Below are 143615 nucleotides of genomic sequence, written 5' to 3' on the forward strand. Positions count from 1 at the left end.
AAAATTCCCACCACCTCCCAATAGCGCCACAGGTTAGAGACCAAGCCTTCCACACATGGGCCTCCGGGGGTCCCTCCAGATCCAAACTATAATGCTAACAATTTATTTAAATTGTTCTTCTACATATCTGGATCACATGTGTTAACATATGAAACTCTGAGCCGAGATTAACTCCTTGCAAAACTTGAGTCATTTTAAATAGAACAATTTCCCAGTGATTTTAGTCAAACAACCTCATCCCACCCCATTAATTAACAATAAATACCACTTTCTACATATAATGCAAAAGAAGAACATGGTTCTTGTGTTTATACCAAATTCTTTTTGACTGCACATTTTAGTTGTGACATCTGTTATCAAAGTGATACCTGTAAACAGAATACCTGAAGTAGATATAATGGTATCATTCAGCTTTTACTTTCATATAATTGTTAGTTTTATAAAGCTTAAAACTGGGATCAAATTGAATGCAACAGAGTATTTGAAAGCATGTTATTTATAAGACAGAAATAAAATGGTCTTACCTTATTTGGGAAGAAAGGCAATACAAAAAGAAACAAGTAAAAAAGGCAACTGATTTCTCAAAACACATTTTGTTAAGTGACTGGCTTTTAGAACATCATCATCAATGGCCACTAAAACAAGATGAGTAAATTTCAATCTTTTTCTTTTTTGTTTGTGTTTGTTTACTTCCTTAATTTTAATCATACACAAATCTCAATTCAAATAAGGAGTAAGACGAGAATTAATGACATGTTTGCTTTTTACTTACCTCTTCTAATTAAGTTGATCAAGGTGGCCATATAAATGCTTCAAAGCATTTCAGCCAGGGGCCTTGAATGAAAGGGAGAGAATGAGCAAACTGTTCAACTAGTAGTTCGTGAGTGCCGCCAATCACAGTCCCACTGGTGAGCTCCTGCCATGTGTCTGAAGGTGGACACACAAGCTTGAGCCTCTGGGAAATTCAGTGTCACCCCAAGGCACTGGCCGCTACCCTTCCTATACATGGAACACTCGTGCTGTAGATGTGGGGGGTCTGCGAGGAAAAGTGGGCTTCTGTGGAAGACTCTGCAATTGGAAATCATCAGGGATTCTGGGAAGCAGCAGCTACAGCCTCAGAATGGTTGAGGCAGTCTGTCAAATGGTGGCGTCGAGCTGACTTTATGAACACCATGCCTGCTACAGGAAAAAAAAAGCTATTTATTTTAACTTTCTCAGTAACTAGACCTAAAGCCAGGCAGTGGCTGAAATTTGTAAATGCATTATCTAGTCATTGAATATTAAAATTAAAAAAAAAAACTCCAAAAGTACCTAGTTCACCACTGATCCAAATTCATTTAATTTGCTTCCCCAAAATGCATCTCTAGATGTACAAATGTTTCTTTCCTGTTTTAAATGTTCAAGGTTTTGTATTTGTTTTATATATATATATATAAAACAAATATATATAACAAATATATATATATTATATAATCATAAACTATACTGTCTAACCTTAAAGCCAAAAAAAAAAACATAAAACAGAAGTTCTGAAAAGCAATTCATACTAAAAATAAGTCATTTTCCAAGTCATTTTCCTTTATCACCAGTGTGACTTACAATATGTACCCACATCTGTTGTTTCAGATGTTTAAATTATTCATGAGAATTGTAAATATTCTTTATGTGCCTACCAGGATGAAAAACTCTGCCAAGGCAGGTGCAGGGACTAAAAGAATACCCCTTCCTGGTTACTTTTGTTACCTTTATTTAAAAAATAAATAAATAAATCACCCCTGAGAATAAAAACCTCCAAGATATGCCTCTAGTGGTAATTTCTGGAACGGAATAAAACACATTGCTGTACAAAAGGGGAAAGGGGAAAAAAAAAAAAAGCCAAGCAAAGTGCACTGTGTCAATCCTAAGGTGTGTGACATGGCAGTAGGGAGGAGCTTCTTCTCTGTGAACTCCATAAAAATGTCAGCCCAAGGCCACCATGACAGACGGTGCTCCAACCTTCCTGAAGCTGCAGGTGTTGCTCCCGGAGTCCCCGATGGATTTCAGTCGCAGAAGCTTCAATCGAAGCCTGAGTTCCTCCTCGCAGGGCCCTGTGCTCAACTTGAGCAGTTCCCTGTACAGGAGGGGGAGCGTGCAGCGTCTTGGGGCTGCACCCAGCGTTTATGGAGGGGCTGGTGGCCATGGCACCCGCATCTCGACCTCCCGACACGTTGCAAACTATGGGAGCGATCTCAGCGGCGGGGACCTGTTTGCTGGCAATGAGAAAATGGCCATGCAGAACCTCAATGACCGGCTGGCAAGCTACCTAGAAAAAGTGCGGTCCCTTGAGCAGTCCAACTCCAACCTTGAGATGAAGATCAAGCAGTGGTACGAAGCCAACGCGCCCAGCGCAGGCCGTGACTACAGTGCATATTACAAACAAATCCAAGAGCTGCAAAATCAGGTAAGGCCCAATACCTACGGTTTAAAACTATCTCACTGTCGTGCCTCTCCTGATAGCTCAAGAGTTAGGTGGGTCTAAATGCATGTTGTAAAGCAAATTAGGTTGCAATGCTTTCATTGTAAAAATGCCACACCTGTCATCCACCCTTAATATTGGAGCATCTGACTCTGTAACAGGGTGACTTTAAATCAAACTTTTAAAATCCAATTACAATAATTTTATCCTCCAATCTTACAGTCTATCTTTTTCACAGCTTACCGTGTCAGGGATACATGAAGAGTAAACAATTTTTCTGAAAACACCTAACTCTTTATGTATGATAATAAATTTTTCTTAGTTTGTCACCCAATCCCCACTTTTGAAAGTCAGTTCAGGGGATCTTTCTACTTTCAGTCGGGTAAATGTTACAAGTATTTGAATCCTATAGATTTAACAAATAAAGTGATTCAGGGTGGAAATAGGGAAGCAGGAGTATAGATCTTAATGATATCAGAATTTTTAAATGCCCTGTTTAATAATCTGATTAAGAGACCACTTTTACAGTAATAAAATATTCTATTGCTTCCAATTCACGTTTATTGCAATCATATCACGACCTTCACCTCTGTTATCCAAGACAGGTGTATTTTTCTCTATTTTATCTCATATGGAATAAGGGTAGAAGACTTTGCTCCTAATTGAAGATGTCAGACATGACCTGAAGCACTTTTTTTTTTTTTGCTTTACCGTTCTTATCTAATCAAGAAATGTTTCCCTTTCATTTTCATTTCTGTTTTATAATTCATATTTCTTTAGAGCAAAGGCCACTGACTTAGCAGCAGGTCTCTTTTTCTCGAGCCATATCGTAACCTTAAGTGCAATTTTGAATTCAGGTTCTGTAGGAGATTATGTTAGGATTTCTGAAACTATGCACACATGAAGCAATGCTCTTTAAATTAGTCTTCCTGTCAACAGATCATTCTTTCAGGCTATCACTAAAAATGTTCAAAATAAACCAACCATTCTGCCATGTCTCTTGTGATTTCTGAATCAACTTGGAATCATCCCAAATACATAGGCTCGGCCATCAGTCCCGTGTGGCTGGGCAGAGCCAGCATATGAAGGCAGCCCTCTCTCCAAGACTAGATCCACTGAAAGAGACATGTCACAGTAACATCTTCTACAAGTAGACTTCTGGCCTGCATGCATGTTAGAGAACTCGCCCACTAGTTAACCACTTCTTAGGACCCGGGGCTTATCCATCCTGATATCCCTAGATCCTAACCACCCTATCATATGGCAAGTGTTCTTTCACCAAGTGTCAATGCTTATGGACACTAACGAGGCACAGAGTACCTGCTGGGCATGGGGAAATTAGGAGGAAACAGAGATGGACAAAGCTACCACTCAGAGTGGTCAATGCTGACGAGGAAAGCTATGCAGGGCACTGAAAGCAAGGGCTGGTCATTTCACCTCTGCTCTGAGGATGTCACTGAAGGCTGCCTTGAAGCCACATTGCTTAAACTGAGATGTGAAAAAGACGTGGGAGTTCGCCAGTGGAGAGGAGCGACAGGAATGTTCCAGACAGGAACAACATTAAAGACAAGGCACTTAATAAAGCTTGATGACCCAAGTTGATTGAAAGTCTCCTTTTGTAAATAATGAGAAAGTGGGCCAAACCCTGGGGACCAGAGTTCACTTAATGCATTTTTTATATGAAATAACCATGTTATTATTCCTCATACATATTCTTATGTGGAGATTCTTGACATGAACATCTTTGATGTAATGGTGGGTATATCTGAGAATAAACCCAATCTTTTTAAACTCCTATCCACTTGAAAGTGTCTTTTCTGTGTTTTTTCCCCAGATTACAGACGCTCAGTTGCAAAATGCTCGATGTGTCCTGCAGATTGATAATGCTAAACTGGCTGTTGAAGACTTCAGACTGAAGTAGGTGCTCTAAAACCACAGCAAAACTTACAGGAAAAGAATTCCTTTTAGTAGTCCTTCAGAAATCCACATTGTTGGTGGAGAAACTGCCATTAAATGTTTTCAGAATCATAAGACATAAGGGATGTTAGAAGCTACCTGATCCAGCCCAACACCTCTCTTCCACAGTCTTAAGATTTGGCCACCTAGTTCATAGCAGAATACCTCCGATAATTGCTACTGCTCTTGTTGGTTAGCTCTGGTTGCCCAAACATTCTTTTTCAGAAACCTGGCATCTGCCTTTTCACCCACTGAATCTTATCCTGTCCTTTGGCTTAATAACAAAACAGCTTGAAATTCCTTTTCTGTACAAATGTTCTTCTGTTACCTAAAGAGAGTCAGCTGTCTACATTTAGTGAACCTCCAAGCAGATACCCAGATTCCTTCAAGAACCTACATGTATGGTGACCCTCGATACTTACTAGTTTACCAGTGTTTTACAATATTGTTTGACCAACCAAAGAGCTAAGACCTATGATCAATGCATTTCCAATGTGTTCACTTGCTTTGAGTCCTGGAATGCATGTGATCAAACTACTCCCACACTGGGGCTTCCTCATCCTGAATCTGTATCAACAAAAAAAGTCCTTTGTGGCTTAGAAGGGTAGCATTTTAATGCTAAAGGGATTAAAAAGAAGGAAATGGGGGGGGGTTATGGCTCAGTGGAGAGCTCCTCTCCAGAGACCTTGGGTTTGATCCTCAGCACCATGTAAAAACATAAATTAGTGAAATAAAGGTATTGTGACCAACTATAAAATAAATATTTTTTTAAAAAAAGAAGGAAATGGGAAAGTATATCTGAAGATTAAAGCAGTAAAAGTTCATTAATTCCAGTTTTACAGGTCAGCATCAGAGCGATCCACTGCATTATCATTGTTTTAAAGTTTGCTATTTTTTAAAAATGAGGATCTCTAAGAATGCAGAGGAGGATATCTGACCATTCGAGGCACATCTGTTTACTAAGTAATAAAAATAAATGGATCATGTGCTTTCATTAAGCAAAGCCAGCCATAATTAATATCAATAATAAGAATCATTTTCTAACACAATAATTAAAACAAATGTTTGAAATTTTTCTTTTAATATATCTGGACACGGTGGCTCAAGCTAATCATTCCAGTGGCTCTGGAGGCTAAGATAGGAGGCTCTCAAGTTCAAGTTCAGCCTCAGCAACTTAGCAAGGCCCTAATGCAACTTAATAAGACCATGTCTCAATAAAAAACAAAAAGGGCTGGGGATGTAGCTCAGTGGTTAAGCACCCCTGGGTTAAACCTCCAGTGCAAAAAAAAAAAAAAAAAAAAAACTTAAAGAATGTAGAAACTTTTTAAGTTATTGCAAATCACAGAGATTACATTATGGAGCAAATTATCTGATTCCTAGATTCTCATGCATATTTCATAAATGTGTAAAGGGAGACATTATAAAGTATTGCAACTGATCACATATTCCACATAAAAAAATCTATCTCACTATATTAGATTCTCTCTCCTATAATGACTTCAGAAGGGCTCAGCCTCAGCTGTCTCTGCACACTAATTCATTCACAGGTTTGAGACTGAGAGGGGGATGCGCCTAACAGTGGAGGCTGATCTCCAAGGCTTGAGTAGGGTCTTTGATGATCTAACCCTAAGAAAGACAGACTTGGAGGTCCAGATTGAAGAGCTGAACAAAGACCTGATTCTCCTCAAAAAAGAGCATCAGGAGGTGAGAAAATGATCAGAACTGGTTCTGGGGATGATGGAATGGCTCCAATAAGAAGAAGAAAGAGGAGGAGGAGGAGCAACAGGGGAGGAGGAACGGTTGGTGGTGGTGGTGGTAGTGACCAGGATGAAGATGTCAATAATGATGGCAGCCCTCGCTCCTTTTCATAAGGCTGCTCTAGGTCAGATGACATAGAGCAATACCTGGACCCCAGAAGCCAGGCATAAGTTTTTATTCTCCTTTTTTACGCATCCCCAATGAAAGCAGTCATAGACGTCTTCTGTCTTCTCTGTCCAGCCTTATCTAAGAATGTGCTCCACACTAAAGTCAGGATTTTCACTCTCTTAGGAAGTGGACGTCCTGCGCCGGCAGCTGGGCAATACCGTCAATGTGGAACTGGATGCTGCTCCAGGCCTGAACCTCGGTGACATCATGAATGAGATGAGACAGAAATATGAAGTCATGGCCCAGAAGAACCTTCAAGAGGCCAAAGAACAGTTTGAGAGACAGGTAACAGAATACTTCCCCAGTGTGAGCAAATGCATAGAAGCTGCCTTCTCAAAGGAGATCACTTGCTTCCTTGCTCCTTCCTTTCTTCCTCCCTTCTTTCCTTCCTGCTTTCCTTCCTTTCCTTACTCATATATTTTTTTTTCCATTCTTGGAATTTCAGACGGAAGCTCTGCAGCAACAAGTCCTAGTGAACACGGAAGAGCTAAAAGGAACGGAGAGTCAAGTTACAGAGCTGAGACGTACCTATCAGAACCTAGAGATAGAACTCCAGACCCATCTCAGCATGGTAAAGCACAGCTCCCTCCCACTTTGCAATCCAGCGAGTGTTTACCAAGTGTGAGGAACCCTGGGAATGCAAAGACCTCTAAGAAATAACCTCTCCCCTGGCAAAGCCAACGGGGAAACAGGTCAAACAACTAGTAAGAATTAAAAGACAGAAAGAAATCGAGGAAAGGGCAACGCACTGCCCAATGCAGAGGGAAGAGTAGATCTGGGAGATTTCACCTGGAAGGTGGCGTGTAAGCTAGGTCTTAAAAGTTGAGTGAATTTTAAAGCTGGAGAATAGGAGTCAAGACATTGCAAGCGAAGCAAATTGGCCAGCCCCTGGTAAGTGATACTGTGGTCACCAACAACACCACGTTCATCATGGGGTGGCTGCAACCCTGCTCCATGACACTGGGGCAAGGCTAAAAGAGTGGGCTGGATATGGGACACCCCCAGTGTTGTGGCAGGAAGAGGATCAATGGCAGGGCCACTTGTCAACTTCACCTGCATTTCTTTAGCTGGAGAAAGTCACATGACCAGCCCCGGCATCAATAGGCCAAGGAAGTGTAATTCTCCGTTTCTAACACAAATCACGTGGCCAATCCTAATGAAGGGATTGGAGGCAGGGTGGGGAAGCAAATACTGAGAACAGTAACACAATGTAACACACAGAGGGAACCAGGTGGGTGCAAAGTTGAAAACCACAAAGGATCCTGGTTGAGTCTGCCTACATGGAAAAGAGACAGAAAGGGCTGGAAACTGATACCCACTGAGACTAGCTGCAGAAATTCTTCCCAAGAGAAATTAAAATCGAGTCATCTCCTACATCTAGTCTTCCATAAGGAACACCCTGCCTGTCTTGTGCTCCTAGAAAGAATCTCTGGAACACACACTGGAGGACACCAAGGCTCGCTACAGCAACCAGCTGGCCAGCATCCAGGGGCGGCTGAGCTCTCTAGAGTCCCAGCTGATGCAGATTCGGAGTGACTCAGAACGCCAGAGCAACGAATACAGTATTCTTCTTGACATAAAGACCAGGCTCGAGCAGGAAATTGCTACTTACCGCCGCCTTCTGGAAGGAGAAGATGTAAAGTAAGGCTCCTAGAATCAAGTAATACGTGTCCACAGCTGTGAGCTATTCTAGTTTGCTCTCCACCACTCATTACCCAGCACCAAGGCAATCATAGCACAAAAGCAATTACACACACACACACACACACACACACACACACACACACAGAACATCAAGACAAAACTATACCCAAAAGTAACACACACACCCAAAATACCATGTATGGCCTTCTTGAAGTCATATGGTAGAAATGAATTAGAAGATGGTTATCTAAGACATACAGATGACGCTTATGTTCGTTTTTATGATTGGTATATAACTGAAAGCACAATAACTTTTTAAAAATTTTCCTTGAGGGCTCACAAAGTAATCAGCAGGTCCCAGAGGTTCATGGGAACCAATCTGGGAACCATCAATGTTAGAGCAATATAGTCTGCAAAGACTATACCCAGGGACATCGAGACAATGTAGTCTGCAAAGACTACACCCAAGGACCCAAGACTTGAGCTTCTATTCTGTTGTTTTAATAACAAAAATTTCCAGAATATGTCCAGTGGGTCAGTTTTGAAGCTACGTATTTTTCAAGTTAAAAAGCAGATCATTCAAGTTTGAAATAATGAGCCTTGTCAAAGGGGGAAAAAAATAGAAAAACAGCATCCAAACATATCACTCAACTTGGCTTTGAAATAGAAAAGACAGGAGAGCACTCCATTTTCAAACTGGCAATAATACTTTCTTCTTTTTTTTTTTCTTTCTTTTCCAAAAAAAAAAAAATCAAAGAAATGTGCAACTTCAATTAAGCAACCCGGAGGAGAGAGGTAAGTATTCCACGGTTTTGCACTTTTTCTCTGACTCTGAAATCTCAGCAGCTATCCAGTAATTCCATGTGGGAATTTATCCCTATGGTGGGATCATTGTCTTGGCCCTTGTTATTGCTGTCTTGAGAGCCTGAAAAGGAAAGAGAAAACTCAAATGTGAACTTTACTTATTTCAAAATCATGTATTTCAGTTTGGGGTGGAAAGAGTAAGAAATTTATAAATTGGGGGAAGGGTGGTGAATTTTCAACATGTATTTGTAAAATGAATTTAAGATTATTTAAGAAAAAGGATGAGTTCAACTTCTTTATTCTAAAAGAAGGAAATAATAAATATGAAATAATAATAATAATTTAAAGTTGAATTTCACAAATCATGGACATGGGCCTGAATTAACATTATTGTCTGATATGCACTCAGATGTAAAGAAAACCAGGAAGATTAAGACAGTCGTGCAAGAAGTAGTGGATGGCAAGGTTGTGTCATCGGAAGTCCAAGAGGTGGAAGAAAGTATATAAAGAGCTGCCAGAAGGAGACGCTGCTGAGGTTTCAAAAGAAACGTGGCTGTGATTTTTTTACTTCCTAGAAGAAAGTGGCCATCTAAAAACACTCTTCATACTTTGTAGTGATCAGAAGGGGGAAGGGGAAGCCTATTTATCAGTCTGTGTAATTAAGTATAAACCTTTTATCAGAGGAGCTGCAAATTGCCTGCAAAAATGAAATCCAATGAGCTCTAAAATATTTAAAACACCATTACTGCCAGCTTTATCTAGGAGCACATCTATTACAAGCTTTAGATGCTAATATCAATTATACACATTTCCATAATTCTAAACCTCACCAGAGCAGAGAAGTCTATGCAAATTGCAAATAAACCTCTGTCTCTGTTTTGTTTTGTTTTTTCCTATTTCTGAATTGCTAAATCTCCTTTTGGGAGCTCCTGGGTTCTTAATTGAGCCAATTTCTTGGTTAATCTTGTTGGGTTTTTCAGGATCAGTACAATTCTGCCACCTTTAATCTATGACTGCTTTCCCCTCGTCGTCTTTACTGCTTTTTAAAATTCAGCCCAGCTCCTTGAATAATTTGAGAGTCAAATTCCAATCACAGATGCTAAGCAGCAGAAGAATGAGGCACACACACCATGCTTGTAATGAGAGAGACCCTTCTCAAGGCAGACCGCATCTCCTTTTGAAAATAAACTGCTTAAAATCATCGAGTGCCCTCTTTCTTTATGTGCCGAATGTATATTTTGAAATGCTTCTCACCGTTTTTAAGTAACAGCTTTACTGAAATGTAATTCACACTCAGAAATCCACCTGTGTAATGGGTATAATTTAGTGGCCTTTGATGATGTTCACAGGATTGTGCAGCCATCACCACTATCTAACTTTATCACCCACCAAATTCACTCCCATTCCCATTCTGCATTCCCTCCATCCCCTGAAAACCATTAACCTATTTCCTCTCTCAACAAATTTGCCTATTGTGGATGTTTCATATGAATGGAATTATACAGTGTGATCTTTTGTACACAAATGTTCGAAGCATTGTTAGTCAAAATGGCTCAAAAGTGAAAATATGCATACTGTATTCTCACCACTTTTGCATCTTAGTGAGTGATAACTGCCTGTGAATGTTTATAGGAAAAATTAATTTGCCTAGTATAGTTGTATACTAGTGAATTGATTGGTTCGTCAAACTTAAAATTTTTTATAGAAGTTTCCAAATTATTAGGATAGTGAGTTTGAATATTTTATGGGATATAATGATGTAGCTCACCTAAAAGTAATAATATCTGCCAGTTATTTTTTTTAATTTTTAATTTTTATTTTTAATTATACATGACTGTAGAAAGTATTTTGACATATCTTACATACATAGAGTATAACTTCCCATTTTGGTGGTTGTACATGATGTTACACTGGTTGTGTAATCATATATGAACATAGAAAAGTTATGTCTGATTCATTCTACTGTCTTTCCCATTCCCATCCATCCTATCTCCCCCACCGCTTCCCCCTTGTCCAATCCAGTGAACCCTCATTCCTACTTTCCTGTCCCCACCAATTGTGAATCAGCATCCACATATCAGAGAGGACAGTCAACCTTTGATTTTTGTGGGATTGGCTTATTTCACTTAGCATGACAGTCTCTAGTTCCATCCATTTACCAGCAAATCCCATAATTTTAGTCTTCTTTAAGGCTGAGTAATATTCCATTGTGTATATGTACCACCTTTTCTTTTTCCATTCACCTGTTGAAGGACACCTAGATTGGTCCCATTGCTTAGCTATTGTTAATTGGGCTGCTATAAACATGGATGTGCAATAAACATTGATGTCGCTGTAGTATGCTGATTTTAAGTCCTTTAGGTATCTGCCAAGGAGTGAGATAACTGGGTCAAATGGGGGGTTCCATTCCAAGTTGTCTGAGGAATATCCAGACTGGTTTCCATAGTGGTTGCACCAGTTTGTAGTCCCACCAGCAATTTATGAGTGTGCCTCTTTCCCTGCATCTTCACCAACATTTATTTTTATTTGTATTCTTGATAATTGCCATTCTGACTGGAGTGAGATAAAAATCTCAATGTAGTTTTAACTGCATTTTTCTAATTGCTAGTGATGTTGAACTTTTTTCATATTTTTGTTGACAGATCGTATTTCTTCTGTGAAGTGTCTCTTCAGTTCCTTTGCCCATTAATTGACTGGGTTATTTGTTTTGGGGTGTTTTAACTTTTTTGAGTTTTTACATATCCTGGAAGTTAATGCTCTATCTGAGATGCAGGAGGCAAAGATTGTCTCCCATTCCGTAGGCTCCCTCTTCATGTTCTTTTTATCTTTTTTGATTTTTTTTTTAGTTGTAGATAGACACAATATCTTCATTTATTTATTTTTATGCGGTGCTGAGGATCGAACCCAGGGCCTCACATGTGCTAGGCAAGCGCTCTACCACTGAGCCACCACCCCAGCCTCCTCTTCATGTTCTTGATTGCTTCCTTTGCTGTGAAGAAGCTTTAATTGGATACCATCCCATTTATTGATTCTTGATTTTACTCTTTGCACTTTAGGAGTGTTGTTGAGGAATTCAGTAGCTAAGCCCACATGATGGAGATATTTGAGCCTACTTTTTCTTCTAGTGTCTGCCAGTTATTGAGTACTGTGAGCCAAACGGTGTGGCAAGTATTTCCCACATTTCTCATGGAACTCCCACAATAATCTTATACCAATATACAACAAATAGCAACTTCATGTGGCTGCACCTTATTATATTATATCCATTTTATTTGTGGGTATTTTATATGAAAACACAAGAGAAGTACTTTCCCCAAGTCACGACTACCAAGTAGCAAAGCAAGATGGAACCTCAGGCTGTTTCTAAAGCCATGACACCCTCTTAAGCAATAGGCAATATGTGATCCTCTTTTGAAGTAGGCATTTGCCTCCCCTGGGTTGCTTTGTTATTTTTCTAATTGCCATTTTCATGAGCCAAATATAAGAGCCAGCATGGCACTTGTCCAGCTTGGTTAGCTAACATCACGAGCACAAGACTTGATTCAGCATGACTTTTGTCAGGAAAGATATTTTCATTCCTTTGCTTTTCTGAAGAAGTAATGAGGATGCAGCCTTGTTTATTCCTTACTTTCCTTCCAAGTCATGCCAACTGGTAATTACTTTGGGCATGAGGTTAATGTTTTTTCCTGGGTTTTTGCAATACTCAATTCAGTTCATCCCTTTTTCTCACCATCTCCTCTTGTTTTCTCATGATCTGTTCTTTGAGTTAATGTGAACTTACTTTTTAGAGAAAAACAAACTTAAAAATCATACCAAAAAAAAAAAAAAGACGTTAACAATTCTGAAGTGAATTCTCTTCCACCTACGAAGACACACTTCAGGATGATCTGAAGCTTTGATATGCAAATACCAGAGACTATGAATCTGGTTAATAAAAGACGTATCAAGATGCGTTTGAAATTGATTAGGCATGACCACTGACATGTGGCAATAATGACACTTGGTTAAAAGAGGTAGGTCAGTTATTCTTAAATCAGATTCTCCCCCTGTTTTTTGATCTATCTCTAGTTTCTTTCAAGCAATCTTTCAAAGAAAGTAGCTGAGACCAAACAGACATGCAGAACCAGAGGGCAGGTTTCTAATTCCAGTTCTGCCAGTAGTTTCTATGTGAAAGTGACACATTAACCTTTGTGTCTGTGTATTCATCTTCTACAGATTAAAAACTGGAACAGCACAAATCTATTTCTGACGGGTAGCCAGACCCAGGGAAGATCTGTAGTCCTTAGATTCAGGACTGCAGGTGATCACACATTAGAATCATCATCCATGTATTCCGTCGCCAAAGTGAAATCATTAATGCAGAAGTGGAGCTTAAAAACTCAGAGAAAACCCCTCCACCGAGGTTAGGATGGAGATAGCTATTTTTTCTGAGCTCTGGGGATTGTTTCTATACTGAGCCCTACCACAGTGAAAAAGGAGACTGATACCAAGTGACATTCCTGGACACCTTCTTCTCTCACCTTTACTCACTCAGAGTTGGTTTCAAGTACCTGATTACACCCCCAAGTAACAATTGCAGCTTAAAGCAGTAATTCAGAATGTCCATTTTCAAATACCCTTTCAAGCATCTTTTTTCTTCTCTCTGAGGTTCACTTCCAAAATTCCCCTCACTGGGATATTATTTTATCCTGCTCCTCTCCACGACTATACACTGCCTCTAGAATCCTCCCCTGCTTCAAGATCCATGGAGCGCTTAAATCCAGAACTCAGGACCATTCATCATGACCCCTTGGGATCTTGTTTATCATCAGCTCAAAAGCACACTATAAATCAACATACTATAGTAATGCAGCCACGTCAATATTCATAGCAGCTCAATTCACAGTAGCTAAACTGTGGAAGAAACCTAGATGGATGGATAAAGAAACTGTGGTATATATACACAATGGAATATTACTTTGCATTAAAAGAGAATAAAATTATGGCATTTGAAGGTAAATGGATGGAGTTGGAGAATATCATGCTAAGTGAAGCAAGCCAATCCCCAAAATCAAAGGCTGAATATTCTCTCTGATAAGTGGATACTGATCCATAATGGGGAGTGCGGAGGCATGGGGAAAATGGAGGAACTTTAATTCGGCAAAGGGGAAGGAGCATAGGGAGGTTGCACAGGGGCAGGAAAGATGGTGGAATGAGATGGACATCATAACCCTAGGTACACATATGACTGCACTTATAACATGATGCTACATGATGTACAACCATATAAATATAAAGTTGTGCTGCAATTGTGTGCAATGAGTCAAAATGCATTCTGCTGTCATATATACCTATTTAAAATAAATAAGTTTTTTTAAAAAAAAAAAAAAGCACAACATAAAACATAGGCAATCCAATATTCTTTATTCACTCCTAGGATTTTAAAATGTTATTCAAAGCAAGAGATGTTACAGCCCAAGTATCAGTGAACTGCAGAAAGTGACAGGTCTATCTTTCAGGGAAAGAACTCAGATGAAAAATCCTGCCATCAAAGACCAGGAAGCTAATCCAGCTGACATGAAAGGAGTACACACTTTTATCTAATTAAAAAAAAATCTAAAGATTTTTAAATGCCACATAAATAATTTTCTCAATGGTGTATATTCCCTAAAATTCACAACAGTGGAAGATATATTATTCTTTTTTCCTTCTTGTTTGCAGTGCTCCGGGTGGAACCCAGGGCCTCACACATGCCAGGTAGGTGCTCTACCACTGAGCTACCCCAACACCCCATCCCCTACTCCAAAAAGACATAATTCTTAGTTCACCCTGGATCTAGTCATTTCCCTCTGTGCCTCAACTTATGCAATCACTTTGCCAACAAGCCCAGGATTGTTTTGGCTTTAAACATTCCCACCTGCCTGCCTATGCATTCATGCAGCTGTCAAAGAAATCATGGTCACCTCTGAAAGCTCTCAGACGGATACTTGATAGTTAGCAACACGATCCAACCCACTGAGCTAACCAGGCACCCCAGGAGGCTGACTCACTCAGCCTCCCCTTCCGAAAACAAGCCACTAAAGAATTATGTCTCTTTTCAACTTCTGAAGCTGCTTCCATCTCCTACCTGGATTAAGAATAAATCTTGGTCAAAGCGTACCTATAAATTAGGCCATAATCATTTTAAATGAAGTGCATTTTAAGTGACACATTTAAACACATTAAGAATTAAATTCTTGCAGAGTGCAGTGGCATACACCAGTAATCCCACCGACTCAGAAAGATAAGGCAGAAGATCATAAGTTCAAGGCCAGTTTCAGCAATTCAACGAGGCCCTAAGCAAGCTAGACGGTAACTCAAAAAAAAAAAAAAAAAAAAAGGATTTAACACAGTTACCACACCCTGGGTTCAATCCACAGTGTCAAAAATATATAATAAGATTTAAAGTCTTTCAAGTGAAATAACTCCAAGGAAGAAATAACAACATTTAGCCAAAACACTATGCTTGGAATCGGGATAAAAATAAATTAGACATTGTCCCTTCCTAAGATGCTGAAAGTCTAAGGAAATATATTATACAAACATAAATATATAATATGTAAACTTAATGTGTAAATTATAAGCAAAATTATTTATATTGTATAAGTTTTAAAGTTGGAAATTATACATTTCAGCACAAAATTGGTTCTATTTTCAAAAATACAAGTTAACTATATTCCTCTCTTATGTGAGCATACCACTAAGTTATAGTTTTGAATTTGGCACATTTCTTTGGCTCTGTGAGCAAGAAATAGCCTCCGTTTTTATTTCTATGGCAGTGAAGTGGAATCACTGGGTATTGGGAGAATGCTGCTTGTAAGTAATAGTTAACAGCCATAATGCATAATATCAGGTTCCTGTGTGTGGAGTACAAGCTGATCTGTACTTTATAAAGTCTCTGGAGATGCAGTGAGAGTCACCAAACTCTAGCTAAGGACAGTTTTTGTCCTGTGTGTTTGCACAATTTCGTGCATGCTGTTATTTCTTTTTCTTTTTTTTTTTTAAAGAGAGAGTGAGAGAGGAGAGAGAGAATTTTTAATATTTATTTTTTAGTTCTCGGCGGACACAACATCTTTGTTGGTATGTGGTGCTGAGGATCGAACCCGGGCCGCACGCATGCCAGGCGAGCACGCTACCGCTTGAGCCACATCCCCAGCCCTGCCTGCTGTTATTTCTAACAAACCCTGAGGAGTCATTCTCTGCGTGTTGACCCAGGTATCGAGAAATCCAAGGAGAAAGCTGTATTTAAAAGGCAGGACTCGCACATCAGATAGAGCACTAATCTCTATGGTATATGAAGAACTCAAAAAGCTAAACACCCCCCAAAAAAAATAGCCCAATCAATAAATGGGTCAAGAAACCGAACAGACACCTCTCAGAAGATGATACACAATCAACAAATATATGAAAAAATGTTCATCATCTCTAGAAATTAGAGAAATGCAAATCAAAACTGTTCTAAGATTTCATCTCCCTCCAGTCAGAATGAGTAGACACAAATAACACAAACAACAATAAGGGTTAGCAAGAATGTGGGGGAAAAGAAACACTTATACATCGATGGTGGGACTGCAAATTGGTGCAGCCAATATGGAAAGCAGTATGGAGATTCCTTGGAAAGCTGGGAATGGAATCACCATTTGACCCAGCTATTCCACTCCTTGATCTCTATACCCAAAGGACTTAAAAACAGCATACTATAGGTACACAGCCACATCAATGTTTATAGCAGCACAATTCACAACAGCTAAACTGTGGAACCAACCTAGATGCCCCTCGGTAGATAAATGGATAAAGAAAATGTGGTAAATATACACAATGGAATATTACCCAGTAATAAAAGAGAATAAAATCATGGCATTTGCAGGTAAATGGAGGGAGTTAGAGAAGACAATGCTAAGTGAAGTTAAAAAACCAAGTGCCAAATGTTTTCTCTGATATAAGAAGGCTGATTCATAGTGGAGTTGAGAGGGAGAGCATGGGAAGAATACACGAACTCTAGATAGGGCAAAGGAGAGGGAAGGGATGGAGAGAGCATAGGGGTAGGAAAGATGGTGGAATGAGATGAACATCATTACCCTAAGTACATGTATGAAGACATGAATGGTGTGAATATACTCTGCACACAAGCAGAGATATGAAAAATTTGTGCTCTATTTGTGTTATATGAATTGCAACACATTCTGCTGTCATATATAACAAATTAGAATAAAAAAATAGATACTTTTTTAAAAAACATACATTCATAAAATGTTTTAAAATTCATTTCAAATTCATTAAAATTTCTCTAAAATGATAGCATAAATAAATAAATAAATAAATAAATGAATAAATAAATAAAAGGAAATACAGGAGCACCTGCTTGATGTGCAGAGCAGAAACCCGGCTTCACAGTTAGGGAGGTCAGAATGACCATGTGTCCTTTTTATTTTCACTGTCAGCAACACAGTTTTATTGTCTATAAAAGGTACTATGACCTAAATCCTATTTTGTTTTGTTTTGTGTTACTGGGGATGGAACCCAGGGGTGCTCAACCACTGAACCGCATCCCCACATCCCCAGCCCTTTTGGGTTTTTATTTTGAGACAGGGTCTTGTTTAGTTGCTGAGGCTGGCTTTGGACTTAGGATCCTCCTGCCTCAGCTTCCCAAGCCACTGGAATTACAAGCATGTACCATTGCGCCCAGCTGAGACTCAAAATCCTATCTCTGCCACTCCCGGCTTTGTGGTCTTCAATAAATCCTTCATAACCTGACCCTCAGTGCATTCATGATGTGGAATGAAAATAGCACCTTAAGAATTTACTATGAAAGTTAAAAAAATAATGTCTTATAATCTGCTTGTCCCAGTATCTGGGAAGCAATAAGTACACAATAAATGATAACAGTTCAAACAAGGACAATCTCAGCCAAAATGCTTGTAATACAGATTTAAGGAATCCTTGGTAAAAGTCTCTACACGGCACTCCCACTTAACAAGTTTCTGTTCTCTAAAGAAAGGACACAAATGGATAATGGACTCTCTCATCAAGCCATCTGCCTTTGATTGCTGCCTCCTTCCCATCCCACAGTAAATGTGCAACTTCTACAGATTTCTTGCTTAAAACCTCTTTATTTAGAAATCCCATTTGTTTGCTCTTTGTGATTTGTATAGGTTGAGGGAAAACATGTGCCTTCTCATATATCCCTTATATGATAAAAGGTAAAAGGAACTGGAAGTAGATTTCACCATGGATTCAGCATTTCTGCCCTGGGAAAGTGGTTAAAAAGAGAGAGAGAGAGAGAGAGAGAGAGAGAGAGAGTTGGGGGATGAATTTTGAAACAGTCCTTCCATTTACCAGAATTGATCCTGAGCATTCGTTATGAAGGTTTGACATGGGTTTAAGGTGCAACCCTCCACGTCCACCCCCAAATCCTCAGTGGGCATTGCCAACTCTGGCTTGGGATTACAAATGATTAAAGAACCTCATCTTCAGGGAGGCTGAAATCAGGGCAAATAACATCTGGACACTTGGGTGCATAGGGTTGGGCTCTGAACGAGGAGGAATCCAGACTACAGTCCTCACTCTACCATGGCAACACAAGCTCTGGCCATTGTGAGGCTCATCCCCAATGAGATAAAGGCCAGCAAAGAAGTACTCTCTGGGAGCCCCTAGGGCTGCAGAACCTCCCTCTGCCTGGGACACCTGAACACTGCCACCCAGCAAGGACCTCTGAATGCTTGTTTCTGAGAGTGTGTGTGAAAGCACATGTTAACATAAGGATGGGAGTAACAGCCAAACCTATCTATAGAGTGTGTTGGAATCTGTTAATACTCAATTAATATGCCATGTAGCTTGCCTTTATGTCAATACTCTCTTCTCTAATTTTAAAAGTTTCTTTATACATAACACACACTCATGACCCACTCATGATTAATCAAGTGAAAAATCAATTCAACAAGTATTTATTGAATGCTGATTTTGTGTAAGACATTGGGCAAATGGACTAGACATTGACAATGGAGCTAACCACAGACCCAATGCCTGAATACTTTCATGTTGGTTTGACTGAGGTATTTAATTTAATTCTCCAAAAGGCCAAACCATGTTGACTTAATTCAAGTTGAGCAACAAGCATAGGCTTACTCCTCCTATTATCTCTGCAATAGAAGAAAAATATCCACAAAACATTAAGGTATTGTTTTAGTCAAGAAAAATCAAAAGTGTTGCATATGCCTATAGCAAAATAATAAACAATGGCCAAATATTTGCTATAATAAAGCTAACAGTTTGGAATAAGTAGCATCTTAATGATCATCTTAATGATATACTTCATATTGTGTAATATGTCAAAATACACTCTACTGTCATGTAGATCTAAACAGAACAAATTTTTTTAAAAATCATTCCTAAGGACCTCTCACTATCCTAGAATCAGACTGGTGTTCGATAATACTGCTGAGAAATTGTGCTTTGCCAGTAGCCTGATCTCTACTTTCAAATGTATAGAAAGCTTCTGAAAGTCTTCTTTGTCATGAGAGGTATGCATTACAAATCAAATAAGAATTCCTTTTATTTTTAAAATCTAAAATACTAGTGATTTTTTTAGATAAAATGAAAAATTCAATCCAAATACACCAAAATGAAGAAGTTTTCAGTAGCCATCTACAAGAAAACCAAGGCCCCTTTGGGAGAACAGAAAGTTCCTCTTTCCTAAGAGGCAGGAACCCTATCTTGACAATAATTTTAATGCATTTTATCTCACTAAATCCACTCTAGTTAAAATGCTTACATAGTCCTAATATACCCAGTCAATGTAGGCCTTATTGATGAAATTTAGTTTATGTGTCTTTGCTAAAAGATGTCATCTAGACAGAAAATCTTCTTTCCTCAAATACAGAGAAAATTGAATTCAGAAATCTGAATCCAGCAAAGAATTTCCAAGAATCTGCAATCATGCTGTACACCTGCCTTTTTAAAATTCAAATTATGATTAATTATATAATCTTAAGAAAGAAAACTCAGTTATAAAATTTTATATTGTACTAATTATGTTAAAATATGTACACAATCACTGGTACACCTTAATTTACATTTCCTATAATTACTTAGTATGTACATACACATAAGAGGGCGGGTGTGGGGAGAAAGAGCTATATTTTTTAAAAAAACAATACTGGAATTATTTTACAATGAAAAACATAGAGACTTGGACCATTATCCATGTGAACAAAAAAAAAGAGAGAGAGAAAGAAATCCTTATTCTTTCTTAACCAATAGAGATAGATACTCACAAGTTACATTCCTAAGGACCTCCCACTATCCTAGAATCAGACTAATAGGTTTCCAGTTACCTATAATTTCTGTAGGAAAACAGGCTTCTTTCAGGGTTAAGGCACTTCCCATCAGAACGTTACTGTTTTCATGCTCAAACCTAAGACATGTCAATTTCTTCTCTTATCCTAAGATATATTTAATATTGTATAATATGTCAAAGTATACTCTACTGTCATGTAGATCTAAACAGAACAAATTTTTTTTAAAAAAATCAAAGAACCCCTACAGCAAAAAAAAAAAGAAAGAAAGAAAAGCCATATCAATTTTAACAGCAAATTTATTATTATTATTATTATTATTATTATTATTATTATATCTAAAAAGAAAGTACAATAAGAACTTTCCTTAAAAAAATAAATAATTAATCAGGACTCTAGATACAATTCTTTGGAACATGTTTCTCCAACTTTCACACAACAAGGCCCTGATTCCAAAGAGCTTACAAGGTCAATTCTAGGTAAAGGAAAATCTGCTGGAACAATCATAATATTCTAAGAAAAAAAAAAACACTTTTCTGTGTATAATCGGTCTTTTTTCTTTCTTTCTTTTCAGAAAATGGAAATCATACAACACCTTAATTTAAAATCTTGAAAATTCAAATTCCAGAATCAGCCTGGGAAATGCATTCATTCCCCGCCTTCAGCTAGGAGGTTCCTTCTGAAGCTGTATTCTAGAAAGAGATTCTAGATTATGATTGGGTAGTTGATGATGAGTCTCCAAAGGAAACAGACAGGAAAGAGGGGTGAAACACTTGGAAGCTTAAGGTTTAGGAGGAAGGATTTATCAATCTACCCATCCGACAGTCACGGGTCGTTTCCTGCTGTGTCTGAGACGCTGGGAGTAGAATAATTTGGAGAAGAAAAAATTTCTTATGACAACCTATCTCCACTCCACCCAGCTTTCTCTTCGTTATAACAGATATTTCATGCAAATGATTATTCAATTATTTCTCTGTCAATGAATTTTCGCTATTCATAAATCATTCCCTTGCTGAGCGGAACAAAAAGTTGGGGGCAACTCCCTGTTTGGAATGGGGACAGTGAACTTTTCAACCTCGACGCCCATCTCACAGCCTATAAAAGGTCAGCCCTTTTGGCTGGCTGGCAACACTTTCTCTCCAGCTGCCACCACTTTCCCCAGGCCCTCGGTCTCTCCAGAGACACCATGTCACTCTCAGTGCGCACCTCTGGGCTATCCCGGCGGCTGTCCTCTCAGAGTGGGATGTCGGGCAGACCCAGAGGCATATCTGCTTCCAGCATTGCTAGTGGCTATGGGGGAAGTGGCTATGGGGGAAGTGGCTATGGCCTTGGAATGGGCTACGGAGGAGGCTTCTCGGCTGCTTCTATGTTTGGTTCTAGTTCTGTCCTTGGTGGTGGTTCTGGAAGTTCCTTGGCAGGAGGACTAGGCGCTGGCTATGGAGGATCCCTGGGAGGTGGCTTTGGAGGAGGGATGGGGATGGGGATGGGGATGGGGATGGGGATGGGGATGGGGGGAAACCTAGGAGGTGGCTCTCTAGTTGTCCTCTCTGGCAATGATGGAGGCCTTCTTTCTGGATCAGAAAAAGAAACCATGAAAAATCTGAATGACAGATTAGCCTCCTACCTGGATAAGGTTCGAGCTCTGGAGGAGGCTAATGCTGATCTAGAAAGCAAAATCCGAGATTGGTATGAAACACGAGGGACTAGGACTGTAGACTCAGGGTCACAGAATGATTACAGTAAATTCTACCCAGTGATTGAAGATCTCAGGAATAAGGTAAGAACATGTTTTCTGGGGCGGCTTTGGGAATTATTTTTCTGTTATTATTATAATATTTTACAGTGAAAATGACCTACTAGATATTTTTCAGGTTGACTGTACTTGGAGAATTTTTTCATCCCAAGAAGTTTAGAGGTCTGGGGGAGTAGCTCAGCAGCAGGCAGAGTGCTTGCCTAATGTGTGCAAGGCCCTGGGTTTGATCTCCTGCACCAGAAAGTTTCAACTATCATTTACCATATAGTGACTATATTTCTACTCTCATCCTAGGAAATGTATGTTTAATTTTTCAATATCATTTTATAAATAGATTTCCTTAGGGAAAAAAAAGAAACTGCCTTAAACTGATAATGAAACCCAGCATTTAAGATTAAACCACTTGAATTCTGTGTCAAAAATATCTTTGTAAACTAGTAGCATATTAGAACTTCATTTTCCATGTCTTCCATTATTTTGCCAGATCATTTCTGCCAACATTGGCAATGCCCAGATCATCTTGCAGATTGACAATGCCAGACTGGCTGCCGAGGACTTCAGAATGAAGTGAGTAAAACAGACGGATGATAACTTACCTTCCCTACCACGTCCTCTTATTCCCTATTTTCCTGTCTTCAGTGATAGCAAATTTTTCAAATCTTCTGAAGTTCACATTCTCCATACATTTGGTGTTTGGCAAATGCACATAGGACATTCTAAAAAGTAATTAGAATCAAACACACTTAAAATAAGTTGCTTACTCCTCAGGCTATGGATCACCATAGTTGTAATACTCATAATTCAACATGATAATTCTACTAATGTCCTAAACTTGAATTTTCAATGTTATCAAAATTAACTAATAATGTTTTTGACAAAGGGTTCATTGAAACAGTTGTTTTCCTGATGGCACATATAACTGAAAGATTAACCATCCACTTTTTAATTTATATTTCCATCTCCTTTTCCATATTCCATCCTTCCAGACATAAGGAATAAAAGCTTTTTGCATTACAAAATTTCCACACAGGAAGGTGATAGCCTGAACCTATAAGATCTTGTCAAAAGCTAAGGAAGAAGTACTGATGTTTTAAATAAAATAAATCATGAAGAAAATTAAGCAAAAAGAGTAACTAGTATTTCATTTTCAATTGTTTTTAGAATGCCATTAGGAACTGCACCTAGAGATAGGGGCTGCTATTTATTGTTCATAACTGCAGTAGCAAAGGGGACTCTATTCCCAGGGGTGCTATGGGGGTTCATTGCTGATAGAAAAGCATCACCTCATAATTTTTTTCCTTTTCTTCTCTCCAACTGAACAATTTATTAATGCACTTGGAAAGAGGAAGGAAGGGAGTCACAAAAGCAAAAACTGTATCACACTATAACGATGCTATTTTCCAAGAGTTGCAGCGATTCATGCACCAAATAGCCCTAAAGTTGGCAGTGGCCTTGTCAAAATTGTTGTGTTGAATCCGTAAACTGATTTCAGGTATGAGAATGAGCTGGCTCTACGCCAGACTGTGGAGGCTGACATCAATGGCCTGCGCAAGGTGCTGGACGATCTGACCCTGGCCAGAACTGACCTGGAGATGCAGATTGAGAACCTGACAGAAGAGATGGCCTACCTGAAGAAGAACCACGAGGAGGTCAGAAGTTGCTTTTTTTTTTTCCTCCCAGACCCCCAAATTAAAATTTCAGATTTGCAAATCTAGAGTTAAAACACGGCCTTTTAAAGTGGTCATTTGTTTTGGATGTGTCTGTGGGTATGTTGCTGCTGCTGCTGCTACTGATGGTTCCTACTAAGGTTTAACAAAACAGAGGCACTTTCTGTTTCTGTCATTTTCATTATTAGATAATGACAATAAGAATTTTAATTATCTTAATTTAGTGGTTTTGAAAAAATATATATAATATGTCACAAGTTAGATAAAAACAAGTCTACCAATAACATGTAATGCTATATATGCCACACGTGGAACTCTGATGGGCCATGATGTGTATCAGAGGCTGGTGTAGAGAATGGACACCAGCATTAAGTTTCTAAAGGATTCTCTACTCAATTTTCAATGATTGGTACAAACTCTGCAAGCCTGGGTACTGCTCGCAGCCCTCCCTCAGGTAGCTGCCGTTGAAAACCCTCCAGCAACATGCATACCAAGCCTCCAAAGACAGTGGACCCTCTAAAAGGAGAGCCAACCAGTCCTTCTGGGTCCCAGGCACAGCATATAGGGCCTATGGTCACTTAAAGGGCCTGTGAAAATATCTTTTTTTTTTTAAGTCAGAAGAATATGATGAATGATTAAAGAGTTTTAATATATTGATATATTTGTCCAAGTCAATCAAAAATACATAATTTTTACTATTGTTGTAATGAAAGAGGCCCAGAAAAGCAAAAGCATCTATCTAGGGCCCTCTAAAATCACAATGGTCCCCTGCACCTCACTTTTTCACTTGCTGTCCCTAGGAGCTCCTAAGTTTCCGGGCAGGTGGCCCAGGTGAGGTCAGCGTAGAAATGGACGCTGTACCAGGAGTGGACCTCACCAGGCTCCTCAACGACATGAGGACACAGTATGAATCCATGGCTGAGCAAAATCGGAAGGACGCAGAAGCCTGGTTTCTTGAAAAGGTAACACAAACGCAAACGGCTTTGATTAACAGTCACGGAAAGAGAGCTCCAGGCTCCAGGCTTGAGCTCCCTACGCCCTTTTTTGCTGTTGCAGAGCGGGGAGCTCAGGAAGGAGATCAGCACCAACACAGAGCAGCTTCAGTCCAGCAAGAGCGAGGTCACCGACCTGAGGCGCGCCATGCAAAACCTGGAGATCGAGCTCCAGTCGCAACTCGCCATGGTAGGACTCGCACCATTTCAACTTCCAAACATAACGCTGCACCCAAAGTATGTTAGACCATTGGCTGCCCTCCTGTCTTCAGTTTCCTTCATTGTCATGTCTGTGCCATTTCCCTTCCACATGCAGAAAAAATCCCTGGAGGACTCTTTGGCTGAAACCGAGGGTGGCTTCTGCTATCAGCTGTCCCAGGTGCAGCAGCTCATCGGCAACCTGGAAGCCCAGCTGCAGCAGGTGCGCGCAGATGCCGAGCGCCAGAGCGTGGACCACCAGCGCCTGCTGGATGCCAAGGCCCGCCTGGAGCTGGAGATCGAGACCTACCGCCGTCTGCTGGACGGGGAGGACCAAGGGTGTGTACACGTTCAAACTGGAAATACTTTCCGGGGGTGACAAACAGTGGGCACCCAATGCAGGTTTTTTTTTTTTTTTTCCTGCAAGGAGAAAAGAATCTTTAGTTGATAGAAAATAATATATTTAGGAAATACGATGCCTGGGATGTATTAAATACTGTGCAAAGTGTTTTCACACCTCATCTCACCTGATAATTCATAAAATGCTGTGATGAGCAAAGACACCCCAGACAGAAGGAGATGGTAAAGGAACCTGCATGTACCAGAAAAACTGCCCATTCAGTTTCTGGTATCAGATGGGAGCCATCTGAACCACCTCAGACCTATGATGACAAATCTTCCAGAAGAGATAGCAGTTCCTACTAAGGAAGGAGAACTCAGAGCTGTAAACTGGAAAATCTCCTTTCTGAAACCAAATCTTCCATTAATTTCCAGGTCTCTTCACTCTGAGAGCCCGTTTTAGGCAGGGTTTAGAAACAAAGAGTGCCTTGAACCAATTGTTTACTCTCAGGGTGCATCCTTCAGTTGAGACATTTGGAATATGTTCTCTATTTGACCATAGTATTCCACACCTTTATGATTGTTGGCTCAAACAGCAAATTCTTATTTCTTCTCATTCCAGGAGGAATCACGTGATATCTATCCACAGTGATGGTTTTGATGAAAATTTATCTGTGACAGGCTCCAAATCTCAAGCACAGTCGATTGATTCATCGAAAGGTAGGCAGATAATAATCACTGAAAGTAAATTGGAATCACATCTATTAATGACTAAAACTGTAAGATCTCTTTGAACATTATAGTATTATTAACAATTTAAATCTAAAGTATACCTGTATTCTCAGCCAAGGAAAAACATTTGTGTAGTCTTACAGCAAAAAAAGCAATCCCGGACTAGGAGTATAGCTCAGTGATAGACCACTTGCCTAGCCAGTGCAAAGCCCTGGATTCTATCTCCAACACTGCAAAGGGGCAGGGCAGTCCTTAGCATTGTAAAACTTTTTTGCAAGCCTACGGGGGGAAAATCATACTCTCCAAAGAGGTACTATGAGTACCACACCACTTTTGAAATTTTCAAAAAGAAAAATATTCATTTTTGCATAAGGTAATACTGAATATATTTCATTTTCACTGAGGGGAAAAAAACACATTTTGTTTTAGAATGTAAAAGTTACTTTTTTTTTTTTTTTGACTACTGAGCCACATCCCCATCCCTATTTATTTATTTATTATTATTATTATTTTTTTTTTTTTTATTTTGAGACAGGGTCTCACTAAGTTGCTTAGGGCCTTGCTAAGTTGCTGAAACTGGCTTTGAACTTATGATCCTCCTGTCTCAGCCTCCTAAACCACTGGGATTATAGGTGTGTGCCAACACACCCAGCTAAAAGTCACTTTTGAAAGTTTAAATTTAAGGGCTGGGGATGTGGCTCAAGCGGTAGCCCGCTCGCCTGGCATACGTGCGGCCCGGGTTTGATCCTCAGCACCACATACAAACAAAGATGTTGTATCCGCTGAGAACTGAAAAATAAATATCAAAATTCTCTCTCTCTCTCTCTCTCTCTCTCTCTCTCTCTCTCTCTCTCTCTCTCTCTCTCTCTCTCTCTCTCCCCCCCCAAAAAAAGAAAGTTTAAATTTAATGGATTGTATTAGCTAATACATAATTTAGTTGCTTAAGTCAAACAACAGCCAATTTTAGATTAAATATTTGAAACACTAACATCTGCCCCCTTTATTCCATTTTACTCATTAGACCCAAACAAAACCCGAAAAATCAAGACCATCGTGCAGGAGGTGGTGAATGGTGAGGTGGTCTCATCCCAAGTTCAAGAACTTGAAGAAGTAATGTAAAGATTCACAAAATCTACCCTGTGATTGGTTCCTTAGGGACAAGCAATTTACAACTAGAAATGATGCTTTCAGAGTGAGGTGCTGAGTTCAGTCTCTATTTTGGTCTGTTTCATTTTCTTTGTATTTCCTACTCACTTTGAGTCCTTTCTGCTCTAATGAGACAATGTCTAATTAAAACCATGCAACCATGTTGATCTTCATAACACACCAAAATTACTTTACCTTCTAGACCTGGAATAGTCTTTTAATGAACTTTCTTCTGGGGATCTGGACTGTTTTTATTAATCACAGAACTTCCACAAAGTAGTGTTGTTTTAATGGAGCTAATTTGAATAAAAGACTAATGGCAATAATATGAAGTGTGCACATTCTTGATTCCAACAATAATGTGGAGGGCTTAGAGAGAAGTTTCTGAAATATTAATAGTAAAGGAGAAAACACTGGGACAAAGATGCCTGGGTTGAAGATTAAGAGGATTCTTTGAGAAGTCCTGTCCTATTTACAGCAGCCCATTTAGGTTGCCAAAAAATTATATTGTCCACTACAAGGGATAACAATTGTCCTGTTAATTTTCTAGAACATTGACTGGATATGGTGACCCACTACTAGAATCCCAGCTACTTGGGAGGCTCAGGAAGGAGGATTTCACAAGTTCGAGGCCAGCCTTAGCAACTTAGTGAGAGTCTGTCTCAAAATAAAAAGGGCAGTGGATACAGATCAGTGGTAGAGTGACCCAGAGTTCAATCCGCAGTACTAGGGGAAAAAGACAATCATTGAGACCCTACAGCATGCCAGGTTGAAGGCTCAGTGATAAGTAAAATATATCCTTGTCTTAAGTAGCTCAGATGGGGGCAGAGGTAGACCTCTACCAGGAATGGTGTCACTGTGAGAGAGGTTAAAGAGGAATTTAAAGAACACATGGAGGGAGAAGTGGCCAATATGTCAGGCAACAATTAAAAGCTTCATACAAAAATCAACCAGGCAGAGGAGAGGGAAAGGAAACAGAATAAATACATGTGACGAGACCCAAGGGTGGGAACAAATATTGCTTTACTCTCCTTTCTCCCAGCTGGCAGCAGTGGGGCCCAGGGTGGGGTTTCTATTGGGATGAGTCAGAGCCACAAGGCAATAACAGAAGTCATGTTCTGAGCTGGGCCAGGAGGCAGCCAAAGTCTAAACCTGAGTAGACGGTGGTTTGATCTGGGTTGCCAAATTCAAAACCCTAAAAAAGAATACAATCGCAGGGTTTAATTGTTAAGAATATGGGCTCTGTAGCCAGACTGGATTCAAATCCTGACCCTGATACATAACTTAACCTCTGATCTTTAAGGTGGAAATAACAGCAATGTTAGTATCTGCTTCACAGAGTGGGTGTTGTCAAGATGAAAACCCCAGTAACCTAGGAAGTACTTAGAAAGTACTCAATGTTTGTGTCTCATCGTTTACTATATGGAATCAAAATGGGATGGGGAAAGGGGAGGGATGAGCAGAAGTGTCCAGGGGAGCAGAGGGGGAGGGAATGAGCCAAGCCTGGATGAATCCCAGAGCTGAGTACAAAGCCCACAGAGGGCTCTTGTGCCATTTTAAGCTGACTTGCTTCAGTGTGCAGCTTTCTGAAATCAATCTTGGTTTTTCTATTTCAGGTCCTCCATTCATTTCTCCAGCACACATCCTAGGAGGTCCTCACCTTTCACACCCAGAGAGATAATCAGGGTCTTTTCCTGAGAACAAGGTCCTTATTCCCAGTAAGACTCGATGTCACTTCCATGGTACTCAAAAGTGCCTGCAAAAAGCTACTGTTTTAAATAACATCCGTTTTCCTTGTAACCAAACAGAATGGTGCAAGACTCAAAGGAGAAAGGGGTTTGCACAAGGATCATTTCTTAGCCATCTTAGTTTCTCAACATTCCCCCACAGGACTCCCTGAGACACTACTTTCACTGGAAGCAATTTCTCAGACTTCCTTCTGCAACTTCTGAATGTTGATTCCATCCTCTTTAAATACTTGCTCCCGAGGAAATGTCATTTAATCCCGTGGCTGCCAATACCATCTAGGCACTGATCACTTCTTGGAGCCTCCACAGTGGCCCCAGGGATCCTCCTAGTACTCTTGCCCTCTTATGGGGTGCCTCCCACAAGGAAAAGAAAGCAGACCTGTGGAGGAAGTGACAGGGCATGACTCCAGAGGATAGGTGTAAAAGCCTTTCAGCTCTGCTCTGGTCTCTTGGGTTGCATACCATGGAGGAAGTCAGCCGCTGCAAGGTTATAACATGGGGGCAGGGGGAACTACCTGAAAAAAATCAATGATTTCACGAAACTTCCCACTGAGTCTCTGATGGCCCAGGAGTTCATGGAATAGCATTCCTTTCCTAATAATCTCTCTGTTAGAATATTGTACAGTCTTCACTCAACTCAAGAAACATTAAATTTCTTATTATCTAAATCCATATTGCCCTCTTCTCACTGTCCAGAAATGCAACTAACAGCATCTGTCTTAGTCTGTTCAGGATGCTCTAACAAAATACCTTACACCAGGAGAGATATAAATGACGGAAATGCGTATCTTTTCAGTTCTGGAAGCAGATTCAATGTCTGGCAAGGGCCCGCTTTCTGGTTTATAGACTGGGCCTTCTCCCCACATCCTCACATGGTGGGAGGGGCAAGGCAGCTCGTGGGGCCTCTTTTCATTCATAAGGGTACTAATCCCATTCACCAGGGCTTTGCCCTCATAACCTAATCAACTCCCCACCTCCTAATACCATCACATTGGTGATTAGGGTTAACATATGTATTTGGGTGAACACAAGCTTTGAGACCATAGCAGCAAACTTGTCTTGAACTCAAATCTTTGTTCACTTGACCATAAGCCCTGATTCTGCACAAGCATAAAAGGCCCCTCTGGACTCTTATGAACTGCAGAAGTGGAAGGTCTGTCTTTAAGGAGAGTAACTCACTCAGAAGAGAAAAAAACTAAGGAAAAGATTAGACAGCAAAAGACAAATAGATTGTCTGTGATTATTTTAAAATCTAAAATTTCACCAATTGAAAATTTCACTTTTAAATGTTTTTATTTTGTATTAAGCTAAAGAAAGGTCTGGAAAATACTGTAGGTACTGAACTGTTACAGTAATCTCCTGAGGATTAGCAAGGGCTGTGGAAAGTAATCTTTTCCTTTGTATGTTGTAAAAAATGTTTAACGAACAGCACGTATGACTAATAATCCGGAGGGCAGAAGGGGAATGACTTTAAATTATTCAAAACAAATGGGTTTGCAAATAGGTCACAGTAGGAAGGGAACCACCTGGAAAAACAACCATAGACAGCAGAACAACGTACATGTACTTTGGATAATGATGTCTATCACATTCCACCATCATTTCTATTTTATTACAACCATAGATATGAAAAATTGTACTGTATATGTGTAGTATGAATTGTAATGCATTCCGCCGTCATATATAAAAATAATAATATTTTTTAAATAGCTCTTTATTTTTTTAATATTTATTTTTATAATTGGACACAATATCTTTATTTCACTCATTTATTTTTTACATGGTGCTGAGGATCGAACCCAGAGTACTGCGTGTGCGAAGACAAGCGCTCTACCGCTGAGCCACAACCCAACCCTAAAAATAATAACAATTTTTTAAAAACCTAAAAAAAAAAAAAGTCAAAGGTATGACTTTAGGCTTTATAATAGCGCCCCCTGCTGGAATATCAGGAGAGCAACTTTATTATTACAATTAACATATTAATTGTAAAAAGTAATGAACTTCCCTGAGACATCTACATACATGCATACACCATGTCTTGATCATGTTCACATTCCCTCTTTCTTATCCTCTCCTCTCTCCCTTCCCTCAGTCCCCTACCCTTTCCCTTAAAATCCCTCTTCTACTCAGGATTGGGGGGGGGGGGAAAGAGGTGAGTAGTTTCTTCCACATATGAAGAGAAAACTTGCAATATTTGAAAAGGAACTTTGAAAAATTAGCCTGTTTGTTCTGGCCACTTGAGATGTTCTCAATAGTAGAAACTTTATCTGAGAGACAGGGAGACAGAGGGAAGAAGGCAAATGAAGAGGAGAAAGAGAAGGAGAAAGCAAACTTTTTTCAAAGCATCAACTTAATAAATCAAAACTATCTTATGTAACTAATAATTACTCCCCAGAAAGGCATAAGATTTTTAAAAGGTAATTATTTAGAGTTTAGAACACCAGATAGCCAATCTGAACTACTCAGGGCTCTAAATAATATACCTGAATATCAAATGAAAATGAAAAATAAATTCATATAACTGAATAAATGGTTTTTGATGTAGCACTGAATGTTTCTTAACTCTTTGAATTAAGAATGTCATCATTTAATTGAATTGAATCTAAAATGTCATCATTTAATATTAGTATCATAAGCTTAAAATCAAACTAAAAATGTTGGGATGGTAATTCAATGAATCCTCTTTCAATTGCAACAACATATTTATAAAAGACTTGTTATGACCAGAATTCTAGGTTAAAAAATAATTCCCTGGTGGGGCTGAGGCTGGGGCTCAAGGATCGAGTGCTCATCTCGCTTGTGTGAGGCACTGGGCTTGTATCCTCAGCACCACATAAAAATAAATAAATTAAATAAAGGTATCATGTCCACCTACAACTTAAAAATATATATTTTTAAAAAATTCTCTGGTGAATAAATAAATTATGACAAGCCCCCATACTTGAATACAACCTGCCAATAAATAAAGACAGAACTAATCTACAAACAGTGAGGAAGCCAGGTGCTGCTGTGGGATGCACCTAGCTATTTGGGAAGCTTAGGCAGGAGTGTCACTTGAGCCCAGGAGTTCAGGGACAGCCCAGGCAATATAGGAGGACCTGTCTCTTAAAAAAAAAAATGCTGGATAAATTTCAAAACCATTATGTTGAGCTAAAGAAGTCAGACTAAAAGAATATATACTATATGGTTCCATTTATAGGAAACACAAATTTCATATACAGTGACAGGAAACAGATCGGTGGTCAAATGGTCTGAAAGCGGTGAAGTAACGGGATTTGGGGAGGGGTACAAGAGAACCTTTAGGATTATGGATATGTTCTACGTTTTGATTGTGATAATGGTGACAGGTGAGTTCATTTGTCACAACTCTACAAACTGTACACTTAAAATGGGTACAACTCAGTGTATGGAAATCATACCTCTACGAAGTCAATTTTAAAATGATCATAGCTGAGTGGTCTGTCTTCATGCTGATACTGTGCTGGAAGCACAGAGACCATGTAGGATCAGCAATGGTGTGCAGGAGCAAGCCAACCCTGCTCCTGAGTACTAGTCAGTGATTTTTTTCCCAAATGGCTATTAAACCATTGAAACTGGCCATGATGGGAATATTTATGACTCAGAAATCATTTCCCTTTTTTAAAAACTCAATGTCCCCTGGGAGCTTTTTCACACCAGTGTACCACTGAGCACAGTAGTTAAGAACACATTCAGAGTCTGGTGGCCTCCATTTGGCATAGCTCTGCCATCTGCTCGTGGTTTTATTCATCACTGATAGTCAGTTTTCTAGTCTGTAAAATCAGGACAGAACAGTGCCTACCAGCAAGGGGCGTAGCTCAGGGCTAGAGCCATGGCCTAGCCTTGGTTCCATTTCCACCACAGCAAACCAACAAACAAACAAAAAGGAGAAGAAGAAGAAGGAAGAGGAGGAGGAGGAGGAGGAGGAGGAGAAGAAGAAATCTTCTCACACAATTATAAGGATTCAGCGGGTCAATTCACACATGGAAGATAGTGAGTGCTAACTAAATATTCACTGTTACTAAAACAGAAAGAAAAAACACTCTACAACTGAAGAATTTAACCACTCTGCATATTTCCCCCAGATACTTATTTTTCCCTTGTCCTTCATGCAGACTCCTAAACAGCTCCAATTTTGAAAAGGAAATGTACAATCTTTTCCCATCTGAAGTGTTTCTCCTTAGCAAGCTGCTTAGTTTTGTCAGCTGACATTTGCTGGGAGGAGGGGTTTATATTTATCTTCTCTCTATCACAAGTTGAGCAATATAAAGCCGTAAAGCTCTTTAGAACTGTAAGATTCTAAGATTAATGTAGCTGCTCACAGTGAAGAGAGGACTCTACAAGTAAATAACACATCCAAAAGGCGGAGGAAAACCTTCACACTCTTCGAGATGATTACTCGTGATTTTAGGATTTTGTTTTGTTTTGTTTTGTTTTTCCTTAAACTAGCAAAGTGTAACTTCGAACAAAATCATAAAATGGTGTGTTTGCAAAACTCAGGATAGTGAAACTTTATAGAAAGAAAAATAGGAGGACTAAGACTTTCAGAAACAATTTCTGCACTCTTATCTTCCTTAAAATTAAATTGATCATGAACTTTAGTTGCTAAAAAGATGTCCTTGTTAATGTTTCACTATACATATATTCCTAATTAAATGTAATTTTTCCTCAAATTCATGGAAATGAATACATAATTTAGAAGTAGACCTTTAAATAAACTACACTAATAAAACAATCCAGAGAGAGCAGTGGGTCTGACAGATAGAAAGTAGATGGTACTTGAGACGCTCACTAACTCAATATTTTACCGAGAACAAGTTATTCAACTTGAGATTGAAAAAAAAAAAGAAAATAATAAAATCACATATAATCACATTAGCCCAGAATTTTGGAATCAGGAAAAATACTATAAATACAGGACACTATAATCTTGGCTGCTCATGATATGTTCATTTTAGTTATGAACTTGAAACCCCTCTCCTAAAGTTATATATATGTGAAACTTCTACTGAGAAAAGTGTATCCATTTTTGAAATATTTCATGATTGCAAAAATTATCAGATTTTTAAAACAGCTTATGGCTGCAATTTCATATTTCAAATGAACAGAGCCTCAAGTACAACTTTTCTTAGCAAGTTGAAGTAAATTAATTTTTAAATGATAAGTTGGTATAATTATAAATACATATTGTATCATATGATTTGTATATTCATTAATGAACAAATTTATTTAGCACCAACTATATGTGAATCTTTATGTATTCTGTTGACAATAACCTCAGTGTTTATGAACCAAAGACAAAGACCTAATAAAGTTTCATACTCTTTTTTTCTTCATTGCATCTGTGAAAATGGGCAAGTGCCATTGCCCCACATGTAAAATACGATAATCATTTAACAAAGGTGTGAGGAGGTGGAAGCACCAACTCAAACTATTAAGCAAATATTTTCAGAGCATGTTTTTAAAGAATAACACTCATGTATCTAGCTACATTTTATATTATATTTTACATTATATAAAAGTACATCCAAGGTACTTTTGGAAGTTTTCGGTGGATATCTATTCTAAACAACCTTATATGTGATGATTCTGGATGACAGAGATTTTAATGTTAACTTTCTTTTTTTCTTCTTCTTTTTTTTTTTTTAGGTTTCCATTGGCTTTTTTTTTAATATCTTTATTTTTATGCGGTGCCGAGGATCAAACCCAGTGCCTCACAAGTACAAGGCAAGTGCTCTCACTCTGAGCCACAATCCCAGCCCTTAATGTTAAACTTTCATATCTTATCTAATAAGTAACTTGAGCTAGCTGATAAATAAGAAGATAAATTTCATCTTTGTTTTTTTTAAAAAACAAATATACACAATCAACATCCAATCAAGAGACAACCCTGGAACAAAACCTGTAGAATTGGATCCGCACTAATCAGAATTCACCAGCAGTGTTGTAGATAAGGCAGAACAGTGAGGTCTAGTTTCCCTGTCTCCTCATTCAGAGGGTGGAGGTAAGGAAAAGTCTTCTGGGGCAAAGTGAAGTTGAAGAATTTGACTCAATTCCCCCTGGTAGTCTTCACAGGCAGCTCTCTCTCCTCTGTGCATCTAAGTTTGCTGAGCTTAGGAGCTGATGGAGCTAGGAGAACTGAATGCTGGCCAGTGGGAAGATGAGAAGCACTCAGGGGGAAGGTAGGGCTCCGCAGGGAGGAGAACCCTTGCAGGGTTGAGTCATCATTATCATGATTATCTGATGCCTCCGGGGTACACAGCAACCAGTTGCACAGAGATGATTTCTGAGGAGTTAAAGGACAGTATTTGTAAGACTGCATTTCCCAGATACAAAGTCAAAGTTAAGCAGGTTACATGATTATTTGCCACTTTATTCAGAGAGATTTTTTTAACTGTATTTTCCAAAAAGGCACCTGAAAACCTAGTCATATAAAACTGCATTCCAAAAATGTATTATATGTATCAAAAATCACCTGCAATATACATGTGTGTATATCTCATATATATACACACACACACGTATGTGTGTGTATATGTGTGTGTGTTTGTGTGTGTGTGTGTGTGTGTACCCAAACATCTTATATCATCATGATAATTTATCTCTGAACCACAATCTGTTTAGGATCTTTATGGGTCATTATGTTTGGTTTGCTCAGGAAAAAAAAAAACACCAAATAAGAAAATATTATTTTAACAAATTCTTCCATATCAGTCAAATTGAACTTAAGCTAAACAATCCAGAAAAAATTATCCCTCTATCAATGTTGGTTTAAAAATTCTTCAACTGTAAGGTCTTTTAACTAGGTCAAGCTTCATATCTCCTGAAACTATAGATTTATGTATTCATTCATACAACAGATAGATTCTAAATGTATCCTAGTTATATCTGGCACTTGACTCCTTCATATCTTATGATCTAACTACTTTCCTCCACCACCATCACTCTTGTTCAAACTTACTATTCATGGTGTCCCACCTAGATGGGCACACAACTATATCCCTTCAATTCTTCCTACACCAAGCCGATCCTGTCACTCCATTGGTTAAAACCCCTCAAAGGCTTCCAATTGCTCTTGGAGTAAAGACCAAAATATAGTAAGGTCTGACCTTTCTCAAATTGTGAGTCTCCTCTCCATCCTCAGCAACCCTGATGGCCTTGTTTAGCTTTAAAATATATATATATATAAAATACAACATGAAGTTTTAATATACATTTTGATACACACGTATTCAGTGAAGGACTCAATACAGTCAAGTAAATTCTAACATCCTGCTGCTCCATCCCATTCCAGTTCCTTTTTACAGATTTTTTCCCTTTGCCCAGAACATGCTTCCTACTCCAATTTTGGCCAGGCTAACTCCCACTCACCAGTCAGATCTTAATTCAAATGTCACCTCCTCTGAGAAGACTTAACTGGCCTCTGCCCCTGTACTGCCTGCCACCACCACCATTAGCCAAGTTCATTTCTTCTATTTTAATATACACATGGCATACTGTGGTTTCCTTCATAGCTCTAGCACAGTATAAAATAGTGCATCAGTCCACTGCAGAAGAGACAATCAATACCTGCTCAATATATGTGCATGGTACTGTGTGAAAGTGCTAGATTATTTACTCAATAAAAGCTAGAACAATACCTACATTACCCTCTAGGTAGTTCCAGTACTTTGAACATTAAAAGTGATTAATAGGCATTTGTTGCAGGAATATCCCATGGTGCTAAGATACTTCTATTACTTTCTTGAAATATCCATCATATAGGTACTACTTAAAGTGTGAGTACTCTGGACAAAGGGATGATTTACATTTTGTGTAGGACGGAAGAGAATGACACAAGATTTCATTATGCTACTCAGAACAGTGCACAATTTAAAATTATGAATTGCTTATTTTTGAAATTTTACATTGACTATCAGTAATTAAACCACAGAAGTTGAAATAGCAAATAAGGGGGAACTACTCTATTTCTCATGTAGTTCTGGAAGGGTCCAGAAAGCCAGGTTTTATCAAAGTCCAGCTGCTATATTATTGTATAACATTGACTAAAATCATCTCCTCTCAGCAGTTTCTTTTTCTGCAAAATTGTTAGATTTGAATAATTTTAGGTTTACTATTACCTTGCAATGTTTTTCATGTTGTCCTATTCTGTATTCATATTTTATTTTCATTATTTAATTGTATATGAACTCCTCTAATAAAGAAGTGGTCTTATTCTTTATATATTCCCAATTATATTTAAAGAAAAATAGGTATGCAATAAAGGGAAAAAAAGATTAAAAAAAGAAATATCCATCATATTTTTATGTGTTTGTTAGTTACATCTAAATTTTCCACCACTCATCTTTGGTAAGACTAAATGAACAAACACTAGCTTCTCAAGACACATAAGTACAGTAATGACCATCACAAGGAGACACTAAAAGCATGCCTTGAATATATATTACCTGAGTCTATTTGTTTTGATTACTCTATTTAAAATATGCTTGAGTCACATGGAAATTAATTCTACTAACTTTCTTCTCATTAAATCTTAATAAAGAAATTAGACTGTCATGGACTGAAAAACAAACATTTAAAAGGTGTTTGCATTTCACCAAGATGTTCAGTGAATGCAAATAGTATTTTCAGAAAATATTCAAAATACTTGATACTCTATGGGGACACAGAGTGTATCCAAAATATGCAAACCTTAACTTGGCCATTTCACAAGGTTTACTGATATAAATCATATTGCTCAATATCTGGTGATTCAGTAGAAAGTGATCTTCAGTTTCAACAGGCTGTCTTTTAATTCAGGATACTGTTTTTAAAGGAAATTAACCCGAGGACTTTTTCCCACACATCTAAAGAATAGTAGAAGTTGCCTTCCCAAAATATAGTAACTTGGTTTCTATGCAGTATCTATAAAGGGAAAAAAAAATCCAAAGTTATTCTCTTAAAGCAGCAACTTTGGAAACCTCTAACTCATCATTAGAGTGTGCTTTATACAAATGAAAAAAACTAACTATGGATACAAAACTGAATTCTCTTTAAGCAATTGATGGAAGACCTGTTTTTATATGAAAAAAAAAAGAGTCTGAAAACAATACTCCTAGCAATTTGATCAAAATAAAACTTGTGCCCTCTTAATCTTCAGAGGTGCCCTATCTAAAATACACTTTTCCTTCAAACTAATATTTACTAATATTACAGAAGCAACTGTGAGCCTACATAGACATGCAAATGCCCTTACCTCAAAGTGACCTGCCTGTGAAAGAAAATGCAGATGAGGTAATACAGAAGTTTGCAAGAGGGAAAGAATACATAGGGCTGGGTGTGAGGACCATTCTTTTGGCATAAGAAGCATCTGAAAAGAGCCTTGAGAACTATATAAAACTATATACAGTGTTACATAGGAATGGATAGGCAACAAGAAATTTAATGTGCCTGACTTATAAGAACTCTAAGGTCCTTGACCCGGTGGTCTACACTTTATTTTCAGAAGATGAATGTTTGCATCTAATTCTTTCGCAAAGGTAGGGCCATGTATCATTGACCACTCAGAAATAAATCCCTAGAACTTAATGCAGCATCTGGCAGTATACGGGTAGGCCAAATATGTTGGTTGAAATGATGCTTAGAAACATCACATTAGGCTTATATGTTGTTTACACATGATTGAAAACTTCAGAGAAAAATGGGCCAAGGGTGTAGCTCAATGGTTACACACATGCTTAACACGCAAGGATGTGGGAGTAGATTCCTAGCATCAAAACAAAACAAAACAAAAATCCAGGGGGGGAAGATTGGTTGAAATTCAATGAAAACTATTAAGTCTGTCATTTGGCTCAATTTACAATAAAAGCACATGTTGATTGAATTTTTCATTTTGAACCAATTATGCTGTCATATAGGTTTGGCTATAATAATATGAGTCATACAAAATTCCAAAATCTGGAAACAGTACGACACTCTGTTTTAATCGCTATACTAAAGCAAATGAGACAAAAATATCGGAAAGTATTCACTGATCAACCTTCAGTGGGAAGAATGCCTTACCCAGCAATGAGACACAGCAACACTGAACAGTTGAACAATTCAGAAGAAAAAATATGAATAGTCAGGGAAAGTTTGTTTGGAGGAAAATAAAAATCCAATATGTATCACTAGATTTTGCAATAAATATGTGTTGCAATATGATTTTAATTGAAGAAGGAAGATAATTATAGCTTAAGAGCCAACTACTTAATCAACACCATAATCAGAACGTCTGAATGACAAACCTTAGCCCCACACCCAAGAGAAGAGGGTAAACCCAGAAAGTGAGTAAAACAAGTTTCCATTACAAATGAGCTGAAGCCATGTGGGCCACACTGAAACCACACCCTGAAACCAAGGGTGGGGGGACACATATTTTATTTATTCTTAATTATTAAATTTAAATAATTTCTGTGAATTTAGATCTTTTTAAAAAAATTAATTCCATGTTGTATTACATTCTGGAAATAGTACTTCCCTGAATATTGATGCAGTTGGGGTAAAACACAGCATGCATTTCTAAAAATAAAACCATTTTTTCCTAGTATTAATGGTCCACTCTATGAGTATAGGACCAAATTCTTTAAATACATGCTAACTATGTTTTACCTAAATTGTATCAATATTTTTTTCCAAGTATTAGAAAAAGCAGCTTACATGATACTATAGGTGGAAATCCATCATCTAAGGATTGCTCTCGTGGTAGACATTACTATTTGATGACATCTTTCTGCTGAAACCCTACTTGCTGCAGAATTATTCTCAATAACATGAATCCAGGAAGCCATGACTAGTTTCTTTTTTTTAATTTTTATTGTTGGTTGTTCAAAACATTACATAGTTCTTGACATATCATATTTCACACTTTGATTCAAGTGGGTTATGAACTCCCATTTTTACCCCGTATACAGATTGCAGAATCACATCGGTTACACATCCACTGATTTACATATTGCCATACTAGTGTCTGTTGTATTCTGCTGCCTTTCCTATCCTCTACTATCCCTCCTTCTCTCCCCTCCCCTCCCCTCTTCTCTCTCTACCCCATCTATAGTAATTCATTTCTCCCCCCCTTTTTTTTCCCTTTCCCCTCACTTCCTCTTGTATGTAATTCTGTATAACCCTGAGGGTCTCCTTCCATTTCCATGCAATTTCCCTTCTCTCTCCCTTTCCCTCCCACCTCTCATCCCTGTTTAATGTTAATCTTCTTCACATGCTCTTCCTCCCTACTCTGTTCTTAGTTACTCTCCTTATATCAGAGAAGACATTTGGCATTTGTTTTTTAGGGATTGGCTAGCTTCACTTAGCATAAGCTGCTCTAATGCCATCCATTTCCCTGCAAATTCTATGATTTTGTCTTTTTTAATGCAGAGTAATACTCCATTGTGTATAAATGCCAATTTGTAAAGCAGTATGGAGATTTCTTGGAAAGCTGGGAATGGAACCACCATTTGACCCAGCATTCCCCTTCTCGGTCTATTCCCTAAAGACCTAAAAAGAGCATACTACAGGGACACTGCTACATTGATGTTCATAGCAGCACAATTCACAATAGCAAGACTGTGGAACCAACCTAGATGCCCTTCAATAGACGAATGGATAAAAAAAATTGTGGCATTTATACACCATGACTAGTTTCTTGAGTTGGAGCCATGTGAGCTAAAACTGTCTTCCCTTTCTAACTCAGATGATTTGTTATGGATTGTAGCCATCAAAAATACAGAATTACATTGGAAGTGAACTGGTAATCCTTTAACTTGGAAAATAAAAGATTTCAGAGGACAGATTAAACTTTGTCAAATATCCAAAAGACTCTCCATCAGCAAAATTATATTCCCTGTAGTAGATTTCATTCAATAAAAAGACAACTTTTGATAGTTTGAGCATCTCAAAAATGAAAGCCTTGTGAGACAATTAGTTTCCCATTTCTAGAAATATATAAGTAGAGAGTGGGGATATTTGAGCTTATTGTTTAATATTTAACAAGACAGAAGTACCAACATTTGTGAGTTGTACATTTAAGATACATTGTATGTATTGCCTAAATTGTTGGTCTCAAATTTATGAATTGGATGTCTTTCATGAGGATTAAGAGGGATTACATAATTTACAATACACCCAGTAAGAAGAAGAGCTGGAGTTTGAAATGTGATAATAACCTCTAAGTTCCCTTGCAAACTTCATTCTGGTTGAAACCATGACAGGGAATGTTAGTAGTCTAGATAATTCCAATGTGGTCATTTCTATTTGTCCAGTCTGGTATTGTTTTCTGAAACTTTCAGTCAAAATGATATTAGCTTCCAAGGTGTTGGGTCCTTTCCAATGTAATTTTGCATTTTTGATGGCTACAATCCATAACAAATCATCTGAGTTAGAAAGGGAAGACAGTTTTAGCTCACATGGCTCCAACTCAAGAAACTAGTCATGGCTTCCTGGATTCATGTTATTAAGAATAATTCTGCAGCAAGTCTGGTTTCAGCAGAAAGATGTCATTATCAAATAGTAATGTCTACCACGAGAGCAGGACAGAAGAATGGCAGCAAAAATGTTCTGTGTGTATTATCAACAAACTACATATTCCCTAAAACTATTTTTCAATTTTTCATCATCAGTTCTTGAGTGATGATGAAAAACCAATTAATTATTTAAAGTAATGCTTACTGATATTATTCCTTAAACCATTAATGGAAGGTATGGGAATATATAATAAAGCAAACAAAAGGCTCTTGACAAAACTAGATTATCAAGAAGATTATCAAATATGTAAATTAAAATTACTTTGGAAAACTTGCCATAGCCCAGAAACTGTTCCTCTCAGCTTTGCAGCTCCAGAAACTGAACTGGACCATACCTAGAAGGGAGCTGACACTTGAGCTAATGTACAATGACTGTATTCACAATACTCACGTGTACATTAGAGTGTCAGATTGGACATATTTTCCCACGTGTCCAAGACCACTTTCCTGAGCACTTGCACTCCTGCACACTCACCACAGTGACTCTTCTAAAGAGTATATTTTTTTCAGATATATTTTTAATGATACCACACGTCTGTTTTGATAAGTTTCCTATGAAAATTTAAATTACTCATCCAACAGGTGGCCTTACTGGGGTCCCGAGGATACAAAGATAAGTAAGGTACAATCCTTACCTTTGAGGAAGCCGTATCTTACAGTGTGGAGGGTGGGGGACAAGACACAAATAATCACTAGATAGGATAAAGACCTATGTGTATTATCAAAATCTTGCTGACTGAGGGTTCAGTTTCTTGGATCGACCACTATTATTTCTAAATCCTCTCTCTCCTTCCAGGTCCCTACCAGGCTAACTTATTGTCTACCTGAATAGTCTCCTTTTCTTTCTTTCCCATGAGGGAACACTTCCTAAGTACTTCTAAGGAGCTCAAAATCTGACTTGCTTCTTTTGACAAGGGTGTTCTCTACCCAACATCTCGCCTTCACTCCTCACCCTTCTTTTGTCCTATACACCCACTCAATAAGCTGCAGCAACATAAGATACAGATGGCTTCATCTCATCTCCACCCTTTCCTTCCTTAATGACAAATGGCCTAGCTTCTGTGCCCTGAATTTTCCAGAACATTCTTGCTCTCTGATCTCGAAGGATCTTGTGGCAACATCATGGGCATTTTTTTTGCTAGGCTTCATTCTCCATGGTTTTTCTGCAGAATTTGAAACTCAAGGCCTGCAAGAACTTTCTTCTAGAAACCCTGCCAGGTGAATCCCCCATGCTATAATACTGGATTTCCAGTTTTCCAGATCACTCTTTATTCACTTTCTTTTTATTCTTTTTTGTTTGTTTTTTATTTAATAAAATTTTATTTACAACTTTCCCTCAAACTACAAGTGCTCTTCAGACTAGCATTAAATTATATTGCACATACATAGTTACAACATTTAGATTTGCTCTGTAACATATGATCAGATTAAAAATAAGTAACTTGCTATGTAATTCATAGTTTAATTGGCTCTTAAATAATTTCTCTGGGGGGGAATAAAATTTTGGGGTTCTTTAAGAAACTGATAAATATCATGAACAGCTATGTATTCATTTAAATTCTAAGGAAACCCAAAGATGAAGATTTGTTGTTTTTTCTAAAAATGCAATACAAGAATGCACTGAACCACAACATATAGTGATAGAATGGAATAGTATAGACAGATGCAATCTTTTAAGTGTACAGTTGTAGGATATTCCAGGTGGAAAAAAAAAAAAACCCTGATACTAGTAATTGTTTAAAGAAAAAAACTGAAGTCAACAAAAATGTTGAAAAACAAAATTATATACTCTTAAGTAAGAAAAAACAACACAAAAAAACAAAACCTATATAACTGAAAAACATTTATTTTACTATCTTAAAAAGCGAACTAGAGAAGCTGATAGGCAGAGGGAACTAAATGAAATTAAATGCCTCGTAAATTGAGGCATCTCTACACAAAAACGGAGACAGTATAATGAACTGACCTCAGAAGGGAAATGAGTAAAACAAAATTTCACAAAAGTCTTAATGATACCTTACTGCACAGAGTATCAAAGTTACAGTCTGTATTTTTCTCCTTAGGTTCATAGTAAATGATCAAGCTTCTGTTTAATGCATGCTTTTTGTATGTCTTCTCTGGGTAGCAACATATGCTATATAGGTAATATACACACACACGCATTTTAGCATGAGAATTACAGTTCTCATAGTGACTTGGTTTTTAACCTATATTTATATACATTTTATTTCCATTACAAAACAATTAACTTTCTAGTGATTCATTTTAATTAACATATTACATAAAACAATTGATTTAAATGATTCATTTTAGTAATACAACATAATGGGTCAAACAGTTTAAGCATAATAGGGTAACATGGCACTTTTAAAATTAATTTACCACGGTAGGAAAGTTTTTAATTTTTAAAATGTAAGCAAGATGAGACTACATAGTTATGAACAGTGAAATAAATAATTGAGGTAATTTTTCATCAGTGGCCATTCATTATTTTACTTTTAGGAACCTGGAAGAAATTGTCATCATTGAGTTTTACATATTCTGGTAAATCTAAATGCTTCTTAGCTTCTCCAATATCACCTTGAATTGTTGAAATAAGTGACTCTAAAGAATCAAAGTTCCTTTCTGGTCTGAGGTAGCCAACAACGGCCACATTGAGGACTCCCCCATAGAAGGCCCCTTGGAAGGTATGGATGAGTTTCCATGGACTCTTTCATGGTCTTGTAGTATGGGTGTCATTCTATGCCCACCACCATCTATCTGTCTTATGGACATCTCCACTTCCAGCACTGCCATCACTGCTTCAACCATCATAAATGCCAGTGGATATCTGTGTTACCTACCCTGGTAGGTATCTTCCAGACACTTGGAAGATTATCTACTACTTATTCCAGAAAATTAGCTGTGGGGAGGCCCAGATGCTTGGAGCCACAGCTGAAACGTCTCACCACCTGGTCCCAGCAGAAGTCTGGCAGGTTTCTCATGAGGTCATCATCTAGGGACACCAGGTGCAGCCCAGTGTATGTGTCCCATGGAGCAGCTGTGGATGCTGTGCCTGGAGCCCTGGACCAGCAGATGGACAGGGCAGGAGCTGTGTGGACTACATGGGCACACCATGCACTGTGGGGGTCCCTCATACAGCTGATCAACGGAAGCTGCATGACAACTCGGGAAGTGTGTCTCCCCTTATTCACTTTCTTTTCTGAGTACTTTCTCTCTTTGAGTATTTCCTCACCATTAGATCTGAACCCTCTACTCTCTCCTTTATAAAAGTCAGGTGGTCTAAAGGCTTCAACTACCACCTCAACATGGATAATCTGGATAAGCTCTCTCCTAAATTTATATCAATTTCCATGTTTCCTTTAATGTGCATAAATGATCATATTATATAATCTATAAACTATAAAGACTGAAAAAAATATGTAATTTTAGTTAGTACCTTTGAGAGAATTCAACTATAGTCCCAAAGGATAACAGTACTCATAGGATCTTTTCAGAATAAATAGCCAAATTGAAAAGCAACTTTGTAGTTTTGGTCCTCTTGACATTTTTGACACTGTTGACCATTCCATCTAAAAATTCTCTTCTCCCTTGGCTCGTTTCAAACTTCTGTCTCATGGTTCTTTGTTACCTATCAAGCTCTTTTGCTTCTCATTAAATACTACAGTTTGTCAAGATTTTATCATTGGTCCTCATCATCTCTACCCACTCTTCCTGGGAAACATTGTGCAATCCATGCTTTCTCTTTGCTAGTAACTTGCAAAACCAGCCACAGTTTCTCTCCTGGATTCCAGACCCACACTGCCCATGGAATATCTACACCTGAATGTAGATGCCCCATCCCCAGGATCCCCTATCCTGAAGTTATTTTTCTCTATAATACCTGTTCCTCCTTTTCATCTATCTATTAGTTAACGGAATTCCTCTAAGACCAAAACTAGAAACCTTTTGTCATCTTAGATTCCCCCACTATCAACCTGCAACCAGCCAACAGTCAAATGCCACCATTTCTATCTTCTATCTTTCTCTTCTTACCACACCACTCTGACATTCTGTTTCTTCCCCAACTCTCAGACACTTGCAAATCCCCCTATCTCATCTCCCTGACTCTAGGTCTCCTAAAATCCAAGTAGTACATGTCAGCAAAGTTAGCTTTCTAAAAATTAAGGTCACTTTTATCTCCTATTTAGCAGCCTTCAATGGTCAACTTTATGAGTATAGGACCAAATTCCTAAGAATGGCACTAAAAGACCTTCCCACTGTAGTTCCAACTTATTTTCCAGTCTTATCTCTTGGCATCCATTCACATATGGTTTATGCCAAAACTTCTCACAGTTTTCAAATATATCATGTATGTTTTCATCTCCTTTATACATGCTGGTCTATGTAGTGTTTTTTCCCATGCAATAAATTCTCACTCATTCTTTAAGATACCATTCAAATGGCATCTCCTTGAGTCATATAGAAACTAGTTTCTCCTTGCTGGCACTTCATAAGGTCTTTTCCTTATATAAATCTGCATTATCAAATTCTTCCACCTCTCTTATAATTATGTGTCTTGTCCCCTACACTCCACCCCATAAGATATGGCTTCATTAAGGGTAAGAACCATATCTTACTTATCTTTGCATCTATGGAGCACTTTACCAATATAATGTGTTGCATATAATATGTTCTCAGTAAATGGCTATTGTACAAAAATGGAAAAATCAGAGCCACGATACTGCCCCCTCCCTTTAGGAAACAATGGGGAAAGACTGGAGAAAACAAAGAGTCCTCTTTTCTTCTTTCTTGCTACAATATAACTTAGAGGTTAGCTGTGTTCATCAAAATAGTACAAAATTTTCAGTGCCCCAAATTCCACTTAGATAAAAGGTGCATTTTTAATGTAAATAGCTTCAGTGAATACCTCTCCAGTCCTTCCCATCTTTGTCAGTAAGTCAAACCTTACAGTGAATTAGACTAACCAGATGGCAGTCTTATTACCTATTCTCACAGCAGGCTAAAATTTTCAATAGGGAAGGAGGAGAAAATAGGGAAATGGAGACTGTCAAGGGAGGACAAACAAAGTAGGATGTGGTTCTAGAGTACCAGAGAGCAACTTCAGAGCATAGAACTGCTTAGGGGAGATGGGGAGAGGTGCTGCAGGGAGGAAGAACAGTAAAAGAAATATTCAAATTCAATGATGGAAACTTTGGTAGGTGCCAATTCCTCTACTCCTCCCCAGAGATGGGGGAAACACCCTCTCTCACACTCAGCAGGAGCAGCCCCACCTCTACACATGGGTTGGCCCTTCAGGAGAAGAGCTCATCGTTCATTGTTACTTAACTCCTGTTAACTCATGTAACCTCATTAATTTTCCACCTACTCCTCCCATTATCTTTCTTTTCATCTGATGAGGTGAAGAGAGGGGTGAGCTGGTTTCTGTAGTCCTAAAATGTCAGGCTGCCATAGAGGATCTTATCTATTACCTGGTCCCACCTAAGACATTCTCTCTACTCCTACCTTAACTGCAGCCATGAGCAGGCTCTCTGAGAAAAGGACTGTAAGGAAGAAACCCAGAAGGTTTCCAAACAAAAATATAACATGCATCCAGGAGTGTTTCCTGCCTTGTGAAACCTGCACAAATTCACCTTAAAGAAACTGAAGCAAAAGGCTATCCCTGAGGAGGCCATACCACTAGCACTTCCAAGAATATAATTCAGCATTTGTACTTCTAAACCACTGTTCCTCCAGACTTTCCTATTCTGTCATGTAATATCCACAGCCCAGTTGTGCTTGAGCATTGGAGTAGGCTGCTGAGAGACAAAAAAAAAAAATACTGAAGATGAGACATAAAAAATAAGATTTATTGAGAAATACTTATGGAGATATCCAATGGCAACAGGCTGGCCAGGTGCTTCACCAGAAAGTCCAGTGTCAACAGGATGGACAGGTGCATTTCACATGGTGCTCCCAATGCTTCATCAGAAAGTAGCACCTCCATTCCCCCATGATGCTTTGTCCAGGGGTAGCCACCTATACAGGCACTTCTCTCTCTACAGAGCTCTGATCCAAATGAGTTACCACAGGTAGGAGGGCTTAATAGGTTAGGTTAGAGAAGTAGCATAAGTTAGCTTGCTCTGTCCCGTTATATGACCAGAACCAGAAACTTGACATTCATGCAAGAAAGCAAATCTCTAAAGATAACATTAACTTGCCCTAATTCCCAGCATACATAAGAGAAATCCAGTGTCCTTCAAGATAATGTTTATCTGAATATTCTCGCCCAGACTTGTTCTCATTGTACCTTTAACTTGGCTAGGTTTGGGGGAATGGAAAGTGGCATTCAGAGACATGGTATTTTATTGTCCTCCTTTTCTTTAAGGACAAAACACCAATAGACCACTACTTCTTAGTTCTTGTGCACCTTAATATTCTATCAATAATTAAATAATAATCATTATTTTTATTTTTTTCTATGTCTATAATGGTATATCTAGACACTGCAACATTCTCCTAACTAGTTTCCTTACTCCCAGTCCCTTCCAAACGAATTAGTACACTTCCATCTGGTAAATCTTCCTAAAGCAAAGCTTTTCTGAGACATGGCCCTACTAAAAAGCAAACAGAAGCTCCACATTGCCTACCAATGGTTCTTAATATATTTACTGACCACAAAGCAGCTCAAGTACACAAAATATTCCCTATGGTAACAATTTACCTGCAGTGATGCTTGGCAGGGGATAAGAACAGATTCTGAATCTCAGGGTGGGAGGGTTTTGTTATGTATAATTTGAGAAACTTCCCCTAGTAAATAAATGCAACATAAATATGAGATTAGCAGAATGACAGAGGCACATGCTGAGCACTGTGAATACAGGGCAAAGGTGATATACTCTCCCAAGCACTTTATCTCTTCCCATGATAGAAATCTCTGTATCCTTTCCTGGGAAGGATTGGTCTCTTCTGAGGGTGTTGGTGTATTTTTGGCCTTGATTAGGTTAAAGGGAACTACAATACTTAGTTAGAGATCCACATATTTTATTAACACCCCCACACCTCAGACACCGCCAACACCACCATAAGGACCACATCAAACAGAAAGAATAACACTACTGCGTTAAGATGTGGCCCTAGACAAGTCATGTCTACTTTTGTAGTCTTCGTTTACTCCTCTTTAGAATGAGGGAATTGGGGAAAATGATCTCCATGATCCCTTCTAATAGAGGCCAAGCAGGAAACATCTGGCACAAACACTCAACATATGGGAAGTCAAGGAGTTTAATAAAAGGACTATTTACAAAGGTCTGGGTATGATAATAATCTCACCATGGGCAACTATCATCACCCTTGTGCCCAAAAGGATAAAGGAAGGTAACTTCAAAAGGGAAAGTCCTATAAAAGGGGCCATTTTAAGACGAGCTATGGCTTTCAGTGAAAAGACACAGCCAAGTCACACAGAAGGCCAGTGGAATAAAGGGTTCAAACTTACTCTTCTCCCTTCTACAAATTTCTTATGGGGTCTCCACTGGCAAACATAATAAAAGCCAGAGGGCAAAGTTGTCTTTCTGGGGCAGACAGTAGGACGGAGAAAGGTGAAAAAAGGATCTGGAAGGGCAAACAGCGGTGTAGGGTCAGCACTCAATACACTTTGTTGATAGATTATTACTACATATATGCAGACAATTTCTAGTTTCTCTTTTCTCCTTTTCTCAAGTTGCAATATTAATGTTTTTGTTGACAGATTTTCCTAATATATGTAAAGTTAATTCTCAGTTCTTCTTCTCTATTACAGAAATACATACAGCAACAATAAAAAGACAATGTTCCTGAGTCTAACTTCCATTAATCAGTGCCTTCTCTTGGAGAAGCTAAGTATAAGCTAAGCACCTCTGTCTTCCCATGCAATCCTTCATCCCCTCATCTTTTGAGAAATTCTTTAACACCATGTGCAACTACCACCTTCTCCATCCTGTGCACCAAAGTGCAAAATGATGGGCACATTGGGACATAGCACACTGACACAGAAAAAGCAGAAATTCCCTGGCTGTGGGAATGAGGGGCCTAGATGCGGAGTTCATGGCAAAGGATATGGAGTGGCACAGAGCTTCCACTTGCAGGCACTGTGGATTCTCAGGATATTGGAAGAAAGAAAGAAAGAAAAAAAGGAAGGAAGGAAGAAAAGAAAGGAGGGAGGAGGGGGGAAATTCTGAAGAGAAGGCAACTTCCTAAAATGTTGAAGAGACTAAGGAACAGAACTCTGAGCTGTGGATAGTGAAGCATAAAGCTATCTGAGTATAGAGTAAAAAGTGGGTAAAAGTGAGATACTTGTACCTTCTCTTCAGTGTACTCCACCACATGCATTATAAATAATAATAAAAAAAACTAAATTACATTTTTGTTTAAGGATGGCTTTTTAAGTGGGCCAAGTGTGATTTCAGCAGATTTATGCCCAAAATAATTTCTCTCCTCCTTCTTACCAAGAACTGAAATTCCTAACATAAGGAACAATCTCTCATTTCACAATTAAAAGGAAAACTCAAAATGCAAATACCAAGGTTCCTAAAACAACATATGGTAGTTATGTTTCTATTAGTATGGATGAACAATATCATATATCCTCCCTACAAAGAGGAAAAAAAGAAGTTAAAGCACAAAAAGTCATAGCTCCAGGAAGTGCAGACATATTTCAACCTAGAGAAGAGAAAGAAAGAATAGAGTTGGAGACACCAATGACAAACTTCAACAGCTTCACCATTTTGTCCAAAGGCAACTCTATCCAGTTTCAAGTCTGCATAGATATCTAGGATCAATGCATGCTCGGACAGTGCACTTAAAAGGACCTCTGATCATGAGGCATGCATGACATTTATGAAATCCAGGGCCAGTGAGAGTCCCATAAGATTGAAGGGCATATAAAAAATAAGCTAAACAAAGAAAAGCATTCTTTAAATTTTTACCTTAAAATTCCATTTAGTTCATTTATACATAGGAAATGTCAGCCTATACTAAAACAGACCTGCTATAATAACAGATTCCACCCATACCACTGTTATTTGCATTTCTGGACAGCCTTTAAACCACAAATCCAAGTCTAATTAAATATCCACCATTGAAAGATCATGGTAAAGAATGTAAGACCTAGAGACAGACAGTCTGGTGTGAATTCTGGCTTGGCTACTAACTTATTAGTTGTATTACTCTGTGTATACCATATAACCACTATTAAGTGTCAATTCCCTCCTCTGTATATAAGGAATAGTATCTGGTTTACAGAATAAAGTGGGTTACATGAGAAAATGTACATAAAGCCCTTAACCCAGTGTCTGGCACAACAAATGTTAAATAAACATTAGTGATGAAAGTTCTTGTTATTCATGCTATTCTGCTTAGAGCAACTTGGTGGTATCAATGTGATAGAATGTTACAATCCATCCCAATATAGACTGTGGGGTCTTTATTCTTGAAAACAATTTCAATCAACTAGCTAATTAATTAATTTTTAACATCTTACAGCTCTATAAATGTCCACTTATTTATTTACATTTTAAGACCAGAAAATTCTACTTAGCTCCCCTTTAACCAAAATGATCAATATGGGAAACATCTGTGAAAGACCCAAAAAAGTTTGATAGCTTTTGAATATATGGAAGTTGGAGAATTTCAAAGCAATAGAACCTCTTCCTGTTATAATTCACTATTGAATTAATTCAGATATATATCCTGAGTTCACCATTGTATTCCCTAGGACTTAGAGTAAAAACCTGATGAAAAGGAATTAATCTCCATAATGGGTATTGCAGCACCTGGAAAAGCCAGTTGCATAAAAGGATTAACAGTGCAGTTATGCATGGGGCTAATTGCTGTGATTTATTTAAATGACTATGCTGGGACCAAGGACAATCCTGACAAAGTTAGGAACCTCCAGAAATCCAAGCAAAAGGAACCCTCAGGAAGTTGGGGCAGAGTCTAGGCTGGGTACAGGCAAGACCTATATGCCTAACCTCTTCAAGGGCAGGAAATCTAGTCTCATTACTTCTTTTTCTTTTATATTAGTGTATTTTTAATCAAAAAACAATGATAATAAAGAAAGCTTGTCCACCCTGAAAAGGGAAATAAAATCCCTTATGTACTTATTAATTTTCTAAGTCACAACGTTGGAAAATACAATTTCAGGTTACTTCAAAAGAGTTTAAAGAGTCATTGTACTAAAGCAAAGGCTCAGAAGATAAACCTGTGTTCAAATCCCAGTGGAGCCCTTTATGAAATAATTTGGGGAAAATTACTTACTTTCATAACTTTTTTAAAAAGCTACCTCATAAAGCTGATATCAGGATTTGATGAGAAAAATGCAGGTAAGTTCTTAGCAGGCCCTGGAACATAAAAAAGTCTCAATAGCTCTATAAACTCAATCTTAGGACTAACTTTGCAATGTTATCTGTGTAATCCAAGAAATTAAATGGTCTTTGGGCATTGTCAATCATCAGCCCTGAGGAGCCAAAAAGATTATGATAAATTTCCCCTTTACCATATGTTATATTTAAATAATTATTTACATCTATTCCTCTGCAATTCCAACCTCTCCAAAGTGATTCAAAGAAGGAGTTTCATTTGTTATGAAGCATTTTTTAAAATCTCTAAACAATAAAATTAAGACATTAATTTAACTTCATAAGACTTTTCCCTTAAATGTAAAAATATCACATATAAAGTCATCAGAGTAGGGGATTATTACTTTCTCTATAAACTTTAACCTCAGTGTGCACCATTTCTAATCTAAAATTTTCTCCATTCTATTTAGATTGGCCCAAACTCCCTAGCTAAAAATTAATAAGAAGTTATATCCAAATGTGCCAATGGTCCATTGGCAGCCATCTGTGAAATTATTGATTTGGATGAAAAACACAACTGGATCTAAAGGAATTTTTTTTATTTATGAGGGAGAAGAAAAAGCCACTGAATTTTTGACAATGTTTAATTTCAATAGTTAACACTGGGGTCTGCAGAGTTTGATTGGTTGGTTGGTTTAGTACTTTCAGTTTTACTATTTTATATAAAAACTAAAAAGAGTATTATATTTCTGCTTTCTATTCTATATCAATAACTTCTCCTAATGCAGGTTATTTGTATTGAGAAATTGTCTTTCACAGAATGAACTTAACCAAAAACAAAAACCTATGACAGGTCAATGAAATTTAAAAGTTAAGTCATGTTATATTTTATCCTTAAATTACACCATACTTATAGGCTAGCTAACCAGAAACCCAACCAGAACTGTCTATTCTCCTAATATATGAAAATCAAATTTTAGACTGGAACCACAGATTTTAATGGTTTACTAGCCTCAAGATCATCTCAGTAAATCCATAGCCAAAAAAATGACCATTAATGAAGAAGAAAAAGAGAAAGTCAAAATGTTTTCTTTGTGAAACATAACATATATAAAGTATATTTATTCTAGGTATATTTTTATATTCTTTAAGATATGTCAAAACTCCTATATAGAATCTTAGATTTCTTAGCATTTTCACACAATGTCCTCAATTCTAAAAGCATCATTTCTTTCAAAGCAAAATTAATTTAGTTGTCTTCAACCAGTCTTTGTTTAAATTTTGGGCAATAGCAAAAATTTTGTATAGGACAAAAGTTGAGAGAACAAAATAAAGTCGAAGAAAAAAAGTGGGAAAAGGCATAAAGTGATATGAAAATATTCAGAGAACAATGAGTACCCAGTAGTGCAGGAAGACTATAAGGCACCCTCCCTTCTATGGAGGAAGTTAAGGACCATGTTGCATTAGGAACAATAATGAGTATTATAACATATTATAAAATAGTCAGATGTACAACACAGGAAACGGGAAGAAAGAGATGGCCATGAACTAGACTAATGATGAGAAATCCCATGAAGGAGATGATGTTTAAGCTTGAGTTTGAAGCTCAGGTAGAATGATTTGAATAAGCCAGCAAAATGGAAGAAAGGCACTCCTCACCAAGAGCAAAAAAGATCCTAAATGGAACAAAGCATAATATCTTGGTCCAGAGCGAAAAGAAAGGTCTGCTTATAATTAAAGGATTTTTTTAAGGAAATGCTAACATTTTCCCTTGGATCACAGATTATAATTATTTATTATCACCATATATATTTTAATATTTAATATTAGTGTTATCCATATTTTATGGGACAATAAGCTGAGACACAGAAAGGCTGAGCGTCTTGCTCAAGGCCACATAATCACCTCCTGAGGAGACTACAGCACTCCTTCCACTCTACCACCCTTACTGCAGGGGCATGAGGCTGAAATATCGAGCAACATTATAGAAAAGACTTAATCCATCCACAGAGGCTTGAGAATGCTGATGAAGTGATGACAATACTTTTTTAATAACATTACTAATCATGCCACAGTGAACAGGATAGAACTTAATTGACATAGTGATGAGCCAAAAAAAAAAAAAAAACTTCAGAAGCTGGTGAAGTAATCCTGAGAAAAGTGATGAAAGCCGGATTAGAGGTTTGCAGTGATATTAGAGAAAGAAATACATCAGATATGGCCAAAGCAACAAAAAATAGTGAGTTGGTGGATATAGGAAAAAAAGAATGAAGTCAGAAATTAAAGTATCATCCAGTGAAAAACTGATGGCATAGTTCATTACAAAGCAGTCAAACTCAACAGCTTCCCCCGCCCCTTACTCTCCTGCAAAGCCATGTTTTCCTCCTCACTGGCCAATTTCCAACTTCCAACTCTCTTCTTTCATTCATTCATATTTTGCAAGCCGACTGTGGATTGGACAGTGGTCAGACTCTAAGAAACAGAGATTACAGTAAAAGCAATAATGAGAACAAAACCATTTATTAAGCTCTTATTCTATGTATGACAACCACTGTTTTAAATGTTTTATATTAATTAACTCATTTGATCCCCAGTATAACTCTATAGGCTAAGCAAAAGTTATTATTCCTACTTTGGAGAGAAGGAGGACATAGAATCCATCAAGTGTACACCTCCTTTCCCTGCCCATCTCCTTTCACCAGACTGATGGAATGCCATTCTGCACTCCCTCAGCCCCCTGCCCATGCCTCAAATGTAGCCTAGATGACTCTGTATTATTATCCCTGATTCATATGTATGTTTGTTTGCCTCTCCAGGTTGACTATGAACTCCTTAAGGAGCAAGAACTATATCTTAGTCACCTATGTAAACCCAGGTCAAACTGCATGTGCTCAATAAAACCTGTTGAAGGAATGAATACATTAATGAATGTGAACAATCTGTTCCAGCCAAACTGGTCCATTTGGAGTCTCTACCAGCTTGGCATATTCACAGTCCCCACTTCCCAGGGCATTTCTCTCTATGATGTTGCACACATTGAAAAACCCCACTCATCCTTCCCAACACTCAGCTTAAATTCCACCTGCACCATGAAATTTTGTCAGGTGGCCCCATTCTAACATGGCTCCTTTCTCATTAGTCTTAGGGTGCCAGTTCAACATCATAAAAGCTACCATCTTTGTACCTCTACCACCTGGTTCAAAACCAGGCTCTAACATAAACTAGCTGAGCTACTCTAGGCAAATTCCTGAAACTTTCTAAGACTTAGCTTTTTCCAGCTATAAAATGAGGTAAAAAAAAATAGATATCTTAGAGGATCTGGGGGAAGAACACAGCAAATATTCAGAAAATAACTCCTTCTCTCCACACCTCCAAACCCTGAAGTCATTTACCATTTACACAGCTCTTAAGTTGACATTATATTTCATTTCTCTTCCATTAAGATCAGGGGCCTGAATCTCACTAATTTTTCTTTCAAACATCTATCAATGTGCTTATCATAGAGAAAAATAAAATTAAGAATTACAAAGTAACAGTTATAGTGGATTATGGGAATCAGTGCAAATTGTGCTAAAACTAGAATCATAAGTTTTCATCCAATTTAGCTGTAGAATTACCACATGGAATTTCAGAAATTTCATTCATGCCAAAGAATTCAACAAGTGACAGTGCAAATAAAGGCAAATAAATTTCTAAAGTATACAAGTTAATAAGTAATTTCTGGTTCATTAAAAGTAGCTTTAAATTAAATGTTATGGCATTAGAAGGCCCACCATACCTGTATTTGTTCACAGGTACTTTTATGAAAAGGTTTCATTTCACATATTCTTAGGCTTAATATGATTATAACAGAAACCCTTCATGCCACTTTTTAACTCTATGAAACTAGACTGAAATATTCATTTTTTTCCTACTGGGTGGGGAAAATTACAACCTAAACTAGGGCAAAACTGGCAAGAGCCAAAATTTTTAATAATTGCCAGTGAAATAATCAAAATCTATCTTTAACTAAACTTTTTCTTTCCAAATAGCTTTCATTAGTCTCAAGGCTTCATCATCCTCTGAACCTACTGGAAACTTTTTTATCCCCTATCCTGATTTGTCATAGCCTTCTTTTATTGTATATTATCTTGATCAAGAATCAAATTCCCATGGTAAGTTTTCTTTTTTTTTTTTTCTTTTAACTGCTGCCCCAGTTGCATGTACTAACAAGTTGGAGGAGTTGCAATTTGTTGGGTAGTAATCTCCACTCTAACAATCAACTCTTCATTAATGCTCTCAACCACATTCCCTTTCCCTGCAGAAACTATTTCTTTAGATCATAAACTTGAAGATGCAGCTATAAATTTAATTTGAAAAGACAATTCCCAATATAATAATGAGTGCCAAATCCCTATTCTTTCAATATCTTCAAGCTTCTCAAGTTATTCCTGTTTTATTTTGTTTCCATGGGGAGAAGTTCACGGTAAGTATTAGAGACACTCAGTTCTATCAGACCAAATACACCACAACTGAGAATATATATACACAATGATATACTAAGAAAGTCAAAAGTCAAGGAACCAAACTTATTATATCAGTTCAACCATCTATTACATGCCTTTAGGAAAAAAATCATCACCTCTCTGAGCTTTAGCTTCCTGAGATACAAATTACAGATGATAACCACCATCTCTATCCTCAGCAGTTTGTTCCAGAGGATTTTACATTTCAGTATTACAAAAAGCATTACAAAATTTCATATCATGCATTAATAAAGTTTCAATTAAATACTTCACTAGACAAACTGTTATACCAGATTCTGTAAACATTACACCTAAGAAAATGTTTTGTTTATTGAGAAACATACATAAACATACATAAGTACTTGCTTAAAAAGTTCATAACTTTTTAAGCAAGTACTCTTTACCATGGATGTATATTTTTGCAAGAAAATATTTACTTGCAAACATACCATATCTAAATTCTCTCTTTCTGGTCAATCAAAACTTATTGTAAGGTACTAGAGATTAGTATTGAGAGTAGATTTTTTGGTTCTTGTGCTAAGAATTTCTGTATGCTAGTCTTCATAAAAAAAATTTAATTATGAGGAATTTAGAAACGTAAAATAACCCAGGATTATGTCATATTTCACATTTTTTAATGTTAAAAACAATGAAATCATTAAATTTTAAATTTATCAATCAATATTTACTTCCAATTTTTTAGATAAAATATTAATATATGGGCTGGGGTTGTAGCTCAGTGGTAGAGCGCTTGCCTAGCACATCCAAGGCCCTGGGTTCGATCCTCAGCACCACATACAAATAAATAAATAAAGCAAAGGTATTGTATCCACGTACAACTAAAAAAATTTAAATATATATATATATATAAATATATTCTCACTCTCCAAATAAAACATTCCCTAACAAGCATACATACATATAATTTCCTAAATTATGCTTTTTAGGCTTTTACTTCTTATATGCAGCCACACTTGGATACTAATTAAATTATTTCCATATGTTTTTATTTTCTTTTTGGTTGGTTACAGGTTTTTACAAGATATTCTTACTATATAGCATGATTCTGGTAGTCTTCATGCTACTTGTTGTTCCAATTAATTAAAACAGTTTAAAGCATAAATTATTTAAATCTTATTTTAACCATAATTTTGTAGCTAAAATTTTTTCCCAAAAACTTTGCAAACACTCTGTGCAAACTTAATTAATGCTGAGAAAAAGGGATTTTAATAGTTGCCCAATGTTCTTCAAAAGACAAAAAGAATAATGAAACATGCTCATCTGAACTCCACCCATTTTCAATTTCAACATAGTAAATCTCCTGTTTTTTTCTTAGGGCATATTCAAAAGCATACATATTGGTATTGGTTATTACTGAAGATAATTTATGCAATCATAAGTCAAAGATGCTAAGTTGACAAAAAGAAAACCATGCAAGTAAGCAAACCCTAACATCTGAGAGGCACACCCTCTCAGTATATAAGGACTTGCCACTGTCCTTGGTAGCAGGCACTCCCTGAGCTCAACAGCATCAACATGTCTGTTCGATACAGCTCAACCAAGCAGTACTCTTCCTCCCGCAGTGGAGGAGGAGGAGGTGGAGGAGGATCATCCCTCAGAATTTCGAACAGCAAAGGCTCCCTTGGTGGAGGATATAGCTCAGGGGGCTTCAGCGGTGGCTCTTTCAGCCGTGGGAGCTCTGGTGGAGGCTGTTTTGGGGGCTCGTCAGGTGGCTTTGGAGGAATAGGAGGAGGTTATGGTGGAGGTAGCTTTGGTGGAGGCTTCGGAGGCAGCAGCTTTGGTGGGGGCTATGGAAGTGGGGGCTATGGAGGAGGCAGCTTTGGAGGTGGCAGTTTCGGTGGGGGCAGCTTTGGTGGAGGTGGCTATGGAGGAGGCTTTGGTGGTGGATTTGGAGGAGATGGTCTTCTCTCTGGAAATGAAAAAGTAACCATGCAGAATCTGAATGACCGGCTGGCTTCCTACCTTGACAAAGTTCGGGCTCTGGAAGAATCAAACTATGAGCTGGAAGGTAAAATCAAGGAGTGGTATGAAAAGCATGGCAACTCAAGCCAGCGGGAGCCTCGGGACTACAGCAAATACTACCAAACCATTGAAGAACTGAAAAATCAGGTAAGGAGCATTTTAAAATCCAACTTTAAATTTAATTCTATCCCTGTAATATGGGTAGATGAATCTTAAATTAAGTATAATATAGCTGTTCACTGTGATTTTCTTGCTTCCAAATAAATCCAGTCTCATCAAAGATAAATTGAGTGAAGATATGGTCATGGCAATCTTCATCCAGCATGTGTTTTGTCTGTCTTACATGATGCAGATTAACAAGAAATTTTAGATTTTAATGAACATATAATGAGCCCACAGTTAAATATGCCAGGTCATTTACAAATGTAAGAGCTGAAAAATATTAAATGAATAAGAACAAAATATTATTAAGATTGATAACAAATAAGCCATATTCAATAGCAACATTGCAAAACCCATGAAGTCTCCTTTATGGAATTGGGATATTGCTTAACTCCATGGAATCTGTGAATCGTACCTACCAGTTCAGAGTATATCTATTTAGAAGTATTTATAGCAAATGGAACAAATACAGGGGTGAGCCAGTCAAAAGTTGGTTGAAATACATAAAAATCACTAAGTATAAAAGAGGCTAATACATTTATAGGATTACATATAGTTAGTTTTCAGAAAAGGATGACACAGAAATAGAATAGTGTAGAAACTTCAAGATAGGTTTTTAAATTTAAGTTTGTGGGTAAGCTTTAAATATTTTATATTTAAAAATAATCTACACAAAAAGTTTTTGGAAGAGAACAACATAAAAATGCAGCTTATCTATGCCACTATAAAAGCCATATTTGCATCTGACCTTTTCTTAAATGACTGTACCTATTCCTCCAGATCCTCAACCTAACAACGGACAACGCCAATGTCCTGCTTCAGATTGACAATGCCAGGCTGGCAGCTGATGACTTCAGAATGAAGTAAGCTAATTGAATGTGCAATACTATCCATACAAATACATTCAATTGTTTATAATAGTGACTTTAGATGCCACAGTAGCATTTACATTTTCCTGAATTCACTCAAAGAGAATTATCTGAGAAACTGGAATTATCTGAGAAAGTTTCAATTTCAGAATTACCTTCCTGGTAAGCTTTAAAGGAAGAAAATGCATTTAAAGTAATTGCTAATCTTCCTATGTGAATTAGTATATGGTAAACATTACCATGACATGAAATCAACTCTAAATTTTTTAAAGTCTTCTTCTACATACATCTCCTTCTTAAGAATTGTATCCAATATATGTATCATGCTTGTTTCAGGTATGAGAATGAGGTAACCCTGCGACAAAGTGTGGAGGCCGACATCAACGGCCTGCGCAGGGTGCTGGATGAGCTGACCCTCACCAAGGCTGATCTGGAGATGCAGATCGAGAGCCTGACTGAAGAGCTGCAGTACCTGAAGAAGAACCATGAAGAGGTGATACAAAATTATATTTCCCCCAATTTTTCAAAAGGTTCATTGTGGTTATGGTGCAGTCATTAAATCTTTTTTTGTTCCTCAAACAGGAAATGAGAGACCTTCAGAACGTATCTACTGGTGACGTGAATGTGGAAATGAATGCTGCCCCAGGTGTTGATCTGACTGAACTTCTGAATAACATGAGAAGCCAATATGAGCAACTTGCTGAAAAGAACCGAAAGGATGCTGAAGCCTGGTTCAATGAAAAGGTAAGTCAACCACCCTTCACAGTGAAGCCCATGTAAGTTTTGTTTTCATGTCCGAGTTTTCCCATGTTTTCCCATTTTTATAATTCCAGAGCAAGGAACTGACTACAGAAATCGATAACAACATTGAACAAATGTCCAGCCACAAATCCGAAATTACTGAATTGAGACGCACGGTTCAAGGTCTAGAGATTGAACTACAGTCCCAACTGGCCCTGGTATGTTAAGTCTTGAGACATGACTTCCATTTTATCATAGAAACACAGAGCTGAGGGTAAGAAAGCAGAAATAAAACTGGAACTCTATGCTAATGGAGGGAAAGAACTATTAGTATCAGTATGAAGTGCTGAGATTGAAATGTTGCCATTACATAAAACACTAATTCTATTCATTTCCCTTATTCTCCATTAGTATCTTATTAAATAATTTGATAAGCTTCAGTATGCCAATTGAACAACGAGGTCATTAAGCAAAAACAAAATCCTCTTTTCAGAAACAATCCCTGGAAGCCTCCTTGGCAGAAACGGAAGGTCGCTACTGTGTGCAGCTCTCACAGATTCAGGGCCAGATCACCTCCCTGGAGGAACAGCTGCAACAGATTAGAGCTGAAACCGAGTGCCAGAACGCTGAATACCAACAACTCCTGGATATTAAGATCCGACTGGAGAATGAAATTCAAACCTACCGCAGCCTGCTAGAAGGAGAGGGAAGGTAATTGGAAAACTGGGGGAAATTAAAAAAAAAAAAATCCCAATTGTTTTCATTCAATATTATGAATAGCAAGGCTTATCCAAACTCCCAAGGAAATGCCAGAGGATGGGAGGAAGGGAGGTGTAAGGAGGCAGAGTACCGAAAAAGTAGTATGGTTAAGAATGAATCTCAGGGCTGTGTGTGGTTAAAAAGTTTTAAACAGTGGGTTTTTAAACACGTGCTTGGCAGTACTGCGTTCTCTCAAAACCTTGGCGTAGCTACTAAAATAACAATCACCGGAGAGGGAGCCACCGTTTTCCAATGTTAGAAGATCACTGCTTACGACCCTCACCCCTCTTAGTTCCGGAGGCGGATCCTACGGCGGCGGTCGCGGCGGCGGAAGTTCTGGCGGTGGCTACGGAGGAAGTTCCGGCGGCGGCAGCTACGGGGGCAGTTCCGGCGGCGGCGGCTACGGCGGAAGTTCCGGCGGCAGTCACGGAGGCAGTTCCGGCGGCGGCCACGGCGGTAGCTTCGGCGGCGGCCACGGCGGTAGCCACGGCGGTAGCTTCGGCGGCGGCAGCTCCGGTGGAGGTGGTCACGGCAGCAGTTCCGGCGGCGGCCACGGCGGCAGCTTTGGCGGTGGCAGCTCCGGCGGAGGCCAGAGCGGAAGCGGAGGCTTCAAATCCTCCTCTTCCGGGTCCGCTGGAGAGGCCTCATCTAAGGGACCAAGGTCAGCAGAAAATCTCTGGGGTAATCAGAATTAGTTTTAACTTTATGTGATGGTTTTAGTGCTTCTTAAGCTCTAGGGCTGTTTTTAAAAATGAAAATCTTAGGGTTTTCATTTGCATTTTTTAACAAAACGCACTTTTGACACCAATATTGAAGGAAAAGTGGCATGGTCTCAATGCCACCCACAGGGTAAACATTGATTGGATGATTTTTAATGTGAAAATTTGAATTTTCCTTTCTTAAAAAATGTAATATCATTTTTCCTTTTGAATATTTGCATGTTAATTAGCAAGGATACCTACAAATTACTTAACCTAAATTCTAATTTATTTATTATTATTCACAGATACTAACAAAACCAGAGTAATCAAGACAATTATTGAAGAAGTGACACCTGATGGTAGAGTTCTTTCATCTATGGTTGAATCAGAAACCAAGAAGCACTACTAATAAGTAGCATCAAGACGAAAGAGTCTCCCTTCACACAGGCCATTATATAACAGATGCATGGCAAAATATTCAACACTTCTGTCTTAATGGTCTGTAGAAACAGGTTCACTCCTTGAAAATAAGGTGTCTAAAAGGTGTTTTGTGATTTCTGTATTTCTTCTTTTCACTTTGCCAGAAAGTGTTTTTTCATGGAAAAAGAAAAACTTTCTGTTCTCATTTACTAATGAATTTCAATAAACTTTCTTACTGATGCAAACTATCTGAATTTGTCAGAGTTTTTCTTTACTTAATCTTGTGGGTATGCTCAGACCAATTTAAGCAATCTCATTGAGTAAAAAGGTTCAGAAATCCCCAGTCTTATACCTTCTTAAAGATATGCAATATGTGGTAAGCTTCCATCTCTCTTGGCTTTAAATTATTTCAGTCCTGGAAGTTTCAAAATATTTCAAATAAGACCCAAAAAAATAAAAATGGAAATTCCACATTTTCTGATTGTCTACTCACATTTGCCTGCCCTTATTTTCTTCCTATATTACTTCATCCCAATTGCTATATTGCTTAAAAGATACTTTCCAAACTTAACCAGCCCAGTAAAATATCAAGGCCAGCAAAATTATTTGGTGTCTATCAGATGATACCAGTGTGACCAAAGGGGCAACTCTAGGTCTCTGCTTTCCACAATCCTGCCCAGGGATCAGTACTAAAGACCTAGTATTTTCAGGGTTAGCCCAGTCCCATCCCTTAGCCAATAATAACCCAGCTGGCTTTACTTACTGCTCTGCTAGGTAATACTATGAGGGAAAAAAAGAGGCTAGAGAGCTGGAGTTAATATGTCCCCCTAAAACTACTTGTATTCCCTGGTGGTCTCCTGGATTACCCAGACCCACCAAATAGCAACCTTCCTCAATACCTTTGAGTTGAGCTCCAGTTTCTCCCAGGATTGGAACCCTGGTTAGCATGACATTTGGGATTCCCTCTACATTACCCTCAAATTGATTACAAGAGCCATATTTCAATATGAATGGACTTCACAGAGTCCAGGTTCCATAACCAACTTGATACCAAGTGTTACCACAACTGAGAAGCTCTCCACTTTAGTGCACATACCTCTTTATATGTGGACATTTGTACCAGCTTCTCTTATTAGAAGACAGTTCCCCATTGAAGACCCAACATGCCTCATTGTGAAGCCCTGAAACAGGTATTGCTGGATGAGGACTGAGTTCCTACTGTGTGTAATAGTGCTGGAGTGGCTGCTGTTCAGAAACACGATCTTTGAAATTATCATCTAATAAAGTTAACCAAATCCCTGGGATGGATTGTTCATAATGTGAGATGACCATTGTCCTTATCCTGCAGAAACAAAAGTTTTCATATCCAATACCATTGATTCAAGACAAGTTATCATGAGACAGTTGTCCTTGGTATTAAGCTTTGTCTCCTCTGTCCATTCTTCCCTCCTTACTCCAGCCAGGATCTTGGCTGGTCAGAATTCTTTATCTAGTTGAGTGGCAACCCAAAACCTTTATACTTTTTCAATCTTCCAATACCTCATTAAATATTTATATTAAATTCTCTCAGATAAAGTACCTGATAAAGAATTACTCTCTTAACTGATACTGTGGTACAATGGTTGAATAAATAGAATCTGTCAAAAACAATTTTGACAAGAACATTGGTATTTGTGAAAAATAAATTTTTAATTATTAAGTAGCATATAACACTATTTTTACCATGTAGCTTTGTCATGTAGCTATTTTTTTTAAATCCTGAGCATATTTTTACAGATAGGCATTGCTTGGCACCAGAATCACGAGCCACCACACAGCTTTGTAGATTCAAACAGCAATTCTTTTTTTTTTTTTTTTTTTAAAGAGAGAGTGATAGAGGAGAGAGAGAGAGAATTTTTTTTTAATATTTATTTTTTTTAGTTCTCGGCGGACACAACATCTTTGTTGGTATGTGGTGGTGAGGATCGAACCCGGGCCGCACGCATGCCAGGCGAGCGCGCTACCGCTTGAGCCACATCCCCAGCCCCCAAAACAGCAATTCTTTATTCCAGCTCTCACACCACCTCCACACAGGTCCAGGGGCAATGGCGTTCTGTCGTCTACCCGCACAATTCTCCTACTCCACGAGGCTATCTCCAAATCCCATTTTAATCTCACGAGAACTCAACAGGAACAAGCAGCAGGAACACCCTAATCCCAGCAATAATCTTCAACTTCCAACTTCCCTAAAACCCATTATCTTAAACTGGCAACGCCTTAAACTCAAGGAGCCGGTTACTTCCTCAAACCTGATCAGCTCTAAACCCGGATCCTCCTTGGTCCTTGAGCAAGGTCACCTTATTAAAGCATGCATGCAATGTCCCATCGAATGTCCTCTAAGCAGGATGGGGTACGCTTGGCAAGGAAATTTCGATGCGTCATTCCTACTTGGTAATGGCCCTCAGCATCGCTAAGCAGTTCACAGTGAAATTGGCAGAGTCAACTTGTCACCCATGTGAAATTATACTGCATAGTAAAAAACTTGTTTCTCCCAAATATTCTCTAATGCTGCTTAAGGCCTTAACATTTGCACACTGGCCTTGATATTTATGATGACTTGATATTTTGCTTGGAAATGGAGAATATCTTTGTTAGGATCGCCTTTGTCAGGGAGGTAGCTTGATTAAGATTAAATAAGGGTACATTCAATATATCCCATCTGGAGTGCATCTTGACAGTAGGAATTGGGGAAAGTGCCTTCTCATGGTTATAAACATGAATTTTCAAGTCAGTGATCCCTGGGTTTCATATCCTGGCATTACATTTACATGTTATTTTAACATAGAGAAGTTACTTCTGAACATAATATTTTTTTATCTGTACAATAAAAACAAAACAATGGCCTCCTCTCCACATTTATCCAAGGGTGGTACATGGCAAGACTTTCAGTGAATGCCTGCTAGTACAGAACCCCATACTGTGTTTTTTTTTCCATACATACATACCTATAATAAATTTTTACCTTTACAACTTCTAAATTTCCAAATTTCCAGCATCACTAGTATTACATTTTAGGGCCATTATTAAGTAACATAAGGATTTGAGGAAAACAACCACTGCGATACCACAACAGTCAATTTGATAAGTGAGCTTCTAAGTGACTAATGGATGGGTTGTGTATACAGCAATTCTCACCCCAGAAGGAATAGCACAAGATTTCATCACACTACTCAGAACATTACACAATTTAAAAGTTGTAAGTTATGTATTTCTGAGATTTACCATTTAATATTTTTGGACCTCACTTCACTGTGGGTAACTGAAACCATGCAAAGCAAAACCGCATATGATGAGAAACTACTGTAAACCACAAGTTGAAAATTCAAAAGCATTAAGCTAAGTCAAAGGAGCCAGTCTCAAAGGCTAATGTGCTGCATCTCATTTATATGATATTCTTAAATAAGTTAAGCTGGAAAATTAGGAAACAGACCAGAGGTTGCCAGAGGGCTAAGGGAGGGCATTCACCACAAAGGGGTACAAGGGAACTTCTCAAAATTATGGAAATGTTCTCCACCTTGTTTCCGGTGGCTATAATACAACTGAATGTGTCAAAGTTAATTGAATTATACATTTGCTATAAAGTTCACAGGGGTTTTAATCCTCAATTACCTTTCCTTTTTAAAAAGTGAAAATAAACAAATTGTGACTGAACATTTCATTTTTCAGTGTGTTAAATATTGTCGATTTCTACTCTATTTTTAGCTCCAAAAACAAAGCTTATACTCTAACAACTGGAAAGCATGGAATTTCTTTGTAACAAGGAATATGGCGCAAATAAATAATTTCCATTATAATGCATTTTAATGACCATGCTTCGTGAGTCATACTCTTATTAATCTAAAGAGCCTAGGAATTAAGTAAAGCTGAACCATAGACTGTCTATAATCACATCAGTTTATACCTGCAAGGCTGGTATGAAAAAGAAAAGATAAAAGAGTCATAACATACAATCTTTAAAATTCTTCCCCCTGCTTCTTCTGGTATCTTGTTATCAAAGTCAGTTTGGGGGTGTGGATGAGTCATATTTGGATAACTAGGTTGTTTCTGTTGGGAAGAGATACAGGGAGCTGGTAGGTAATTGCTACTTGATAGGCAGTCAAGAGAAACAGGCTCACAGCCTCTCTGATGTATCCTCGCCCTTCCAAGCTCCATGTCACCTCCCTCTTGAGGTCTTTTTTTTTTTTCTTCTATAAGAAGTTCATCTTCCAAATTGCCTTTTTAGAAAAAGAATGAAATAACGTTCTCCCTGCTGCCCATCACTCATTCCTTTTCACCTCCTTCTCCCCAAACCTGCCCATTGTCTTTCTGCCTTCTTAAAATAACTCCAGTTATTGATCTAAAGGAACCTAATGTCTACCCCAGACTTTAGCTCACAGTGCACACCATTTATTGGTTGGTTGAGTATTCATATAGCAGCATCAGGCACTGTGCCAGGTAATGGGGATAAAATAGTGAATGGAACACAATTTCTGACCTCAAAGAGCCCATAAATAGCAGAAATAGACAGCCACTCAGAGGGCAGAACACACTACACAGAATTAATTCCAGATTGCCATGGTAGCTTTAAAATGCAATATTTCCTATGCGATTGAGATCATCCCTAGCAACCTATGCCCTATGAAATGTCCACAGGGGGTTTACATAGAGATTCAAACCAAACTTTCAATCTTCTCATTTCTGGTGGGAAGAGATACAGGGAGCTGGTAGGTAATTGCTCTTTTTTTTCTTTTCATCTGCTGTCTTAGAAGAACTGATTATCTTCTCCAGAATTGGTGACAAAGACCAAGATGTCCCATCTTGGTAGGGACAACATGCATTACATTTATTTATTTGTGGAAACTATGTCGAGATGGAAGAAATGAAACAATCACAATGGAATTTCTACTTCATTCTAATTAAGGGAAAGGTATTCACATAGCTACAAGACTCTAATGATCATAAATACTGTTTAGAATCATTTATATGTATATAATTATTCTTTATGTGTAGGATACTGTATTATATGGTGAGGACACACCAAAGTAAGGAAGTCTTTGCTTCTGTTATCAAATGATATGGAGAACAATGACACTCTGTATGTACACGTAGATGTTTACAGTTATCAAAGTGCTTATCTCTGTATGTGGAAATCATCTTCAGCACCACCTTGAGACCTATGCAGAGCTCAGAAATACTTAATGACTTGCGCAAAGCTTCACACACAGCAAGTGGCAGACTTACATCCTGAACCCAGGATCTCTGATTTTTTAGCCTAGAGCTCCTTCTTATAGAGCAGAGATTTCTAGACGTTTTCCATTACAGACTCCTAGTCAATAAAAATATTCTGATGTGCACAATGAGTATATTACTTACCTTAAACGATACATAAATACATGCCTTCATATATGTGCTGTACTGTAGCTCAATGCACAACATATATTAGTGCAAACACAGTGAAAATTTTGGTCACAGCTATGCAGATAGAATTCCTTGCAATTTAGCATAAACTGGAGCTAGTTTCCAGACAGATCATTATAAATAGAATTTTCACTTCAATGAATGTCCCATGGGAGATTCAAAAGTCATGTGGAACATAGGACAATTCCTTGTGTCAGACGGTATCGTGAATTTCTGAATAGCTGGCATTCTTGCCCCCTGCCCAACCACATGCCAGCAATGATCCTATCACTGTGATGACCACACACACACACACACACACAATATGCCCTAGAGGACTGTCTCCCTTCACTGATACTGAGAACTAAGCTTTCATTCCTTGCACATGAAGAGTACCTGTAGGAAAAAACTTGTCAACTTATGTTCCCCAGGAACTCTTTGGGAAGTCCTTCAATAAACTAGACTGTAATCCCAGTGATATGGGGACCATGTCTGCCTTATCCATCACTATGAACCCAAGCCCAGCACAGTTATCATCACACAAATAGCAAATGCTCAATAAATGTTGGTTAAGTAAGTAACAAAATGAGTGAGTTAAGTGCCTTCAACACCTCCCAAGGCAAATCCAGAAAGGCTGAGGTTAAAAAAGAGAAAGAGCAACCATGTCATCCAGGGTCTCCCATGTGTTAGGAACTTTTCTAGCCTTCCACACTCACTACTTCTTTTATGGAAAATACCTAAACACAGTTAATGGTGGTCCCAACCTTCTAGAAGACTCCTCTCACCTCCAGTAATAGCAGCTCCCCCCTCCCAGCAGGTGATTTTAGAAACTAAGACACTGGTTCAGAGCCAGTGAGGATACTTCTAAATGTGAATGCAGGCAGAGAGGGTCCCTCCAGTGCTTTCCGATTCACTCACTGTTTCCATGTTTCTCTGGGACTGAGGTAAGGGAAGGCAAGTACTGAAATGGACAGCTTCCTGAAGAAGCTCAGTAAAAGCTGCCCAAACCAATGGTGTTTTGCACCAATGCAAAAAGAACCCTTCTTTCCATGAATAAAGCAGAAGAAAAGTACAGCAGAAACAGCTGTGCCAGAGAAAGATCAAGCCTTCTGGACAATTGCAAGGGTGTGGTGCACTGTGGAACTCCAGCAGGGAAGCCTTTTCAGAACTCTGCCAGGAGGAGGGAAAGGTTTGGAGCCCCTGAAAGTTTAACCCAATGGATCAAGTTCACTCATTTATTCAGAAAACACAATTGAACACCAAGTGTCAGGCCATGTGCTGGGTCCTGCAAATAAAAAGCTAAATGAGTCAAAACTGTCCCCCATGATACATGCCACAATAGAAGTATGTGTCAGGGGCTGGAGATCATGGGCAAGCCAATGTTGGAATACGAATTATAATGGCTTATCAGGGAAGATTCACTAAAAGATGTGGCTCTTGGACTGAACCATGGAGAGCAGCACAAATTGAACGATTAAAAGGTGGGAAGTAAACTCTAAAACAATTATGGGCTTAGCTACCAGGACTGCACAGAGGTATCCAGCTTCACAACTGTGATTCATATAAAAAAAATCTCTATAGAATCTTTATGTCTGATCCTTAACTTAATCACCTCTGTAAAGTCCCTTTTGCCAGGTGAGGTAATAAATTTCACGGTTCTGAAGATTAGGGTGTGGTCTTCCTTGGTAGACCATTACTTTGCCCACTCCAGGAGACATCCTGGATTCTCTCCCTAATCCCCACATCCTTCCCACAGCAGCCATTACCAGGTGCTAGCGAGAGACTTCCTCCAAAATCATCCCAATTCCACCCAGTTCTAATTTCACTACCACTTCCCCGACTCGGGTCACTTTAACACCTCACCTATATTACTGAGCTGGCTTCCCTAATGGGTTCCCACGGCTACTCTCCCGCGCCCGCCCCCCCCCCATCCATTCTCCACACTGCAGCCAGAGTGGCCTTTCTAAAATCACTCCTCTGCTTAAACCTCTCAACGATCGCCCTTTACACCCAGGACCCAATTCAGGATCTTTCACCTGGCCCCTAGGTCTCTTCCTGGGCAGCCCTCAGCCCCCCACCCCTGCATGCTCATCACCAGCAGGGTCCCCTCAGTTCTTGAAGGCACCACACTCTTCCTTCCTGCTACGGTTTGGAGATGCTCTGCGCATGTTCCCCAGGGGTTCATGTTGAGAGGTGGAGGAGTTGGTTAGGTCACTGGAGGCTCTACCTTTGGAAGGAATTGATGAGATCCTGCTTAGATCTTTGAAAGGATTGTTCTAAGAGGGAGTCTGGTGCCTCCCCGTGCTCTGGCTTCTGATCTCACTGTGTGGTCACAGGTACTCCCACCATAATGCCATCTGCATGAGGTCCCCACCAGAGCCAAGCCCAGGACAATGCCACACTCTCAGACCTCCAGAACTGTGAACTACATAATCCTCCTTTCATTATAAAGTGCTCAGTTTCAGGTGTTTTGTTACGGACATGAAAACCAGACGAATACACCTTCTCATACTAAGTGTAAATGTTGTGTTAATATTTATATTTTCTCCTCCCAGAATGCCCCTCCACTCTCTGGTCTGGAAATCACTCTCTCATCTTTCTGGTATTTTCTTAATGTCATTTCTTCAAAGAGGTGGCCCCAACCTAAATTAGGTCCTCCCTCTATAGTTCCATGTTCTTTCCTTCCCAAATTCTTAATATAATTTTAATTTCATGATTATTTACTTAAGGCCCATCTCCCCCAGTGAATAATAAGTTCCATAAGAGTTGATAAAGCATTTGTTTCCTTCCCGTCTGAATCACCTGCTACTAACACAGTGCTTGCACATAATGGATGCTCCTTAACTATTTCTATATAAATAAATGAATGTCACTTAATAGGCAGCATAACGGTAGCCAAAAGCTTCAATTTGCTACTAACTTGACATTCTGAAGAGAATTTTGTAAGAACTGTGCTTATGCTTTTTTTTGGAGAGGAATTTGGGGGTTGAGTTTTATTTTTCTACCTGATCCTAGGATAATTATATGCACTGAAAGGTGCATATAATTGCACAATGAGTCACCAGGTCCATTCTGGGCTTTATTCATCCCATTTTATAGTATTTATCCTTTAACAGTTCTTTTCCTCAGTTTCTTCATATTTAAAAAGGGTGAGGGACCCTCCCCTGAATTTCCAGCTTCCTTGTAAGGGTCCAATGAGATAATATACAAGAATTCCTTTTGGAAGTGGTAAAGCACACGATTAATGTAAAGCAATCTTATCTTTATATTCACCGCACTCTGGAACCTCAGAAAAAGATCGTTGTTGAGTGAGTGTCCGTGGTTTAATCATTTCCAGCTGAGGGCACGCAGGACCCAGGCTGATAGGGAGGTTCCACCCCAAGCACCTGAGCAGCAATACTCATTTGAAGGTGAACGTTGCCCCCTGGTGGAAATAGAGGGTAGAGACACACTCCGCAGCCCGGAATTACCAGGGGTCCTGATAGATGCTGAATGTAAAGAATTGACTATTTAGAATGCCTTTTAAAGCGACAGCTTGTTTTCTTTCTATTTTATGCTGTTTTATTTATTTTGCATTGACAAATAAAAATTGTATGTGTTTACAGTATACAACAGAACGTCTTGAAATATGTATACATTTTGAAGTGGCTCAAACAATTAACATCATCATTTTTTTATAGTGAGGACGCTTAAAATCTATTCTGTTCTCTTAGCAATGTTTAAGTATAAAATACATTGTTCTTTTCTTTTTGTTGTGAAATGTTCTTCTGGAAACACTTTATTTACATATGAAAATGCAGATGTGCTAAACCAATTAGTTGTCTGGTTATTATTTAATAAGTAATTATAAACAATTAGCAATAGATAATAATAAAGAGTAGTAATAATAAATGAGTTACATAATAGACACCAAAGATATTTTACGATTCTCTCTATGTGCTAATACACTGATTCTTTAATATTTCAACTTCAACAATTCAAAGAAAAATTTCATGATTCATATAATATGTTGACTAAGAAAGGCAATTAATAAAATAGATATTCATATTAACATGCATGATAGAGAAATTATTTATATCTAAAATAGGCTCCTCATGTGGCCAGAATCTCAAGGTCACCTTGAACATCACCAGCTTTCACCTGGGAATGTGCCTCATGGCCCTGAATAAATTGTTTAGTATTTATCATCTGCAAATAAGGGGCTGAATTAAGTGATGTCTAAGGCTCTTTGCAACTTTACAAATATCCTACAACACTGCCTAGACTCTGCGTTTAAAGGCTATGCCAATGCTGCCCACAGCACCAGCTGACCAGCTTTAGGCTGCTTAGAGCAACACTGTTCCCAGAGATACTCCTGACTGTCCTTGTGATAACACAACTACATACCTTTCTTCCCTACCTGAGCCTGAAGCTCAGAAAGCAAAGCCACCCCAAGACTTACCCCTGCATCATGTGGCTATCTCCCTTCCCCTTTTGCCCACCATGTTGTGAGGTAGCCAAGAGGATACTTGTTAGAGGATACCCACTAGACTTTCAACTTTCAAAACTGTGAGCTAAATAAACCTCTTTTCTTTCTAAACTACCCAGCCTCAGCAACTCTGACACAACAGAAAATGGACTAATACAGCAACCTGTCTTCCTTCACCTTTATCAATCTCTTACTCACATTCTTGCCTGCTACATGACCTCATAATGATGCCCAATCACTTAACCTGTCTTTTCCCTCAGACTCTCTCTGGTGTCACTTTCTTCTTTCTATATGATCTTTTAACATTTGGTGTCACTTTCTTCTTTCTATATGATCACATAGCCATTTTCTCAGGATTAGAAACTTCTCTGGCACTCTTTTTTTTTTTCTTCTAAACCCGCTTCAAATTGCCAAACCCACATCAGTCTGATACATCGTCCTCTCTATTCCTTCACCAAGATTACTTCCACATATGAAGTTGAATGTCAACGCAAATGAGACCTCGACCCTCTATACTCCATGACAATCCCTCACTCACCACTGATCAGGTATTTTCCCAGATCAGTGGACTTATTCTGAACATTCGCTCTTCCTATCAGTCATCTTTGGGACATCCCACCAAACCCTTGAACCCAGTTGATCCAAGACTAAACTTGGTGTCTTCACCCCACCCCAGAATTAATATTATGAGTTCTCAGCATCTGAAATCAATTACTAAAAGGAGTCCCCAACCTCCCTTTGTCCCTTTGTCCTTACTCTCCAAGGTCATTGGAAGCCCATATCCTCCCAACTCCATCTTCCCCCCAACCCCACTGCCTCCATCCTCCCCACCTGGACCATTGCTCTAACCTTGTCATAGCCTTCTTTTAATCCAGCCTGGTCACATCATCCTCTGCTTTTCCCTTAGTCTCCATTCCAATCTCTTCAGATGAACACAGAAGACTAAACGCAATCCAGCCCCTGTCTAGACCTGACAACAGATTCTGACTCCAATAACAGCCTTTTCCTTTCTGCACTTATTTAGCATCAGGTCTTTTGTTTTTGTGTTTTACACACAGCACCAAGCAGGTACTCATATATGTTAAATAAAGGAACATCCATGTTTGTGTCACAGTCCAAGGTAATAAATAGATGTTTTGTGTGTGTGTGTGTGTGTGTGTGTGTGTGTGTGTTAACACACTTTGAGGGGGAGGGATGAAATATCTGTGACTGTAGTTAATATCCTTCATACATCTCAGTGGTAATTGAGACCCTACTGCAGCTGAGGGTGCCCTCTCCTGATTTTACTTACCTTTTAACACTTGATCACACCCTGCACTAGATAATGATGGCATATTCCTAGGATCCAGATGAAAGTAAAGGATGACTCACTCAAAATTAGAAGCTAAAATAATGAAGTTAATATAGAACAAACCCTATCTCAGGTGAGATAAATATCCTGGAGCAACACCCAGAGATGTTAGGCATTAATTATTTTTTTTTTAATCATCCAATTATACGTAATTTCGTGCTAATCTAAATGATGCCATTTTTTCTTTTGGCAGACATAACTCACATGGAAACAGCCCCCATGACTGTATATAAAAGCTCAAAGAAACCATCGGGCGCCCTGTCCACATTCTGTTCTTTGACGGTTGCCCACAGCAGAGGCCACGTTTGCCCCGACACCATGTCGCTCCGGTTTTCTGGCGGGTCCAGGCGCTCTTGCTTGCAGTCTGGAGCTGGGTCTGCCAGACCACCCAGCCGAGGTGTGGCAGGCGGCAGTGCAGGCGGCAGCTCCGTGGCTGGCGGTGGATTTTCCTGTGCCCTGGGGATCCCCAATGTTGGGAGTCATGCGGGAGGCGCCCTTGGAAACACTGCTGGAAATGAACGAGGACTCCTCTCCGGGAACGAAAAGGTGACCATGCAAAATCTCAACGACCGCCTGGCATCCTACCTGGATAACGTGCGGGCTCTGGAGGAGGCCAATACTGAACTGGAGAGAAAGATCAAGAGTTGGTATGAACAATACGGACCCGGGTCTTGCCGTGGCCTTGATCATGACTACAGCAGGTATCACCGAACGATCGAGGATCTGAAAAACAAGGTGAGAAATCAGAGGTTGGAACTAGTCAACGCATTTCAAAGTAAGAAATACCTAGCAAAAAGGAATATCTTGTTGTGGTTAAGATATGCTCATGCCTGGGCGCGGTGGCTGCACGCCTGTAATCCCAGCGACTCCGGAGGCTGAGGCAGGAGGTTTGCAAGTTCGAGACCAGCCTCAGCAATTTAGGGAGGCTCTAAGTAACTTAGCCAGACCCTGTCTCAAAAAAATATGAAAGGAGGAAGGGACTGGGGATGCAGATCAGTAGTACCCCTGGGTTCAATTCCCAGTTTAAAAAAAAAGAAAAAGAAAGAAAAAAGAATGCTTCATGACTGTACTTGTAATTTTTTTTTTACTTATTTAAATATATAATTCTTCTTATTACTCAAAAATAGACACTTTGATTCCTAAATTTCCACAGAGCTATAATGTTCTTAGTTCTGTTCATTTTGAAATATACTCATAGATAAGAAAGTATTAAAACATATTTAATGTTTAAAAATTCAGTTTTAAGTGCTTTGATTATGACATAAGGAAGGAAGTTTTTATGCAAAAGTTACTTGGGTAATTTTTATTTCCTGAAATAATTACTAATAAGAGCACACTTACTTACTGTGGTCTCCCTTTTGATTTCTTCTAGATTATCTCTTCCACTGCTGCTAATGCTAATGTCATCCTGCAGATAGATAATGCCAGACTGGCTGCTGATGACTTCCGGCTAAAGTAAGTGATAGAAAACAATCATGCTCTGGGAAAAGTTTCCTATCTATTTAAGTTTAGAATTTTGATTTCACCCCAAGTAGAATAAAGTATAACCCAAAAAGATTAAAGGAAGCAAATGATTTACATTACATGACAATCAACTATACTCACAATTTATACATATTTGTTACATTCTTCAAACAAAATATCCAGGCATCACTTTGCCTGCCTAGAATCGTGCCAAGGACAAAGTAGAGAGCCAGTAACAATTTGCCAGCTAGGCAAAAGGGTAAACTAAAATAAAATTTCAAAATGATATATTTTTATCTAATTAGAATATGGTATTGGAATTTGTGTGATTGAATAACTGCTGGTTATCCTGTACAGAATTGGGAGGCAAGATAGGAGACTTCTTTCTCTGTATATTTTTTATAATATTTAGAGTGCTAATTCAGCTTCTAATTTTTAATTTCAATAATTAAGGTTTTCTTCTCCCATTTCTTGAAGTAGTCTAACTTATACTGAAATATATACGCCCCCCCCCCAAGGTATGAAAACGAGCTCACCCTTCACCAAAACGTAGAGGCAGACATCAATGGGTTAAGGCGGGTTCTGGACGAGCTGACGCTTTGCAGGACCGACCAGGAGCTGCAGTATGAATCTCTGAGTGAGGAGATGACCTACCTCAAGAAGAACCACGAAGAGGTAGGAGAAGCTTCGCTTCTGGTCAAATCAGAATTCATTTAAAACATCTGGGGAGGGGTGTTAAAATGATAATAGTGATTCATGCTCGTTATAATCATTCATTCACACCAAAGCATATAAAGGAAGATTTCCTTTCTCCTAATCTGCTACTCTAATCCCATTCCTGGAGGTTATAATTATTAACAATTAATCTGTACCCTTCCACTTTTCAGATTGATACAATTCTATCCATTTGAAAATAACACATTACTTGTGCATGAATATAACCATCTTTCTTTGTATTCAATTATTTATTTCATCTACTTAAGCCTTCCTTGAGGTCAGTTTTCTCATACAGGACCTCTCTGACTAGGAAAAGATGTTTTTCTTCCTTCCTTTTTTTTTTTTTTTTTTTTTGGTACCAGGAATTAAACCCAGAAGCACTTAACCACCGAGCCATATCCCCAGACCTTTTTATTTTCAAGACAGTCTTGCTGAGTTGCTTAGGGCCTTGCTAAGCTATTAAGGCTGGCTGGCTTTGAACTTGTGATCCTCCTGCCTTAGCCTCCTGAGCCTCTGGGTTTATAGGCATATGCCACTGCACCAAGCTATTTTTTCTTTTTGTATTTAATGAGCCTGGATTTACTTCAATATCGAGGACTGCACAATAATAAACCCTTATTTAACATGAAATACCTCGCAACTTCGATCCCCTCCCCACCCTCAAAAAAAGAGATGGTTCCAGAAGTAATTGAAAAAATCTCTGAAAAAAAAATGGTTGACAAATTTTCAGAAACCCCTCTTGACAGGAGGTACTCCATTAATGGTTTAAAAGAGCCAAAACATCAAGTCTACCTGTCCCACATGGGAACATTATGGAAAAGGGAAAAGAGAAGGAAAAATAAAAGAAAAAAACTTTATTTATTTATTTATTTTAGTTATAGTTGGACACAATACCTCTATTTTATTTATGTGGTGCTAAGGATCGAATCCAGTGCCTCACACATGCTAGGCAAGCACTCTGCCACTGAACAACAGCCCCAGCCCCAAGAAAAAACTTTTTTTTTTTTAAAGAGCCAGCGAAAAGTTGGACCACCAGAGAGTGTTGGCAGGACAGCCAAGAGATCATGCCCTGTAGAGACTTCAAAAAGAAAATCCTGGGTTGGGGTTACTGCTCAGTGGTAGAGCGCTTGCCTAGCATGAGTGAGGCATTGGGTTTGATCCCCAGCACCTATTTTAAAAAAAAAAAACCTAAATAAACAAAATAAAAGTAAAAGAAAGAAAAGAAAATCCTGGAGAAGGAAGGGAAGAAATGACAACCTCAGCCAACCAGCCAGCAGGGGACATTCCCTGGAAGGGTAAGGTTCACGGCAGGTTTCATTGGCCCCTTAGAGATAAGATACACCTACTGAAAAAGGGTGCCTTTGAAAGCACGGAGTGTAGAACTTCAAGCAACTCCATTTTCAAATTTTTAGAGTAACAAGAATTTTTTTCTTCACCACAGAATCTTACTCAAAATATGAAAATAGATTAATAGTGGTTTCCTTGATCAATGCACTGAAGGTCATAGATTTAGAGTCATAAAAAAATGGCTTAAGGAAGCAGGGATATCAGTCCTTCAAATGAAAAAGTCAGCCAAAGAACTAAGTTCAGGCCATTGGTTTCTTTCTCCGTTCAGAAGCCCTTTCTCTGACTTTATCAGGCAGATTCATGATCTGCCCCTTGACCTATCCTGGAACAGAGAGGCTGTCCTGTATAGTTGCTCAGAACAGATACTCAGGAGCCAGAGTGCCATCTTCAAACTGCCCTCTTTCAAATCCTAGTGACTCAGGCGTGTTATTTCACCTCTTTGTGCCTCAGTTTCCTAATCTGTAAAATAATAATAATAATAGTAGTATTAGTACCTACCTTAGAGGGATGATGAAAGTCTTGAATCAGTACACATGAAGACAGTGCGTAAAACCGTGCCTGGCATATAATAATCATTCAATAAATAATTGCTGCTGTCCCTAAGATGAAAGTTCCAAAGGCTCGGATTTTTATTTTTTTTTTCCCCACTTTATTTCTATCAACCATGAAGTCAACGATTATGTGGTGAATAGCTCTCTGATCTTTGTAGTCCCTTCTCATGGAAAAGAATGAAAAACGTCCGCTTTGCGCGGAAGTGGTGGTCATGGTTGTTTTAATGAACAAATAACTAATTAAATAGATGACTGGCATAAACATGGGTGGAATAAGCCGATTCCAGAACTCTCCTCGGGCTGCCTGTGAGCACCCTCGCGTTCCCCTCTAGGAAATGCAGGCTCTGCAGTGCGCCGCGGGAGGCAACGTGAACGTGGAGATGAACGCCGCCCCCGGGGTGGACCTCACGGTGCTGCTGGGCAACATGCGAGCCGAGTACGAGGCCCTGGCTGAGCAGAACCGCAGGGACGCCGAGGCCTGGTTCCAGGAGAAGGTGAGGTCAGCGCTCCCCCCCACCCCGACCCACCCACACCACCCTGGCGAGTTCGGACTTCGTGTGACCCTCCGCGCCCTGCCTTCCAGAGCGCCACGCTGCAGCAGCAGATCTTCGACGACGCTGGCGCAGCCACCTCCGCCAGGACGGAGCTGACAGAGATGAAGCGCACCCTGCAGACACTGGAGATCGAGCTGCAGTCCCTCCTGGCAACGGTAGGTGCGAGCGCAGGTCAGCCTGATTCCAAAAAGCCCCCAAGAGTGGCCTGTCCCTTCGACCCTGCAACAGCTCCACCTGCTAATAGAGTGGAAAAGAAAAGGAAAAATGGTCCCCCCAAGAAAAAGTGCGTTGTCTTCCTCTCCGATTTTATTGAGGTTCCCCTCCCGGGCCCGTGCTCAGAGCTCATTTCATGGACATAACCAACTTGTGGCATAGTTCCCACCTTAGGGTAATTCATCAGCCCCTCAGAGCAAGTAGCAGCATTATCACTCCATCTGAAAATTAAGTGACAGGTCTGTGGTCACTCTGTCACATAGGGCAGAGCTAGTTCACACCAGCATCTCCCAATATAGATGAAACATATTAAAAGACACGTTGTGGTTTTCACCAGGCAAAGGAAAAGAGGGTACGTGTCCCAACTCCACATGGGCACTCTCAGAACCATCCTTCCCACAGTTCCTGGGCAGAGGTCCCATCCCAGAGCACACACCTAGTAGAACTGGGCAGTCGGCCACTTCAGCACATACTAGGACACCTGGATTGCTTCAGAGATTACCACAGAGACAATTTAAGACTAAAGCCCACTTCTGGCTTGTGAGTTGGCAACACCCAAAAGCCTTGATTTTGAGAATTATTGCACAGGGTGGCCTAAGAACTCCATCTTCACAAAAGGATTTGGGCTCCCTGAGGACACCAGGTTGCAATATAAAGACAAGAACAGCTACAATAGAGATGAGCTCAGTGAGACAGAAGGAAAAGATAACTCAAAACAATAGGAAGGGTCTTGACTTGGGTGTAGCCCAGCACCAAAATAAATAGATAATAAGTAAATATTAAAATGAGAAGTTTTTATTTAGCCATTCTAAAAAAAAATGCCCCTACTTTCTTACTTTATAATATTTAGGGTGGACTTGTTTTTACCACTATCTAACCCTAAGTTTAACCAGCATGTCCCTCTTCTCACCACCTTACCACTGCTGCTAGCTAGTTCCTGAGCCCCTCCCCGCCACTTTGGGTTCCCAGAACCTTTCTCTCCACATTCCCCTTTCCCTCAAACTAGAGCCCTGAGGAACATGCTCCTGCTGCAGTAGCTTCATGAGTTTCTGTTTTGAGAAATATTGAGGGAAATAAATTTCTGAACCCCCAGATCAGAATTTAAATCATCTGCACAAAAGAAGCTATGATATTATAGAGCAGTTAGATTCTGTGCAACCCACAGTACTATGGCTTGGGGTCATGAGAGAATCCTCCCAAGAAAGCCCATTTAACATCCAACACCACTGAATTATAAAATAATGGTGGCATAGAATCTAACTTCTCTGCCTTTTCACCTAAGATAAAAATCTAAGTGCAATTTCCTATAGTTAGACAATGTAAGTCAATTGTGAGTTGCGAGCTGTGTCAATCTATTGACATTCACATTGCTTCTTGCAGTATGCAGACTCCCAAGTTCATCCTGCCTACTTTCCTCACGATAGGCCAGCCTTTACAGTGGAAAGCTGTGACATGCGTAGAGTTGTTGTCTCCTCTGACTTATGAGAGCATTAGCAAACTTAAAAGGCGTGCCTTATGAGGACACATCTTTGGGGAAATTAAGGTTTTAAATTGCTGAGCTTTGAAATTACCTCACTTCACCAGAATCTTGCTACTCGTTAACTGAACTTCCCCTGTACCTTCCTGATCAGCTTCCACCCAAATGCTCCTGAAGAGTCCAGGACCCCCCACCTGACCAGCCTAACTCCTGGTCAGCCCACTCGGTTTCCTAAGTTAGTACCATTTGGGCATATGTCTGCTACCATGATGAATATTTTACATCTACCTCTTTGCAATCCTAAAACAAAATCAATACATAATATTGATTATACATAATATTTAGCAATGCACAAAATTATTTCTAAGACTAGTGCCACCATCACAATTAAAAGGAAAAAAGAAAAGTATTTTTAAACTTGGGCCCAACCACCCCAGAAAATGTCAGACAGAGCCTTGCATCTTCTTTTAATAAATGTTTTATTTTTAGCAATATAAGAACAGGAGTCACTCTACACAAGGAAAAAAAAGAAAATGAAAGAGTAGAAGAGGGGCGGTAGACATTCTGATAATAATGAATATCAGAAAGAAGTAACGACTGCCCAGTCATATTTCTACATGATAAAGGAAAGAGGGAAATTTCCTTCATTGAAGTAAAGATCACATGCCAAGACAAATTACAGACTATGGAAGTAGAAGAGAGGAAGTATAGTATTCATAAGAGTAGTGTCGAGATAATGACCTGTACTGTGTTGTGAAATGCACTTCTGGCTTTGAAAACCCACTCGGTAAGGTGTTTGTTCCTGTCTCAAGTGTGTCCAACCTTTGGTGATGACAGAAAGTCAAGGATGGATTAGAAAAGGAAACCATAGCACAGTGGGCCTCGGAATACGATAGGGACACAGCAGAGTGAAATTGAAATACAACAGGCAACCCAAAAATAAATATGTAACTTCAAAAAGACAAATGTTCCCATATTGATTTCTTACTGTACTACCCCCAAAAGTACTTTCATACGTAGATTGGTCCTAATAAGAAGTATTACCTAAATACCATGAATATCTAGTGGGTCATCCAGAAGTCGAGTGGGGAAAGGGTTGCTTATTCCCTGTCAGGTCATCCAGCAGGCCTGTCCCCACCCCAGCCTCCAACTCCCATTTGATTATGACAAGCCCCACTCATTTCCAAAGCTTGCCCAGGGAGCAGTCCTGCTGGTTGCTGAGAAACATGGTACCACAGAGTCCTCAGGGTGGTTTCATCCTTTGCTTTGTATCTTTGATGTCCTCAGAAACGCTCCCTGGAGTGCTCCTTGACAGAGACAGAGGGCAACTACTGCACGCAGCTGGCGCAAATCCAGGCTCAGATTGGGGCCCTGGAGGAGCAGCTGCACCAGGTCAGGACTGAGACCGAGGGCCAGAAACTGGAGTATGAGCAGCTCCTGGACCTCAAGGTCCACCTGGAGAAGGAAATTGAGACCTACTGCCGCCTGATAGATGGAGATGGGAAGTAAGTAAAACCATTGGAAAGTTCCACACTACCCCTTAGCCTTCCACACATCCAAGCCTGTTTTTTATTCCCACTGTACAAAAGCATGTCCATTTCTTGCCTCAGGGGTCCTCTGCATACCTTGTACATCACAGCATCCTCCTCACCTGCCTTGGAGGATTCCACGTGTCCCACATAACTTCCCATTCATTGTACTTTTAATCATTGCAGATTTCAAGATTCTCCCCAACCCCCAATCCCAGGCTTCATCCTTCCTTCAGTTCATTCCTAATATCACTGCTGCCCTGAAATAAATGCACTCCACATATGTAAATATGTGGATCCTAGGGGAGTATATATATTTATCTTAAACTCTTGGATTTTAAAAAAAATGAATGATTTTTAAAATTGGCCTCTCCTTAGATAATATTTAATTACTTTCATTATTTAATTAATTAATAAATAGTAATTAATTACTATTTTCTTCATAGTAAATTAAGATCTGTTTTTGTCATACAAAGTTCACTCGAGCTCACTGATTCAGAGAATATTTCTTATGTAAACAAAAATATAAAAGAATAAACTTTTTTTTTTTGGCAGTTCATGCTCTAAATCAATAAGCTTTGGATCAGAAAATTCAGGAAATTCATCTAAAGGTAATAAAATCTAGTTCTGTTTCTGTTGCAGTAAATACTTTTGCATTAAAGATAGTCATATATGGCCAGCCACAGTGGCACACGCCTGTAATCCCAGCAGCTCAGAGGCTGAGGCAGGAGGATCATGAGTTCAAAGCCAGCCTCAGCAATGGCAAGGCACTAAGCAACTCAGTGAGACCCTGTCTCTAAATAAAATACAAAATAGGGCTAGGAATGTGGCTCAGAGGTTCAGTGCCCCTGAGTTCAATCCCTGGTACCTGCCTCCCAAAAAAGATGTCATATGCTATGGCAACTGTCTATAATTAAATAATTCTAACAAAAGTGCTCTGAATTGAAAGTATTGGTTTTAGTTTTATCCAGCTATCTCAAATTATTATTATAAATCTTTACTTACTCCTCATTAAATTAAAATATACATGATGTTTTATATTAAACCAACAATGGAATTCTTTGTCATATAATCTTTTAAGCTGAATATATGAATTCACATATGTTTTATTTCTAGATTTAGCCAAGACCACGCTGGTAAAGACGGTGGTGGAAGAGATAGATCAACGTGGTAAAGTTCTTTCATCCAGAATTCACTCCATTGAGGAAAAGACGTCTAAAATAGTCAATGGCAAGACAGAACAAAGGGTTCCCTTCTAGCTCTCATTTTAGAGAAAAAATAATATTTTGAGAAAAGATCTGGCACCACTGAATTATTTTAAATATGAGAGAGAAATAGAAAACACTTTCTACTCTTAAAGTTCCTTAGCAAAAATACCTGTGTTCTTAATAACCTTTTCAGGTTGTTGGGTGTTTGGTTTCAAATAAATAAAAAAGTTGATGTGCACACATTTCTGTTTTTTGAAGACTAATAAATAATTAGTTGTGATTTTTTCCTTAGGGAGATACTTATGGACTCAATTTTTAACTGAATTTCACTTGAGTTTTAATAACAGTCGGTACCAGCACTTGACATTTACTAGGCATAATGGTGAAAGGCCAAGTGTCTGCACAGGCAAAGAGTCTGGGAAAACTCAGGAATTCTGCAACTGAAAAGTCCACCTCTAGATGGCGCATGCATGGCATTTTACCAATCGCCTATCTCCAGCCCTTTTGGGGCCACTGGATACTCCCTAGGACAGATTCCTCATTTAAACAGGAACGTCTCAAAAAGATCCACAGTCATTAGCCTCATGTTAATGCCTTTTTTCCTAAAGCAGATTGGAAGCTTTTTCTATGAAGGCCCAGCTAGTAAATCTTTTAGATTTTGCAATCATAGAGTTTCTCTGTTCAATATTCAACTTGGTCATTGTAACAGGAAGCAGCCACAGACAAAGAGGAACAAGACTGCCTTCCAACAAAACTCTGGAATATGAATTGCAAATAATTTTATGTGTCAAGAAATATTGTAAATTTTGATTTTTTTCGAAAACTTAAGAATGTAAAAACCATTTTTAACCCAAGGGCTGTATAAAATCACAAGGCAGGTCAGATTCAACGCACCAACACCCATTCTAGAGTTCCAAGTCTCAAAGGGTTGATGAACTTTCTGGCTATTGTGTCTTTCTACCTTAGGAAAGCAGCTTTTTTATTTCTCTACTATATGGTCTGATTCCAATGCAAAGCTCCACTGAGAGCTGTTTTTCTACCCAACAACCCAACAGTCACGTGGAAGTTCCAAGAAGTGGTGCAAAGCACAGGATTACAAACTCTTCCACCAAAAGTCATCAAATAATGCAAAAACTAGAAATTCATGAGGAAATGACTTTCCAAATGTACAATGCATAGGGCCAGCTACTTATTTACAGGCTTCGGTGTTAGATGAAAATGTGAGGTCCCTTGTTCAAAACTCAGATTTAAAAAATGTCATTAAAGGTATTAAAATAGAATGCTTTTTCCCTTCTACTGAAGCTGCATTCTCAACTTGTGCTGGGTTTTTGTTGTTTTGTTTTTGGATCTTTTCTTTTTAAACTATTTAATGTCATTCTAAGTAAAAATAAAATAAAATTTTAAGTTGTTGCATACCTTTTACCACTCATTTTTATATTATGCAATCAATGCCAACTTTAAATGCAACCCTAAGAACATTTAACTTGTACACAGAACACTGAAATTACCCAATTCCTATCTTGTTGCTCATATATGCAAATGTATTTTTGTTTTCCCCAAAACAGTGGGAACACTACTCAAAACAAACTTAACCATTTTTGTTTTGTTTTGTTTTGTTTTGTTTTGCCATACTGGGGATTGAACCGGGGCCTTGCACATGCTAGGTAAGCATTCTACCCTTGAGATACACCTACAGCCCTATTCTACTTCTTTATATATGCACATTCTACCAACATGCTCTACCCTTGATTTACTGATGAGTAAGAAAAGACTGAAAGCAAAAGGAACTCTGGGTTGACATATCATTATTTTCAGCATACGTGGTTGGCCAGTACAAGAAAGTAAAGGTGCTATGGTAGAGTTCCTGGGTCATTCATGGTTCTTGGGAACGCCAACATCTTCTGCATTTGAAGCAAGTGCTGGTTTGCATGAAAAGCCTGGCATCTTGGGGTTGTCAGAGAGCTGGCTCACTTAGCCAGAGTTGGCACGTACTGATTTTATACTCACTTTGTGTATTGCTGGACCCCTGTGCATCACAGGTCCACCAGAATGCAACACACACTGGCATTGGACGCACTACACACCACAGAGGCAATAAGGACCAACTGCATGTACACATACCTCGCATACTCCTCTGCTCACTCACATGTCTCCTGGGTCCCATCAGAATTCACTTACAAGACACAAGTCCCAAAATAGAATTATTAAGAATTTCAAGACGGCCACAGAGAGCATTAATCCAAGTGTGGGGGTCTTCTGAACAAAAGATCCTGTGCGACTACACAAGCTTCAGATCCACAAAGCCATCCCTGCTCATCATGTATGCTCATAACTCGTTGATTTTTTAAGATACTGTCTTCATGGTGATCTGTTTTCCACAGCAGGGCCCCGTAGAGCAATTTGTAGTCAGGTTGCTGTCGATGTGAAAAGACTTATAAGGAAAACTAAGTCAAACAACAACAAGTGCTGGCAAGGATGTGGGGAAGAGGGTACTCTTGTCCATTGCTGGTGGGACTGCAAATTGGTGTGGCCAATATGGAAAGCAGTATGGAGATTCATGGGAAAGCTGGGAATGGAACCACCATTTGACCCAGCTATCGCCCTTCTCAGACTATTCCCTGAGGACCTTAAAAGAGCATATTATAGGGATACTGCCACATCAATGATCATAGCAGCACAATTCACAATAGCTAGACTCTGGAATCAACCTAGATGCCCTTCAATAGATGAATGGATAAAAAAAATGTGGCATTTATACACAATGGAGTATTACGCAGCACTAAAAAACAACAAAATCATGGAATTTGCAGGGAAACAGATGGCATTAGAGCAGATTATGCTAAGTGAAGCTAGCCAATCCTTAAAAAACAAATGCCAAATGTCTTCTTTGACATAAGGAGAGCAACTAAGAACAGAGCAGGGAGGAAGAGCATGAGGAAAAGACTAAAATTATACAGAGACGAGTGGTGGGAGGGAAAGGGAGAAAGAAGGGAAACTGTATGGAAATGGAAGGAGACTCTCATTGTTACACATAATTACATATAAGAGATGGTGAGGGGAAAGGGGAAAAAAACAAGGGAGAGAATTGAACAACAGCAGATGGGGTAGAGAGGGAAGATGGGAGGGAAGGGGAGGGGGGATAGTAGGGGATAGGAAAGGTAGCAGAATACAACAGTCACTAATATGGCATTATGGAAAAATGTGGATGTGTAACCGATGTGATTCTGCAACTTGTATTTGGGGTAAAAATGGGAGTTCATAACCCACTTGAATCAAATGTATGAAAGATGATATGTCATGAGTTATGTAATGTTTTGAACAACCAATAAAAAAAAAAAAAGAAAACAGTTCCCATGCAACATTTCTTGCCAAAGAAATAAACCAGAAATCCCTGTGTATCTATTCAGCAAAGAAATGAATGTAGAATTAAATTCAGGTGAATTTCTTTTAAATTCTGTTGGGTTCACATGATGGAAGGAAACATCTGGTCCTCAAGCTGTAGTCTTCCTTCCTAGGAGTGTGAGAACTGACCATGGCCTTCAGTTCTATGATTTTGCTTTGCAGAATTCCAGGGCTCCCTGAGTTCCCTGGGTGTTCCCTAATGACTTTGTATTTTTCTCTGGTGCTTGAAGGTGCATGCTGCTTTTTGCTACAGTGGGTTTCTGAACTGGCAGGAATTCCAAGAAATCGGTCTCCGTGTGAAAGAGAGGCAATTGAACCACTGTGCCCAGGTAGTTAGTTGTTAAAGTGGCAATCACAATCTGCCATTCCTTATTTTAACAAACACCCAAAATTTGTGGGAGCTCTTTGCAAGGAAGTAAATTACCACTTCCTGTAAATAACTCCCTTGGGATAATACATGGTATCTAATACACTATCAAACAGTATTTACTGATAGTTTATTTAAAATTGTGTATTTCCAGAATATGATTTTTTTCTTCTGGGGACTCACTTCCCCTAAACTTCCCATTTCCTATGATTATATCTTACTTAGTTTAATGATTTTTTTTCCTTTTATTTCTAATTCTTTTCTAAATTCTGTCACCTCACCTCTAAGATTTACGTTGCTGCCCTTTTTCTTCCCCCTCCCCCTCCTTCTCCTGTCATTTTTTAAAATATTTTTAGTTGTAGATGGACACAATACTTTTATTTATTTTTATGTGGTGCTGAAGAATGAACCCAGTGCCTCACAGGTGCAAGGCACGTGCTCTCCCACTGAGCTACCGTCTCAGCCCTCCTTTGTTCATTTTTATAGGCAATTCATGTTCCTTAACTTCTAAAGTGAGTCACAATTCCAAATAGGTCTTCTAACCTTCTAATCCCCGAAGCTCCTGTTTCTTATTTAAACCTAGAATTCAAAACCACGTTGGCTTGATGTCTGAAACTTCCCATCTCCCCTCCTCCGACTTGTCCCTGGATCCTCTGTCTCCTCCCTCTCTAGGATCCTATCTTGATCAGTGGGATCCCTCTCCCAGCATTTTCTCCTTATCATGGACTGTTCCTCTGGTGAGAAGCTGTGACTGATCCCTTTTGAGAACTCACCGAGCCTAGACCGCTTCACTTTCTTCTGACCTCCTGGAAGAATCTTCTCACTCATCAGGGGTGAGCAGAACTCTCCCTGCACCCCCTGCTCTTCTCAAATTCACCTGCTACAATTTTTAGTTGGCTTTTTGGAATTCTCCCATAATCAGATTCTTCAGATGCCTCTGGAATCCTTCTGGGTCCCTAGAAATGCTTATAATATGCGGGTCTTGTGGTTGATGGTAGTTCTACCAGCTTACACGTAGAGGTTCCTGATAACACATCCGCCATCTAGATTTGTTGTAAATATTGTACCTGGTCTTTGGTTTGAGGAGATGATCCTTCTACAGGATTTTCATGTGGGGCTTCAAAAACTCTGCCACCACTGCTACCATTTCCCAGAATTCGTGAAAGATACTTTGGGTTGGTATTCAATTTTAATAAATATATTTTCTCAGTATTTTATAGAGATTATTTCAGTGTTTCTAATTTCCAATGTTGCTTGTGGGGAGCTTCTGAAATCTAATCACACTTCCTTTGTTGATGATTTCTAATTTCTCTCTGGCACCTTTAACATTTTTCTCCCTGGGGGGGGGGGTAATTCTGTGGCATAGCACTTGCCCAGCATGTGCAAGGTCCTGGGTATTCCATCCCTTATAGTGGCACCTTATGGCAAAATAAATAAATAAATAAATTTTCAAAATCTCTTTCTCTTAACCTCTCTTCTCCCCCGTCCCCATACACACACTTACAATAATATCCTTCTGTCTTTTCTGCTGTTCTTTTAATCTATCAGCCATTTTAGATATTAAATTTTTATTTTTTTAGATATTAAATTTTTATTTTTTTAAATAGAGCTGAACTTCTTTGAGAATCACTTGTTAATTGGTAGTGACTCCAGTCCTCTTTCATTTCATATATATTAGAAGCACACTTTTTTGTATATACCATCTTGTAATTTCGTTCTTGTTGGTCTTTTGTGTCTTCAGGCAGTAGTGTTGGCTCTTATTAATTGTATGTGGTTTATTTCTTCATATGTGTATTTTATTTGAAATGTAACTTTGGGAATCCTAAAAGGCCAGGATGTTTTCTTTTAAAAATATTTTATTACTTAAAACCTGAGATAATGGGTTGGGGTTGTGGCTTAGCAGTAGAGCGCTCGCCTAGCATGTGTGAGGCCCTGAGTTCAATCCGCAGCACCACATAAAATAAAGGTTAAAAAAAAACTGAGATAAAGATAATAGTGACACATATCTAACATCATAAACTTACAAACTGCAAAAAAAAAATAATACTTTGGTGTCATAAGTTTAGGTAATACAACAAGTTGTCATACTTAATAAGGTAATTTCTTTTTTATTGGATTTTTTTCTGGCTTTCTTTGCAAGCTTATTGATTAGGTCTTGAAATTTTATATTTTTAGCAACTTCATTTTCAGTCTATAGAACTGAAGTGATGTTAATCATTCTTGGAAAATGCAAGATCTCAAATAATTTTTAATTTTAAGAAGAAAAAAAACAGGTGGAAAGAAGAAGATGCAGAGAGGCAAAGAGATGGGTAAGGGGAGTGGCAATATAAAGAATGGCCAGCCACCGGGGTAAGAGCTGCCTCAAGAAGAGTTCTACACGCCAACCAACAAACCGGAAGGAATGACAAAATGTAGGACGCAGAAGTTATGAATGGAAGCGGCCAGAGATGTAGAAGAATCTCAGAAAGCAACTGTCTGAAGCTCAATCAACCAAAAGGCTGCAGGAGAATCACTATAAGGAACAGTGAGTGGACCAGCTATGTGCAGTGATCAGTGATCTTAATCCCACTAACTCTCTAAAGTAGTGGGGAGCAAAATCAGGAAACAGTAGGAAGTAAAGAGGAAGAAAGAATCTGCAGAAAAGTATTCTAGAAAAAGTGAAAGAAAAAAATGTAGCAATATGAAAAATCTAGAGATGAGAATGGAGTATAGAAGCTAACATACAGTCCCTTCTTTTACAGCTGGGGAAGCTGAGTCGAAGACAGGTTACCCAATCCCCTTACTCAACCTGATTAGCAACGGAGCTTAGACAGAAAGCCAGTGGAGACGAAATGGTAATTCAGAGGGATAAGGATCAAGGAAAGACTTTCTGTCTCCAAAGAAGATCCCATTTAGTTCCTCAGTTTTCTCTGAGGACCTGGCCTTCTCCCTCTCATGGGTCCATGGTCTTGACATTATTTTCAACATATATGATAGAAAGCCATGAATGACTACGATGCTTTGCCTTCTGGAGAAAATGCAATGTTGTTGGTTTGGGAAGGGAAAGAGAAATTGGTCTATCACACTGTTTTATTCATTCAGGAATTTTATATTCCTAAAACATGGAAGACAGGAAGGGTTTACTCAGACTAAATTGGAAAAGTATCCCTTTAATAACCTTGATAATACTCCACCCTGCCCCATTCCAGAGATAACAAATAACCTCAAGGTACTAACTATCCACCTACGGAAATGGACACAGTCGGGTAAAGACGTTCATTAAAAAACATCACCCAATTATGGATAATTCACAATGAGCTGGCAAACACCATTTTGCTATGAGTAGCAAAGTTCATCAAGAAACACCCTGATGGTGTGTATATAAAGCAAAATGAACTGAGTAGGACAGTCTCGCCATTAGAGCAACCCTCCAGCGTGGGCATCATGTCTGTGCGCTTTTCTTCCTCATCCAGACGGCTGGGCTCCTGTGGGGGTGCAGGCTCCGTGAGGCTCTCTGGTGGGGAAGCCAGCTTTGGGGCCGGAAATGCATTCGGTGTGCCAGGCATTGGAAGTGGCTTCTCTTGTGCCTTTGGGGGCAGCTCAGCGGCAGGAGGCTATGGTGGAGTGCTGGGCGGGGGAAGTGCTTCTTGCGCTACCTTCACCAGGAACGAAAACGGCCTCCTCTCTGGCAATGAGAAGGTGACCATGCAGAATCTCAATGACCGCTTGGCTTCCTACCTGGAGAATGTTCGAGCACTAGAGGAGGCCAACGCTGACCTGGAACAGAAGATCAAGGGGTGGTATGAGAAATTTGGACCTGGTTCTTGCCGAGGTCTTGATCATGATTACAGCAGATACTTTCCAATAATCGATGACCTTAGGAACCAGGTAAGAAACATCATGTTATGGGTGTTAAAATTCATGAGAGTAATTAGCCACACAATAACACACAGGTGTGTAAGCTGTCAGGACAGGACTTTGACATGAGCTCAGCTTCTAAATTTTGGTAGTTCCTTATCAAGATTAAAATAATTTCTATTAAAATTCTGACCTTTGATCATGGCCCAACCATCATCTGGTTTTAGGTATGCATGTATGTTTTTAGTAATATTAAAATATCAAAATCTGGCCAGTGAGTGTCTCCAACTTTGTATTTATAATCTTTCCCTTTGAAAGAGTTTTTTTTTTTTTTTTTTTTTTTTTTTTTTTTTTTAGGATAGAATGGGGAATAAAAGAGAACATACTTCAATTTCCCACATGCAAAACAATTACCTTATTATTAGATACAGGTGCCATTAATATTGCCATAAATACTACCATAATTTCATAGGGAACCTTATTCAAAGAAATTTGATTTTTTAAAAAAATATTTCCTCACTCTTAACTAACTCTCCATTTAACAGATAATTGCTGCAACTACAAGTAATGCCAATGTTATCCTGCAAAATGATAACGCGAGACTAACTGCTGATGACTTCAGACTGAAGTAAGTAGAGCTAAAGAGAAACACACAAAAAGTTCTCTTAAGAAACACCCCCTCTTTTTTGGGTTTTTCGAGGTCTGCTTTCTTCTTTTGTTTATTATTTGTTTTGAAGCTTATACATACTGGAGTGGCTAGCGGAATAGCACATCTCACTTGGGAAATTGGGGGGCTAACACAAATGAATGTCAAAGTCACAGGGAAAGAGGATTTTTGACTATTTCCACTCTCTTGCTTCAAATAAATAAATATATATTGTAGTGTGGATGATCCAAATGAAAATTTACATGTTATTTTAACAGTTTTATCACAAATCTTAGTTTGGGTTTCATGAAAATCTAAAAAAGTGACGTGACTAATGTCTAATGACTAAGAATGAACTTTTCAAATATGTCTGTAAGGTTCGAGAACGAACTGGCCCTTCACCAGAGCGTGGAGGCAGACATCAATGGCTTGCGTCGAGTGCTGGATGAGCTGACCTTGTGCAGAACTGACCTTGAGGTCCAGCTGGAAACTCTCACCGAGGAGCTGGCCTACCTCAAGAAGAATCACGAGGAGGTAGGCACTGTACCTCCCTGACTTTCAGTCTGCCTCCCTCCCAAATTAAAAATTAATTTCAGATGATAAATATCTTAATACCAAGAAGCGTGGCAATTTCTCCCTAGGGTTTAGATTATTTCTTGAAATGTGTCTATTTGTCCCTCTCAAAAGAAAACTTACAAAATGCTTCTATCCCTACAGATCCTGCCTGTCCAGCTCATTAAAAAATAGTCAAATCCTGATCTGATTAAACAACTCTCCCGCAGGAAATGCAGGCTCTGCAGTGCGCCGCGGGAGGCAACGTGAACGTGGAGATGAACGCCGCCCCCGGGGTGGACCTCACGGTGCTGCTGGGCAACATGCGAGCCGAGTACGAGGCCCTGGCTGAGCAGAACCGCCAGGATGCGGAGGCCTGGTTCCAGGAGAAGGTAAAGCCACGCGGGACGCGCTCACCCGCGCTGGGTGCGGACGCGGACGTCCCCTGACACCAGCCCCTGACGTTGCAGAGCGCTTCGCTGCAGCAGCAGATTTCCGACGACGCTGGCGCCACCACCTCCGCTAGGAATGAACTCACGGAATTGAAACGTACTCTTCAAACCCTGGAGATTGAACTGCAGTCCCTCTTAGCGATGGTGAGTCCCCAAGTACAAACGGATTTCCTTTAGAAATTGAGGGAAGAATCTAAGGAGAACGTTCTTCCCGCGTTACTTACTTGAATTTTTATCCGCAAATGACTGTGTAGACATAAGGCACGTTTGCATTTTACATAGGATACGTCTCTTTGCCTGGAAGTTATACTTAGATGCTAATAATCATGAAGCGTTGTAAATTAATACATACAGTTATTTAGAGGTGTTCAGAAATCTGCTCTCCCAAGTCAAAAGATCAAAACCATTGTGTATGGAAAGCTGTTAGCACCTTTCCTGATTTCGTTACCTAGCATTCCTTTTGGCCACCTAATTAAGAACACTTAAGTTCCTTTTTAAGTTTCTTTTTAAGTGGCATAAACAAGAAGCAAAGTACAGGCAGGAAGATTGACTCTAAAGCTAAACATGCATAATGATAATAATAACCTTTTTCATTAAGGGTTTGCCCAGTAGTTTTGCCCACATGTTAGCCCTCAATTATCCTGAGGCTTGGGTGGGGCAGACTTTATAATTCATTTCATTATTTACAAAAGAAGAATCTGAGATTCAAAAAAGTGATTCGCAGAGTTCCACAGTCAGATACAAAGGGATCAGAATTTCTCTTCAAAGTTTCGAACTCCCAAGTCTATCCTTTTCCCACTATGGCTAGGAAACTTCCAGAGTTTATTCAAAGAAGAAACCATGAATACATACAAAATCAGGGATCATACAAAAATTCTTGCATATAAAAGGGTAAGACTTTTCTGTCTTCATTTCAGTGTAAAATTACAGCAGGTATTCCCTCAGTGCATCTATGTAAACTCATTGGGATTCATACACTTACAATTCAAACGACTCAAAACTTAAAAGGATGATTCTTTTCTTTAGTTCATTCTACTTATACAACTTTATGCAATTGACGGTAGGATTGTTTTTTTCTAGAAGAGCTGCAATCCACATGAAAGGAGGCAGCCACATGATTAGAAATGAGGTGTCAAAATGCAGGGGGACTTTTACCTTCTCGGGAAAATGGCAAAGTGCCAGACCCCACAAGCAAGGAACATATTGGTGTGTGGTCAGGGTTCTTATTTTTTTAGTTGATAGACCTTTATTTTTATCTATTTATATGAGGTGCCATGCCAGGCAAGTGCACTACCGCTAAGCCACAGCCACAGCCACAGCCACAGCCCCGATCAGGGTTCTTTAGACTCTGCACTAGGTAGAAACAATTTCATTTTTTCTAATACTGCTGGGCCTATGAGTAACATTCACCACCAGTGATGTCATTCACAAATATAAAAAAATACCATAGCATCTGTTCACAATAGTGAACAGACGGATTTTTTTTTTTTTGGATTATTTGCATTATGCAGGGATTTCTGTCTGTATCTCTTAAGTGACTTGGCTCATTCTGAACAGTATGGTGACATTTTCTATAAAACTGTCTCATCGAACCACAGAAACACTCCCTGGAGTGCTCCTTGACAGAGACAGAGGGCAACTACTGCACGCAGCTGGCACAAATCCAAGCTCAGATCGGGGCCCTGGAGGAGCAGCTGCACCAGGTCAGGACTGAGACCGAGGGCCAGAAACTGGAGTATGAGCAGCTCATGGACGTCAAGGCCCACCTGGAGAAGGAGATTGAGACCTACTGCCGCCTGATAGATGGAGATGATGAGTAAGACAATTTAATATTGTTAAATATTATTTAAAATCAAGTATAAACACCTTTCTTGTGTTATTTCTGCATTCAGTGAACTCCTCCCTTAAATATTTGCCTTTCGGTTTTCTTTGCAAACCCTAGAGCAAAATAATGAATGCAAAAATCGATTTTTTACAGATCTTGTGTCAAATCCAAAGGCCACGGAGGACCAGGAAATCAGATAAAAGGTAAACAAAAGCTGCGTGAAGGCTTCAGATTTTTTTTGGATGTTTTAAATGATGAGTGATTTCCCATTTATGAGTTTCATAAATTCATATATGTCATTTTCAGATTCACCTAAAACCGCCATCGTGAAAACAGTCGTCGAAGAACTAGATCTTCGTGGCAAAATTCTCTCATCCAGAGTTCACGCCATAGAAGAGAAACCCACTAAACCCAACAACAAGAGTGAACAGAGGGTGCCCTCGTAAACTCCAGCACCCCCCAAAAAAAGAATGGCCCTGAAATTAGAAGACCAAGTCGAAACTCGTTTCCTAAATGAGGGCCTTCTCATTTTTCTGCTTTTCTTCCAGTGAATTAAGACAGACTCTCTGTAGAGTAGTAACTCGTCTTCAGCTTTCTCTTTGGTGATGTTTCAATAAAAGTTCTTCCTGTTGCAAGTCATCCGCCCTGGTTCTGGTCAATCTTTGCATTTTAAATATACCCTCCCATGGGAACCGATGTTGGTCTTTAATTTCTTCTGTTTAAGGCACTGGTCTTCACAAGTTACAAGTAAGTTTAACATATAGACTGGTGGGAGTCTTGTTCCCATTTCCGTAACACTTTTTCATCCTTCCATTCTTCAATAACTATTACTGAGCACTCACTAAGTGTCAGGTAGCGAGCATAAAATAGTAACTATTTTAATAACTCCAGACCCTGGTCCAACATGCTCATGGAAATGGAAATAAGGAATTAAAGAATCACAAACATCCTAAACATAAAGGAACAGCTCTCCATGGTTAGTTTTGGAGGCAGAAGGGGAAAGAGTGAGAGGTGGGAGGCTGTGTAAGTGGATTCCAGTAGATGTCGTAAGTTACAATCTCCACCGCTCCACCATGAGGTTGGGCATTCACAACGGAAACAGTAAACAGATCCTTGGTTACCAGGGTTTAGGTGGAGGTGGGGTTAGGTGTGGTGGGGGTAGGGGATAAATAAGGTTGAGTAAGGGGATTTTTTTAAGACAGTGAAAATACTCTATCCAGTTTTCCCCATCCAAGATGCAGAGCAATGTGTCTCTCAAATTAAATTTAATTGTAAATGAAATGATATTTGGCACTTATCATCAATGAAACTATTCTCTAGCCTGTAGTCTAAGGTCTCACAAAGGCACAGGAGGTATAAACTCAGCAGAAAAATCTTCATAGGTTTATTTGAGTGAGAGGATTTGTCTCCCACACGTTGACATGCAGCAGAAACAACCTGCTTCTCAGGTCCTGAGAACCAGAAAATGGATCCTTATAGTAGATTTATTTATTAATTTCCAAAACTTGGATGCAACCAAGATGTCATTCAGTAGATGAGTAGAGAAACTGTGGTATATCCAGACCATAAAATTTTATTCAGTGCTAAATATAAATGAGCTATCTAGATGACCATGAAAAGAGACAGAGGAAATTTAAATCTATATTATTAAATGAAGACAATCAGAAAAGGTTATGTACTGTATGATTACAACAATATGACATTCTAGAAAAAGCAAAACTATGGAGACAGTAAACAGATCCTTGGTAGTCAGGATTTAGGTGGAGGTGGGGTTAGGTGTGGTGGGGTAGGGGATAAATAGGTGGAGTAAGGGGATTTTTAGGAAAGTGAAAATACTCTGTATAGTACCATAGAAGAGACGTATGTCATTATATAATTTTCCGAGTTCACAGGATGTAAAACCTCAGGAGTGCATCCAGTGTAAACTCTGGACTCTGGGTGATTATGATGTGTCAATCAATGTATGTTCACGATTGGAATAAATGTATTACCTCCTTGGTGTGGAATGTAGACAAGGAAGGAGGGTGCATGAGTGGGGGCAGGGAGTATATGGGAAATCTCTGTATCTTCCTCTCAATTTTGCTGTGAACCTAAAAAGGTTCTAAAAATTTTGTCTTCATAATTTTATTTTTAATTTTAAGTAATTAGCTCAGATTTCTTTAGTATTTGAGATGTCTGACCACCAACTCATCATAATCCAGAGAATAAGCTCTACTAGCATCAAGTTGGGAGAAAGAATTGGGAGAATTCTATGGGTAAGGAAACTGAGGCAGAGAATGGTTGAGTAATTTGTCCAGGGTCACAGAGCTAGTAACTGGAGGTATTTCCTTACCTGTAGAATGAGGATGATCATAGTCTTTACCTCATAGGGATACTGTGAGGATTAAATGATGTTTGGAACAGTGTCTCACACGCGGTAAATACTGCTTTATCAATTATTATCAATTCTTCCCAAACCAGGAGAGCCATTAGGACACTAGAATATGATTCTCAGAAAAACACAAGGACTCTAGTATCAAAAGAAACTTCATTCATGTTCAAGAAAAATGCTATACTAAACTTAATTAACAGGCATGTAAAATGTAAAATTTAAACAACAGCATACTTAAAGCTAAATAAATTTATCAAGAGAGAAATTGGCCTATGATCATTACAGTAAGATAACATAATGAAAAGTTTAATTTGGAAATAAAGAGACATTAACAGCATAACTTACAGGTGAATTCAACTCAATCACTTTGAGCACCTATGATATGCCTATTATGTAATACTGTATTACCTAGTAGAGTTTCAAGAAATGATGATGATCTGTTGCTGGATGCTGGTTTCTTACCATGAAAAAATGTCCACTCTCAGGGGAAAAAACAATATATATAGATAAAAGTGGCCCAGGGAATTGGTTCAATCTATCCTCTACCCTTCAAGGGAGTATTTGCTTAGAGGAAGTCTATGATCAAAAGAATTCAAAAAAATTGCCGAATGAGTAAATAGCAACAACCCATCAAGGAGTTAAGAGCCATTCATTCCAACCCTGCTGTGATGGAGGGTGTTCTGTGATCTCTGCTGCCATGGTAGATTCAGAGTCGACTCATCTCCAAAATGGCCTTAATAATATATGCTTAACTTGTCTCACAAAAGATGATAAGTTAATTAGTATCTGTAAATTATCCTGAGATAAATAGATTACGTTAATAATACTTTGCAATCCCATAACACCTCTTATCGAAGAAGCTCAAGCCTTTTAAACTACTACACTGACAACAGACTCTGTTTGTCATGATTTTTATTCCTGGGAAACATGGGCAAAAGTTTTAAAATTTGACCAGGCCACAAGAAAATCAGCAATAAGTCTCTGAACTTAAGCTCTATCTCCTATCATACACTATTCTAAACATAAGCCAGTAGTTTGAATTATAGTCTTGTATTAATTTAGACATTTGTAGTAAAAATAAATTCATGGCCAGGCATAGTGGCTCGGGAGGCTAAAGCAGGAGACTCCTGAGTTCAAAGCCAGCCTCAGTAACTTAGCGAGGCCCCAAGCAACTCAGCAAGACCCTGTTTCTCAATAAAATATTTAAAAGGGCTGGGGATGTGACTCAATAAATATTTAAGCATCCCTAGGCTCAATCCCTGGTACCCCCCCAAAAAAAAGAAAAATTCATGCATCCCAGTCCATTGAATATTCCGTATCTTTTAGTGACAGTAACATTGGATATTTTTCAAAGTATTCAATATTCACAACATTGAAAACTCTGATTCAGGAAATAAATTACTATTTCAAAACTAAGCCTGTCATCAGTCAAGCAATCAATTTGTAACATTGTCAGTGATAGAGACCTGACCCTGTTGACATGTCTGTTTTATTATAATAATATAATTAACATTTGCAAAATGTCTGTGCCCTTCAGACTGTCTTATAGACATTCGTTATTGGAGCTGCTCATTATTGGAGTCTTCATTTGAGACTGTTCAATGCTATTATTTTCATTTGCCTCCCAGGGCAATGAAGCCCAAGAAGAGTGGCTAACTTCCCAAGGACATCAAGGCAAAGAAGAAAGCGCCTGCTTCCCTATGGAACTCATCTCAGATCTGCATGCTGTGATTATGGGGCTCCTAGGTAGTGATGGAAACACCCCTCTCCTTCATGTATTTCCTTCCCTGCAGATCTACAGGAAGCTCATGTCTCCAAATAATGCATAAAATTTTGAATACATAAGTTTGAACTAAAAGACAATAAGCGATATTTTTAAGGCAGGGAAGTTAATAATTTGGAAACTCAGAAGCTAACTGAATTGATGTTCTACTCCTGGACCAAACCAAAAAAAAAAAAAAAAAGGTAATTCAAATAATTCTTTTCCAATACTACATACTCGTGAATTTCAGTGTGACTGACAAGCAAATTACTATAGGATTTCTATTATTCCATCTTTTCAATATTTTTTTAAATCAATTCAAAAACTCCCACTATCAAAAGATCACTATATGCTGAGAGTCTCTGATTCCAACAACACTCAATAAAGAGTGAATAACAGAGATACTTCATATGCATTTGCAGGACAAGAGCAGTAGACATTTCTCATTTGAATCACCAATTTTTGTTAGATGGGAGGGGGGAATCTATTCCAGAGGTCAAAAACATGTCCCTTTATACCTTTTGGAAAAGAACTGATGATTTTCTTTTCTGTGATCTATGAAGCTGTGATTTAGTATTACTAACCCTTGGAAGCTATGATTTAGTGTCACTCCACCTGGCACCTTTTTTCCATATAAAAAATATGCTTGCGGCAGCTTGCCACCCACTAGACACTATTAAAAATAGCCCAGTTAGGGAAAACAGCAATTAGGATGCGAGTTATATTTTATTACAGATCGGCCTAGGTGAGATCGAAATGACCACTGAATCCTATAAAAGGCCACTGGAGCCACCCTCTGAGGAAGGTGGACTCTAGCTTTGCTCCTCTCTGGGAAAGGGTCGCTGGGCTGTGCAGTCGCCATGTCTTTCCGATTGTCTAGCGGATCCAGGCGGTCCTGCTCACGAGCTGGTTCCGTCAGGCTGTCCCGTGGAGAGGCGAGCTTTGTGGCTGACAATGTGTGTGCTGGGTCCTCGGGAGCAGGAAGCAGCTTTTCTGGTACGCTTGGGGGCGTTTCTTCTGGAGGAAGCTTCTGCAACGGTGGTGGAGGGTCTGGAAGCCACGTTAGCACTGGTTTTCTTGGAAATGAGTGCAGCCTTCTCTCTGGGAACGAGAAGGTGACCATGCAGAACCTCAACGACCGCCTGGCCTCTTACCTGGACCACGTGCACGCTCTGGAGCAGGCGAACGCAGACCTAGAGCAGAAGATCGAGAGCTGGTATGAGAAGTATGGGCCTGGCTGTTGTCGGGGACTTGATCATGACTGCAGCAGATACCTGTCAGTCATTGAAGACCTCAAAAAGCAGGTAAGAAGTATGAATCTGCATACTTTCCTTATAGACTTCCAGGGTGCATAACTTAAAGGAAACAGAAACCATGCTTTAAAAATTTATGGGAGCCGGGCGCTGGGGGCACGCCTGTAATCTCAGTGGCTAGGAAGTCTGAGATAGGAGGATCGCAAGTTCAAAGCCAGCCTCAGCAAAAGCTAGGCAAAAGCGAGATGCTAAGCAACTCAGTGAGACCCTGTCTCTAAATAAATTACAAAATAGGGCTGGGGATGTGGCTCAGGGGTCAAGTGCCCCTGAGTTCAATCCCGGATACCCCTCCTCAAAAAAAAATAAAATAAAATAAAATAAATATATATATATATATATATATATATATATATATATATATATATATATATATATAGTAGAATTTGTTAATTGTATATTCCAAGTCCTAAAAGCAAAGTGTCCAACAATGAAAATTTATAGAATTAAAATAATGAAAGAGCAATAGTATTGAAATAGAGTAATCACTGTCATTTTTTATATTTAACTCATGCCTTTACCAACAGTAATAAAAAGTGTTCGTGTGGCTCTTACGCTCTGGATATTTATTATCTAAAGAAAATTCAGATTTCTATAATATGGAAAAAAAAGTGATGCTAAAATAGATGCTCAACAGGTTAAGAAGTTATTGAATCTCACCGAAATCTGGAGGGTTCTTTGAGTTTTGGTTCTTAACATTCTGCACATTCTACCCATTTAGATTGTTTCTGTGACCACAAGTAATGCCAGCATCATTATACAAAATGACAATGCCAGGCTGACTGCTGATGACTTCAGACTGAAGTAGGTGATAATGATTATTATTTTTTTTTTTTTTTGGTAAAGGTAAAAATACTAAAATTGAGGCCAGGCAGCACAGCTCTAGAGGCTGAGGCAGGAGGATTGCAAGTTCAAAGTCAGCCTCAGCAAGGCCCTAAGCAACTCAGTGAGACCCTGTCTCTAAATAAAATATAAAAAGGGTTGAGGATGTGGTTCAGTGGTTAAGCACCCCTGGGTTCAATCCCCAGTACCAAGAAAAAAAAATACTAAAATTAAATTAAAGAACACATGAGCACACACCACACTCGCTAGGAATTGAACCCAGAACCTCACACATGCTAGACAAGCTCTCTACCACTGAGCTACATCCCCAACCCTCTTACTGATTATTTAAATGTCTTATTTGAGTGTTTTACAGTGCTGGGGGTTGAACCCATGGCTTCACATATGCTAGGCAAATCAAATACTCTACCACTAAACTATATCCCCAAGCCCTTTTTTGTTTTTAAAACCCAAATGTTTTAATATCAAAACATTGATAGCCATACTAGATCAGTAAAGAAATTAAATTAAATATGCCCTTTTTAAAAGAACTTTAAATATGCCCTTTTAAAAAGAACTTTAAATATGCCCTTAAAAAGAGAACTATCATAACATTTTTAATCTAGCAATATTTTGTTCAACTAACACATTGGATGACAAAAAAAAATTAACTCTGAAGAAATAACACCTCCAAAATGATATTCATACATCAGTAGTTCTCTTAAAGTATTTTAACAGTTTGCTCTTGCAAAAAGCTTCAGAAGTGTATACAGAACCTCACATCTTTTGGCACATGAAGTGTCTTCACAAGTTGCATTTGGCACCTGCCTAGGGTTACAATTCTCAAACACCTTCATGAACTTTAAGGTATGAAAACGAGCTTGCCCTGCACCAGAGTGTTGAGGCGGACACCAACGGTCTCCGCAGAGTGTTGGAGGAGCTGGCCCTGGGCACAACAGACCTGGAGATTCAGTGTGAGACCCTGGGTGAGGAACTGACATACCTTCAAAAAACTCATGAGGAGGTAAGGAAGCCTGCAGAGCCGCTATGTACAATCCACTCTTCATTTCAAAGCAGGGTTTGGATACCAGTCAAAATCCTCCCTCAGATATTAATATTGACCCCTTTCTAGGAAATGGGAGTCCTGCGACATGCATCAGGAGGCAACGTGAATGTGGAGGTCAACGCAGCCCCAGGAGTGGACCTAACTGTTATGCTGAACAACATGAGGGCTGAGTATGAGGAACTGACTGAACAGAACCGTAAAGACATCGAGGCCTGGTTTAATGAGAAGGTACAGCTATGGCAAGTTACCTGCGAAGGGCTTATTCAGTGAACAATCAAGCTAGCCACTAACCCTTCTGACAATTCCTCTTCAGAGTGCATCATTGCAACAGCAGATTTCAGATGATGCAGGAGCAACCACAGCAGCCAGAAATGAGCTGACAGAACTGAAGCGCAACCTACAAACCCTGGAAATAGAACTTCAGTCCCTTACGGCTATGGTATGTAGGAATTGCCATTGAATTGAATATGTGTGTGTGTGAGCCCGCTTTTCCATTGCTCTCACAACATACCTGAGGCTGGTGCTTTATAAAGAAAAGAGGCTCACTTAGCTCACGGTTTTTAAAGGCTGACAGTCTAAACAGCACCTGCTGTGACACACCATGGTCAATGTCATCATGGAATGAGTGCATGTGAGAGGGAGAGATCACAGGCCAAGTTCATTCTTTTATCACAACCCTCTCATGAGAAGCAAATAGGGTTCCATGGGAACTACATCAGTTTCTCCTGAGAGCAGCACCTTCGATGACCTAATTACTTGCCAATAAGCTCCACCTCTTAAAGGTCCACCCACTCTTAATATCTCTGCACTGGAACTAAGCTTCCAACACACAAATGCTTGGGGGACACAATCAAACCATATTCAAACCATAGAAGTGTGTGTGTGTGTGCATAGGTACAAGAAAACACATATATAAAAATATGGATCTATACCACAAGTACAGTGTATCTAAGTACATATAATTAAAAATACAAGTTTATGAAAATAAACATTACTTCTGACCCATCCACCCCAAAACCTGAAAAAAGGCTTTTTTCCCAATGGAGAAGAAACCTTTTCTAACCAATTTCAATTTTCAGCTGAAAAGACTTAGATCTCTTGTGCCAACATTTCTTTCCACCTTGAGAATGCTTAAAATAGGAGCATGCCCTTTGCTTTTACACAGTCCAGCCTGACTTCATTCCTCTTTCAGAAACATTCCTATGAATGCTCCCTGGCTGAGACCGAAGGAAACTACTGCGTTCAGCTCCAGCAGATCCAGGATCAGATCGGGGCAATGGAGGAGCAGCTACAGCAGATTCGAACGGAAACGGAAGGCCAGAAGCTGGAGCATGAACGGCTTCTGGATCTCAAAGTATTTTTGGAGAAAGAAATTGAGACATATTGCAACTTACTAGATGGAGAAGAAAGGTAAATATGAATGGTTGGGGGGAAATGAATCTCACAGGAACCGTATTTTTTCTGGAGAAATATTGCCATATTGCATCCTGGAATTTCCCGTGCTGAAGATCATGCCCATTCATACGCATGTAGTCTCTCCCTTATGGACACTGCCACATCCAAGTGAAAAGAACAATTAAATATGAAATATTTAACAATTACAATATTCCAATCTGAGGGGGAAATTCTATAGAAATTTCTTTCTATAATTTAGTGTTTGAGCATATTTCTTTTATAATAAATAGCTCACTCCATCTTATTGTTACATCACTCATTACCCCACATGCACCCTCTATAAAAGCAGAGCAATGATGATTAGGAAAATCTAACTGGAGAGGCACCATAGTTCATCATCCAAGAGCAAAACAGCCCTAGAATTACAGCCTTGGTTGAGAATCACATACCAGGTAAATTTGAGCATGTGGTTGAACCTCTTTGAATCACAATTTCCTCACAGATAAAACTGTGATAACACCAAAACCATACATTTATTTTTATTTTTCTTATTTCTTTTCTTTGGCACTAGAGACTGAACCCAGGGATACTGTACCACTAAGCTACATATACAGCCCTTTTTATTTTGAGACAAGTTCTCACTAAGTTGCTTAGAGAATCACTAAATTCCTGAGGCTGGCCTTAAACTTGCCATCCTCCTGCTTCAGCCTCCCGAGTTGCTGGGATTAACAGGCTTGCACCACCATGCCCAGCTCAAAACCATACTGTTGCCTTTCCTTAGCCATAGCACCTCACTCCGCTGTGTAAAGTGCTTCTGACAATGACTTATACACAAAAAAGTACTTGGTAATCATTGGTATTACTAAAAATGCTTGCCCATGGACACACCCATGAGTAGGTAACGTATGTACTCTGGAAGGCCAGGGTGAGCCCTCTTTAGCTTATTCTCTCAAGAACCCAACAGTGATGGCTCCCTTCTCAGAACAAAGTCCTTTCACACCATTCATTTTTCACTGAACTGACAGCACCTTTCATGAAATGCTACAGATTTTTACATGAATATGCTTTATTTCCTGCCATGCAAACAGCTGTTTCTTAGCCCCATTGCACCTCGACTTCCCCTTGTACACAGTAGGCGCTCCAAACATGCTCGTTAGCCAGGTGGATGAAAAGTCATAGTGAGACTTAGAGTCCCCACATTGAGAGATGAAAAAGATAATATCTGGTGAGGAGGAAATTTCTGCCCAACATCTGCTCATCAACATCTCTTTTTTCACTATGTCAAAAAAATTAATGTCCTTAAACATAAGAAAAATTTACATCTTATTGAAACCAGAACTCCAGAACTTTTGTTCCCAATTCCCTATTATTTATGAGCTCCCTCTTGAAAGAAAAAAAATGCACTAACTTATTCTTATCTTCACAGAAGGAGCACACCCACGTATTACAAAGCAAAAGGGTGCAGACCTGGGAATCAAATCAAAGGTACAGAAGGCTTTTTCCTTGATGTAATTCTTTAAAATCTCTTCTGTTTTATAACATAAATCACTTATTTGTGAACCAAATAAAATTTATGTTTAAGTTCCGTTCTAGTGAATGAAGAGATGAAAAGTCATTATGATCATTCTTAATATTTGCATTTTGTTTCCTTGTGGAACGGATGTGGTCAAATTATGAAATGACTGGATGAGGACTCAATCCCTCAATATCTTCCTTACCTTCAACATATTCTTTTTCATTGTTTCAATGCTTTGATAAACAATTACTTTGTTTATTATTAATTTTGTTAAAAAAAAATAATGTCCTTTTAAGCCACAAAAAATAGGACAAGTCAGTATTTAAAAGAAGGCATTACTTTCTCCGTGCCTATACCTGCCTGTTACTAGGTGGTTTTTAATCCATATTTCCTTTATGCATCTAGATACCTATTGCTCTAAAAATCAGTAGTTAATATAAGAAAGATAGTTTCAAATCTTGGTAAACATAGACTTTAAACATAGTATCTCAATTTTCTGCAAATTTGCAAAAAACAACTTTGGAGGGGGAGGGGCCAGTGCTAGGGGTTGATCCCAGGGCCTTCCACATGCTAAGCAAGCACTCTACCACTGAGCTGCACCCCATCTCTGCAAAAACCCAATTTTAGAAAGCATACCTGTCATGACTACTTTTCAACCTGCTGAAAATGATCGCTGAACTTTGATTTTCCTTTAGACTCAAAAGAAGAAGTGTTTGTCAAAACGGTGGTTGAAGAACTCGATCAACTTGGCAATGTGGTTTCACTGAGAGTCCACTCCATAGAAGAAAAATCTTCTAAGATAAGCAACATTACAATGGAGCAACGAGTACCTTCTAAAGCATCATAATGAGAAAAAAAAATCATTTAAGAAAATTGCTGCCTTAGCAAAATTCCACGGGCCAAACGGAAATTTTCATTTCTTAAAAATAAAAGGACTGAAATTTGGGTTCCTTCTCCTACTTTGCTCATGTTTTTTGCATGTCACCCTTTTTTAAAAGAAGGGGAAAATCTTGCTCTGTCCCTAGTTTCATTTTGATTTGGGGGAACATTTCATTAAAATATTTTTCCGTTGCAAGGTTGTGGATTTTTTTTTTTTTTTTTTTTTGTATCAAGGATTGAACCCAGGGATGCTTAACCACTGAGCCACATCCCCAGCCTTTTTTATACTTTATTTAGAGACAGGTTCACACTGAGTTGCTTAGGGCCTCACTAAGTTGCTGAGGCTGGCTTTGAACTCATGATCCTCCTGCCTCAGCCTCCAAGCCGCTAGGATTATAGGTGTGCACCACCATACCCACCGCAAGTTGTTTTTTTTTTTTTAAGAAATATGCTTCTTTTTAATTTTCACATGACAATACTAAAGACATGCTAATGAAATCATGTTCTTCACTTCACAGTCACATTTGCCTCAAAAAAATAACAGGATAAGTGGCAAAGATCACAGCCCTAATCTCTGGTCCCAGGTTAGAAATGCTTTTGATTGCAGAACTATAATGACAATATTTTATATTAAGTGTGCTTGAACTCATTTCACAATCATTAGCCAACTTAATCTTTATAAAAGCTCATGTGTTAAGTGTTTTATCTTCACTTTATATATATGAGGAAAGCGATATTCAACCAGTTTAAGGAATTTCCCTAGGAATTTCCTCCGCAGGAATTTAAGGGATTTCCTATGCAGCTGATATATGGTAGAGCTCAATTTCAAATCCTGATCACCTTCTCCTCCGTGGTGACCAGAGTCCCACTGCACACAGCAAAATCAGCATAATAATTTCACTGAAGCACATTCTGTTTTCACACTAAGATTCCATTGCCACCAAAGAGGGACCACAAACAGGCAGAATTGTGAATAATCATCAATGACACACCCAGGAACACGGCTTCTAGTATAGTGGGTCTACACCCTGCTTATATTCTTCTCTCTGTCATTAATCACCTCCAGTCTCTCTGCCTGCACTTCCCTCCTCAGTCCTCGTATTAACTCCTGGTCACTGGATGCCCCCATCCCTTGGGCTACAGTTTCCCTCATTATGCTTTATTACTCTTTCATTCTGGATATTAGGGTCACATAAAAGCTCTATGTCCTATAAAGGAGAACTAAAGCCACACACTCGCTTTCTCAAACCCTTTGCTAACTTACCACCTTCCAAACACAGTGTTGGACGCTCTTTCTCTCTGGACTACCAGTACTAATACTAGTTACTCCTGCTTGCTCCCAATAGAGTTGTTTTTCTTTCCGAGAACCACTCAAATAACTTCTATTTTTCTGTGTTCGCTTTTTTCTACTTATACAGATAAACAGACATGTCTATCTACATAAGATGGATTTATAGTTAATATAAGAATAAACTGTTACTCCAAAACGCATGCTTTTAATAAGCAACTATACTATTCAAAATGGTCCTCTCCTTGTTTCCAAATGGTCAACATTTGCAAAAAAATAAAAACAAAAAATATACACAGGGGCTGGGGATGTGGCTCAAGCGGTAGTGCACTCGCCTGGCATGCGTGCAGCCCGGGTTCGATCCTCAGCACCACATACCAACAAAGATGTTGTGTCCGCCGAGAACTAAAAAAATAAATATTAAAAATTCTCTCTATCTCTCTCTCCTCTCTCACTCTCTCTTTAAAAAAATATATATACACAGACACATGCATTTTAAAGATAAAAGACTGTCACCAATACTTGACAAATCTCAAAATTCTTATTGGATATCTTTAATTGAGACCACCAATTGCGAATCTAAAGACAATATAAAAGGAAGTTCACATATAAATAAATCATAATAAAGGTACAATGCAACAAAGAGATCTTCAAAATCAGTCTTATGGGGGGAAAAATCATTCCCTTCAAGTGAATGATAGTGGAAGCAACAGTGGAAGTCAAAGACAGTAGACTGATATCTTCAACATTCTAAGAGGAATTCCAAATTGTCCATAAATTTGGGAAAAGTATTGACCATATTAATAACTAGAAACAGAGAAATTTAAGCTATATTGAATAGCATTACCTAAATAACAACCCGGAAACACTTTTAAAATTTTTGACACAAATTATGCATTCCATTGTGGAGTTGTTTCTAGTGTGGGACAATTGTTTCCAATGGGAACAATATTCCATAAATAAGCCTTACATGCTACCTACTACAGACATGAAATGAGTAAAGTCAAGGAACAAAAATGAAAGAGAATGGAAAAGGGTGAAGAAGGCATAAGGACCTATGTAACACCACCAAGCATACAAATATACAAATTATGGGCATTTCAAAAGAAGGTAGAGATAGAAGAAGATTTTTTAAAAATTATTTAAAGAAATGGGATCTGAAAACTTTCAAAATCTTGGGTGAGACATGTGACCTACAGATTCATGGAATTCAAAGGACTCTAGGCAAGATCAACCTGGAGAAAAATACTCCAAGGCACACTATAGTCAAATTGTCAAAAGTCAAAAAAGAAGAAAACAGCAAGAAATAAGAGATGTATCACATACAAGGGTACCCTAATAAGGCTATCAGCAGACTTCACAATAGAAACTTTGCAAGACAAGAGGGAAATGAATGATGTATTCAAAGTGCTAAAGAAAGAAAGAAAAAAAAAAAACACTGTCAGCCATAAACACTATTCCCAGAAAAGCTGTAATTCAGAAATGAAGGAGAGATAAAGACATTCTCAGGCTAACAGAAGCTAAGCAGGATCATCATCTCTAGATCCGCCTTATGAGAAATGGTAAAGAAGTTCTTCAAGTTGAAACAACAGGGCTCATTAACAACATGAAAATTAAAAACTCACTAGTAGAGATACAAATGAGAATATTATAATAGAGGTATATATATCACTTATATCTAGTACGAAGCTTAAAAGACAAACCTATTAAAAATAACTGGCTGGGACTGTAGCTCAGTGGCAGAGCACTTGCCTAGCATGTGAAGCACTGGGTTGGATCCTCAGCACCACATAAAAATAAACATATAAAATAAAGGCATTCTGTCCATCTACAACCACAAAAAAATTTTTAAATAACTATAGCTACAATAATTTGTTAATGGATATGCAACATAAAAATGCAAATTTTGATATAAAAAACATCAAATGGGGGCCAGTTAAGATGTAGAGCTTTTGTATGTGATCAAGGTTAAGTTGTTTGTTATCAGTATAAAATACTCTGTTATAATAATAAAATGTTCTATGTAAACCACAAAGTTAAACCAATAGTAGATACACAGAAGATAGAAAAGAATCAAAACGTACCACTAAATAAAGCCATCAAATCACAAAGTAGTACAGCAAGAGAAAAAAACAAAGTATCTACTAAAAAAAACATTACCTATAAATGGATTAAATCCTCTAATCAAAAGATACAGAGTGAGTGAGTGGATTTTAAAAATAAGGCCCAAAGCATATGCTTTCTATAAGATACTCACTTCATCTTTAATGATTCATATAGATTGAAGCGAAGGGATAGGAAAAGATATTCCATATTCTATAAAATGGAACCAAAAAGAGTAAGGGGTGCTATATCAGACAAAATGGACTTTAAATCAAAAATAATGAAAGGAAATGTAAAAGGTCATTATCTCATTATAAATTTATTAATAAAATATAACAATTGTGAATAGACATGCACTCAACATTGAACACCTAAGTATGTAAAACAAATATTTATAGATCTGATGAGAAAAACAGATAGCAATACTACCACAGTAGCTGTTGTGGTTTTTGCATGAGGTGTCCCTCAAAAGCTCCTGTGGTGATGCAGGAATGTTTGGGGGTAAAACTACTGGGTTATGAGAGCTATAGCTTCCTCCGTCCATGAATGGACTAACAAGATGGTAACTGTAGGCCAGGGGGTGGAGCTAGAGCTGGGTCACAGGGAGCATGTCCAGGAAGGGTCCATCTTCCCCTGTGGCCCCTTCCCCCAACCCATCTCTCTCTCTCTCTCTCTCTCTCTCTCTCTCTCTCTCTCTCTCTCTCTCTCTCTCTCTCTCATTCCTGGCCACCATGAGCTTTCCTCTACCATACCCTCTCACCATGATGTTCTATCTTACCTTGGCCCCAGAATAACGGACTCAGCCAACCATGGGTGAATCCTCTGAAACCATGAGCCACAACAAACTTCTTCTTCTCCAAGTTGTTCTTGTCAGGTATTTTGGTGACAGTGATGAAAAGCCAACTCACACAGAAGAAGATTTCCATATTCCACTTTTGACAATGGATAGATCATCCAGACAGAAAATCCATAAGGAAACATGGAGATTACACTACACTTTAGACCAACTGGACCTAATGGACACATACAGAGCATTACCACAAAAGCTTCTCCAGCACACAAAGAACATTCTCCAGGATCCAGAATGTGTTAGGCCACCAAACAAATAAATTTTAAAAGGGTTGAAATAATAACAAGTCTCTTTTCTGATCACAATGATAGGAAACCAGAAATAGATAGCAAGAACATTGGAAAATTCACAAATACATGAAAATTAAAGAACATGCATCTGAATAATCAAGGGATTGAAGAAACATTTTGAAGATCTTAAATGGAAATGGAAGCACAGCAAAACATGAGACATGACATAAGCCTTTTTTAAAATTTTTATTGGTGAGTTATAATTCTATATATTAGTGGGGTTTGTTGTTACAGATTCATACATGTGTACAATCTCATTTTTTCAGTTTTTTTCTGTAGTACCTCCCCTAGGTCTCCCATCTTCTCCATTTCACAGTTAAAAAATAGCCTTAAACTGTAGCAGTCTAAGCCTTTCTGAGAGGGAAGCTTATAGAAATAAAGGCCAACATTAAAGAAGAAAGGTTTCAAATAAACAGCCTACCTTTACATCCAAGGAGCTAGAAAAAGAAGAATAAAGTAAGCCCAAAGTTAATAGGAGAAGATAACCAATAACAGGGCAGAAGTAAATAGAGATAAAAATTAGAAATATCAATGAAGCAAAAAGTAGGTTTTTTTGAAAAGGTAAACAAAATTGACTAACTCTAGTTAGGAGAGAGAGAGAGAGAAGAAGAGACAGGGAAAGACTTAAATAAAATCAGAAAAGAAAGGGGAGATATAAATGATACCGCAGAAGTACAAAGAATCATAAATATTTATATAGATAGATAAACAAATACATAAAACTCCTGGAAACATAAAATACACCAAAACTGAATGATGAAGAAATAAGAAATCTGAACAAACCAAAAAGTAAGAAGATTGAATCAGTAATAAATAGTCTCCCATCAAAGAAAAGACTAGGAGGTTTCACATCTAAATTTACAGAGGGTTTCACATCTAAATTCTCCTAAACATTTAATGAAGAACTAATACCAAGCCTTCTCAAACTCTTCCAGAAAACTAAAGAGGAGGTAATACTTTCAAACTCATTTTATGATGCCAGCATTACCCTGATACCAAAGCCAAAGATACTACATAAAAATAAAATCATAGGTCAATATCCATGAAGAACATAGATGTGAACATTCTCTCCCAAATACTACTGAAATTATCAGCACATTAAAATAAATATTCACCATGGTCAAGTGGGATTTATCCCTGGGAAGCAAGGTTCAGTATATGCAAATTGATAAATGTGCTACACCGAATTAAAAGAATGGACAAAGAAAACAACATACAATCATTTCAATAAATACAGAAAAAGCACAGTGATAACATTCAACATCCTTTTGTGATAAAAACTCTCAACACATTAGGCATAAACTGAGTGTATCTCAAATTAATAAAGGCCTTATGTGACAAGCCCATAACATCATACTCAATGGAAGCTTTTCCTTTAAGATCTGGAACAAGACAAATGTGCCCACTCTCACTGCTTCTATTCAGCATAGTACTAGAGATTCTAGCCAGAGCAATTAGGCAAGAAAAAGAAATGAAAGGCATCCTAATTGGAAAGGAAGAAATCAAACTGTCTTTTTGTAAATGACATAATGTTAAAGATAGAAAACCCTAGACACTTGGTTAAAAAAATGAATTCAATAAATTTTCAAGATACAAAAATCAGTAGCATTTTTACTCAACAGTTACAAACTGTCTGAAAAATTAAGAAGACAACCCCTTTTCCAATACCATAAAAAAAATTAAGAATAAATTTAATCAAAGAGGTAAAAGACTTTTACATTAAAAACTCTAAAATATTATGAAAGAAACTGAAGAAGATAAAAATAAATAGAATGATATTTCACGTTCACCAATTAAAAATGTTAATATTGCTAAAATGTTCATGTAAGCCAAAGTGATCTTTGCAAGCTCTCTAAAAATTCCAGTGCAATTTTTCACAGAGAAAAGAAAAGCAACCCTTCAATTCCTTTGGAAACACCAAAAATCCTGAATAGAAAGCTAAAAGAATCAAATTAGAGGTATCACTTTACCTAATCTCAAAATCTAACTACAAAGCTATAGTAATCAAAATATTATGGTACTGACACAAAAACATACCTATAGGCCTGGGGAACAGAATTAAGAGCCCACAAATAAATCCATGCATTTGTAGTCAATATATTAAAAAAAAAAAAAAAAGATGACAAACCAGAAGTGGTGGTGCTCACCTGTAATCCCAGCATCTTGGGAGGCTAAAGCAGGAGGATGACAAGTTCAAGGCCAGCCTCAGCAATTTAGCAAGACCCTAAGTAACTTAGCAAGACCCTGTCTCAAAATTAAAAGTTTAAAAAAATGGGCTGGAGATATAGCTCAGTGGTAAAACACCTCTGGGTTCAATTCTCAGTAAATGTCAAGAACACAAATGAAACACTTGAACCTAAGATCTGAAACTGTAAAATTACTAGAAGAAATCATAGAGAGAAATCTCCTTGATATTGGTCTGGACAAAGTTTTTTTTTTTTTTTTAAGAGAGAGAGAGAGAGAATTTTTTAATATTTATTTTTTAGTTTTCGGTGGACACAACATCTTTGTTTGTATGTGGTGCTGAAGATTGAACCCAGGCCGCACGCATACCAAGCGAGTGTGCTACCACTTGAGTCACATCCCTGGCCCCTGGACAGTTTTTTATATGACTCTTAAAAACACAGGCAACCAAAAAAAAAAAAAAAAACCCAGACAAATGGGATTGAATAAAACTGAAATTTTTTTCACAGTAAAGGAAACAATTAACAGAGTGAAGAGATAACCCACATCCTGGGAGAAAATATTGTAAATCTTTTATCTGAAAAAAGTGTAACACCAAAACCCATCAGGAATTCAAAAATTCCATGACAAAAAAAAAAAAAACCTGATTTGAAAGCGTTTCTCATAAGAAGACATACAAATGGCCAATAGGCACATGAAAAGATGCTCCATATCACCAATCATCAGGAAAATCCATTGGGGAGAAACTGGTCAAAGGATATAAAATTTCAGTTAAGAGAAATAAGTTCAGGAGAGCTGTTGTACAATTAGATGACTATAGTTAATAACAATGATTTATACTTGAAAATTGCTAAGAGTCCATTTTAAATGTTCTCACCACAAAAATATTAAGTATGTGAGGTAATGGATATATTAATTAGCTTGATTTAGCCATTCCACAGTGTGGAATGTTGAACTATCATCACTATAAATATACAAATTTTTACTTGTCAATTTTAAAAATTTCTTGTAATATTTAGGGTTTCCAATAAATACGTGGGAATCCACACTCAGTAAAGAGTTAACTTACTTATGACTTTCACCTGAACTAAATAAACCTCAAGAAGTAAAAAAGAAAAAAAAAAACACAAATGAAATAGTTCCTTCCAGGTTCACTTCAAAAATGTGCAAGGTCAGGAAATAAATTAACATCCTTCCAAACTCCCACAAAACATAACAGCAATTAGGGGTGTGTTCCCAATTACCACAATGGATAAGAGAAGACAAATATCCCGTCATAAGTGTCAACAAAGTATGTGGCACGTCAGCCAAAATGGAAGTTAACATCCCATCAGAAACAGTGGCAGGAGGAATTAGAAACAAACAAAAACCAGAACCTCATGAGGAAAGGACCAGATTGGGAAGGTCAAGGTTCCAATTCTATTCTCCACTGATGTGCAAAGACCTTAAAAGAAAAAGCAGAAATCAGAAACGTTAAAACCCACCTTGGCCCCAAACCAGGATGCGACACTTCTATCCTGTAATGGACAGATGCACTTTATCTTCTTAGGGTGGAAGTGAGGAATGACTCACCAGCAATTTTAAAATGTAATAATGAACCTGGACACTGCTCCACCCAGACCCATTTCTCAGATAACCACCAACCTGAGGGCAACTACCCTCCTCCAGAAATGAGCCCAGCAAAGTTAGTTACTAATTAGGAAAAAAAATAAATAAATGATCCAATTACGCTAACTTGCTGAGGCCGGCAAGCTGCGTTTTATTCTATGTAGGCAGAATTCCATCCAGAACCCCCTTGGGAATTGTCTATATAAAGGCAAGCTGCCCAGGTGAGAAGGCGCTCCTTTCTGGCTTTCACGAATAACAGTTCTGTGACGCCTGCCCTGAGATCATGTCTCTTCGACTTTCCAGCGGATCCAGGAGGTCCGGCACCCGTCCCAGCACCGGATCGCTCAGGCTCTCCAGCGGGGCAGCCAGTTTCGGGGCTGGGAATGCATGCGGTCTTCCAGGCATTGGAAGTGGCTTCTCTTGCGCCTTTGGGGGCAGTTCATCAGGAGGAAACGCAGGGACAGGCAACCCCTGCGCGGGCTTCACTATGAATGAGGGGGGCCTCCTGTCTGGCAATGAGAAGGTGACCATGCAGAACCTCAACGACCGTCTGGCGTCCTACCTGGACAACGTGCGCGCTCTGGAGGAGGCCAACGCCGACCTGGAGCAGAAGATCAAGGGCTGGTATGAGAAGTTTGGGCCCGGTTCTTGCAGGGGTCTCGATCACGACTACAGTAGATACTTCCCAATCATTGAGGATCTTAAAAATCAGGTAAGAAACTGTATTTGGCCATCGCATGTAAATACTTTTTATTTCTAAACTTCCTTTCGCTTAAATTCTGAAAAACATTTACCATCCCTTTTTTTTGTGTGTGATTTCAATTAAAGGGAATTTCAATTTCGCATTGGAAATCAGTGCTTTGGGTTAATCTTATGATAAAAATGTTACTGACTGCCTACTAATTGCATGGATTTTGATTCTATTTCCTAATATAAAACAAAAGTTTCAGTTTGTTTTCTTTAAAACAAGGTTTTTGTTTTTGTTCTCACTGTGATAAATTGCCTTTTTAAAAGTGACACTCCCCATTTTCTAGATCATTGCTTCCACCACCAGCAATGCTAATGCTGTCCTACAGATCGATAATGCCAGACTGACAGCTGATGATTTTAGACTCAAGTAAGTAGATTCACAGAGCAAAAAGAATTTATGGCAATGAATGCAAAGATTAAATCAAAATTCATTTTTAATTCCTCCACCAAAAAAAAAAAAATATATATATATATATATATTACCAACTCATATACCGGGACTATGAAACACTTGGATTTAAAATCAACTTGGGTTTTAATTAAAAATGTTTATCATTTTTGTATAATTTAGCTAGTCTTAGTAAACGGCCAGAAAACTAGTGCCCAATAATCTACTTTTCTGTCAAATATCCTGAAATTTTTAAAATAATAATTATTATACAATCCTTCAAAGATGTCTCTTGTGGCCAAATTTGCCACTTTGAAATTCTAGAATTCTAGCCTTTATCCTTGATCAGTGACTGTCTCCAGCCTGTATACAAGTTGGAAAATCATTAACATTTTTTTTTTTTTAGGTATGAAAATGAGCTGGCTCTTCACCAGAGTGTAGAGGCTGATGTCAATGGGTTACGCAGAGTTTTGGATGAAATAACCCTGTGCAGAACTGACCTGGAGATTCAGTATGAAACCCTGAGTGAGGAATTGACTTACCTCAAGAAGAACCATAAGGAGGTAAGAGATAAACATCTGCGTTTTGCTCTTCCTCCACACACACTCTCCACCTGCCAGGAGATAATGTACCTCACCTGTTAAATGAGAAGGTGATGGTGAAGACCCATTGCCAGGTCTGAGATCTGACTCATCTTTGTAAGTATCAAATTATTCGTATAGATTTACACTCTCTTTCATCCAGTTTCCCATGGGAAAAAAGGAACCATGTTTTCCAGACCAATCAGTGTTATAAGATCAATGTTTGGCTATGTAATTATAGCTAAGTTAAAATAGTCCGCTTTAGGCGATTATATTTAATTATATAAAATGAATATACTTTACAGACATCTTTAAAAAAGACTAGATCTAAATTTCTACAAAACAGTGGCAGACTTAAAACACTAAAACTGCCTACACACATTAAGTATGTGTGTGCGGGCAACATTAAGACATTCTTAATAGGTATGGCTATAAAAATGAAATTGCAGATGAACTGTTAGACCAGAATTTTCACTTCGAAGAATATAATATACTTCCAAATGTTCAATTTGAAATCGAGCTTCAAAATCAGATCATGCAGCCACTTCATCTTTTAGATTATTTCTAGAGCCACTGTTTTCTAAAAAAGACAAGATTTCTTTATCCCTTGAAAATGAATTTGATATTTTTAAACAGCCAAAAGACTTCTTCAGTCAAGCCAAATCCTTAAATAAGCAGGAGCTCAAGCGAAGAAGCTACTTAGTTAGTCATGATGTCGGGTAAATATAACTAATTGAGCAGCAGCATGTGGCCATAAAAGTTCAAGTATGGTTATAATCCATGATAGGTGCTCAATACATTTAGGATGAATTGGAAACAATCAACTTTTTTAATGCCTCACTTATAGGTGACCCCATTTATACATCCTTTTCTTTTACTGCTTGAACTTGGGGAGGGAGGGGAGTTTTTGCTCAATCCTCAGGAAGGAAAAGTACCCTTGGAGATGGGGAAGGTACAGGAAAGAATGCCAGAACAGCCTGGGGGAGGGGAGGGGTGCTGCAGGGAGGAAAGAAAGCTTCAGTTACTGTCATTCAGACCTGTCCAGGAGAGGGGAGGAGGGTTTCTAACACCTAGACACAGGATGATCTGTGAGATTTCAATTTACACCCCCTTAGTAGTGATGCCTGTCATCTGGTCTTAGACACTGAATCCTAACCACAGGCAGCTCAGGCTCAGGCAGAATGGCATGCAGACTTTGCCTACAAGATCCCAGCTTCCATGATGATAGTAATCATAATAGCCAACATTTATATGCCAGGCATTGTTATGAAGTCTTATTATTATTAGTTTGTTTACTTATTTTGTAACAACCCAAAGACGGGTTTTTAATTAGCTTCAATTTTCAGATAAGTAAATTGAAACTTAGATAGGTTAATCAAATTTAACAAATTTACATAGCCAATACAAGACAGAACCAGAATTTCCATAGAGATTTGACCAACAAGACACTGTAATGTCACTATGTCAGCTGAACAGACATCTGGATTCTTTCCTTCCTGTGGGGGGGGTGGGGTGCGTAATGTACACACAAACACATTTACTTAGTTATAATCATTCCAATCATTCAGACTCAATCCTTGGACCATGTCCACACTATATTCAGGGCGTCGCTTAGTGGAGAACACATTGAAGTGGGTCTGGAGGGTAATGAGGAGCATCAGCAAAGGTGGAGACATTTACAGTATAAACACCTGGAATCAGAGAACAACTCATTCTAAGAATTTTAAGGACTTTCTTTTGGAAAAGGAACGAAGACTTGTTCTGGGGAGCAGAACTGCAACTGATGAGTTGGAGTTTTAGTAACTCGGGGAAAAATGACACTTCTAGAATAAAACAGGCTTCTGCAGCTGATAGGGAGTGACTCCTCCTTGAGAGTAAGCCCAATGGACAGGAAATATGAAAGGGGGGAGGGAAGGTTTCTGCACAGTCTGGGAGGGGACCACCAGTCACTCCTAAGAACTCTTCCAAAGCCAAGCTTCTAGACTTTCCGTAAGGTTCCTGCGTCACTGAGCTGTACACTTACTTTCCTGCCTCTAGGAAATGCAGGCTCTGCAGTGCGCGGCGGGAGGCAACGTGAACGTGGAGATGAACGCCGCCCCCGGGGTGGACCTCACGGTGCTGCTGAACAACATGCGAGCCGAGTACGAGGCCCTGGCTGAGCAGAACCGCAGGGACGCCGAGGCCTGGTTCAACGAAAAGGTGAACTTTGGTCCAGAAAACAATCACTGTGCATTTTTGTGATGTTCACAAAAACTAAGATTTGCTCCCTCACTTCCATCATTTCAGAGCGCTTCTCTGCAGCAGCAGATCTCTGAGGATGTGGGAGCCACAACCTCTGCCCGGAACGAGCTGACCGAAATGAAGCGCACTCTCCAGACCCTGGAAATCGAACTGCAGTCGCTCTTAGCCACGGTAGGAAAAGCAGTTTCTTAGCAATTCCTAGGTTCTTTTAAAATATGAACCAGTTGGTTTTAAAGACCATACCCGTGTTGGGGGAAAAAAAAATGTCCACATGTAGTCTTATCATTATCCTAAAACAAGAATGGTACTGTGTAAGAGCTAAAAGAGCCACACCAGGGTTTTAGGTTTTTGTTTTGTTTTTGTTTTTGGAATTGAACCCGAGGGCACTTTATCACTGAGCTACATTCACAGTCCTTTTTATTTTTTTTTTAATTTTGAGACAGGGTCTGGCTAAGTTGATGAGGCCATCTTTGGACTTGTGATCCTCCTGCCTCAGCCTCCTAAACTCGCTGGGATTCCAGGCATGCTTCTTCCACCCAGCTCTTTAGGTCTATTCCACCAAAAAAAAGATCTGACTATATTGAAACAGTGATCTAGAGTCAGTGTTGCTATGTGTTAAAGTGAAATGCAAAACAATTATAGGTAACATTAAGGAGGAGAAAATCATATCAAAGGAATTTCTGTATATTTATTTATCCATCTCAGGTTCTGTCTTTTGTTCCCTAACAGAAACAGTCCCTGGAGTGCTCTTTGACAGAGACCGAGGGCAATTACTGCACGCAGCTGGCGCAAATCCAGGCTCAGATCGGGGCCCTGGAGGAGCAGCTGCACCAGGTCAGGACTGAGACTGAGGGCCAGAAACTGGAGTATGAGCAGCTCCTGGACCTCAAGGTCCACCTGGAGAAGGAAATTGAGACCTACTGCCTCCTCATTGGCGGAGATGATGGGTAGGTCAAATAATGTACATGCAAGATGTCATATTCAGTCAGCCCTCAGTATTCACACCCTTGGATTCAACCAACGGCAGGTGAAAATTATTGAAAAATTAAAACTTGCATCTGTACTGAACATGTACAGATTTTTTTTGTTATTATTCTCTACAATGTAACACTGTTTGCACATTTTCATTGTACTAGGTATCATAAGCAATATAGAGATGACTTATAGTATGGGGAAGGATGCATTTTTATATGCAAGTACTATGCCATTTTATATAAGGGACTTGAGCATCCTTGGAATTTGAGATCTGCTGGGGTCCTGAAACCAGTTCCCCAACAATATTGAAGGATGACTCTCCTGAAATTTGAAACTTAGACTCCTAGAAGTGAACAGAAATTATTATGACCATATTTATTATCATTCATGCTAAGTATTAAACATAATACTCTACTGCCAAGATACAAATTAGCAATATTTTACAAAATCAAAATTCAAGCCCTGTATTTAAGGTGTGAAGATTTAAAATACCATTTCTTGATGCTAATGAAGAGCAGTTTCTACAGTGTAAATGCACTGAATATGTTCTTACCAAAGAGCTAAAGAAAACCTAAATAGTGGATCTGAAATCAAAGAGGTTGATTCCAAATCACTCTCTTCCATGATGTTTTCACAGGGCCTGTAAGTCTGGAGGTTACAAATCTAAAGATTACGGATCTGGAAACATGGGAAATCAAATCAAAGGTAATTAAGATGGAATCCCACTATTATATTACTTCGTTTCCAATGCACAGTTGATTATTTTTATGTGATTGTGGCTTAGCAAGACTAGATAGACAAAATGAAGGTTTGTAGTAGATATCAGTGATTCCTAGATGTCTAGTAACTAGAGTGACACGTGTTCATCTTAAACAGTCATATGTCACCATGATTTTACCTATTCAAGTAATAAAAATTCACCAAAAATGAATCTTTAAATTTTTGCACTGACTGCATAGTCCATCCTATATAAAAATACTATTAGTCTTTTAATTGATAACTCTCTAAAATCTCCTTTTAAATTTTAATTTCTAGATCCAGCCAAAGCCATTGTAGTTAAGAAAGTTCTTGAGGAGGTTGATCAACGCAGCAAAATCCTAACCACCAGGCTCCACTCCCTGGAAGAAAAATCTCAAAGCAATTAAAATAGAACATATGCCAAAGACCAGCACAGAAGAAAAGGCATTATTATATTAGTCTGGGAAAATGAGCAAGTCTAAGAAACGCCTATCCTCTTGTCTTTCTGTCCCTTTCTCTTTTTGGGCAATCAACAGGTACCTCCCCATTCATCTGGAAGAACGTCACATACAAATATGACGATTCATTTGACTACCTAGATGACCATACAGAAATCTGTTATGGATTCCTTATATTCAATAAACCTTCTTCCTTCAGCAAGTTATTACCGATGATCTTGTCTTGTCTTTAGAAAGTTTTTGTATGAGCACTGAACAGCTTTCAATCTACACGAATACTTTAAAACATAGTTAACTGATTTCTAACTAGAATTTCATGAGCCTTTCCCAATAATTCTGAATCATACAGTTTCCGAAGATATTAAAAATATCTCCATTTAAATCCTTAATGTGCCATACTTGATATAAGAGAAAGACTAAAAATGTACACATTTCAGGTTCTTCATCTATAAATGGGGATAAAGAAGGCACTTCTTTCAAATGACTAATGTAAAGATTAAACAAATTTTTATAACATACACTGGTAGGACACTTAACTGCTATCTCTTTTTTAATATTCAATATTTATACTGAATTAATTAATTCAGTTATTTGATTCAGTTAATTAATTCAATTCAATTAATTAATTTTCAAATCTCATTTTCCTTATGGATATATATATATGCAAACAATATTCCAAAAGTAAGAAAGGTTAAAGCCAAAGTTAATGGCATCACCCACTTGCCTTACAAGGTCAAGATGGAAGTTTATAACGCTCTTGACCCATGGATTCATCCCTACTAAAGGGAGATATGTTAGATGAACTGAAAGCATAATTCCTCAGACCAAATGTTACCCCTAGATACTTAGTTGAGACGTGAGTCCTCTCTGGATGAATTATCTATACTGTAATCCATTCAGTAAATTTCGATTACAGGTTCCATGTGGAAATACTAAGCTGAAAAGGTGATGGTATCATTGAGTATGTAATTATTCTCAAATTACATTTACAGTTTTCTCATACAGTCTCAGCCAGGGACCACTAGAGTCAGAATGCCTAATCATGTTCCCTAACAGATTACATGAAATAAGTACATTACAATCTCAAAGAAATTTCCACTTTAAAAAAAAAGCATTTAGTAATTGTCCAAATTCTGAGGCCATCTACCCGCCTCTTCCCTACCTATCATCCAATCCTCTCAATCCTTACATTTGCTGAAGCTTTAACTTGGACTTCAGTTTTTAGAACCCCACAGAGTAAGAAAGACAAAAGATAAAGCTGGAAGTATTTATAAACAGAGACCCTCCCTGGGCCATGCAATCAGTTGTAAGCATGACCTAGAAACAACTCACCCCATGTCCCAGGAACTGCACAAGGGAAGTTTCCAGTCTCAACTGTTGAAGTAAAGAGAAGAGGGGAAGATGACCTCTGAGATTAGCAAGCCAAAATTCACACTATCTGGCTGTTCCAAAACAACTTTAAGCTGAGAATTTATTTTAAGGGGTCCAGGGAGCCTCACAGAGATAAATTCTCTTTGGAAAAACTCATCATCATTCCAGGCCTCAAAGTATTCTCACAAATAAAAATCCTCAGGATAATTAGCTGTTGTTAATCAAAAATCACAAAACATGGAGAATCAAGACGCCATAAGGAAGCAATAACAGAAACAATTCTAAAATATAGAGGATTAAAACGAATGAATATACTTAAATAAATAAAAGGAAACCTTGAAAACAGGAGCAGAATCCAAAAAATATTAGAGTGACTCAGAAGATTTTTTCCCAAAAGAACCAAATGTAAATTTCTAACTATAAAGAAGATAAGAAATTAAATTTAAAATCTCAATGCTTAAGATTCCACACTAAATCACACACACAGTGGGAGAGAGAATTAATAAGTTGTAAAGTATACTGGAGAAATTATCTGGAGCTCAGCACAGAGAGAAAAAGATAGGTAGATAAATCAAAATGAAATTCCATTTCAAACTCTGCAACGTGGCAAATATCAAAAAGCCTTATGTAGCAAATGTCGAGGCTGTGGAACAATGAAATTATATATATATATATATATATATATATATATATATATAGTGTTGATTAAGCTTTATTTTATTCATTTATTTATATGTGGTGTTGAGAATCAAACCCAGTTTCTCACCTATATGAGGCGAGTATTCTACCACTGAGCCACAACCCCAGCCAAACAATGAAACTCTTTAACACTCTTGTGGGGTTGTAAACATGATCATTTTGAAAATTTGTTTGGTTTTTCCTAACAAAGTTGCATATGTACATATTCTATGTAATAGGCTGGTGGCAGCAGGCATTCATTCTCTTGGGGTCCCTCCTCTCAGATCACACACTGGGCAGGACCTATGACCACAAATATCCCCACTCTGTGGCAATCGCGTTCAGCCATTTGTCTCATGATCTGGCCAACTGTAAGCTCTTGGGGCAGGACATATTTCTATCATCTCTGAATCCTCGGCACCTGGCACAGTACCAGATTCAGAGCTGAATGAATGATGTGAGCCAGGCTCTTACCAGAAAACAATTTGAAACTGCCCCTAAAGACTAAAAGGAAGTTAAATGATTAATCATTGAAACACTTATGTGAAAAAATAAACAAAATAAACTCAGGTCGCTCCACTCTGCACCATACTTAGAATAAACATAATAATACATTTTATTATATATATATAATAATAGATATTCTAGCATAATAAATATAAATTTCGCTAAACTTTATTAAATTTTTAAATGAGATTCAGATAATCAATTGGAGGTGGGGGGAACAAATTATAGACTAGTTTTCCTGAGATAATTTAGAACAAAATGTTGGCCATTGACTGCACTAAAGCAAGAAAGCCCTCTATACTAACATGGACAAACTGCCTTGGTAATGTTATAAAGCAACAATGATAAACAGTAAGTAAGCCAGACCCACCATAAATTCTGATATGCACTCTCCACCCCACTTCCAGTTGAGAATCTGTTATTATAAAAGTTTAACTGTAAAGCATGGAGAGGTTATGCCTTACACCAGGGTGGCCAGACCACAGTCCCCTCCCCAAGCCAGGTGCCCAGGAAGAGAAATACCCTTCTTTAAATTGTACAAAGTTAAATCCAGAGCTACAAAGGGACTGGTACAGATCATTAAAATACCAATGCCTCACGAGGCTAAGTAGTCACTGCCTAGAGCCCCCTGAATGCCCTCAACTGTGGCAGCTGGCCTTGCCCAAGACCCTCTTCCTTCCCACTTATCCAGTAACTAAACTGGCACCTCCAGGATCCTGCTCCAGGCTTTCCCAGTGTCCATTTGAATCATGTCATAAAGTTGCAAGATCTTTTTTAATATCACATAAATAAAGTAGCATAATAGTAGTTTTCCCTTTGTCTGCATCTTTGAAAAGTGCTTTATAAATGTTTTTATTTAACACATCTCCCACTTACTCTATGCCAGGCATTACTCCTGGTCTTATGCAAAATAACTTATTTAATCCTTATGATAATTCTATAAAGGAGGAACTAGTATCTTCATTTTGTATCTGAGGAAAAGGAGATACAGGGATGTTAAGTCACTTTCTCAAGTTCACAGAGCTAGTGAATGGCCAGATAACCAGTGGGAAGCTGAATATATAAAACCATGACTTCAAGATTTTTTTTTTTTAAGCATGATGCCATGCTAACTTTTTGGAATTTGGGCAATTGGGTCTGATGCAGGTGGCACAGTCTTTGACAGCAGATGACAGATGGGGTTGTTGGTTTTAGCAGCACAAAACCTCTGCAGCGAAACTGGGAGAGAATCTGGGTTGTATCGCTAGGTAGCAGGATGCGGCTGCAAGTCTGCGACAGAAGGTGTACAAGTAGGCAGTGGCCTGGCAAGGTGAGCTTCTGGGGCCAAGCTCCATGGAAACTGGGTCTCTAACTAGGGCAGCTGTTTGTAAGCAAGGGGAGATAATAAGCCAGCCATCTGGAACCCAGAGATTGCATCGAGGTCAACACTTGGACAGTGACTACTCTCCCTATTGTTTCTCAGTAGGGAAAAAGATGTTAATTACTTTTCTGACAGTTTCTCCACATTGTGAAAAGTACAGAAGAGAATCCTTGTTACGATTATGTAAAACACTGCAAAAATTGTGCACTAAATCCTTTTTTTTATTCCCCAGGAATTTATATACTTTAAAAATCACTCATGTGAGATAATAATACATATAATATTATAAATTACAATATTACAATAATAAAAAGAACAATGAAATTTCATGTAAACAATAACTCTGCTAATATCCAAGGAAGTCCTGGTAGCACATTAAGAACAAATACCTGTGTCCTGGTTATGATGTAGTAAGAGTCAGACTTTAAAATTTCTTCCTTCAGCCTCTAACTAAGAGCCTCCTTTGCCTTCTCTTCCACTCATATTTGGAACTGAGGCTTGAGTAACTTGGGACATACAGATTTTGCTGATGTCTCAGTAGACTGGTGTGCACTAAGTTCTTTAAGAGCAGGTATGGGGCTGGGGATGTGGCTCAAGCGGTAGCGTGCTCACCTGGCATGTGCGGGGCACTTGGTTCGATCCTCAGCACCACATAAAAATAAAGATGTTGTGTCCACTGGAAACTAAAAAGAAAATAAATATTAAAAAATTCACTCTCTCTTTAAAAAAAAAAGAGTAGGTACAATGACAGGTTCCTTTTATTTCCAAAATCTAACAGAAGGTTTTTGCAAGATGTTAAATTAATAATTGATAAGATTTGACTTATTAGTCTTGTATAAAATGCAGACTAAATAACCAGATAAAGTTAATAAATTATAGAAAGCAAATAAGAGAGTAAGTAGAGAACTTGATAAACAAATAGGATCATAATAATAAATAAGTTAATAGAAACACAATAAGTGAATAGTAAATGAAACGAGCCTCATCTGTTAGCTTCTGTATTCATCAGAAACAGTAATGAATTTCAAATAATTGTATTATCTTATTAATATAGTATGTGATGGAAGTGACAAATAAAACAGGCTTTGAATCTATCTTCGCCTAAAATTACCTGAAGCTATTAAAAACTGCCATTTTTTAATTTATAAAAGCTGTAGTTTAGAAAGTTATTTCAATCATACATTTTGATCTGACTTCCTCTTTAGATATACCACCAAAAAATCTACAAAGCAATGTAAAGAACAATAATCTTTGAATGTCAGTAAATAAGCAAATAAAAATGTAAGTGTCTGGATTCTTTGTTCAAGCAATACCTCTAACTAAGGTCTTAAGGAAATAACCTCTCTGAGTCTTAATTTTAAATGGAGAAATTTGTCTAACCTACTTTAAATTCCCCATCCTTTCTAGGTAGCAAATAATTTTCCTCATTACATTAGATAATGGGAAAAAAATATTTAATAGAAAATATTTTGGAAATATTCTTTTTTAACCAGATTTTAGCAACTTTTCAAAAACATTGTTATCAAAATAGGGTTTACCCACAGTACAAAGTGGAAATCAACTGCACAGGTAATGTCTTAGAAACTTCAACAGCTGTCGACCCATAAATGAATATGAAAACCAAAAACATATGACTTATCCTAAAAAGGAATTGTGCTTCTTCTACCTCCCCTCCAAAATAATCGTTTTCCTTAGAGTTTATTCCAGTAAAAAGAATCAGAAGGCAGAAATATACATTTTTTGTTTTAGATAATTTTAATTTTTTCTGTTCCTTTTAATTAGGCAACAAGATGGAGGAAAATTCCAGTAGTAGCACAATTCCCAAGAGGAATACTTCCCCAGCTGCAGACCTGTCTTGACATTGGAATGATGATAAACATAACATGAAATTTTTGTCACGCAAAACTAGAAGGAAGCTGAAGAACAGTTCAATTAATACAATGTTTGTCAAAAAATACACACACACACACACACACACACACATACACATACATTAGTACATAAAATGAAGGTATATTTTAGATTTCTGTTCCACCATAACATTATAGCCCTATGCCACTTCAAGAAGAGTGCCTTTGGCTATTGCTGCCTCACTCAGTCCTTGTACAGGGTCAGTTCCAAGAATAGAGCAAGGAGAACCCTGCAGGAGCTAACAGTCTTTGGGCAATGAGTCTTAAAAAGAATTTGACTTCATCTCTGCATCTTTCCTAGCTCCCACTTATTTACTCAGGGAGTGTGATTCCCAGACAAGGTCTCAGCTGAGAGTCCCAATTACTAATTCTCCCAGCAGGAAGGGGAGTGAGTGCCTCAGTCCTCCTGGGGGTCCTGGGCAGTGCACCCAGCACTCACTGCAGCCTTGGGGCCCATGTGAGAGAAGAGTCATGGATGCCTACAAAGATTGAGCTATCAGGATGCTCAGCACAACCTCCTTTCAACATTAGGTCCAACATTAGTGGAATGGTTAAATTTGCCTAGTAGTATATCCAGTTAAGAAAAGTGTAAATAATCATTAAAATAATGCTATACAACAGGAGTCAGAAAACTTATCAGTAAAAGGCCAGATAATAAATACTTTCATTTTGCAGACTCCATGGTCTCTGTTGCAGCTATTCATTTCTGCAGTGTGAAAGCAGCTACAGACCATGTGTAAACAAAGGGGCCTAGATATGTTCCAATAAAACATTATTCACAAAAGCAGATAGTTGGCCAAGTTTGGCCCACAGGTCTTATTTTGGCTGCTGCTACTATAGAAGGTAATGATTGATTTGAAAATATGCTCAGGATGTTTTAATAATTAGAAGCCAATAATAAAAAAAAAATGTTGCACAATGTGATCCCATATTTTAAAATATTTAAAACATGTCTATGTACACAAAGCACAACGCATGAATAGAAAAAAAAAGGATGGTTTGTATCAAGAAAATATTGTGTATAAAGAAGAAAACCAAAATTAAAAGAAAAAATTTCAAGCTTTAGTGAAATATGGTAAAAACCTATCCTGATACTAAGGAGAACCATGTCTACCTAAGCATCCAAAAGTCTGGATTTGGACGGCAGCATTTAAGTCATCTCCTCTTGGCTATAGCGCCACCTGCTGTCGCTAGAATATAAGAACATTAGCCCAGCCTCCCTGGGCAACCCCCAACCATCTTAGCTCTATATTTTCAACAGCGCCCCCATGATAACAGGGGTTTTCTCTGAGATTGTCCTGTGTGGCCAATGTCCAGTAGGTAACTACATTGACATTGAATGTATATAAACTCATGAATGGATCTAGTATTAGAGATAATAATATCAATAAGAACTAGGTATATGATACACACCAGCAATTCATAAAACAGGAATGCCCCCCAAACTTTACAAAGTGCCTGATGCCCAACATCTCTAGTAATCACAGAAAGGTGAATTTAAACAAAGAAATGTCATTTGTAGCATCAAAACAGGTCCTTTTGTTTAAATATAACAAATATCCATTTTTGCAAGGGTGTAGAGGGAATGCACTCATACCTTGCTGAATGGAGTATGAATTGGAAAAATCTTCAAGAGAACAATTCAGCAACAGATATCAAAGCCTGGGGGGGAGGGAATATCTTTAGAACCAACAGTTCCATTTCTAGGAATTTATCCTTACATAATTAATTATTAACATGTTTATTCCCATCAGTTATGTTTATCAGAGTGAAACCTTAGCCATAATAAAATATCTAACAATGAAGAATCAATAAGCTGAGTTGTGAAACACCCATCAGCATCCATCAAAGGATTGTCATGCAGCCACTAAAAAGGTTTATGCAGTGACCTGAAAAGATGTCAATCATTTATTGAGAAAAAGTAAAGTTTCAAGGTATTATATACAATATGACCCATTTTTGTAAGGAAATAATTGCATACATGTTACATATATGCTTATAAAATCTAAAACAATATGTACCAACATGTTAACAAAGCTGTTCTGGAAGAGTATGTAGAAAGATAGGATAGTGGATAGTGGAAATAAAATAGAATTATTTTCTATTGCCTGTTTACATGCATTTTCTAATTTCCTGAAATAAGCATGTATTACTGGGAAATTTTTTAAATTCTAAAGAAAAAAACATTTGCACATTTAAATGTTTTTACAATGAATAAATACCCTATTTATTTTCAAGAAAAAAATACAAGAATAGTCGAGTAATAAGTGAATAGTATGGTAGAAACTAAAAACAATAAGGAAAAAAATTATGTGAGGGAAGAAGAAACTAGAATGAAGCGTTGAAGCAGGGACAAGAAAAGTTTTCTAAAAGAGGCAGCCCTGGAAAGTCAGCAAAATTGGGGTTCATGGAAAGAAAAGAAAAAAAAGAGAACAGGGCGGGGTGGTAGGCCTTCTTCCAAGACCAATCACATCAAAAGTTCTTCTAGAAATAGTCAGCTACAGTGAATGTGTCACAAGTTAGTACACATATTATCACCCATTAGCCCCGGGTATTGTTCGTATTCACTCTATACCCAGAAGGACAATGGTAGGCTTTGGACTTGCTGTTGAATGCCACTGTGGGAGGGACATGAGGTTTACCTGGCACCTTTCAACCAAGGTTTCCTGGAGCCTGGCTTCTCTGTCTCCCTCTGGGGCATAAGTGCCAAAGGAAAACAGTTGCTTGCTGGGACCCGCTCCTTGCTCCATCGAATCAGCCCCACATCAAAGCTGAATCTTTTCCTTTTCTCTGTCCTTGGAAGGATTTGGTTAGGCAGTCGATATTCCTACAGGTTCCCTTCCATGATCTGTTAACCAAATCAGGTGACCCCACAGCCAACGCTCCCCAGCCTGACCTGCCTGAATCTGTAGCCTCTCCACTCCATCATCTTGTCCTTTCAGCCTTTCCAGCAGAAGCCACATGACCAAACGGATGCTTGCTGGTGGCAAAGAGGAAGCATTAAGAGAAAGAACAGAAGGTGGAGCCAGGTGGTAGAATAGGGCTTACCAGGGATTGTCCTAAAGAAACATAAATTTGAACTATTCACACATGAAAATACCTTCCCTAGTGCTAAATACACCAAGTGACAGATCACCAGGTTAGAGCATTATAATAAGAAAACATGCATGAAGAGGGTAAGGGGACAGTTGCACATGACCTGTGTCACCCTTCTCCCAAGCTGAGACTGCAGAGCCCAGAAAGATAACAATTGCTTGGGGAAAAGAGAGGGAAGTAAACAAAAGACATTGCACTAAGCCCCACCACAGCACTTGGAAGATCTTCTTTGGGTCTGACAATAGCACCAGACTAGAATCAATAAACTAGACTGTAAGGATGGCCTTGGGCCTTGGGCCTGAGCACCCCAGGGAAAATGACATCACCAAGAAATCCAGTGGCAGCTGATAGGGATGGAAAGGTAGTCAGAAGCTCCAAAATTCAGTATAAATGTTGGAGCAAAAGAACAGACCTTCAGCCAGCCTGAGAGCCCGATGAGGAATTGGACTGTCATCCCAACTCTTCTCATCTGCCTGATCCTCTGAGTTGTTCTCACGAATCTCTAATTCCACAGTAGTCTCTCTAACTCTACAGCAGTCTCTTGACTCTGGTGAGAAAAGGACTTCTCCCTATGACCACCTCCTCAACCAGCCATCAGCCTCACCCCAGGAGAAGCCTGCCCAGGTTCCTGATCTGATCACCATAGTCTGAGTGAGTGTGCATCTGCTGGACTTAGAGCCTAAGGCTTGAGACTTCTGATCTGACACTTGAGCTTAGCAGGCAGAGGGAATGTCTGTCATGAGCCTGTCATGATTAAGTGTGTTTGCAGTGCTTAGAATTAATCTGGATTGTTTGCTGTGAATTGATGATGTCTCCTGCAGCGCCCAGCATTAAGGACTGTCATTTTCTCGATTAAGAACCTATACAGTGAAACTGTATTGAGTGATTTGAGTGCATAAAGCATTGAAAAGGGCAGAAGCGTGTGGACATTCTTTATTTCTCCCCCTGGACTGCATAAATTGCACCTTTTGTCCGTCGAGGCCTGGACCCACAGGAGTGGTCTCTCAGTTCACATGTTATTGGAAAACTCCTTTTTTTTCCTTCCAAGCTAACCAAAAAGCTAACAGAAACGATGATTCTCTGCAGGGAATGTCCGTGTGATCTTGAATGGCCTTCACTGACCCTCCCTCCCCACCACCCAGCAGCTCAAGAGACTGAGGCAGAAGAATCATGAATTCAAAGCCAGCAAAAGTGAGAATCATAAACCCAGGATCATATCCAAAAATAAAAACAAGGATAGAGAAAACAGAATATATTAAAAAAGGACAAAATAATCAGTGATCCAGGATGTTCATGAAGCAAATCAGACCATAATTTTTTTATTCGTTCAAGGAATATTTATCACCATCTAAAATATGCCAAGCATTACAGTGAGAGTATTCAAACCTCACATCTGCACTCCCAATTTTTCTGTGTTGTCTGGCACAAAAAGTTCTATCACCATTCAACAAATGTTCTATGCCGGATTACTTCTCTTAATTATTTTGATCTTATGCCTTACTTGAAAAACACATAATAGAATATTCTCTGGAATGAGCAAGAGATCAAAGCCCTGAGTTCTATTCTCAAATCTGCAAATCCATCAGGAGCAATATGCCACACCTTGCAATATCTGGTTTTCTTGCTAATCTAAATACATGTAATATGTTCAACTGAAATTTTAAAAATACTAGTCATATGCCTCATTAAAATAATAATAATAATAATATTTGCTATTTGCTAGTCATTCTGCAGTTATTACAAAAAAATCATTTTCTACAGGAGACTGAGGCAGATGGATCACAAGTTCAAAGCCAACCTTAGCAACTCAGTAAGAACCTATCTCAAAATTTAAAAATTAAAAGGGCTGGAGTTGTAGCTCAATGGTAGAGCTACTGGTTCAAACCTCAGTACCACAAAAAATCATATTCTATAACGAAATGTAGTGTATATGATTCTTTACAAATCAAAATAAATTGCTAATCACAAACTATTAAAAATAGCATATAACTAAGGGCAGAGAGTCGTTCTGGGAGCCCAGATATCTGGGACTCACGGAACGTCATCAGATTTTTGAAGCTTCCAATGTACAGATGAAGGAAATGCCAAGAACTAATTTGTTTTCTTTGGCGAGTCATTATTTCAAATAAAAACAGAGTATTAAATTTGAGGTTGGCTCAAAACAATGGGAACTAATGTTTACCAAAGAATTCTAACACTTCAGTGAAGAACATAATTGTATTTATATATGTGATTGAAACCCTTTAATCCACCAAACACCAATGTTCTAAGCAGTTTGCAAACCACAGAATTAAGATTAGCCTGTTTAACAGTTTTGTCATCATTTAAAAGGAAAGTCACCTTGATACACCTGAAAGAAAGAATGAAATGCATTTAAGGAAATAGAGACAAGAAGAAGATCCTGTGGATTTGTCTATATGTTGATTTATATGCTGATTCATTAGGCAAAGAATTTGAGTCAGTGATGGCTGTTTTAATCATTAACGCCCTTCCTGCCGGTCAATTCTGAACAGACCTGGGGAAACATAAAAACTTAATTTCGAACCTAATTTTACAAAGCAAAAGAAGAGATGGAAAAATGGGGGAAAAAAAACTGAATTCAGATGATAACTACAAAAAAAATTCACAAACCCCAGGCCAAGTTCAGAGGGAAAAGATAATGTTAAAACTTGTCCTCCCTCATTCTTTGCACATAAGGCTCTTTCCCCAGGGGCTCTGAAATTTGTAAGTTCTACCAGATTTCTTTCACTTAGCTACTCTTCCTTTCTTTAAATTTTCTATTTTTCCAATGACAGTGTAAAAATGAAAAGAATTCTATTTCATAGTTTAAAAAAGGAGAGAAACCTGACCTATCCCCACATCTCTAACATTTGCATACCATTTTATCATTAGTATTTAGACTGCCTTCTTGTTTTCATCATTTGGGAAAAAGATGAGGCAAGATGACCAACATATTATGTTTGGGACATTTTTTTTTTACCACCTTATAAGGGCATTGTGGCAATTGTTCCATTAAAATGCTTGCAAAACAGGGGCTGGGATGTAGCTCACTGGTAAAGTGCCTGCCTCATAGGCATGCACAAAGCCCTGGGTTCAATTCCCTGTTCCAAAAAGGAAAAGACAAAAAAAAAATGCTTGTAAAACACCTTATACATCCTGAAGAGATGCCACAAGGCATTTCACATAAATGTGAGAAATAGCATCATGCTAGTGTGAAAACACTGCAGGTGTAGAGTAAAACCTGATAACCTACAGGGCTACATAAAGGAAATCCTCATCTAATTTAATAATGCATCCCAATAAAAGCAGTTTAAGGAAAAATTAAGAGAAGCCAGGACATTGGAAACAAATGACTGAGTATATAGATTAAAGCATGCACATAATTCAACGGAGACCAAGTAGACCAGGAAGAAAGTTTTAAATCAACACAAGTCAACTACATAAGTATAAAACTAAAGAGGTTAAGAAATATTTTTTGGAAACAGCTATACTTTTTAAAAAACAATCTTCTTAAAATGGTGGTAAAATATATACATAACAAAATTTACCATCTTTTTTAAAAATATTTATTTTTTAGTTGTAGGTGGACATAATATCTTTATTTCATTTTTATGTGGTGCTGAGGTTTGAACCCAGTGCCTCACGTGTGCTAGGCAAGCACTCTACCCCTGAGCCACAACCCCAGCCCCCCAAATTTACCATCTTAATCCGTTTTTAAGCACACAGTTCAGTGGTGGTACACACACTCATATTGTTTTGCAACTGATCTCCAGAACTCTTTTTACATGGCAAAACTAAAACTCTACATCTTAACCACCATTCACCATTCTGCTCTTTCTACGAATTTAACTGCTCTGGGAATCTCATGTAAGTGGAATCATACAGTATTTGTTCTTTTTTTTTTTTTTTTTTTTTTGTAGTGGGGGTTGAACCCAAGGGCTCAATACCACTGAGCTAAGGCTGGCCTCAAACTTGCCATCCTCCTGCCTCAGTCCCACAAATTGTCGCAATTACAGGCATGAGCCACCCCACTTACCCAGGTTTTTAAAAGATACTTTTAAACCAGAGAAGCTACAAACTGAAATGAAAGGAAATTATCTATAGTAGTCAGGGACAGAACAACACAAAGCAGAAAGTGAACTGGGAGGGCCCTGGATTTCAGAACGGACACAGAGATCCCAACCATAAAATGAGTTATCAGAAGTATGTACAGGTCCTCTTAACTAAATGTCTTTTTAACAAAAGCAGAAAAACCTAAGCAAAGAGTAGATAAGGGAAACTTTGTGAACTGATTCCAGGAAAAATATGGATTATTAAAAGTGGGTTCAATAATCCCAGCAGCTCAGGCAGCTGAGGCAGAAGAATCACGAGTTCAAAGACAGGCTCAGCAAAAGCGAGGCACTAAGCAACTCAGTGAGACCTGTCTCTAAATAAAATACAAAATAGGGCTGGGGATGTGGCTTAATGGTCGAGTATCCCTGAGTTCAATCCCTGGTACCTGCCCCCCAAAATAATGAATTCAGATCTTCCTCTCTGGACATTTTTCTAACGAAAAGAAGAGAAATTGACCCCGTGTCTTTGCTTCTTAGGATCAGATAAAGAAGGAAATTGCTATCATTATGTCAGACTAGAGTTCAATCAAAAGGAAAAGCATACTTGGGGCAGCCCGCCAGCTCTTCGAGCCCCTACTAAATCAAGTTGTCTGGAAACTTGTCTGGTGGTTCTTAGACATTACTTACTTCAACACAGGTGTTCCTGAGATCCAACAATACTGGCCTGGAAGACTATTGATTTAAGTTTGGTTTTTTTTTTCTTTTTTTAATTCTTTTTTTAAAGAGAGAGACAGAGAGAGAGAGAGAGAGAGAGAGAGAGAGGTTTATTTATTTTTTAGTTCTTGGCGGACACAACATCTTTGTTGGTATGTGGTGCTGAGGACCGAACCCCGGCCGCATGCATGGCAGGCGAGCTCTCTACCGCTTGAGCCACATCCCTAGCCCCAGATTTAAGTTTTTATTAACAGCAAAAACATATTCATTCAATATCAAAATACAAAAATTGCAAAAACCTAACTGCATAAACTTCAACAACCTCAAAAGCAGGCTGATTGAAATCATCAAAGAGAAGACTTAATTAAACCTGGAACTAACACTGAGGTTAGAGCCAATTTCTAACTTTTGACAACAAATCGAACAAAAAGTTCCATGTTGGAAAATTTTCGTTCTCATCATTTTAATTACGTGTGATAATCTGCAGGTGTTCCCCCAATTGGGAAGTCATGTGGCAAATTTAATGGAATTATATTTTCAGAAAAGAATTACCAGTCATCTAAATCTCTGAAAGGTTAAAACTATAATTCTGGATTTTTTTTTTTTTTTTGCTTTGCTCCACCTTTTTTTTTTTTCCAGTGTAGTAAATGCTCCAGGGCTCTGACCCAGCCTTAGAAAAACAGCCAGTAGAGTGGGTTCATGAAAAAGAAATTATCCAATTATGGATTAGCAAAACTGTAACAGTAATTCAGTGACAAAGAAAAGGAACACCCTGAAAAAGTGTGTATATAAGAGCCGAAATCCATAGGCTCTTCCCTCCACCTCTCACATTCCCTGGGACGAGCTAAGCTTTGCAGGAACAACATGTCTTGCTCTTCTCGCATCTCCTCCTCCAGGGCTGGGAGCAGCAGGGTGTCCGCTGGTAGAAGCAGCGTCAGCAGTGGAAGCAGATGTGGTCTGGGGGGTGGCTCTGCCAGAGGCTTCCAAGGAGGAACTGGCAACTGTGGCCTGAGTGGGGGACCTAGCAGTGGCTTTGGAGGTGGCTTTGGAGGTGGCTTTGCAGGAGGCTTTGGGAGCTGCTCAGTAAGAGGTGGTCTGGGAGCAACCTTGGGCTCTGGGAGTTGCTTTGGTGGGGGCTCTGGATTCAGCAGCGGTGATAATAGAGGTTTCTACAGCCATGGAGGTGGTATGGGGGGTTGCCTGAGTGGTGGCCTTGGTGACGGGGGGCTTTTCTCTGGAGGTGAGAAGCAAACTATGCAGAACCTCAATGACCGCCTGGCCAATTACCTAGACAAGGTCAGAGCCCTGGAGGAGGCTAACACTGATCTGGAGAATAAAATCAAGGCATGGTATGACAAATTTGGGCCTGGGTCTGGAAAAGATGGTTCTGGAAGAGATTATAGCAAATACTATTCAATAATTGAAGATCTCAGGAACCAGGTAAGATACTAACTGTGATAGGCTAAGTTTCTATGATGTATCTTTCACTTTTAGTCAGATCATATACTGTAATGAAAATTCAAAGTCAATGAGTTATTGAAAAATATAATTTCTTGGTTTTTATGCAAAATGGTACATGGTATGTCTTAATGAGGACAGCTCACTATGTGACATCTAACCGCATTAATTTTCTGATTGCATCTCAGATTTGAGTATTTCTCCATGAGGGTAAAATGTATATATCATGCCGGGCAGCTAACATGTATATATAAGACTGATTACAAAGAACCAATTAGTTGAATCTAATTACTTTATGGCTAATCCTAACAGATTAACACATTTTAGTGTCTTAGTAGACTTAAAAGAGTCCTTCCGACTATTTTTCTTCCTAGAAAATCTGGTACAAATACTGTAAAAGGAGGTAGTGAAACCAACAATGTTTAGCCATTGTTGTAAGGGAAATATTTTTTAAAGGCATTTTTCTCTAAGTGAAATTCAACCTCTGTACTATGTTCTGAAAGAGCTCATGGAATAACTGATCTTTCAAACAGCGAAAATCCACAGAAGGGCTATGTTCTGTGCCTATTCCTATAAATGTGCAAATTGTTACCTTTTTTTGCAGAAAGATATCATCCTAAATATACAGGTATCATTACTATGTAAGTTTGCAAATCCATTCCCCATCAAGAGCTAGTAACACAGAAAACACCTGCCTTCCCAGGCAGGCCTACAGACACAAGGCAAAAACCATGAGTGAACCATTCATTATTATCATCTTTTTCTAGATCATCACGGCCACTGTTGAAAATGCTGGAACCATTTTGCAGATTGACAACGCCAGACTGGCTGCTGACGACTTCAGACTGAAGTAAGACACATCAGACTTGAAAACAAGTGTGACAGGAAAAAAATAAAATCCAATCCATTTGCTTAAAAATTTTTCTTAATATCTTTCTGGGGATCATGACCTAAATTCAATTCACAAACATCCCAAGGGTAAACTGTAGAAACCATCATTCCAGGAAAAAAAAATAAAATAAAATAAAAGAGGAGACAAGTTAGGGATGTCAGGATTTCATCATAAAATTATTAGACATGATTAGGGCTAACATCAGACTTCTGTTTTTCCTTATGGGGGAAAATCATCAGAGAAAACTTAGTAACCTTCATTTATCAAAATGTGTAGAGGTGAGAACTTGCTCAATCTGTAGGAAATGCAGGGGATTCTTTGAAAGGTGTTGGGCCAGCTCACTGCTACCTTCTTGCTGCCCCTTTCAGGTATGAAAACGAGCTGTGTCTCCGGCAGAGCGTGGAGGCTGACATCAATGGCCTGCGGAAAGTTCTGGATGACCTGACCATGACCCGCTCTGACCTGGAGATGCAGACTGAGAGTCTCACTGAGGAGCTGACCCATCTGAAGAAGAGTCACGAGGAGGTTGGGACCAGCTCCACAGGAGTGAAAGCCCTGACTTCCATATTTTCCCCCACATCTGTTTTATAAGGATAAACTCAATGAATTTCCCACATCTAAAGACCAGAAAAAGAGTAATAATGAGCATAGTATATCTGAACTTGATCCCCCCCCCAGGTGTCGTAGTTTCAAATTCGCACTAGCTCTGCCCATTTTAGGAAGTTGTTGCTTTCCTATTAGCATCACGGTGATCTTTTCTCCTTGGTGGTAGGAAATGAAGAGTGTGCAAGGAAGTTCTGGAGGGGATGTGACTGTGCAAATGAATGCTGCCCCAGGAACCGACCTGACCAAATTATTGAATGACATGAGGGCACAGTATGAGGAGCTGGCTGAGCAGAACCGCCGGGAGGCAGAGGAGCAGTTCAACAAGCAGGTATCTCCTCTCTGTGGGGCATCTTGAAGCCTGCAGCTACACACTTCTGCTCCTTTCATGGCCTAGAAGAAATGCATTTTATTTCTATTTAGAGTGCAGCCCTGCAAGCACAGATCTCTACTGATGCTGGGGCCGCCAGTTCTGCCAAGAATGAGATAACAGAACTGAAACGTACCCTGCAAGCCCTGGAAATTGAGCTTCAGTCCCAACTGGCCATGGTATGTGCAAACAGCTTTTCAAAATCTCCAACAGGGAGTTAAGCAAATGCACTTTTTTTTTTCCTTTTTTCAAGATGTTCACTAGTCACGTGATCAAAGTAATGTTATGGAGAACTGTACCATGGTTCTAGAAAGCATAAAGCAGTTATTCTACTCTATTTCCATAAAATATTTAATCTGAAAAGATAATGCCAACAAAAATTTCAAAAAGCAATGATTAATCAATAGAGGTTGTTATTGAGTGAAAGCACACCTCTAGAACCATATAAAATTGTATATTTTTTAAATCATCCATTGACTTATCTTCATCATGAATTTTTTTATTTGCTTTTTCTCGTAGAAAAGCTCCCTGGAAGGGACTCTGGCTGATACAGAAACCAGCTACGTGGCTCGGTTGTCAGAAATTCAGGTGCAGATCAGCAGCCTGGAGGAGCAGATCTGCCAGATCCGGGGTGAGACCGAATGCCAGAACACAGAATACGAGCAACTGCTGGACATCAAGTCCCGCCTGGAGATGGAGATCGAGACCTACCGCCGCCTGCTGGATGGAGAAGGAGGGTAAACGAAAGTCAGAAATGGGCCAAAATGCAAACCGTGTATTTTTTTACGAAACTGAAAAGAGACACTGAGGTTGGAATTGTAGTTTCGAAGTAATAAAGTTACAGACACGGCACAATCACAAGATATCCAGGGGCTGGGGATATAGCTCAGTTGGTAAAGTGCTTGCCTTGTGTGCACAAGGCCCTGGGTTCAATCCCCAGCACCACCAAAAAAAAAAAAAAAAAGCACTAGGAATGGGGCTCAGTGATCAAGTACCCCTGGGTTCAGTCCATGGTACCAAAAACCAAAACAAATATCCAAAGCTCCATCATGGAGAATCCCCAGTAGGGAGGGTTTTTTCCTACCTTTGCAAACTGCAAAGGAAAACACAATTTTTCTTTTCTCTAGAAACATAGGATCCAGGGATTCGGTATCGGGTGACTCAAGATCTGGAAGCTATTCTGGTCAAGGAAGAGGTAGACTTTTTCTTTTTCTTTTTTTTTTTTTTTAACATTGATGATAATTTTTGTAATTTTTAAATTTTACTTTTAAGTAAAAGCATGGTTTGCTTGTCATATTAAAATGCATACGATGGGCTGGGGATGTGGCTCAAGCGGTAGCGCGCTCGCCTGGCATGCGTGCAGCCCGGGTTCGATCCTCAGCACCACATACAAAGATGTTGTGTCCGCTGAGAACTAAAAAATAAATATTAAAAAAAAATTCTCTCTCTCTCCCACTCTCTCTTTAAAAAAAAATGCATACGATTATTTACATAATCCTACCCATAGAGAACAAACACACTTCGTGAATATTGAATTTCTCTGGATTTGTGTTTCTGTGAGTTTCCAGACTGACCTTGTCATCCCATGATTTTTCAGATCCCAACAAGACAAGAGTCACTAAGACCATCATAGAAGAGGTGGTGGATGGCAAAGTCGTCTCATCTCAAGTCAGCAGTATTTCAGAGGTGAAAATAAAATGAGCGATTTCCAGGTCAACAAGAGTGTCTTTCAAAGAAAAAAAAAATCAAGAAAGACACAAGTGAAGAAATCACATCATTCTAAGTCAACCTTCTGAATATCTTCATGGAAACACTTCAGTATAGAAATAGATGACTAGCCAATTTTTCTGCAGCCTCTGATTTCTTTATTAGATTGCTCTTGAAAGTTGAAATGACAGCCCTGCTCTAATTGCTTCTAGGCTTCAATAAACTTACTCTTGCAAGTTAACAAAATCGTTGCTGAATGTTTTTTCTTTTCTTTTTTTTTTTCTATTTTATTTTACATTTTACACTTGCTAGGTAAGTCTAACACTGAACTATGCCCAGGCTCTCTTACTGAATTTTTTAAGAAAACCAATATCTTACTTAGAAATGAGCCTCTCAATTGTGATCTAGCTGCATCATTATGTTACTAGTATTAATTCATTATCGTGTTCCTTCTTCATAAAATTAGTATTATAGCCATCTTGTATGTAGGCATTTTTGACATTGCACAAGAATTGAGTGACACTGTGTATTAAATTAGACCTCAGTGTCCCTAAAACTGTAGTCAACAACTCAGCACACAAAAAAGGATGAGATCATTTGAACAATCAACTTAACTTATCAACAGTTAACGCCCTATTTTTTGTGTGTCCATCAGGAAAATGGGGCATTTCATAAGGAAAAAAAAAAGAAACATCAGTTATGCCTCCTACTGTGGGAAGCTTATGCTGTAGATGGGGAGGAAAGTCGAAACACAAAGAAGATAATAGGAATCAAGAGGAGTGAATAGGAAAGGACTTGATTTCACAATATTCATCAGAAATGCCACAGGAATCAGACATGTCGTGTTTGTAAGATGTTTTGGAGACGAGCCAAATAAAGAGCCTTGGGAAAAAAGGTTAGATTATGACATGGTACCAGGTTTCTTTTTAATACATATATTTTTAGTTGTTGATGAACCTTTATTTATCTATTTATATGCGGTGCTGAGAATCAAACCCAGTGCCTCACACATGCTAGGCAAGCATTCTACCACTACTCAAAAAATGCAATGCTGTCTTAAATCAAACATGTTTCTCATCAAATCATTACAGTAAATGAAACCCTGAATATTTCTCTTCACTGTAAAATTTAGGAATACATAATGAAGAATATGGACCAGCTGATACAACTTGGATGTTTCCAGAAATGGAAACCTGTTCTATGTAGCCTCCAGTCCCTAGGGCCTTCACAGCTACACCAAGGAAGCCTGTCTCCATGGGTCTTCCCAGATCTAGTCTTCTAGCTGTGGACCCTGCTTGCCTGGGACCAGTATTCATGGTCAATAGTATCCTCATATCAGGGCCACAGTATGAGGCAACTCTAAAAATCATCTGGAGGTGAGAACCCTCACTCTGTTTCCTTGGCCCATGTTAAGATGCTGCATTTGTACTAAAGGACTGTTCAGAAACAGAAACATTCAGTTCATTTGTAGGTTCCAAGGTACAGAGACACAATAGAAGCTGTTGCCAAGAGCATCCTTGATTTTTAATACCAACACTATGGAACCATTCTGGATCCTGAAGTGTATTTGGAGTACGGAATAAAAGGTTAAGAACAGAGCATTTATTATTACCTCTCCGAAAATTATTTCAGAATGAAGTAAGAAGAAACGTCTATGTTGAAAATTCATTGTCCGGCTCACTGGTCAACTTTTAAGCACACATTTCTTCTGAGTGGACATACACATGGAAAGGAAGAGCCAGTGTCTACATGTATATGAATTTTCCAGAGACTCATAGGGTTGCTCTTGTCTTTTTTGACCTCAAGGGACAATGGACAAGAAGGGTGAGAATTCTAGAAGTGGCATCTGTCATCACAGATTAGAAACAAGATGTATAGCAGGCAGCACAAAGAAAACAACCAAAGGATTCAAAGCTCTAAGGAAAGAAGTCCAAACTTGCCTAATGACTTCATGGAATTAAACGGCGTTCAGACAAGAAGAGGCAAAGGGATGGATATAAATCACCCCAAATGTAGCTCAAGTAATATTATCCAAGCAACCTCCCCAAGTAAAAAAAAACACTCGGAGTAAGAAGTCACTTTTTAAAATTATAGTGGCTCAGATATGACACGTGCATAAAAGAATAGATTGGTCAAACCATTTTAAAAGCAACTTAATCATTCATAATATTTATGTCTACATGAAATGATTGGGTGGAAAGAAGCAAACACTGGAATAACACTTCAACCACTTAAAAAAAAAAAAAAAAAAAACATGGCATAGAAAGGACAAACCCAGGGTGCACCACAGAACTGTCATGGGTACAAAGCTTAGGCTCCTAGACAGAAGGAGAGATGAGGTGTTTGTTTTGCTGTTCTTTTACAAAGAACATGAAAGCTTAGGGGTTCTCCCAACAAAACTGCAGCTGGACATGTGGTGTGTGGCTCAAGTTTGCCTCTTAATGACAATTCGGGTTGGGCAATGTGTCCCCCAAAGCTTTATGTGTTGGAAGGTTGGTACTCAGTGTGACAATGTGGGGAGGTGGGACCTTTAAGAGGCGGGGCCTAATGGGAGGTCTTTAAGTCAGTTGGGGGGGATGCCTTTGGAAGGGACTGTGAGACACCAGTTTCTCTCTGACTTCCAATTTTCAAAGCAGTCTCTCCTCCTACCTTCACCCCCACCATTGCTATCTACTACAAGGAATTGCAGCCAAAGAAGAGTCTCATCAGAACTGATATCATGCTTTTGACTTCCAGCAGCCAAAAGTTTGAACTTAATAAACCTCTGTTCCCTAGGAAGTTTTCCTGCTTCAGGTTTTTCATTATAACTAATAAAAACAGACTGTTATAGGTGGATCCAAGTGATCTAAAAAGGAGGAAAGCAAATTATACGTATAAAAGCAATATTGCCATAGCTACTAGAGGGGGGTGAAGATTACAAAAATGTATTTGTCACTATCCTATAAATGTACAACTATAAAATGCAATTAAAAAGTTACACTGACCTCTGAATAAATTGGTCAATAAATCACTCACAACTTTTAGGCAAACTTCTTTATCCTTCTCAAAATGGATGCAAGAACCACTCAGAAGTTCCAGAGTGGGGAAGAGCTGAGGCTCAGTTCAGAAACACCGGTTGGCTGTCAGCTCATGGGGACAACTAGCCAGTTCAACGACAGATTCTTTCTTCTAAACTACCCACCCCAAAACTTGTCCAACATTCCAGAAACAATTTTCAAGAATGGGTAACAATCAAAGATAAGTTATAGATCTATAATATGGAGAAATTAAAAGATCAAGGCCACTCAGTTTGGGAAACTAGTAAATACTTGTCAAAATTGTGGGGAGAGGAATTTCCTCAGTAACCAATCATTTCTCATACCAAGACCTGTTTGATTCCTTAAAGACCCCCATCCAGACATCTAGTATATGTGAAAAAGTGTTTATTGTGGTGTTTTCTAAAAGAGAAAATACATGACAACAGCCTGAATATTCATCAATAAGGAAATGACTGAGTAAACTATGTGTATCCAGACACCAGGATGTAATGCATTCTTAAAAATAAACCTGACCGGGCTGGGGATGTGGCTCAAGCGGTAGCGCGCTCGCCTGGCATGCGTGCGGCCTGGGTTCGATCCTCAGCACCACATACCAACAAAGATGTTGTGTCCACCGAAAACTAAAAGAAATAAATACTTACAAATTCTCTCTCTCTCTCTCTCTCTCTCTCTCTCTCTCTCTCTCTCTCTAAAAAAAAATAAAAATAAATAAAATAAACCTGACCAGTGTGATTCTGCATCAAGAACAACCAGAAGAATGAGAAGTTATACTCCATTTATCTATATATGTCAAAGTGCACTCTCTCATATTCTACTGTCATTTATAACTAATTAGAACACATTTTAAAAATATGAGCTTATTAACTTGGTAATATATCCACGCTATTTTGTTACATGAAAAAAGCAAAATGCAGAGTCAGCACATTGATTAAACAAACATACTACAAGGAGAGAGGAGAAGCCCATATGTTTTTGTATGTGTTTGTACGAACATAGACAAACGTGCCCATGTCCAAAGGTTAACAGTGATGACCTGGTGAGCTGGTAAGGAACTGGTGAGCAGCAGAAGAAGACTGCTCACTTTTTTTTTTTTGGATCTTCTTTCAATTGTTTGCCCTGGTCCAAGGAGTAGAAGTTACCTTTGTATTTAAAAACAAATTAGAAAATGTATAGCTGTATATGGTTCCACTTGTGATATAAAAGCATCCCAATAAATGAATAAGTCTTTAATAAGTCTGAAAACTTTTTGAGAAAAACAAAGGAGGAGAAGGAGGAAAATTAGAAGGGGGGAAAGAAATTTACATTTCTTTTTTTTTTTTTTTTTTTTTTTTTTTTTTTATGTTTTAGTTTTCAGGGAACACAACATCTTAGTTTGTATGTGGTGCTGAGGATCGAACCTGGGCCGCACGCATGCCAGGCAAGTGTACTACCGCTTGAGCCACATCCCCAGCCCAGAAATTTACATTTCATGAGCACTTACTATGTATATAAATACTTGGTTTGCTTTATTTCACTTAATCACAAACCCTAGTTAGGTATTATTAGGTATTACTGTTCCTTTTTACAGAGGAAGAAAATGGAGCTTAGAGAGGTTAAACCATTTTTTTCCACGTCACACAGCAAGTGAGGGACAAATTAGAATATGAAGCCCAGTGCTCCCAATTCCACAGCTGTGTTCTTTCTACTCTACCAAAATCAATGAATTCTACAGTGTCACATCCTAAATTCACACAGTGACCCGCTCTGTGAAAGTTACCCCCAAAGTTTCCATTTTTCCAAAGCTGCTTCTCCACAACCTGAAGTAAAGAGGCAAGCTTCAGGATTTCTAAAACAGTTTTTCTAACAACATGGAGAGGAGAAAGCTGCTGAAGTCAGAGAACAGAAGAGCTAACAAGAACAACCTAAGTGCCAGGTGCGGTGGTGCATGCCTGTAATCCCAGCAGCTCAGGAGGCTGAGGCAGGAGGATCGAGAGTTCAAAGCCAGCCTCAGCAAAAGGGAGGTACTAAGCAAGTGAGACCCTGTCTCTAAATAAAGTATAAAATAGGGCTGGAAATGTGGCTCAGTGGTCGAGTGCTTCTTTTGAATTCAATCCCCAGTATCCACCCCCACTAAAAAAAAAAAAAAAAAAAAGAAACAAACAAACAAAAAAAAACCTAAACCTAAGCTCAGGATGAAGGCAGGGTATCTATCAAAAGCCCCTTTGGCCATTAAACCGAAGCAGGATTCCAAGTCAAGGGCAAAACCAGAGAGACCAGCTTTCTAAGTAAGACAGGAGCATCTTCAGAACGTCACAATGGCAGCCCAGGTGGGGCTGAGGCAGAGGGGCAGAGTTCACAGAAAACTAGATTTTTATGAGAAAAAAAAAGTGCATATCATACGCAATCTAAGCAAAAACCATTCTAAAAATAGGCATAGAAATAAAGTGGCAGGAGATCTGCAAAGGATTTTGTTTAAAAACGAAACAAAAAAAGAAAAGAAAAAGAAAATTCGTTTTTGACTTGTATGTCTTGAGAAATGTAATCACAGTTTTCCAAGCATTCTCTCGCATCCTTGAAAAACCTTTACCAACACATTTATAACTGAGATTATTAACACCAGGAGTTTGCTGACCTTGAGTGAAGAACTTTTTCGTAAGAATCGCAACCTCTGTCAATTAATTAATTAAAAACACCCTCATCGTTAGAAACACAATGCCTTTGGCTTTTCTCATTGCTTGCATCTATCTGCAAATATACTATTTCAAATGATTTTTTTTGTTAATTTGCCTAAGACAAAGAAGCCATATTTTTAATTTTCCGTGAAAGTTTTTATGCAAATGAGGGCTTTGTTGCACCCTGTGAAGATGAAGTCATTTTATTTCTTTCCCCACTGGGTGTTCCACACCCAAAAGTTTCCATGAAGATCCAGTATCAGCGCTTGTGATTTCTATGATAATCCTAGCAACATAAAAATCAATAGAATTTTAACAAGTTGGGCGGCGGTTTTTATTTTAGCCTCCCACACAGAACAGAAATTCTTTCTGAAACTTTATTCTAGATTGTTCTCTGAGTTGAAAATGCCCAGAGCTTGGAAAACTCATGACTTTGAAAGGCAGCCCATTTTAGTAAAGACAGGTGCCAGGTTAGAAATGATTTCCTTATTTTGAGCCAAACCTGTCTCTCTGTGTAATTTCCAGCTCTTTGATGCTGGTTCAGGTCTTTGAGCTGTTCAAAAATGCTTATCTGTCTTC

At 38.6% G+C, this 143615-nt stretch overlaps 8 protein-coding genes, 1 long non-coding RNA gene and 1 pseudogene across 13 annotated transcripts; 8 read left to right on the forward strand and 2 right to left on the reverse strand.

The window, feature by feature from the left end:
- The first annotated feature begins 1524 nt into the window (after window positions 1-1524).
- Window positions 1525-9972, forward strand: Krt20 (keratin 20). Its single transcript, XM_078042045.1, has 8 exons — window positions 1525-2440; window positions 4290-4372; window positions 5959-6115; window positions 6461-6622; window positions 6783-6908; window positions 7758-7978; window positions 8739-8776; window positions 9195-9972. Exons 1-8 carry the CDS (start codon window positions 1976-1978, stop codon window positions 9290-9292), a joined length of 1350 nt encoding a protein of 449 aa, XP_077898171.1. The 5' UTR covers window positions 1525-1975; the 3' UTR covers window positions 9293-9972.
- An 11296-nt stretch (window positions 9973-21268) lies between these two features.
- Krt12 (keratin 12) lies at window positions 21269-27250 on the forward strand. The gene is made up of 8 exons (XM_078042046.1): window positions 21269-21874; window positions 22335-22417; window positions 23343-23499; window positions 24318-24479; window positions 24574-24699; window positions 24826-25046; window positions 25669-25766; window positions 26800-27250. The coding sequence occupies exons 1-8, from the start codon at window positions 21284-21286 to the stop codon at window positions 26895-26897; spliced, it is 1536 nt and encodes a 511-aa protein (XP_077898172.1). The 5' UTR covers window positions 21269-21283; the 3' UTR covers window positions 26898-27250.
- LOC144376035 (uncharacterized) lies at window positions 25618-36440 on the reverse strand. The gene is made up of 2 exons (XR_013436032.1): window positions 34593-36440; window positions 25618-25784 (listed from the first exon to the last, which is right to left on the reverse strand). It is a non-coding gene; the product is annotated as an uncharacterized LOC144376035 (long non-coding RNA).
- A 6607-nt stretch (window positions 36441-43047) lies between these two features.
- Window positions 43048-60971, reverse strand: LOC101977902 (riboflavin kinase-like; annotated as a pseudogene). Its single transcript, XR_013436031.1, has 4 exons — window positions 60842-60971; window positions 51499-54011; window positions 44091-49902; window positions 43048-44056 (listed from the first exon to the last, which is right to left on the reverse strand). The product of XR_013436031.1 is annotated as a riboflavin kinase-like (transcript).
- Window positions 57566-61927, forward strand: Krt10 (keratin 10). 2 transcript variants are annotated; one of them, XM_013357124.4, is made up of 8 exons: window positions 57566-58174; window positions 58970-59052; window positions 59395-59551; window positions 59641-59802; window positions 59892-60017; window positions 60293-60510; window positions 60851-61239; window positions 61565-61927. In XM_013357124.4, the coding sequence occupies exons 1-8, from the start codon at window positions 57581-57583 to the stop codon at window positions 61666-61668; spliced, it is 1833 nt and encodes a 610-aa protein (XP_013212578.2). In that variant the 5' UTR covers window positions 57566-57580; the 3' UTR covers window positions 61669-61927. The 2 variants fall into 2 exon arrangements, with proteins under 2 accessions (XP_013212578.2, XP_005321887.2); XM_005321830.5 differs by lacking the exons at window positions 57566-58174; window positions 58970-59052 and having other exon boundaries at window positions 59372-59551; window positions 60851-61219.
- An 11180-nt stretch (window positions 61928-73107) lies between these two features.
- Window positions 73108-83291, forward strand: Krt28 (keratin 28). The gene is made up of 8 exons (XM_078042047.1): window positions 73108-73648; window positions 74286-74368; window positions 74896-75052; window positions 77325-77486; window positions 77576-77701; window positions 80524-80741; window positions 81321-81376; window positions 81882-83291. Exons 1-8 carry the CDS (start codon window positions 73118-73120, stop codon window positions 82022-82024), a joined length of 1476 nt encoding a protein of 491 aa, XP_077898173.1. The 5' UTR covers window positions 73108-73117; the 3' UTR covers window positions 82025-83291.
- Window positions 83292-89147: 5856 nt separating this feature from the next.
- On the forward strand, window positions 89148-93693 carry Krt27 (keratin 27). Its single transcript, XM_005321829.3, has 8 exons — window positions 89148-89609; window positions 90125-90207; window positions 90603-90759; window positions 91008-91169; window positions 91248-91373; window positions 92828-93045; window positions 93208-93257; window positions 93361-93693. The coding sequence occupies exons 1-8, from the start codon at window positions 89166-89168 to the stop codon at window positions 93498-93500; spliced, it is 1380 nt and encodes a 459-aa protein (XP_005321886.2). The 5' UTR covers window positions 89148-89165; the 3' UTR covers window positions 93501-93693.
- A 4195-nt stretch (window positions 93694-97888) lies between these two features.
- On the forward strand, window positions 97889-104371 carry Krt26 (keratin 26). Its single transcript, XM_078041243.1, has 8 exons — window positions 97889-98491; window positions 99219-99301; window positions 100187-100343; window positions 100452-100613; window positions 100699-100824; window positions 101578-101795; window positions 103207-103265; window positions 103992-104371. The coding sequence occupies exons 1-8, from the start codon at window positions 98048-98050 to the stop codon at window positions 104141-104143; spliced, it is 1401 nt and encodes a 466-aa protein (XP_077897369.1). The 5' UTR covers window positions 97889-98047; the 3' UTR covers window positions 104144-104371.
- An 8008-nt stretch (window positions 104372-112379) lies between these two features.
- Window positions 112380-118835, forward strand: Krt25 (keratin 25). Its single transcript, XM_005321828.3, has 8 exons — window positions 112380-113210; window positions 113533-113615; window positions 114043-114199; window positions 116255-116416; window positions 116504-116629; window positions 117188-117405; window positions 118071-118138; window positions 118469-118835. Exons 1-8 carry the CDS (start codon window positions 112782-112784, stop codon window positions 118576-118578), a joined length of 1353 nt encoding a protein of 450 aa, XP_005321885.2. The 5' UTR covers window positions 112380-112781; the 3' UTR covers window positions 118579-118835.
- Window positions 118836-133181: 14346 nt separating this feature from the next.
- On the forward strand, window positions 133182-137491 carry Krt24 (keratin 24). 3 transcript variants are annotated; one of them, XM_078041244.1, is made up of 9 exons: window positions 133182-133757; window positions 134543-134625; window positions 135036-135192; window positions 135440-135601; window positions 135694-135819; window positions 136160-136377; window positions 136511-136533; window positions 136776-136835; window positions 137238-137491. In XM_078041244.1, exons 1-9 carry the CDS (start codon window positions 133182-133184, stop codon window positions 137339-137341), a joined length of 1509 nt encoding a protein of 502 aa, XP_077897370.1. In that variant the 3' UTR covers window positions 137342-137491. The 3 variants fall into 3 exon arrangements, with proteins under 3 accessions (XP_077897370.1, XP_077897371.1, XP_077897372.1); XM_078041245.1 differs by lacking the exon at window positions 136511-136533 and having other exon boundaries at window positions 136768-136835; XM_078041246.1 differs by lacking the exons at window positions 136511-136533; window positions 136776-136835 and having other exon boundaries at window positions 137209-137491.
- The last annotated feature ends 6124 nt before the right edge of the window (window positions 137492-143615 follow it).

This window comes from Ictidomys tridecemlineatus, chromosome 3 (assembly GCF_052094955.1).
Source record: "Ictidomys tridecemlineatus isolate mIctTri1 chromosome 3, mIctTri1.hap1, whole genome shotgun sequence".
In the NCBI taxonomy this organism is placed as follows: domain Eukaryota; kingdom Metazoa; phylum Chordata; class Mammalia; order Rodentia; family Sciuridae; genus Ictidomys; species Ictidomys tridecemlineatus.

Coding starts and splice junctions, on each gene's coding strand:
- Krt20 (XM_078042045.1), top strand. CDS start 1,976: ATGACAGACGGTGCTCCAACCTTCCTGAAGCTGCAGGTGTTGCTCCCG. Junction 6,116..6,460: donor TCAAAAAAGAGCATCAGGAG/GTGAGAAAATGA, acceptor TCACTCTCTTAG/GAAGTGGACGTCCTGCGCCG. Junction 8,777..9,194: donor AAGCAACCCGGAGGAGAGAG/GTAAGTATTCCA, acceptor ATATGCACTCAG/ATGTAAAGAAAACCAGGAAG.
- Krt12 (XM_078042046.1), top strand. CDS start 21,284: ATGTCACTCTCAGTGCGCACCTCTGGGCTATCCCGGCGGCTGTCCTCT. Junction 22,418..23,342: donor GCCGAGGACTTCAGAATGAA/GTGAGTAAAACA, acceptor AACTGATTTCAG/GTATGAGAATGAGCTGGCTC. Junction 25,047..25,668: donor CTGGACGGGGAGGACCAAGG/GTGTGTACACGT, acceptor TTCTCATTCCAG/GAGGAATCACGTGATATCTA.
- Krt10 (XM_013357124.4), top strand. CDS start 57,581: ATGTCTGTTCGATACAGCTCAACCAAGCAGTACTCTTCCTCCCGCAGT. Junction 58,175..58,969: donor TTGAAGAACTGAAAAATCAG/GTAAGGAGCATT, acceptor CTATTCCTCCAG/ATCCTCAACCTAACAACGGA. Junction 59,053..59,394: donor GCTGATGACTTCAGAATGAA/GTAAGCTAATTG, acceptor TGCTTGTTTCAG/GTATGAGAATGAGGTAACCC.
- Krt28 (XM_078042047.1), top strand. CDS start 73,118: ATGGAAACAGCCCCCATGACTGTATATAAAAGCTCAAAGAAACCATCG. Junction 77,487..77,575: donor AGGCCTGGTTCCAGGAGAAG/GTGAGGTCAGCG, acceptor CCTGCCTTCCAG/AGCGCCACGCTGCAGCAGCA. Junction 81,377..81,881: donor TTCAGGAAATTCATCTAAAG/GTAATAAAATCT, acceptor TTTTATTTCTAG/ATTTAGCCAAGACCACGCTG.
- Krt27 (XM_005321829.3), top strand. CDS start 89,166: ATGTCTGTGCGCTTTTCTTCCTCATCCAGACGGCTGGGCTCCTGTGGG. Junction 89,610..90,124: donor TCGATGACCTTAGGAACCAG/GTAAGAAACATC, acceptor TCCATTTAACAG/ATAATTGCTGCAACTACAAG. Junction 90,208..90,602: donor GCTGATGACTTCAGACTGAA/GTAAGTAGAGCT, acceptor TATGTCTGTAAG/GTTCGAGAACGAACTGGCCC.
- Krt26 (XM_078041243.1), top strand. CDS start 98,048: ATGTCTTTCCGATTGTCTAGCGGATCCAGGCGGTCCTGCTCACGAGCT. Junction 99,302..100,186: donor GCTGATGACTTCAGACTGAA/GTAGGTGATAAT, acceptor ATGAACTTTAAG/GTATGAAAACGAGCTTGCCC. Junction 101,796..103,206: donor TTACTAGATGGAGAAGAAAG/GTAAATATGAAT, acceptor TTATCTTCACAG/AAGGAGCACACCCACGTATT.
- Krt25 (XM_005321828.3), top strand. CDS start 112,782: ATGTCTCTTCGACTTTCCAGCGGATCCAGGAGGTCCGGCACCCGTCCC. Junction 113,616..114,042: donor GCTGATGATTTTAGACTCAA/GTAAGTAGATTC, acceptor TTTTTTTTTTAG/GTATGAAAATGAGCTGGCTC. Junction 116,630..117,187: donor TGCAGTCGCTCTTAGCCACG/GTAGGAAAAGCA, acceptor GTTCCCTAACAG/AAACAGTCCCTGGAGTGCTC.
- Krt24 (XM_078041244.1), top strand. CDS start 133,182: ATGTCTTGCTCTTCTCGCATCTCCTCCTCCAGGGCTGGGAGCAGCAGG. Junction 133,758..134,542: donor TTGAAGATCTCAGGAACCAG/GTAAGATACTAA, acceptor ATCTTTTTCTAG/ATCATCACGGCCACTGTTGA. Junction 136,836..137,237: donor CTATTCTGGTCAAGGAAGAG/GTAGACTTTTTC, acceptor ATGATTTTTCAG/ATCCCAACAAGACAAGAGTC.